General features: G+C 42.4%; 2 protein-coding genes and 1 long non-coding RNA gene across 5 annotated transcripts; 2 read left to right on the top strand and 1 right to left on the bottom strand.

The window, feature by feature from the left end:
• The first annotated feature begins 440 nt into the window (after window positions 1-440).
• On the top strand, window positions 441-57,309 carry Ankdd1b (ankyrin repeat and death domain containing 1B). Of its 2 annotated transcripts, XM_021660968.2 has the most exons (15): window positions 441-1,399; window positions 5,816-5,919; window positions 8,827-8,925; window positions 14,666-14,764; window positions 14,875-14,979; window positions 24,803-24,901; window positions 25,972-26,070; window positions 27,880-27,978; window positions 35,190-35,288; window positions 37,591-37,689; window positions 40,789-40,887; window positions 46,842-46,937; window positions 51,271-51,472; window positions 52,741-52,872; window positions 54,213-57,309. In XM_021660968.2, the coding sequence occupies exons 1-15, from the start codon at window positions 1,222-1,224 to the stop codon at window positions 54,272-54,274; spliced, it is 1,671 nt and encodes a 556-aa protein (XP_021516643.1). In that variant the 5' UTR covers window positions 441-1,221; the 3' UTR covers window positions 54,275-57,309. The 2 variants fall into 2 exon arrangements, with proteins under 2 accessions (XP_021516643.1, XP_060241581.1); XM_060385598.1 differs by lacking the exon at window positions 27,880-27,978.
• A 322-nt stretch (window positions 57,310-57,631) lies between these two features.
• Poc5 (POC5 centriolar protein) lies at window positions 57,632-92,059 on the bottom strand. Of its 2 annotated transcripts, none has more exons than XM_060385596.1 (13): window positions 91,912-92,059; window positions 89,993-90,147; window positions 88,713-88,806; window positions 85,555-85,672; window positions 83,117-83,182; window positions 80,799-80,971; window positions 78,733-78,909; window positions 77,254-77,358; window positions 72,538-72,717; window positions 70,999-71,152; window positions 67,010-67,272; window positions 60,783-60,959; window positions 57,632-58,015 (listed from the first exon to the last, which is right to left on the bottom strand). In XM_060385596.1, the coding sequence occupies exons 3-13, from the start codon at window positions 88,794-88,796 to the stop codon at window positions 57,872-57,874; spliced, it is 1,641 nt and encodes a 546-aa protein (XP_060241579.1). In that variant the 5' UTR covers window positions 88,797-88,806; window positions 89,993-90,147; window positions 91,912-92,059; the 3' UTR covers window positions 57,632-57,871. The 2 variants fall into 2 exon arrangements, with proteins under 2 accessions (XP_060241579.1, XP_060241580.1); XM_060385597.1 differs by having other exon boundaries at window positions 80,799-80,899.
• Window positions 92,060-92,266: 207 nt separating this feature from the next.
• Window positions 92,267-109,640, top strand: LOC132654516 (uncharacterized). Its single transcript, XR_009592148.1, has 3 exons — window positions 92,267-92,452; window positions 108,294-108,450; window positions 109,595-109,640. It is a non-coding gene; the product is annotated as an uncharacterized LOC132654516 (long non-coding RNA).
• The last annotated feature ends 12,256 nt before the right edge of the window (window positions 109,641-121,896 follow it).

Below are 121,896 nucleotides of genomic sequence, written 5' to 3'. Positions count from 1 at the left end.
TCTCCTATCAGTGGACTAGGGGAGAAGGACATAGGGGAGGAAGAGGGAGGACAGGTGGGACTGGGAGGATATGAGAGAGGGGGCTATAGCTGGGATGCAAAGTGAATAAATTGTAAATAATAATAAATATTCTGGCACTGTTTTACTAAACATTTTCATCTGTTTTTTGGAACTGTATGTGTAATCAGGTACATATAGTTTTAAATGTGCTGTTTTCCACTTACATATTATACTTTCCTTGGTAGTCCTGCCTTATATTTCTGCTGGTATTCACTGTAGTGTACTTGCTATTGTTTTGATCATAATACCCTACTATAAAGATTAGGCCTATTTACTCTTTTTTAAAAAGCTCTAGATGGTGTTCTGCATGGACATTTTGTCATGTTTGTATTTTTCCTTGATAAATCGAGAAACACTGATTTGATTTAATATTCAAAATTTGGTGCACAATAATTAGAGAGGAAAGCAAGCTTAAAATGTAAATTGATATCATATAATTTTATTTTTTTCTTATCATGTATGTGTATGCATATGTGCATGCCAGTGCCATTGAGGCTAGAAGAGGGCTTAGGTTGCCCTGAAGCTGCTGTTACAGCTGGGTATAAGTCATCCAGAGCTGGCCCTAGAGCTCAGATTCTGGTCCTCGGCAAGGATGGTGGGTGCTCTTATCCGCTGAACCATCTGAGATGCCTCATAAATTCATAATGGAAAAGTATATTTGAATTTTATTTGGTGAGTTGGGACTTGTTGGACTTGTCTCTGTATTATTTCAGTTTTTAATAGAATCAGCCAGGAAAGTTGATAATGTCATGATTATCAAATAAGAAATTAAGTCGGGTTTTTTGTTTTGTTTTGTTTGTTATTTGTTTTCAGGAGGAAATTCTGGAAGCCCGGCTAGGAAGTAGTTAATATTGAATTTCCAGTCATGAGTACTGACTATAAATCAAACCCAGAGATTTTTAAAATTATGCAAAGAACCTATGGATCATTTCTGAGGGCTTACAGATCTCTAGCAATGTTTCCTTTTGTGTAGAGCCAAACCCTAGTGCCTGGCAAGCCACACCTAAAGGCGGACACTGCAGACCAGCCCAGGGCAGGGCAGGGCTGGAGAACCAAGGGCCTGTGCCTAGCCCAAGAGAGCTGACCGCTCCCTGCGCTCCTGCGGGGTGCGTTTCCACTCCACCTCAGCACCCTAGTGAGGTCTCCACAGCGCGGGTGGCCATGAACCCCGAGAGGCGAGGCCGTGAGCCCCGCGGGGCGAGGACGCTGATGCTCCAGGTGGCCAGGGGGCTGAGGGCCGACCTGAGGGCCGCGGCCACTGGGCCCTGGAGGAGCCTGGCCAGGATGCCGAAGCCCGAGGTGCCAGACCCGGAGGCAGCAGCTGCAGGACATGAGTGCTGTGAGTCCTGGGACCACGAGGTCTCCTGATGGCAGAGGGTGGGCTAGGAACTAGAGGAGCACTCACTGCAGCCTGGAAGGAAACAGGAGCCAGCATTCTGCCCCGGCGACCCTCAGGATGTCTATCCCCTCAGGATGTCTATCCTCCGACACTGTCCCCTTGCTGGCTGGTTTTCAGCTTTGAAATTCTCCCCGCTGACTGTTGATTCATACTCTATACTGTGGATGGGTGGATCACTTTTCCAAGCTGAGGACAAGAATGTTTGAAGAAATGAGTAAGCTCCTGTCCAAATAAAAGAATTCCTTGTACTGTTGCTTCAAGTCATGATTTATGCGCAGGTTTATTGTGACTTTAAATCGCTTACGGTTACTGCACTTAGGTTTCCACAGCACGGGGACTCGATCAGCTATGCATTGGGAAAATAGTATAAACTGAGGCTACACTGAGGAAGCCTTCAGGCGTTGAAAGTGAAGGGCTCAAGTATCTTCACGGCACACTGTGGGCTCTCGTGGATGGGCTCTTTCCGGAAGCCCCAGCCTTGACAGCTGTATACCATTTCCTAATACAAGGTGCAGTTAGTTAGCTAATTCCAGAACTGTTGTCCGGGACCTAATATTTGCAAGACTTGTTTCAAATACAGAGATGCAGAAGACGAGACAGTCCCAGGCCCTGTGGAGCTTGCATTCTGTTGTGGTGGAGGTCGAGGGGCCACAAACAAGGAAGCAAAGAGGTGGGACAGTTCAGGGCTAGGGTCTGAGGGCCCTGCGAAGGCCGTGGGTGGGGCCAGGGCACGGGAGGACTTGAGGTCAGGATACAGAGCACCCACTTTTGCCCAGATACCCAAAGAGAGCTGCGCGTAACCGCCGCCGCAAGAGAAACAAAGGCGAGCTAGAGTCAAGCAGAGGTAGACAAGGAGTCCCTCCGCTTCAAATGAGGAAGATGTCAGCCGGAATGAAGCTGAGGACGACTGAGACCCAGAGGGTTAGGCTGCGGATGGGTACGCTCCTCAGGGTTGAAGCCGCCACACTAGTTAACCTCGCGAGACTTGTAGCGGGCTGAGTGGAAGGACGTTCTCCTGTTCCTGAGGGCAACCCCAAAGAGGATTCCAGGACTGTCCTACCCTTCTCTTCCTACTGCCTTCTCCACAGGTGTCAGCACGTTCTGTTGTGCTGCCTCAGTCTCCACCGCAGCCCCATCCTCGCCCCACCCCCGCCCCCTTAAAATGAAACCTCTAAAGCTCATAGCCAAATTAAACTTTTTCTCATCCTCTGTGCACTGTCTCAGACCGTCGGCAGAGTAAGTCCATTCTCTTAAGAAAGAAGTGTTGAAGAAACGTGGTGTTGCTTTTTTTCTCAATTTTAGACGTTTAAGTAAACGTGCGATGGTATCTCGTTGCTGCTCTTAGTTTGTGAGTCTCTCATGGTAGTGGTGACGTATTTTTATCACAATGGTTCTTCTCTGTTCTTTTGAAGTCTTTTTTCCATATTTAAATTGGGTTGTTGGACACTGAGAACTAAATATTCTGGGTGTATTTTATATGTCAGAAATATTATTTGCAAATATAATAACCTGCTCTGCAACATGTCTTATTCCTTAATGGTACTTTTCATAGGACTGAAAGTTTTACATTTTGCCTTTGCATACTTACAATGAACCTGCCAATAGGGACAATATGTTTGTGTGGCATTTCATTAAAATTGCATTAAATTAATAGACAGATCTGGGGACAACAAATCGCTTATGACGTTCACTGCTCCCACCCAGGGACTTGCTCTATTGTTCCGTGATTTAGACTTTGAGGTCTTCAGTCGCTGAGGTCTTTCTTTCTTTTTAAGATTTAGTTCATTATTTTATGTGTGAGTGTATAGATGTGCACCATGTGTGTGCCTCAGGCCCTGGAAGGTCAGAGGAGAGTTTGGGATTCCCTGGGACTGCCATGTAAATGTTGGGATTTGAACCTGGGTCCTCTGCAAGAGCAACAAGTGTTCTTAACCACCGAGCCAACTCTCCAGCACCAACCTTTCTTTGGTACAGAGAAACTATGTATGTTGTATTTCCTTTACATGTAAGTATTTTGGTTTCTGATCAGTTGTAAATAGTGCTTTGTAGATTTTAGTTTTCATTTGTTCATTGCTGATATGTAAAATATGAACGAGAGTTAGATATTGGTCTTGAATCAGCAAACTTGCTAAGCTTTGCTCTTTCTAGAGCTGCTTCGTATATTCCTTGAGATTTTATATGTGCATAACAAAGCTGTCTGAAGGCAGGTCAGACACTTTTCCTTTCTACCTATATGTCTTCTCACATATTGTACCAATTTATACTTAACTATAATGTTTAGCACAATATGTAAACAAAGAGATGAGTGGAAATCTCTTTTTATTCTTTATCTTAGGAACAAAAGAAGTTTAGATTTTAAAAAATTAAGTATGATGTTTGTTGTCAGTTTTTTTTGTAGATGCCCTTTCAAAGTCAAATTCTCTTCTAACTCCAGTTAACCAAGAAAGGTGTTTATTTTTTTCTTTAGGGAAGGGGGTAGAAAGTTATTTCTTCTGTGTTTCTGTTTATTTTACAAATATATTGTATTGTGTGTGCATGTTTGTGTGTGTGTGTGTGTGTGTGTGTTGTATGCTGTAAGGGTGGCACATGCATGCTACCCTGGTCATGTGAAGGTCAGAGGACAGCTTTATAGAGTCAGTTCTCTTCTCTCACCTTTACATCCTTTCTGGGGTTAGAGCACAGGTCACCAGGCTTGCATGGCAAGAGCCTTTACCTGCTGAGCCATCTTGTTGGCTCCTAAAGGAGATTTTTATAGACTCTGTTGGTCTCTATATATTTGGTAAAGTTCACAAAAAAATGTTATTTGAGCATAAGGATTTCTTTTTTGGAATAATTTTAACTAATAGTGTTATCTGTGTTAATTAAATAATATTGCATGAATTTTTGTGTTCTAAGTTTTTCTAGAAAGTACATCATTTTATCTTAGTTGTTAAATTTATGTGAATGAAATTGTTCACAATATTAACTTATTTTTTTCTTTTCTTTCTCTTTTAATTTCTTTTTCTTTTTTCTTTTCTTTTTTTTTTTTTTTTTGAAACAGTCCTACTGCATACCCCAGCTACCTAGTATCTTGAACTCATGATCACCTGTCTCTACCTCCTGAACCATGTCATCCTTTTGATGTCTGGTGGGATCTGTACAAATATGCTTTCTTTCATTTGTGATATTGATCTTTTTATGTCGTCTGGATAGGCATTTTTTAGTTTATTAGCATGTTTAGATAATCATCTGTTGTTCTCATTGACTTTGGTTTATGTTTTTTTCTGTTTGCAATTCCATTGCTCACTTTACCTTGCTATTTTTCTTCTGTCTGCTTACTTGAGGTTTATTTTGCCCTTGTCCTCTTTAAAAACAAAACAAAACAAAACAAAAACAAAAACATTTGTCTTTATTTCATGTGTACAAGTATTTGCCTGATGTGTACATATGTGTGATGTGTGTGCCTGGTGCCTGTGGAGGCCAGAAGAGGAGTTCCATCCCCTGGAATTGGAGTGGCAGACAATTGTGAGCAGTATGTGAGTGCTAGGAGCCAAACCCGGGTCCTCGGCAAGAATAATCAGTGCTCTAAACCGCGGAGCCATCTCTCCAGCCCTGTCTTTTCTTTTTCATTCAGTTCAAAACATTTTGTCACATGTCTGCTGTTAATTCTTAACCTCAATTTTTATATTATCCCCCATGATAGGGACTAGCTCTTGAGAACCTTCTGGCTCCCTTGAATATTCTTTGTACTAGTTAATAAAGCATGTTGTGTGTGTGTGTGTGACAGAGAGAAAGAGACAGAGAGACAGAGAGGGATAATATGTATGTAAGGTCATGTTTACAGTAGGTGTGACTCCAATTTTATGCCCTTTTTTTTATAAGTAAGAATAAAACATGTTCATTCCTTTTGACCTTCACATGGGTCTCGACAGCAAGCCCATTTTAAGGTTTTGTTCCCACAGAGTCTGAGTTTTGTAGATAGAAGTTTTGTCTTTGTAAGATGAATGTTCCTCACAGTGTCACCTTGTACTAACTTCCCACAAACAAGGTCCCCTGGGAGGTCAGTCATTGGGGCCCTCTGACATGCTAAGCTGGTATCAGATTGTGGGGCTTCAGGGGTGGTCTTCTTGAGCATTGCTTTGTTTGAGGCCAGGGACATTTTGAGGGTATGAAAACACTTGCAGTGTCAGAAGGTGGAATCGCAGTATTCTGGCTTTGTGAAATGTTTCAGCAAATAGGCTGTGTCCTCAACGGTAGAGTGGGAGAGTCCCAGGTTGCCATTCCAACTTTTCAGAGTGCAAGGCAGTCCCATGAAATGTGACAGAGAACTGTGGCCTCCTTCACTTCCCTGGGTCATGCTCGCTTTCTTTCTTCCAGTGCTTCCAATTGAGAGGAGCTTTCAAAATGCTGCTAAAAGCAATAATTTGGATCTTATGGAGAAGCTGTTTGAAAAGAAGGTTAACATTAATGCCGTGAACAATGTGAGTAGAAGCCACGACCATGACAAGTGGCTACTCCACGTGATGGCTTGGGGGTACACGGGTCAACCGAATTAACGATAATAGTTGAAGAGACTAGCCCGGCTGACCTGTTGGGGCTCTAATTGAAAGCTAAAGGTGGAATTAGGCGGCAGAGCAGGCTCGGAGGGTTTTCACTCAGGAGGGAAGGGTGCGGGGTCTTACATACATGTAGGCAAAGTCTGTGTGTCAACAGGCAAGTCCGTGGAGTAGGCCTGGATTTGGTCCTAAATTGCATCCTGTGGGTCAGTTTGCTCTTGCCCATTCTGGAAAGCCAGGACTTGCTTTCCTGTAATATCTGCCTCTTTTTCCTGTGATGCCCTCTAAGGCTGGGTTGGAGAGACAGCTCAACTATTAAGAGCACTAGCTGCTTTTGCAGATGACCTGGGTTCAATTCCCGGCACTTACATGTCAGCTCACAACCATTTGTGACTCCAGTTTCAGGAGATTCAGTGCCCTCTTCTGGCTTCTGTGAACATGCGTAGAGAAAGAGGCAGGGGGATCTGTGAGTTCGAGCACAGCCTGGCCTATATAGGGAGTTCCAGGCCAGCTAGAGCTTTAAAACTGAAAAGAAAACTAAAGAGAAGAAGCAGGCATGTAAAAACCTTTGAAAATAGTTATTTGCTAAATTACATATATTCATCTCTTAAAATTATATGAGCATGGAGATTCATTTTTTAGTAAGTATGGCAGTAATCATTTTTCTAACTATCAGGCAATACAGTCTCTGGTATGCGTTTAAAACTGTTTAAAATGCTCTACACAAAGTAGCTATAATACTGGATTTTAACCTACAGCCTCACACATTTGAGGCAACCCGCCACTGATCTATTTCCCAGACATCTGTGTGTTTGTATATGTTCGTCAACATGTGTTCACATCTGTGTGTGTGTAGGTGTTCATGTGGGTGGGCATGTTTATAGAAGCCAGAGGACATCCTTGTGTGTCAACCCCCATCTCCTCTCCATCTCCCTCTCTCTTTTCTTCATTCTACAGAAGGAAGTACACAGGGTTTAGTACATCTGCACAGTCTGTGGGTGGGTTGGGAAGCCCACCATCAGGGTTATGGGACTGGACTTGGTCCTAGATTGTAGCCTGGGGATCAAGCCCAGGGCCTCACACATACCAGCAAATATTCCACAACTGTTTTGTTTTTGTTTTTGTTTTTGTTTTTGTTTTTTTTGTAATGTTCTTTTTAAAAACAGCTATTTAATCTTGTTTATAGCAACTTGTTGTCATGGTAAGCTGCAGGGTTCCTTAAAATCTGTGATGAAACATATTTTAAAATTTAAGTAGTATTGCTACATTCTTATACAAATGAAGTTTATGGAGAAGCTTATAGCCCAAATCTGACATGATAGAATAAACTCTAGGTTTCAGACAATGTCAAGATGACTTGTGTTTTGTTAAATACCACCAGTTTAGCAAGCAAGAAAACAAAATGCTCATTTTGAATCATCCTCATGTGTATGTAATTACTGTGTGAAGCAAGACTAGTCTGTCCAATGGCAGGCATCCTTTGGGGAACTGAAACAGTACTTAGAAGATGGGCAATGTGCCTGGATGTTACTGATAAACAAAACATCTGCTGTGGAAAACAAGGTAAATTTTCTGTGGGCATCACAGGAGCAAAATGCAGCTTTTCCTTTGAAGTACAAGATTTCAGTAGGTTTCTTTCTCTTCTCCTTCCCCATTCTCTAACTTCCCCCTCTCTTCTTCCCTCCTTCCTTCTTCTCTTCCTCAATTTTCCCTTCTCCTTTCTTCTGTCCTTCTTTCTTTTTCCTTTTCTCCTTATTCCCTCTTTTCTTCCTTTTTCCCCTGTCCTCCTCTCCTTCCTCCTTCCCTTCCTTCTAAACCAATTTATTTGTGTCTATAGAAATTACAGTTTGTTTGCTTGGATTATAGAAGAGGAAATTGTAGCTAGAGAGATGACACAAAGATCCCAGCCGCTGTATGATGGCTGTAACTCCTGTTCTAAGGAATCAGAACTCTTGCCTCTTTTGGGTACCCATTTTACACATATATTCATGCAGGAAAATACTCATATACATAAAACTTAAAATCTTTAAGAAATATGTAGAAGAAAGAAAAGGAACGAAATGAGACAGGAAATTTTGCTGAGAATTGTCAATATATTCTATTATGACTTAAATCCTAAGTGTCTCCAAGAGCCATCTTGAAGTCTTGGTTGCTGCCCAGTAGAAGCTGGTGAAATCTTTAAGAAATGGGACTTACCAGACTGGGACAGGTCACTTATAGCCTACTCTAGAAAGGGTGCCTGACACCCTAGCCTCTGCCTCTCTCTCCTCCTGGCTAGTGCAGGCATGCTGCTTTGCCCTAGCACATCCTTCCTGCCAGTCTGACTAGACTCAGGCTAGGAGCCAAAATAAGGTTTCTTCCTGATGAATGGTTTATCTCAGTTACTTTGTCACAGAAACAAGACATCATCTAACATACATGATGTACACAAAAATGTTGCCATTATTAATGATTGCATACAACAAAAAAATATAAGTTTTACTGTGGGCATGACATTTTGTTTATGAGACAGTCTCACAATGTAACCCAGGACTTGTGGTCCTCCTGAATGCTGGGATGACAGGCTTGGGCCTGCTGGACATGGTTCTTTCACCTTTCAAAGGAAAAGGCAAAAAGTGCAACCAAATAATCAGAATCAAATAGTCAATAGGAAAGTAGTGGCCATGTGAGAGATAGGAGACCCAGCTTGGCATGATCTGGCTACATACTGAGCCTGGGCTACAATGTGAGGAAACAAAAAGGAAACAAAATGATCAGAGGACACGGGAATGGTAAAAGGGTTGAGTGATGATCAGATAAAGATAACCAAAGATACAAATCATGTTTCCTCAGATGAACCGCACAGCCCTGCACTTTGCAGTGGGAAGCAATAATTTATCTGTAGTGGATTTCTTACTGAGTCACAAAGCAAGGGTGGATGTTCCTGACAAGGTACGCTGGCCTCCGGTGGGTGGACTGAATCGGTGCATCACCTGCAGGCAGGAGAATCTATCACTACAGATGTCCTCCTCTCTTGGGCACACTTCCATCGGCTGTGCATTATTGGAGAGGCCTCAGGAGAAGACACGCATTATGTGCTCTTTGCACTTGCTGACTAAAGTGTTTGCTCATTACCCTCAAAACTTGGGCTTTTACTTATTTTCCCGTATTGACCTTACGGCACTGGCTTCTGTTGACAAAAATAATGTGACTGTCCACATTGTGGTCAGATTCACAAAAGATTAATCTGCTCCAGGAACTTTAGATGGTGGCTTTGCCCTGTAGACTCTGATTCTAAAAAAAACTCATCACACATGTTTGGTGCCAGGCATGGGAATCAGGATGGATATTGAATGCCATCTCCCTTCTAATCCTATGGGAAAAGTACCAGTAGAATATAGATATAGAATATAGATAAGAAGACTCACATAGAGAGACTAGAGCTCATGTCCCTCAAAATTGTATTAGAAAGGACTGGAGGCAGCTCTGACACAACCTTTTTTGGTTTCAGAGACTGTGCTGTTATCTACAAACCACTTTACCTGTTGGTCTGCCAAGATAGCAAATCCACCCCAAGGGCCTTTCTCCTATTTTCTCCACCTCCATTTCCTACTGCATCATGGCACAGGAAGCTGGCCAGGGAGACAGCTCACTGGTTTGATTTGTGCTTCTCCTCTGGTAGATGACATTAACCATCTTTTTGCCTGTTACCATTTATGTGTCATCGTTAGTGAAATCTGCTCACACTTTCTGAGTGCTGGAGATGGGAACCTCTGAGCCGTCTACCACCACGCTGCTTCCCAGCCAGATCTTTTGAACATCTCTGAGAACTGGGTTTGGTTATTCTTTTATTTCTTTTAACTTATTCTTTACTTGTGAGGTTTTTGGAGTTTGTTACGTACTCTGAAAATAAGTCCGGTGTTAGGTGTGTAGTCTGTATTCTCTTCTCATAGCTACCGACTGTCTTCTCCATGTTCACAGAGTTCTTAATTTCAATGCAGTAAAATCTTTGGTGTTTGTTTGTTTTGAGACAGGGTCTTATCACATGATGCTGCCTGACCTGGAACTCGCTGTGTAGACCAGGCTGGCCTTCACACAGAGGTACTCCTACCTCTCTCTGCTTCTTGAGTTCTGGTATTAAAGGCATGTGCCACCACATATTATTTTAAAAATAATGTTCATATTTTTAAAAATGAGTCCCAGCACTGATATTATGTATATGTGGGGATGATTTGCCTAACCACGGCAATCTTCTTATATTTTTCTTCTAAACATTTTATAGTCTTGTGTGGTTTCCATTTAGCCTGGTGTTGCTATGGTTTCAGCACGTCCCCTGCAGTTCATGGAGTGGAAATAATGCCTGGAGCCACAGCACTGATTAGATCTTTAAGAGATGAATAGCTCATAGCACTGTGCCCTCGTGAACAAATTAATGCTGTGTTCTCAGGGGACGGTTCTTGCTGAGACCCCCACCCCATGTTACAGTTAGGACAGTGGTCCATCTTGAGTTGATTTTAGTTTGGAGCAGAAATGGGTTGAGATAGTGTGTTTGTTGCAAAAGGATGGCCAGGTTTTTATGTCATTCCACTTTCTGAAAGTTTTGCAGTGCTTTTCAGAGCTGCAGTCAGAGCGTGGACCACAGTCTTCACCAGAGTTCAGCTCCCCAAGCTGTTGTCACAGTGTTAAGAGGAGTCCATGTGCCCCTTAGGGCACAAGTCAAGATTATACACAAAGTTCCTTCTTGTCCACAACGCTATGTCCTCTATACACACCTGTATCCTACATATACACCATGGCCCTGCTCCCCTAAGCTGTCAAGGACAAAGAGCGATGAGGCAAGGGATCTGCCACCTTCTCTTTCCCAGGGGCTTCCTTCCGTCCCTTTTTGTCTATGTCCTGGTCTAGAATTGGCCTTGAGTCTCTAAGAAAACAAAGAAAACATCGTACGCTTCTTCAGCATTGTTAGTGCTCTGAGTTTGGGCTATGTGCCCCAATCTGCCTATTACCATTCGCTTCCCAGAGTCCTCCGGTAGCTGGCTTTTATCCAGAGAGCTTAGCGGTTTTTGGTGGGAGAGACAGAATGGAGGGCCCCTGCTCCATCGTAGGTGGACCCATACTGTAGAGAGAGCAGGGCTATCTGGTGGGACCCTGCCTATAAATAAATAACCAGCAAACCTAAGGTGGGGAAAAGAGGAAGACACTTGACATTGACCTCTGTCCTCTACATGTAACACCTGCACACACACGCACACACAAACAAACACAAATCCATGATTCTAAAATATCCCAGATTGATTGATTATATTTGAGGACTAGGAGGGGTGGCACCCAGGAGCTTCGAGATAAGCTAAATAAAAAGGAGGTTTTCATCCAGGATGGACAGAACCCCAGGTATGATTGATGCTCAGAAGATAATGGCAAACATCTGCCTTCGGTGCTGCTTCTCTGAAAAGTGCGTGGGTGCATTGTTCCCAGGGGACATTATCGTCTTGTCTATGACCAGACTGGTTATGGGGACAGCTCATCTGTGATTTTCCAGCATTTCATACCCTGTGTCACCCATGTCATGGGCTCAAGCTGGCCAACTCCACAGCAGAAGAATTTGTGACACTGAGGGGCCTCTGGGGATATTTATTTTGCTTTTGTTTTTGAGACAAGTTTTCTCTGTGTATCCTTGGCTGTCCTGGACTCACTTTGTAGCTCAGGCTGGCCTCAAACTCACAGAAATCTGCCTGCCTCTGCCTCCCAGAATGCTGGGGTCACAGGCATGTGCCAACACTCCTGGCCCCTCTGGGAACATTTGTGTCTGTATACTGTGATTCTTCGCCTCTAATGAACAATGGCTCCAGTAAGAATTCGTGGTTTCAGAAACTCAAGCTGTTTGTTGCTTGGATTTCCACTGTTTAGATTTTTTCTATCAGAGCTAGGAGTTTGTGAAACTTGTTTGCTTCAAAATTAGGAGTGATCTCTTTGGGAAAAGAGAGGGTCTAGCACTATGTGATTTATCAGCTGAACCAAACAGGACCGTGCATGAAGCTGGATAAAGTGCCTGAATATGGAGCAGTGATTAGTAGGGGAATCCTAAATGAAGAGGTAAAACTGGCTTAACGCACTTAAAAGAACCCGCGCTAAGTCACACCACTCCTTGTAAAAGAAAGAGGAGAAAGTACTAAGCTTTCTGTATACTGGACCTCTAAGTACAAAGTGCACTCAGTCTTCATGGAGTGACAACTGAGCTATAAGTTTGATGGAGCATGTACCTTACAGCAGGGTTTCTCGGCAGAGTACTTGCCGATGCGTTGACATTTAGGACCCTACTGTTCCTTGTTGTGAGGCCGTGTTGTGTGTCTCAGAGTGTTCAACAGCATGCCTGGCCTCTGCCCTTTCAGTGCCAATATCACCACTGATTCTATTAAAAATGGGAACTATTAAAAATGTCCCCAGACGTATCTCGATGTACCCCAGAAAGTGCCTGTAGTCGAGAGGCACTGAGTTAGAATTACAGACTTCCCCATGCACTCTCCCAACCCGAACTCCTTTCAGATTGAGGATACCTAAGCATGGTGTCCGCAGCAGCCAAAGATATACCCAGGGGCATACACATCACAAACAGGAGAGGCCTCCAGTCCCTGACTTCTTGAGTATTTATTCAGATATATGTATCTCACAAGCCTGTGTCCTGGACCAAAACCATCATCATTATTTGAGGCATAGATGAGGCAGTGAGAAGGCTGCGTAGGAGAGATAGGTGGCTTTTTTGACAGGGATGAAGGAAACAGAAAAGGATACATGTGACCTTAAAGATAAGGAGAACCGCTGGGCATGGTTGGAGGGTGTCTGTAATCCCAGGATTTGGGAGGCAGAGGCAGGAGTGTGCCAGCCTGCTCTTCATAGTGAGACTGTGTCTCAAAAAACAGAACAAAACCAAAAGGATCTGGACTGTGAAGCCGCAGCAGGGCGTTAACTACTACTAAGGTCCCTGGCAGTCATGTGAGGGTGGAGTCAGTTCTGAGTGCTGCGAAGACCACACTCAGAGCTTCTCTGCAGCTTCCACAGCGTGAGCGGAATGCCCAGATCGTTTCCTCTCGCCTCCTCACGCCACTTTCCCGAAACAGCCGGAGCTGATGGTTTCTTTCCTTCCATGCCTCTCTCTGCTAGCTCAGTGCACGATTTAACAATTCAGCATACAGCTTTCCCCAGGTCAGGAAGCTCTGAGATGAAGCTCTCAGACTAGCTCCTTTATGTGCACATACACGCACACAGACATCTGTGAGAGTTTTTGGATAGCTTCTGTGGGAACGGGTTCCTCTGTAAACTTGTCTTTTCTGTTTTCTTCTCTTGGTGTGCCCTTCTTTTGTCTGGTGGCTCCACTTAGCTGTGTGAGAAGTATGTGTTTCTTTCTATGCCCTCATATCATCCTCTCTGCATCAAAATATCTTTATCAATACTTCTATGTACCATCCTATAGCCATCTACCTAAAGGGAGGTATAAACACACATTTGCATATGAGAGGTTTTGCCTACCTTACCTTTTATAACAATGAAATTGAGGCTCAGGGAATAAAGATGCTTGCATGTCTGGAGACCTGAGTTTAATCCCTGGGTCCCATGGTAGAAACTCAAATGTGTCACAGCATGCAAGCATGCATATCCCCCATAGACATACACTCACATACAATGCATGCACATGTGCACCTCAATGATGCTAATAAATTAAACTAAGTGGAATTACACTTTATGTCTTGTTTTTCATATTTAGCAAAGTTCATGAAAGTGTTTTCAAGTCCATTTTATTGCTATCATTTATTACATGTGATGGTGTGGTGCGATATAATTATTTCACAATTTATGGATGACTGCATATCGTTTTTAGTTATTCATTGATATGATGAATACTCCTGTGTGTGTGTGTGTGTGTGTGTGTGTGTGTAACTTTGGGTCCCAGGGGTTGATGAATACCTGTGTTTTGATTTGATTTCTTTTTTTTTTTAAGTATGGAGAAGATTTCTTTGTTGTTGATGTAGGGGGAAAGCAGGCAGAGGGAGGAGTAGGGTACACATGGCTGGCAGACTGAACTTGACCTTGAGAGGACAGATGGGAGGGATAGCAAGGGAGAAACCATTAACCTAGAGAGGCAGCCTGGGCCAAAAGACCAAGAGCAGATTTTTATTTTAAATAGAGCTGCCGGTTAGTTTGCACGGTAATGTTTGGTATTTTTCTAATCCCTCACCTCATGCTTTGCTGTGGTTTGTCTTCTGTGGTCACTGATGATGCTGTGTGAGAATGCCTCACATGTTAGAGACCCATTTTGTATTTTAACTAATGATAGGCTTTGAAAGTGTCATTTGTCTGATTGGTTTATGTTCTATTTGTTTTCTTTTTTAGCTCTAAGTCAAGAGAGAACACATAATAGTCTAGGTATTTTTAATCTAGCTATTACTTTGTGCTTGTGGTATGTATTTATCTACTTTTAGTAGACTGTAGTGCAGCAAGCATTTCCTTTTATTTTCTTCAGATGGAAACCTACTTCTGTGTTCCCTGTAGAACTGCAACATTACTTCTGTACATATTAAATTACTTATTTCTTAGTTTCTCAATAATCTAGTACCACACAGGGTTTCCTTTGGCTGAGACAGATGTGGTGGTTCATCATATAATGGGTCCTCTCTCCTCTTCTCTCCTCTTGGGGAAGCATGGCTTGACAGTAATTCACCTTGCAGCCTGGTCTGGAAGCTTGGAGATCATGCTCATGCTCGTTAAAGCTGGAGCAGACCAGAGAGCCGAGAGCCAGGTAGGTATGCAGGCGCCCCGCGGGCCTGAGCTCTCACTGCACCAGTGACAGGGCGGGAGGTCATGGGGTTCTGAGCTAAGTACTTACTCCTTTACCCCGACCCTCTTCAGGAAGGAATGAATGCTCTGCACTTCGCAGCTCAGAACAACAGCCTGCGCATTGTGGATTACCTCATTCAAGACTTGCACCTGCAGGACCTGAACCAGCCCAATGAGGTGTGTTGGCAGACTCCTTATCCGTTCTGCTTCCTCCTGCCTGGGAGGGGCTGCCAGAGCAGCAAGCACACACAGGTGTGGCCCTTGCAGCCAACTCCTAGTCTCTCTGATAGAGCACCGGGCAGGAGGAAGTATTGCTGTTGGCAAAGGCCCAGGCTTCTGCATGGGGGAGAGCAGGGAGCATAGGCAGCCAGGCTCCTCCTTCTCTGTCCCTCTTCCCAACCAAGGTTCAGACACTGTCCACCTCCATCAGTATTCAGAATGTGTGCTCAAGCTTTATGCGGTGGTGCCTGACCTTTTTAGAATATACTTGACCCCGAGTTCTGCAGACGTCAGGCATGGCCTCTAATGCTCTTACTGTATTTGTCTAGGTGCCTTTTTATTTTCTTTTTGTAAGAGGTTTATAAGGCCAGCCTTACCTTAGGATTGTGTCTTAATGTGCTAGGCACAGAGGAAAAGAGCTCATGTGCATTCCTTCAGGGACAGGCCTAGGTCCTAGAACAAATATCATCACAGTGTACTCTTGAATTCTGTGGGAGACTGTGGTGAGTAGAAAAGGAACAGGCTGATGGCTTCAGAGGCAGAAGCAGGTTTAATGAGAGCCACCTACTCCTCTTCATCTTTTATTTGTTTGTCTGTTTGAGATGGGAGTTTGCTATGTATCCCCGGCTGTCCCTGGGCCTGTGATCCTTCTGCCTCAGCCTCCAAGGTGTTGGGATTAGGCATGTATCTCCATATCCAGCTCCCCCTACTTCCTGAGTTTCCTGTTCATGTCTGTTATCCTGTGGTATCCTGTTCCTCCTCCTCTGGCAGTCTGCTGAGAAGCTCAGCAGTGTGTAGAGCCACAAAGCCACTGAGAAACCTTAGGTTAATATAGGCTCAGAGACCACAGAGAATGAACCCAGGGGCTTCACTGGTATATATAGGGAGAGATGCTCAGAGTTGATTTTTATTGCTATAGTAAACCTGGGTTAATGGAACAGACAAATAAAATACAGTATTTCCCTAGGACATTTGAAGGAGTGGACCTTGCTAAGGGCTGGGGTTGGAAATGAGCTGTTTTTCACAGGGTACACAATTTCAGCTCTTTCAGATGAAAGGGCTGTGGAGATGCATGGTGGTGATGCTTATACAAAAGTATAAAGGTCCTAGTCCAGGGCTGGTGAGATGCTGGTAGTGGGTAAAGAGGTACTTGCCACTAAGCCAATACCTTGAATTTGATCCTTGGAACCTACGTGGACCAGATCCCATAAGTTCTTTGACCTGCACCTGTGCCCACACCCAAGACAGCGAATGACTACACCTAACACTGTTGAATCATGCACTTACTAGTGATCAGACTGGTAAATTTTATGTTATGAATGTTTTAACATGAAAAAAAAAGTAGGAGAAAGAGGAGGAGGTGGAGAAGGAGAAGAAGAAGGAGAAGTCTGTTTGGAGGGAGGATTAGGAGCTGATGGCTATTGGCTCATCATTTGTATAAAGGTATTGCAAATTTCCTAAGGTCCCATTGTGCAGGAAGCTTTACTCTGTCTCAAGTTGTTACTCTGTTGCCTGGACTCTTCTCATCAGAAAGAGCCTGGTTGTCTAACAGGGTTAGTAAAATGCCTGCAACTAATCCCTTGTGGATCCTGAGGGATGCCTGAAGAAGGAAACAGGTGTCTTCTCACTTCCCCTTCCACCTTGTACTACACCCTGCCAGCCCACTCCCAAAAGAAGCTGCTTTTGACTTACAAACACGTCCAGCTCAGATTCTATTAGGCAAGGGAATTCTAGACTCTGGCAAGAGAAGCTTTACCAGGAAGAGACCTTTAAGACAAAATGAATTTAATTAGGCATAAGAGAGTTTGGATGGAGCTCGGGACATGCCGAGCGGAAACTGAGGAATCTGGGCATTCTCCTAGCTGTACAGCCCTAAAAATCACTGTGACGTTACCCGAGAAGAGAGATCAGAGCCAGGAGTTGGAGGCTGAGAAGTCTAAATGTTTTGAATCTATATGTCAGCCTCCATCTGTGAGCAAAACTAAAGAAACCACAATGTTGGGAGACCTGGAAGGAGACCAGCCAAGGTCATTCGCATATTGGCAAAGTTCATTTGCATACTGGTTGAAATGTCCCAGGTTTGGTTATGCTTCTGTCCTCTGTTCATGTTGGGAACATCTGAGCTGGAAGTCTTTGTAAGCCAAAAGCAGCTCTGGCTTGGGGGGAGGAGGGGATGGTAGTAAAATGTGGAAGGGGAATTGAGAAGACATCTGTTTCCTTCTTCAGGCATCCCTTACTATCCACAAGGGATCAGTTCCAGGACTCCTTTTGGATGCTAAAACAGGCAGAAAATCAAATCCTTACATAAAATGGTGTAGTGCTTTATAGAACTTACACACAGCCTCCTGCGCCCTTTCAAACACCTCTAGATCACTGTTAATACCTGCTCCAATGAGAATACTGTGTAATTTATTAAAGCACATGGCTAGGTGAATGACAAAGGAAATGTCTACATGTTCAGTAGATAACAGGTTTTCTTTTTCCTTCCTGAATATTTTGGATTGTGAGTATTATGATTCATCCATGAATACGTGGGCCAAATGTACTGAGGTGGCATTTAGCCAAAGCTATCAACTGCAGCGTGTAAGAATTCACCCAGGGTCCATACCCTTCCCCCACCCCTTGCAGCTGAGCTACACCTCCACTCTGAACTCTCATGACCTCCTGGCATATTTCTGGTCCTGCTTTATTCTGGGTTTACTCTTTGTGCTCCATAAAGGGAAATGCTGTGAGGCTTGGCTGTCCACAGAAAGACCCTGTAGAGCAGTGTCCCAAGGATTCTGATGGTAAATAATGGGTCTGGTGAGACGCTGTTTGCCCATTTAATGGCTGGTTTTGACCTTTTTGTTGCATTTGGTGACTTAGTAAATTTGAACCATCAAATAATTTATAATAGATCCTTTCAACTCCTCAGACTTGTTTCCATGCAAAAAATTTAAATGCATCAAATTGAAACATATGGTTAAAAATATGAGTTAACAAAGGAAAAACAAAAAAGAACTAGAACACTGAACACTATTCTAGTTAAAGGAAGGCACAGGGTCCTGGGCCAGGAGGCATGATGATCTGCTCCAGGCGTGAGGCCCGGAGCTAGGACACTTTTTTGGACATGGCTGGGAAGTTTTCCTGCCTTCCAAATGTAAGGAGTCCCTTGAGGGTGTCCGGGAGAGAAGCCTACTTGAACATAATTCAAATGGGTTGGGTTGTCTCTTATAAAAATGAAATGACGCCATAAGAAACTTTATTTTCAAAAGTACATATGACTTTAAAATACCTATTGGTATTTTAGCCTAATCATATGAACCTAGGCAAGAAAAATTATATATAGCATAATTTTTTTATATCTTATTATCGCTTCATCTTTCCTTAAGGTACTTTTGAAATATTTAAAAGATAAAGATTATGTTAAACATCCTATTAGTGCAACATGGCTTTTACTCCCACCCCCACCACCTTGGTTATGTCTATAAAGGGCATCCAAAGTTCGAAGACTTAGCTCTTCTGCTGGAAAGCAAGACACTTCATCTGTGATAACTCAGTGTCTCCCGGAACCTCTCCTGTCTTAAGCCTTCTTTGGGTGTGGATCCTCTGACACTTTGTTTAGCTAGACAGAACTGTAAAGTTTGCAGCAACCCAAGACAAAAGGAGATGGGCTATTTTAAAAATGAACAGACCACTAATCCTTCTAGAGGAGTGTTTGTTCTTGCTATGGTTTCAAGGTGATCAGTTGCTTCAGACTCTTACAGGAGTTTAATCCCAGGAGCCTTGTGTTAATGACATTAAGTCAACTATGGTGTTAGGAGGTTGGGCCTCTGGGAAATAATCAGGATTAGATTTGGTCATCAGGGTGGAAACTCCATGATTGAAACCTGATGGCTTTATAATGAGGGGGAGAAACATACTCCCTCTGTCTCTTGCCCTGTGACTCTTGCAGTGTTTCAGGAGTCCACAAGCAAAAAGGCCTTTCCCAGATGTGGGCCTAGACTTTGCCCTTCTAGAACCCTGAGCCAAAATAAACTTTTTTCTTAACTTCATAAAGTGGCCTACCTTTGGTATCATAGTAATAAAAAAAGAACCCAGATTGATTGATGTTGTAGTAAACTTTTTTTAAAAAGTGTTGTGCTATATAATGTTTATTATCAGCCCTAAGATTATCATGGCGATACTATTTAATCGCTGTCACAAATAATAAGACACAAACACCTGTTAGATTCATAACTGCTTTATTCACCTTGGGCAGGGCAGACATTTCACTTACACTGTCTCAATAGCCTCACCGTCCATCTCCCAGATGCCATACAATACCATCTACCTTAATCATCCTCATCTGGTCTCCCTTCCATACAGAATCCCATGGTACTTGCATGTATTCTTCATCTGGGTCTTTTCACGCCATTATTGGAGTTCTTCCTCTCAGCCCACGTGGTGTTCTCTTCACACTAACCCATTGTGGTATCCTCCTTCCTCCTCTGTTCCCATCCATCTGTTTCCCATGATTCTCCTGACCTAAAGCCTGGGAGCCTTAGTCACACCTACCTATGCTACCCTGCCCTGTAGGCTGTTTAATCAACCAATCAGATATAGTGACTTAGGCAGGTTTATACAAGAGGGATAGGTTTAACTGACCTTGAGAGCCAACATCAGAACAGCCCCCAACAGGTTGATTGTTTTTCATATAATATATACATATATAGAATTATGGTCCCCCAAACTGATAAATATATACTAGAATTCTTTCTGCTATAAATATCAAAAATTCATCTTAATCTGGGCTGAGAAATACGCTAAATTATAAACAAGGTCTTTGAAGGTTGTCTTGCTGGTTTCAGACATGGTGTGTCCAGCTTTTATATCTTTCTGCAACTTTGGCTGCCATTCCCCTGCCTCTAGTCCTCACTACGATCTCAGAACGATGAGAAGATGTCTGTCCGCAGCTTCCAAGATCCTTATGGATGTTGACCCAACGACAAAAAGTCCTTTCCTATCAAAGCTCATATATGAGGGTCACAAGCAATTCCGTTTGGTCCTGTTTGAATCACATGTTCAATTCTGAACCAACATGAGTTATGTGCTCACTTTACATGACAGGAGACAGGAAAAGCCTAGCTGTTGGCAGCGCTGCAGTAAATGGCATAATGTGGAGAGCCACGACTGCCAGCAAGCTGTGGCTCCTACGTCTAAGTCGACTGGTGCCAATGTGGCCTATGATGATGTTTTAGGCCTGGAACCTAAGGAGATCTCTTGGAGCAGTGGTTCTGCTATGGGTTCGGGAAGAGCCACACACTGATCATTGGACACCAGACTCAGACTGATGAAAGTATGTTGAACGCTGAACAAAGACTGACCAGACAAAGACATCATCTGGACTTGGGAGCCTGACTATGATGCAGGTTTTTAATACGAAAAACTGTAAGCAGGCAACCAGGTGTATGAAGTGGGGGGGGGGGCAGTACATCATTTTCACTAGCTAAACATAATTGATTTTGTGACCAAGTGTATTGTATTGTATCTAGGTAGCTAGACAAAGCACTTGACCCTGATTGGCTGGGATTTAGGGTAGGTGAGCTCTTGGGGGTTTTCCAGCTTTCTGGGAATACGAAACATGGCAGGATGTTGCAATCTTACCTCTAATAGAACACACATTCATCATCTATTGTTTTATTCTAAGCAGCAAGTACCAAACTATTGAATTATATCCTGGTATCAGGCATGTAGGCCTGAGAACTTGAAAATAATTTCACCCTATGATCAACATGGAGTCATGGAGGCAAAATGGCTTCTGTAGCTAAGGCTATAGCAGGTGTTAACAGAAGAACTACAGTTATGCTAAGAACTAAAGTGGGCCTCAAACGAGGGGCTATAAACTTTAAGCGATTAAGCAGCTTACAACAGTTCCCAACCTTCCTAATGCTGTGACCCCTTCATTCAGTTCGTCATGCTGCAGTGACCCCCAACCCTAAAATTATTTCATTGCTATTTTATAACTGTAATCTTGCTGCTGTTATGAATTTTATTATATTGTAAATATCTTTGGAGATAGAGGTTTGCCAAAAGGGTCATGACTCACGGGTTGAGAACCACCACTTTAAAGGAACTCTTGGGCCTGGGGATAAAGTTCTTTCTGGTAGAGACTTTCTGGTCGGGACATGCATGAAACGCTGGGCCAGGCCCTCAGTAGAAAAACAAAGTCTACTAGCCAAAGGCGCTGGAAATCATAATCTCCTTGCCAACTTGATTAGATTGAGAGACACCTGGGGTTTGGGGCAGGCAAGCATCCAGGGCTGCCTGAGAAGGCATTTCTAGCTATGAGTAGATTGTGAAGGCTCTGGCCTAGTCAGTAGCTTATTCTGTTGATGGATTCAGAATTTGAGTAGACTGTTGGGAGATGGTGGGACTGCACGAAGTGGGGACTAGTAAGCGGACGTGGGTCAGCTGAGGTGTGCCTTTGCAGGGTCTTGGCCCTGGCTCCTTCCTGGTTTTGTTTGTTTGTTTCTCTTTGCTTCCCTAACAGACTTGCCTGTGGCATGCCATTCTTCCACGATGTTTCTGTCTTGTCACAGCTCAAAGACCATGGAGGCAGCCAACAGTGGACTGAAACTTCTGTACCCACTGACCAAAATTTCTGTCAAATATTTATCACAATGTATGTGTGTGTGTGTCTGTGTATGTGTGTAATTAGTTTTTTTGAGACAGGGCTTCTCTGTGTAGCCTTGGCTGTCCTGGACTCACTTTGTAGACCAGGCTCGCCTCGAACTCACAAGACCTGCCTGTCTCTTCCTCTCTGAGTGCTGGGATTATAGGCGTGCACTAAGGTGCCTGGCTCACAATACAAGTGGCTTCAGTTATGCCAGAGTCTGGGAGTTCAAGAGCTACCATCAGTGCTCTTTATCTCTTTCTACTTTTCAATTCTACTTTCACCTTTTTTGGCTTTAGTCACAGTTTACTTATCAAGTAGCAAAGAGTGTCATCTTAGTTGATGACACTAGAGTAAATACAGACTGCCTTAGAAAAAAAATTCCATGGCTGATTCTTACAGGCCTGGTGTGGTGTGTGAACGACTCAATCAGGTGGTCCTTGTGGAAGAAGCAGGAGTCTTAGAGATTTAAGAGATGGATCAAAACGGGCTAAGGCTGTGTTCCAGAGGGAAAAAATATGGGCAGAGGTCAGGTAATAGGTGCTTTCCCTCCTGATGCATTAGTTGCCTTCATGGCAGGTTTGTGCCTCTTCTTGTCCACACACAGTCACTCTAAGCAGGACATGATATGCATATATATATATATATATATATTCAGTAGACTTGTTGACTACATGAATGATGTAGGATGTATGACATTTATGGTGGTTGAATTAGAAAGACCCTAAAAGGCTCACAGTTTTGAATGCTTGGTCACCAGGGAGTGGCAGCATTAGAAGGTGTGGCCTTTTGGGAGTGGGTGTGGCCTTGTTGGAGAATATGTGTCGCTGGGGTTGGGCTTTGGGGTTTTAAATGTTCAAGCCAGGTCCAGCGTTTAGCTCTTCTTGCTGCCGGGATGGAGAACTCTTAGCACCCCTCCAGCACCATGTCTGCCTTTGTCCTGCTGTGTGTCACACCATGATGATAAAGGACTAAACCTCTGAACTGTAAGCCAGCCCCAGTCAAATGCTTTCTTGGCATGGTCGTGGTGTCTTTTCACAGCCATACCACAGTGACTGGACATGACTTTCATCTAGATTGTAATCAGTGCCTCTCATTCCCCCTTTCATGATTTATATATTACTTGGGTTTGTTCTTACTCTAACACATGCACACCCAAGAGACCAGTTTAGAAGGAGGAAAAATTTATCACAGCTCACGATTTCAGTGACTGCATTCATTATGCCAGGAAGTATGTGGCTTTACCTTGGTGGCCATGAAGCAGAGCTGAGGACAGTAGGACAAGCAGCACTGGACAAATCCCAAGGACATGTCCTTAGTGTGACATCCTTCAGCCAGGCCCATCTTCCACAGTTCTGTCACCTCCAATAATCTATTCACACTTGGAGTCCATCAATGGGTCAAACCATTCATTAGGTCAAAGCCCTCAGTGTGGAGGGCCTGGAGCTGCCATCACAGACACTCCTAGCAGTGTGCTTTGCTCATGGACTTACCGTCTCACAGTCCTGCCAAGCTGATAAATAAGATTCCCCACTGCAAGTTGTTTCTATGACTCTTCACCAGATATTTGTTTTAAATCACAGACATTAACTATCAGTGTGTCACTTTCAAATGGACTAGATATTGTCCTTCAACCATAACCCAACTTGCAAGCAGAAAAAAACTGTGGCTCCAACCAACCTGTTCTGTCCTTTACTCTTTGGTGATTTCCTGAGAGTAAGGAGAGCAATTATCTCTTCAAGCTTTGAAGGGCTGGAGATGTAAGTCACATTGACATTATCTTTGGCCTAAGAACAATTAATTATATGAGTGTTTTGTTGCTAGTTTGTTTCTCCAGTGTCTGGCATTTATGGACACAATCTCTGTGCGGCTGATCTCAGCAGATTCCTTTCATTTTGTTTTAAGCACTGGACTATTTTAGCCTGCTTCTCTTCCTTTTTCCTCCCTTATAAGCAAACAGCGGCCATGATCTCCTCATTAAATGTCGTTAGCTAGCAATTAGATGACAAATTCAGAACATATATAGAATCTTCTACTCACTTTACATTAAAGGCTAAGCTCTTGCTAAGCTCTCAGTTAATGCACTAAGCCGAGCTGAGTTTCCTTCTTTTTAGTTGAAGAAATTTCATCTTTGAATGTTTTGTCATCCGGTTTCCTTTTCCGTTTTTTTCAAAAATAGCTCAAGTTGACAAAATTAGGTTTTCTGTGCATCTTTCACTTTTCTTGACATTTTGGCTACTGCAAATGCAGTCTCCATTATCAACAGGAAACCGTAGAGAAATCACTATTATTCAAACAGTCTATATTTGCAGAATCGGCTATGAACATCCCTCGTCACTGGAGTTTCTGGATGTCTCTGCTCCACTTTTCCTCTCTACCCTTTCAAAGAGGCCCACACTCAAGAGTTTTCCTGATTAGTTCTTAGAAATATAACAGCCAGTAAAAGTGACCTCAAATTTGATGGTGTAGGGGCTGGAGAGATGGCTCAAGTGGTCAAGAACACTTGCTGCTTTTGCAGAGAACCTGGGTTCAGTTCTTAGCACCAACACAGAGACAACTGCTTTCACCTCTAGTTCCAGGTTCCTAATACCCTCTTCTGGCACATATATATGCTCAGGTTTACATATACACATTAAATAAAAATAACTGTATCTTTAAAAATAAAATAAAATTCAGCTGAGCAAATGTTGTATCTGAATGAGCTTCATGTGTGTTAAACTCTAAACTTTTCTGTGTCATGTGTTTTTATCAGTGAGACGCAGTGAGATGCTTCAGGACCTGGCTTAAGCTAATTTCTCAGTCACTAGCTGAGTGGAAGAAGTGCTGATCTTTTCAGGAATCCCTGCCACATTTGAAATGGCATCTGATCATTAGACTGTGGCATAGCGCTCTTCTGATGCTCCAGAGGATCTCTTCTGAACACTTCCCTTGTCACCATGAAACTGATTCAATGTTGATATGGGGTTCTCCCAGTACTGATGACAGCCTGCAACTGGGCCTGGCCTGGGATCAGAGAAATTATCATTCCCTTCCCATGAGAAGGACATAATTATATAACCATCCCCTTTAAAAGGCTACCATTCCTTGTCAGTTATCCCAAGTGTCGCTAAACGTGTAATAAGTGCAGAATTTGTGATTGATTTTCAGAGAGGAAGAAAACCATTTCTTTTGGCAGCTGAGAGGGGCCATGTTGAGATGATTGAAAAGCTTATCTTCCTTAATCTGCATACTTCAGAAAAAGACAAGGTGAGTTGAGTCTCTTCTTTTTCTTTTTTCTTTTTTCTTTTTAACTGAGAACAAAGAGGAGTAACAGTTGGTGTGGAGATAACAGTTGACGTGCAGACTACAGTTCCTCATGGTGTGGTGACCCCCAACTATAAAATTATTTTGTTGCTACTTCCTAACTATAATTTTGCCACTGTTGTGAGTCATAATGTAAAGATCTGATAAGCAGGAGATGTGATGTGCAGCCCACATGTTGAGAACGGTGCTTCATCTAGCCCTGGCTGTCCTGGAGCTTAATGTGGAGACCAGACTGACCTTGACTCACAGAGATCCACCTGCCTCTGCCTCCCAAGTGCTGAGATTAAGGCGTGGTCCACTATTCCTGGCTATGCTTGGTCGTTTTTGCTCCATAAATGTTTTGAAATTAGTTCACTTCATGGATTTTTCTCCTTTATGTTGAATGTGACTATTCTAAGTAAGAAGCTTGATGAACTTGGCCTCAGATTGGCTTGTGATGCAGCCTTCCTAAAGGAGGACCCACTCTTGATAAACTCCAAGCCTCTCCTGTCCTTCCTTGAGGACTGCAGTGGACTTGGTTCCTCATTAACTCCTAGGGGAAAACATACAAGGTGGCCAGCCGTGTGGACATCTTTGATAGCTTTCTTAGGGTAGACTCCCAGATGCTATAGGTCTAAGATTACTACTCAGGTTGGTTTTATCAGTGTACCCTAATGTAGGCTAAGTCCTTTTTTTTTTTCACTAGAGAATTGGTACCAAATTCAAGCAAGAATGATTTTTTCTTCTCCCTACTGATTCAAATAGCCTAAGCTTTTAATTTAAAATTTTAAAACTGATAAAGTTTAGTTAAAACTGGATAATGGCTATACTCTGCACTGTAGACCAGGCTGCTTTCCAACTCTCAGCTATCTGCCTACCTCTGGCTCACCCAGTGCTAGGATTAGGCTTGTACCACCATGCCCAGATTCTGCACTGTAGCTTTAACCAAAGAAAAGGCTCCCAGAAGCCATCGGTGCTGTGAGGGCAGGTTCCTCAGCAGCGGCACTTTCACCTGGAATGCATCTTTATTGCAGGAGGGAAACACCGCCCTGCATCTGGCTGCCACGCATGGTCACAGCCCAGCGGTGCAGGTACTGTTAACTCAGTGGCCGGAAGTAAACACGACCAATGAGGTATGCAGACCTGTGCATTTCAGGGACTTAAAGGTCAGGGCTGGAGGTGCTTTCTAGAAAAGGACAGGAAATCAAAGGCAAGCCACTGGCATAAAATAAAACGCTGATATTTTCAAGTGCCCGCCAGCAGGGCATTTGTTAATTTACTCAAAAGCCATTTGCAAGAGTAAGAGCAGAGGGATGATTCCCAAGCTCTGCCTTCCAGACCCAACAGAGACTGTGGCCATGGAGGGTCTGCACAGGTTCAACACAGATGAGGTCCCAGCACTGAGAGGGGAAGTGGATGCAGCCTTCCAAGTCTAAGGAGGGGTCTCCATTGACACCTGCTTGCAAAGGAAAAACTCATTGTCTCCGGTGGGTGCTCTCTCTGGATATATAAACCACACTTGAGGATAGGCTCAGCAGTAGATGGCCACAAGATGACTTCAATTTTTGTGTTTTTATAGATTTTTTTTGTCTCATATTGTTTTGTTTGTATATTTTATTTTTGTCTGACTGGTTTTTGTATATTATGGTTTCATGGATTCTGTCGCTATATGGGTTTTGTTTATGTGTGTGTTTATTTTTTTATGCTTTTTGTTTTTTGTCTGCCTGTTTGTTTTCTAAAAAAAGAGAGGCAGAGAAAGAAAGGGTTAGGTGAGTTGGGAAATGGGAAAGATCTGGGAGGAGTTGAGGTACAAGAACCTGTGGTCAGTGTGAAGTCCTAAATTGGGGCGTGGAGACCACCACCCACAGAGGCAACTGGCAAGAGTGTTTCTATTTCTCAATAGCGGGAATACTGCATGCAGGTCAGCCACCTTACAAGATGGCTCTCCTTAAAGTCAGCTAGAATTTCCAGTTGAAGTTAGATAGTCCTGACCAGGATTGGATGGGTTCTTAGTAGGGCATACTTGTATGTTCCTGATTGGTTCTGACCCTAGGAAAGGAACAGTCACTTCGTATAGCCCCAGGCCAGATGTCAGGGCAGGTGATGATTGGCCACCCATCGCCTGTGGCTTTTTTTTTTAGTTTTGGTTTGATTTGGTTTGGTTTTTTTCAGGAAGTATCAAGCAGGAAAGGGGGAAGGATTTTCACCTGGCTTTGAATCAAGTCTCAAAATGAAGTTAGTCAGGTCCTCTCAGTCAGAATACATTGCATGAATAAAAACATCTTTTCAATCAAAAAAAAAAAAAAAGGAAGAAGAAAACGTTATTTGTTTTTAGATTAAGTATGTGGTTTTACATCACAGGACAAGAAAGACACGGGGAAAGCATACAGTATTGGACTACATGCTATTACAGCTGTCTATCCACTGTGCTATGAAAATCTATTTCAGAAACCAAAGCCTTCACACAGGAGGAGATATGTTATCTCAGCGTTGCCATTCCAATGGCCTTTGAAGGAGAGAGTTGGTTTTTGTTGTTGTTGTTGGTGGTGGTGGTTTTTGTTTTTCTGGGGTGTATGTACAGCACACACATGTGTAAAAGACATGGTGTGTCCTGGGACTGACCTGGTCAGAAGGACAGGGACTGAGCATAGCTGGGCTGAGTAAGCTGTAACAGGCAGATTATGAAAGGTTTGGTCACCAGCTGTTCGGTTTTTTTGTCCATAAAATGAGGACAACATGACTCCTACCCTTCTGGAATTTTCATGTGAGTTGACTGTACCAGTGGATGGTCTTGGCAATATCTGTTGGTACATATGTGCCAGGTAATGCTAACAACTACAAAGAGAATCATGCATAAAAGATATCAGAAACATGCTGTTTCTCAAAGTATTTTTATCCTATGCCAAGGGGAAATTAATTCTAATTCCTTTTCTTTTTGTCAGAATGGAGAGACTCCCTTCATGCTGGCTGTTGAACGAGGTCATGAAGAATGCAGTCGAGTGCTCCTGGCAGGAGGAAGTGATGTCAACATTCCAAACAGAGTATGAGATCTGGGCTGTGGTCATCTGTACAGAGGGAGAAGGGCTTAGAGTGTTCTTTGGAACACTGGTCCTTAATTGTTGATTTGCTGGGTCTTTATAGAATTAAGATTTTAGTATGTCTTGTTTTGCATAAAAATCAATAACTCACCACAGATAATCTACATTAATGGCTCTTCAAAAGTAATGTCATTCTTGCAATTCATTTGGGGAATGACTGAACATGAGACTCAAGGAGCAAGACCTGATCCAGCAAGATGACAGGCATTCTTAATCCACTCGTTGATGACAAATACTAAAGAATCAAAAATAGTTTGCTGTGGGTCATCTTGGACCTGAAGAATGCAGGATGCTGTCTGGCTCACAATATAAAATACTTTGTATTTAATCATGGTGCTAGCAGATTTGAAACTTTAAAGACTAATGTCTAAGTTACTGTCCTATTGCTGTGAAAGAAACCATGAACAAGGCAGTTTATAAAATAAAGCAATTAATTGGGGGCTTGCTTACAGTTTCAGAGGGAGAGTCCATGACCATCATGGTGGAGAGCATGGCAGCAGGCAGACAGGACGCTGGAGCAGCAGCTCACATCCCCATCCACAGGCAGCAGAGAGTAAGAACAGCCCTGGCATGACTTTTGAAACCTCAGAGCCCACCTCCAGAGACACACCTCCTCCCAAAGACACATCTGCTCTAGTAAGGCTACACCTACTATTCCTTCCTAAACAGCCCATCAGCTGAGGACTAAACACTCAGATATTTGGGCCTATGGGGGCCATTCTTATTCAAACCACCAAACCCACATTACCAGCTGCACCTTGTTGTTGTTGTTGTTCTTCTTCTTCTACTTCTTCTTCTTCTTTTATATTAAGAAACTGTAACCTAGAAAGAGCAAGAAGCTAATCCAGGACCATACCATAATGACAATGCAAAGATTCAAACTCATGCTGGTGGCTGTGTCTTCAGATGGGTCAGCATGTTTTATTCTGATTAATATTAAATTGCAATACAATGAGAATAATTTATCATGCATGCCTGTAGTTCCAGCACTCAGGGAGGCAGAGGCAGGTGGATCTCTGAATTTGAGGCCAGCCTGGTCTACAAAGAGAGTCCAGGACAGCCAAAGCTACACAGAGAAACCCTGTCTGGAAAAACCAAACAACAAACAAATTCAAATGGTCCCTAAAGGAGTAGATGATAAAAAGTGTCTTGTTCCACCTCTACATTTCAGTTTTGCCCCTCGGAACAAAGGTCTCTGAAGTTTACTTAGCCGCTCACAGTCTTTTCATGCATCCAGAAAGTGTGACTGGATTGAACATTCATCTGCACAGTAGCATACTGTATAATTCATGCTGCTGTGCTTGCTGCTGCCTTTATTTTAACCTTTGTACTAGCACAGTGTGTAAGCAGTTTCTGCACAAAGGTACAATGCCCCAAACGGTAACATGTTCTAGCCTTGTACACTGCTGACATGAATAGATCCTTCTGGAACACAGTTCGTTCCTCTTTTTTTTATCATATATGGGAAATTATAAGGAAGGAAAAAAATCTAGGCCCTTCCTTGACATAGATGATGATGTTACTATAAATAGCCAGAGAAGTCATACAACCTGTAAGTGCAATGACCAGCAGGAGGTGGCTAGATAGGAATCTGGTAAATTTATCAGCTGGAAAAATATGCTGCTATTAAAAATCATAATATCCAGACCTGCCTGTTGGCAAAACACTCATACACATAGAATAAAATAAAAATTAAGAAATTATAATAAAAATACTATAATACATTACAATAATATAAACTGTTTATCATAGAATGCTAATTAAAAGTAATATAATAAATGTTAATATAGTTAAATTTACATAGACATTGACAAGTATCTTAAGAGAGAATATAAATAAAAAATATGAGTTACTTCTTAATGATACTACAAAGTTACTGATACAACAAACATACAAATAATAAGAATTCAGAATATGTCAGCTGCTTCAGAGGTGGCTCAGGAGTTAAGAGCACTGGTTGTTCTTCCAGAGAGCCCTAGTTCGCACATCAGGCAAGTTATAACCATCCATAACGCCTGCCTCCACAGGCAGCCACATGCAGACATACACACACACACACACCTCTACCCAACTAAAAGAAGAAAAGTAAATCCTTTAAAAAAAAAAAAAAAAGAAAGAGAGAGTCCAGGCTGCCCTTGGGATGGCCTTCCTGGTTAGCACTTCCTGGGGCTCACTCCTTGGCCTCAACCTCCACAGTTTACTCTGCTTCCCCAGGATTTGGCTTTGCAGTGATTTTTTTTTTTTCCATGTGCAAGTTCACATTCTCCCCGCTAGGACAGCAGACTCACCCACGTTCTTTCCGTAATAGCCTCAGCTGGCGGAAGTTGCCAGAAGTCCATGTCCAGCTCTTCCCAGAGCTGTTGCCTGGGTAGGTTTGTTTCTCCAAAACCACCCAAGAGTTTAATCTCCAAAGCGGTAGCAAGGGCAGAGACGTAACGCAACCACAGTATTTAGAGTGCAGCCTTTGGGAAGTGATCAGTCCACTAGGGTGGAGCCCATGGTTGGTGGCTCGTAGCCCGGGAAGAGTATAAGGAGAGGGAGCAGCATGTGGGTGGAGGTGCACAGCACGGCTTGTGATACGGTGCAGCTGGTGGCCCCTTTCCAGAGCCCACTCTATGAGATTTGACCTCCTTTTGCAACAACTGAGCAGAATAAACCTCAGTTCCTTATAAATTAGCCTACCTCACGTACTTCGTGATAGTAATGAAAACTAGAGGTTTTTGCTGTTGTTCATTAGCACAGTCCCTAGATAAAAAATTCTAGCACCTGTCATAGTCTAGAGCTGTTCCCATTAATCCTGGAGAAGACTCCCAGGAAATAAGCAGGGAGGAGGAGGAAGCTAGCTGCAGCAGCTCACATGACCAAAGGTGCTTTGGACTTCATTTTGCTTTTGCATCTCAAGGGACTGCTGATACCAACTTCTCCTGGGAGAATGCTTTTGTGCTCTCTTGTGCCTCCCTGTCACTAAGAAGGGAGAGTACACAGCTGAGTCATTTCTGAGTAAGAGCACAGCTTTAGTTGTAAGCAGACTTCCTCCATTTGTGCTTCATGTAGAGTCCGCCCAGTGTGCGCGACAGGCTCTCTTCAGCATCGAATCAGCTGCCACGGGCCCCAGGGTGACATCTGTAGACCCTAAAACCTGAGGCTTCTGGAAGCCTTACGTCATATCTCATCCAACGTATTTAAATACCCTACACTTCTGGTCTATATAACCCAAACAGCGGCCCCGGCTGCCCTGACTGGCCCAACTGCTCTAAGCGAATGTTTTATTTTTATTTTTATAATTATTTGGCTGCAGTGAACATCATCTAGTTTATACATGATTGATTTCTTAGAACACTGTGTATTTACTTGGGAATTTTCAGGAGGTTAAAAAAAAACAAAAACTCCAAGTCATTTACAAATGTAATGAATATTTTATGATATTACATTTAACAATCAATGAAGTAGAAATGTGTCAATTAAATATTTATCCACTTCACTTTTGAGGCTTTCTTTTGGTATCTTGGAGCTAGTAATTATTATTTTTTTCTTAAGTTTCACATACTTCTGGGGCAGGAGGGATGGCTTAGCAGTTAAGAACACTGGCTGTTCTTCTAGAAGACTGGGGTTCAATTCCCAGAACCTACTTAGTGGCTTATAACTGTCTGTAACTCTAGTTCCAGGAGCTCTGACACCCTGCTCTGCTTGGGGACCACGCAGGGATATAGTGCACAGTCATACACACCTACAAAACACCACGTGTACAAAATAAGTTACGCGTGTTTCTTTATAGGCCATGAACATTGAGTCTGTAGGGCTGGGTAGAAGGCTACAGAGCCCCACAGCTTCTACTGTAGGATGCTGGCTTTGAGTTCTTCAGACTTTACTTTTTGATTTAGGAGCCCTCGGACCTTCCCAGTCTGAATGTCACCTTACCCAAAACACATTCTTGGTCATTCAGTATAAAATAGCTGTCTATCTAGTCATCTGTTTTTCTCTCTCTCTCTCTTTTTTTGTGTGTGTGTGGGGGGGAGTGTGTTCTCAGGACAGGGTTTCTCTGTGTAGCCCTGGCTGTCCTGGAACTCACTCTGTAGACTGGAATGGCCTCAAACTCACAGAGATCAGCCTGCTTCTGCCTCCTGATTGCCAGGATGAAAAGCGCGTAATACCACACCTGACTCCAGTCAGCTGTTTTAGTTCACATTGTAGCTGACAACAACCAGCCAGTATTATCCTTCTAATAGCATCTAGAACCCATTAATTAGATTTTACTCTAAAGCTATGGATACACCAATCTTACCAGTCCACCAAGCCATGGATCAATTCATTGTCTCCCCTACTGGAATCTAATGTCAGGCATCTAATAGATACACTTACAAATGTATCCCTGACACAGTTTGTCACATATGACATGTTTGTAGAATGAAGAAAATGACATTTGTTTCTCTGGCATCACTGTGGCTTAAAAGAAAGAGGTAGGAGGGTATTGCAGGAAGATTGAGGCTCCCCTCGTGCCCAGAGACACCCATATCTTCATGTGATTATCATAGGTTATGTGATCATAGGAGTCTGCTAAAGTGAAGAGGGAAGCAGGGAAGACCCAACTAAATACCACTGAGTTTTGAAGAGGGGCCATAAGCCAATGTATCTAGGCATCTGAAAACCAGTTTTCTCAGCATCCTCTAGAATGGAACTTGGCTCAATGAGACCCACATCAGACTTCTTGACATCTAGAACTACATGATGATGATACTTGTATTATTATTATTAGTTTGTGGCAGCAACCTGTAACAGTAAAGAAAACAAATACAGGTGGTTATACTGTTTTTACAGATGGAGACAAAGAGGCTTGTACTTGTAAGCCTGCTAAGCCATGTTGCATCAGCCTTTAGCACCAGGTCAAGCTGGCTTTCAGTTGGCCACTGTCTACTGCCTCTCAACAAACAAGCAAATCTCTGTGGCTTAAAACATCAGTGTGGTATTATCTCTCATGGTGTGTCAATCTTAACACACAAAAGGGTCTCTAAGGATTAAGTTTATGATGCGGTAGGATGTATGCGTAATCTATAATTTTGTTCAAAGACATTGTGGCCAAGGGACACCCTTAAGGTCGAGGAGGATTACTTAAGATGTTTGAAATAAAAGTTGTTAACTATCTGGATCAATAGCAAGAGTCTTAGGTCCGTGATAGGAAGTTGCTGGGCAGATGTCTTTGCAGGAGTAGTATTTTTTTAAGATTTATTTTAACTTTTGTATGCATATGTCTGTGTGCATGTTTGACAGGGTATGTGCATGTGAGTGCAATTGTGCAAGGATGCCAAAAGAGGATGTCAGGTCTGTGAAGCTGGAGTTACTGGTGGTTGAGAACCCCTGCATGGGTTCTGGGAACCAACACAAGTCCTCACAAGAGCAGCACATGCTTTTATGTGCTGAGCCATTTCCCCAACCTTCAGGAATATTTTCCCCCCTGCAGTCTCAGTTTCTTTTGTGCAAGAGTGTGGTTCTGGAAGTCTTTTGTAAATAGTTCCTGTGGTGGTTTGAATGACAATGGCCCCCTAGGTTCATATGTTTGAATATTTAGTCTCCAGCTGGTGGAACTGTTTGGGAAGGGTTAGCAGGTGTGGTCTTGTAGGTGGTGTGTCATTGAGGTTTCAAAAGCCCATATAACATTCCCAGTTAGTTCTTCTGTGCTCATGGTTGCATGGTTGCTGTCTCAACGTGTAAGCTCTCAGCTCCCGCCTCAGCGCCATGCCTGCCTGCCTGCCATGCTCCCTGATGTGAAGGTCATGGACTCACCTTCTGAACTGTAAGCCAATGAACTCTTCCTTCTTCTACAGGTTGCCTTGGTGATAGTGGTTTGTCACCACCATAGGAAGTAATCAGGACCGCTCTCATCACTAGGCATATGCACCAGATCCCTCTTTTATAACCTTCTGGCATTATTTATTCATTTATTTGGTCTAATCAAAAGGAAGTCTATTTTGAGTCTGAAAACTTTCACAGTGGGTCAACAGGGCTCATCAGTGATAATCCTACTTGGCATCTGCCTACATGGTTATAGTCAGAGGCTGGCCAGGGTTTGGGGCATGTAATGTTTTATTTGTACTAAATGTCCAAGATGGCCCACACACTTGCCTGGAAGATGTTGCCACCTGTCATCTGGGAGGTCAGCTAGAGCACCAACAACTGGCTTCTGTGGCAGGGTCACTCTTAAGCTTGGCAGCTGGCCCTAAGAGGAAGTGCTGCAAGAATGAGCAGCACAGCAGGAAGGGAGTGGAAACCGCTGGGCTAGTTAGGGGCCCTGCCTGGAACTGACTCCTTATCACTTCTGCCTTATCCACTGGTCAAAGCAGTTGCAGGTCCACCTACCTTCAAGGGAGTAAAGGAATAAATCCTAGCTGTTGGTAGAGAAGAGACGAGTAGGTCAGTGGATACCAACACAGCCGCCTTGGGAAAGCAGTTCTCTGTATCGCCCTTGTATGGAGGACCTGAATCTGTTTTATGGCAGTCTTATAATCAACCATAACTAATTCATCGGCTCACCTTGCTGTCAGTTCTCACTCTGGGCTGCTTGGAGGCTCAGTGGAGGTTAACCAAGAGCAGGCCACAATTTTGAGCTGAGTAGCAATTAGCTGGGAGCTAAGTGAAGATACTTGAGGCACTGGAGAGTGTGGCAAGAGGCAGTGAGAGCTGTGAAGGGGCTGAGAAGCGACACTTCACATTGGTGGAAACTCCTGCTAAGCTCTGAAGCCATTCCTGGCAAAGAAGAGCAGTGCTGGCAACAAAGGCAGGGAGCCAGGAAGCAAGGAGCTTGTTCTCTGGGGCCAATGACAGTCACCTATTTTAACCCAAGGAAAGGCACCACAGTGGTAAGCTTGATTCTGGAAGCAGGGATTTCACTCACATGTGCTGAGTGTCTCAGTGTCTTAGGTCAGGCTGCTGTGATAATAATAATAATAATAATAATAATAATAATAATAAACTTGTGACTCAAGCAGCAAGCATTTATTTCTCATAGCTGGATATTGGAAACCAGAGCCTGGGCATTAACAGGATTTCCTCCTTCAGTTGTACTATTTTATTGTATACATTAATTACCATATACTCAGCTCCAGACCACATGCAGAAAGTAATTGGACTTCCCCCATCCCCTCTCAATCTGTTCCTTGCAGCTCAATGTCAGCGCTTTGCAGATGGCAACCCGGAATGGCCATACATCCCTTGTCAACTTTCTTCTCTCTGAGAATGCTGATTTGCAGCAGGAGAAGGAAGTGAGTCCAGTCACACAGGCTTGGGTGGTGGGGACTCAAAAAGCTGGCTGTGCAGATGCCCCTGGCAGATACACACTGGGGATGAGAAGGGATTCTTTTGGGGGGAACATTGGCTTTTTTTTCCCTTCTTTTTTTTTAAATCTTAATCATGAGAAATAAAATCCAAGGCGTGCATTTTAGAAAGTCACTGAAGTCCTTGCACAAAACAAAGTCTTTGTTTTAAAATAGTCATATTGACTAAGGCTCAGTTGTCTAGAGTTGCCTTGGTTTGGTACAGATCTCATCAGCCTGGGAAATGCCCCTGCAGCCACTGCTGGCACTGCTGAGGATGTTAAGAATATGGATTGTCCTCCCCCCACCCCCTGCCGCCTCCGAATGATCTTGTGGGTTTTTTTTTTTTCTCCCAAAGTCAATTCTCTATTAGTGATGGAGGTTTTTCTGAAGTTTGGATTGGCTTTGGCAGAACACCCAGAGGTAGGCCCTCTGTGCTGGAATCTGACAAGAATCCTCTGTCTCCTACTGTATTTTTCTCTCTCCTGTGAGTATTTCATCTGGCTGTGGCAAGTTGTTTCTATTTATGGTACTGACTTGAGAGGAGGGATGTGACCTGAGCCACTTAAGTTTTTAGAGTGTGGAGTTCCAGGGGTTGGCTCTGCGCTTACCTAGGTCAGGCTGCCTCTCTAGAGAAGCAGGGAGGGGTCGGGGCAGCAGGGAGGGTGGCCCTGGCCACAACAACAACCGCTTTTTTGAGAGGATGGATGCTGTCTCTTTGTTCTTGCTTTGTGCTTCCATGGAGACCTCTCAGGTTACTTCATGGATGCTCGAGTGCTGCTTTGTCCCCTGGCTCATCCCAGACAGCCTCTCACTCAGCCACATAATACAGCATGACCTTTCCTCATCTGTAGTCCAGTGTGTAGACGGGGAACTCGGGAAGGTCTGTGCTCAGGTCCTGTCTTTGCCTCCTCCTTGTTATTGTGGAGCTACTGATCTGTTTGTGTGTAAAGTGGGGAATACAGGATCCAACTCCTAGGTTTATCGTGGATGACACGGCTTTTAAGAGCAGTTGTTTGGCCTAGAGCTGTTTCCCGGCCTGTTTTTGAGCCAGGGTCTCTTTGTGTTGCTTCAGCGAGACTGCAGCTTCCTAAGGAGCCTAGACTGGATGTCCCCCCAGACATTCCCACCCTGTCTGTGAGTGCTGGGATCGTAGGCCGGTGTGCTGCTTCACATCTGCTTAACCGAGGGTTTGTTTAGTTTTGGTTTTCCAAGATAAGGTTTTTCTGTGTGGCCTTGGCTGGCCTGGCACTCAGAGATTTGAAGTGCTGGCATTAAAGGTGTGTGCCACCACAGTCCAGCACTTAACGAGTGTTTGAAATGGGATAAAATGTGGGGATTGAGCATGGAGTAAGTGCGGTGTGAGGATTACCGAGTGTGTCCGATACTCTGTCTCTACACGTGGGTGAAGCGGCGGGCTATCCTAACCTCTGTGTCTACCTTCTCTACCCTGTTCCTCATAATTCTGCTAACACCACTGAGCTGCAGCACCGCACCGCATCTCAGGCCAGTGCTTCCACCTCTGTCTGCCCCTCCCAGGGGCACGTTTGAGACAGTATATGGTGGTGGACTAAGAGAGGAGTGGCAGGAGGGGGAGAGGGCTTAGGAGGGCCAGGTGGGTGAGGGAAGACCATGGGTTGTTTGGTAAAAGGAGAGAATGGAAGGGCAGGCTGCTAAGACTGGGTGGACTGTCAGAGGAGCCCTGAGGCCTGAGTAGCCCAGGGACAGCAGCCCACCAGGGAGCAAGAGCCTGAGCAGAGCTCACATCTGGTCAGGAAATGCTGTGTGTACACTTCCTCCTCTGAGGCCACTCCCTTTGTCCTCTGGCTTTCCGAAGTCCCAATTGAGCCTTCTCAGTACTTCCTTATTCCTGTCTGAGCTCAGCTGTCATTTCTTCAAGGAAGCATCTTCTAGCTTCCAGAAGGGCCAGCCCCCCCTTGACCCACATGCCACCCCAGCACATTTGATGATTCCTCTAACTCACTTACGCTTTGAAATTAAACAGCTGTGTGACCTCACTAAAAAGATAAATCTCTAGCAACTGAAGAGACGGCCCACAGCAGGTGCTGTTACATGTGATCAGAATGACCACAGCCTGGAGGTGGTGGTGACTACACAAGCCTTTCTGCTGGCCCCACACTGGGGTGGGCTACCTTAATTCCCAGAGATCATCGGAAAGCCATGACTGAAACACATTGTTTCGGGGTCTGACCTCCATGCTTGTTGAGTTTGTGACTCCCCTCTCCTGCAGCCTGCTGAGTCAGCGCTTCACTTAGCGGTCACCAACAACCATCCCACAGTCGTGACCAGCTTGCTGAGAGCTCGGCATGACGTTGACGCCCTAGATCAGGTAAGCAGGATGAAGCCTGATCTCTCTGTCCTCGTTTGTTTCCACACGGAATTTCCAGGTTTCAACACAGAGTACCAGAGGGAGCGCTGCTTAGGTTCCAGGTGCCTAGAAAAATTCTGGGCACGGAGGAGGACGTGTGCATAACCTCTAAGCTGTCCCCGCGCCTCTGCTTTCGCAGAGGCAAAGCTGGGGTTCTGTGAGTATGTAATCAAGTTGTTCACTTTAAACAGGCACCGTTAGGGCTTTTGATAAACAACACCAAAGCAAATTGCCAAGAGCTCTTTAAATCAAAAGCCACACCTTTTGTGAAATGTCCTTAGTCTGAAGCTGGTCCCCATAAGAAGGAAGCTTTGTTTCCACATTAGGTATGTTCCTATGCCAGAAGGCAAACGAGACTGCTTAGAACTAAGAACAAATTAATGAAAAGATCACCAGGTAGTCAGTGAACCTGAACAGAATCAAATAGTCCATAAACGCCACCTGTCACCAGCTGGAGATGGACAGGGATGGAGCAGCAAGCGGTGGGCCGGTGTGTCACCGCGGCCTTTGCCATCGGCACCAGCAGTGGGAAACCTGGAGGTGGTGTAGGTGCCGGCAAGCCTGGACGTGGTGGGGGTGGTGGCTGCCTCTTTCCCAGCCAACCTTCTGCCCCTCCCCCCCCCCCCCCCCGCAGGCCCTCTAGGTTAGGAGGAAGCAACCTTCCCAAGCCCATTTCCTCACCTGTTGGTCAGCTTGACACATCCCTTCAGGCTTCCTCCTGCCCTGGCCTCCTGGTTAATTTTTGACCGGAGCAAGGGGCCGTACCTGCACTCTGTCCCATCTCCCCCCTCCCCACTCTGGAGGCCCCCCTCTTCTATGTCGCATTAGTCCACAATTTGGGAGCAGAACTCCTTGGTTATTAAATGTATTTGCATATTCAAACTTGCTAATGTTGCAAATCTTTTCTACAGAGAAAAAGCCTTGTGTTCACACTTTGGCTTCTCTAGAACCGGCTTGATCCACTCTAGGGGAGGGGTGTTTGTCATGCCTGCCAATCAGTTACACAACCAGACAGTATCAGTTCAAACTTTTGTTACTTCAGTAATAGAGGTACAAAATAACAGAATTTAAATTTTTCGCATATAAAATCAGGAGATATAAATATGGTTCAAAGAAGCAAATGTTCTTTCGGCTCCACTGAAGAAAGGTAGCTTTTGTTGTGGTGTTTCCTGTGTTCTGGTCTTAGTGCAGTGTTTCCAAAGCGTGCTTTGGTTTATATAGTACACTTGCGTTGTGTAGCCAGCACTTGGACCGTTTGTTGGGAAGTGAGCTGCCAGAGAGGCACACTGCCACCTGCTGGCAGCCTTTTCTAGATGCTTTCGTTAACAACCTAGCAACTTGGCTTTGCCTTTTTTGGTAGGAGACCTGGAGCCTCAAGCTATTGCGCAGCGCTTGACCAGGGAAGTGGCTTTCTCTGCCTGATCGAGCAGTGGGTCTAGATCCTATCCAAGGCTCCTGTCTGTCTAGATGACTTCACATCATCCCTGTCTGTAGGAGGTCAGGGTAACCTGTTTACATGGATTACACTTTCATCTTCTTGACAGAAAGTGATTACTCTATTGAGAAATTTGAAGTCTTTCATTTCTTAATACACAATATGTAGAGAATGGGAGAAGCATCAAGAAGACAATAAAATCAGCTTTAGTCTCCGCATCTTTAATATTATCACTTCTAATATTGTCAATGTATCTCTTTCCTTTTCTCAGAACATTTATAAAGTAGGCTTAGCCAGACAGAAAGCCTTTGTCTCCTAAAGCTTTTTTTAATGTTTTTATTTTTATTTTATGTGCATTGTTTTTTGTTTTTGTTTGTTTGTTTGTTTTTTTGCCAGCATGTATGTTGTTTGTGTGAGGGTGTTGGATTTCCTAGAACTGGAGTTACATTTGTGAGCTGCCATGTGGGTGTTGGGAATTGAACCAGGATCCTTTGAAAGATTAGCTAGTGCTCTTAAACATGAGCCATCTCTCCAGCCCCCTCCTAAAACTTTTAATATTATGTTATAGTTTTTCCTTATAGAAATCTTTAAAGCCATTTTATTACTGCTTAAGCTATTTTTAAGTGTACAGCTCTGTGATGCCACAGACTTTCCATTCCCTACTCCCCAGCCCCTGGAAACTACCATCCTTCCTGTCTTTATAAATTTGAATACTCAAGGTAACTTGCACCGAAAACATTTTGAGGCAAGATCTCATTACACTTCTCAGATGGCCTCAAATCCCTAGGCTCCAGAAGTCCTCCTGTAAGAGCTTCCCAAGCAGCTGGAACTACAGGTCCATGACCACACCTAGCTCCGAAGTTGCTTTAATGGAAGCCAAGCATTCCTGTATATTTACATATAGTTCATATAATGTCTCATTACCTAATGTGTAACTAACTATATGAGGAGCGCGCAGTAAAGAAACTGCTGATGTGACCACTCCACTACCAGGGGGAAGGTTTTCTATTGTGAGTAAGAGAGAGAGAGAGAACACCCAGAGGCTTGTGGAAGAGTCCAGAGCAGAGAGAAAAGCAAGCAGACTAGACATGGCCAGGGCTATGTGTGAAAAAGCATAGTGAGGGGAAATAGTGGATAGCCAGAGAGTGGAGACTAGCAAGAAATGAAGACTAGAGCATAGTGAGGCAGTGAGGACAAAGTGCGAGGTAGGGAGGATAGCAGGGAGGATGGTAGGGGATTTTAAGGGTGACAAGTAGCTGGGGAAGAAGGGGGGTGTGGAGTGGGAGGACCAGGAGGTGTGTAACAGGCATTTGTGCACTGAGGGAGCCTGGAGGCCAGCATCAACTCCTCCAGAGATGAGAGGAATGACCCCTTCTGGCAGGTGGGAAGCTGTTTCACAGGCTCCTGGATTTTATCTAGCCTCTAGAGACTCTTCTAGAGCCAGCTTGAGCTCATCCCTGGGTGTCTGGGCTGCCTGTGACCTAACTGCTGGGGCTTCCTCTCATCTCTCCATCTGTTAAATGCTGCTGCACCAACTGTTCCCTGGGTCCACATGAGGACATGTGTTTTTAGCCCTCACCCCCCAACCCGTACGGCACTCTCTCCCATATGTGCTTCCATGGCAGAGGCAGCAGACCCCTCTGCATGTAGCTGCTGATCTTGGAAACGTGGAGCTGGTGGAGATACTGCTGAAGGCTGGCTGCAACCTCAAAATCACTGACAAGGTAGGTGCTCTGACTTCACGGTTTTCTGAGACAGTGGTGGAGACTCGCTATTGGCTACCATGTGAATAGGCCAGAATTTCTTCTGATTGTTGAGCATGAGCTGCAGCATCTTCATAAGCAGGAAAACACCTAGGTCATCTATGTATGTATGTGTGTATGTATGTATGTATGTATCTATCTATCTATCTATCTACATTATATATATAGATACATATAGTATCTCTCTATATATCTGTATATAAATCTGTCTATATATGTCTATATATATCTATATATTTAAATAAATCACTCAAAAAAGAAAAAACAAAAACCCTCAGAAATGTTAAAAAGGAATTACTATTAAATATTGGTCTTTTTTCTTTAAGATTTATTTATTTGTTATGTATACAATGTTCTGTCTGCTTGTATACCTGCATGCTATAAGAGGGCACCAGATCTCATTATAGATGGTTGTGGGCTACCATGTGGTTGCTGGGAATTGAACTCAGGACCTCTGGAAGAGCAGCCAGTGCTCTTAACCTCTGAGCCATCTCTCCAGCCCTAAATATTGGTCTTTAGAATGTAAATAATTTAGTGATTTTTTTTGAGATTATAAGTATACATGGTCAAGCATAATGTTTATATGTGAAGGTTTATAAAAATAATTTCCCATCTACACTTGCCTCTGGCTTATTTGATTTTCATACTATTATACCATGTGTATGCATATAATAACTTGGTTGCTTGCATATTTAAAGCATGTTTTATCTTTATTCCTTTTTCCTATCTCTTGAACGTGTGTGTGTGATATGTGTTTGCATGTGTTTGAATGTGTGTGTGTGTAGTTCAGCCTTGACACTCTGCTCAGGTGTCAGCCGTGGTGTCAAGCATGCGATGTCTGTGCTTCTTGAATGCCTGTGCTCTTCCATCACTCCATGGCTGTGTGGGCTCAGGCACTTCTTAAAACACTGAATCAAGCTGGTTTCTCCTGCTCCTCCTCCAGGGGCATCTGGGCTGGGAGAGAGTTGGTTCAGAACAAACAGACTGTTGACAGAGTGTGCTGCTAAAGTAGTAACACGTGCGCACCAGTTCCTTTTCACAGCCCAGAACACCAGGGAGAATCTGTAAAATACAATATGCCCCTTTCAGTTCTGGGCGCAGATTCCAGGGCCTTGCCCTTGTTAGGCAGCTGCTCCACCTCTGAGGTATGGCCCCAACCTCAAACCTGCTGCTTTTCTGGTTTCTACCTTTCCGGTTCACCGTGTTCTCTAGTTCAGAATCACACGTTCCACTTACGTGTGATCTGAGGTCATGGTGTTGTTTCACTTTTCTCTGTCCATTTTTTTTTTTTTAACCGTAAAAGTAACACAAGCTGTGGACAATGTGGTAAACAGAAACGTGTAGGAAAACATGACCCCCTACCCTAGGGCTTAGACTTGGGTGGAATGCCACTTTGTCCCCAGATGTGGCTGGCTGAGTTCATTAACATCCAGCCTTGGTCTTTCCCCATGCATTCTTTTTAGAGTAACTTATTCTGTGTTTTCATTCATACTTAACTCCTCCAAGGCAGTTTGGTGGGTCGACTCTGTAGGAATTCTTGTGGGGTACTGGACTGGCTTTTCCAGTTGTCAGGGTCAACACTACCACCTTCCTTTGCTTCTTTTAAACCAAATCCTCAGGATGTAGTCTCCCCCATTCTTGTTCTTCCTTCTCCCTTGATCCTTTATTCTGAGAGTCTGGCCCATGGTTGGCACCCAGTACATATATAACTAATGCAAAACCCTTTCTTTTTACCTGCTCCCACATGTTCTTAAAGAAAAACAAAACAAAACAAAAAAACCCAAAGGTAAGTGTTTCTGAGACCCTGTTAAGGTCTGGATTAGTAGCTGGGTATGATGGCACATGCCTTTGATCTCAGCACTCTGGAATAAGGCAGGTGGTCTCCAGGAGTTTGTAGCCAGCCTGCTCTACCTAACAAATTCCAGAGTTCTAGGTCACCCAGGCTTGCATGGTGAGATGCTGGGGGGGAAGAGAGAGAGAGAGAGAGAGAGAGAGAGAGAGAGAGAGAGAGAGGAGGGAGGAAGAGTGGGAGGGAGGGAGGGAAGGAGAGAGAAAGGGAGAGGGGGAGAGAGACTGAGACTGAAGAACGAGCCGAGAGGCTTGATGAAGTCTACTTGAGGGTCCCGAGGCCTTTGGCCTCTGACTGTCTGCCTCACTGTTGAGACATGGTGCCTTCACTCCAGTGTGTTGTTCCTTAAGGGAAGCGTCTCCAGCTTGAAAATTCTGACTTTTAGAATGCTGCCTTCCCAAAATAGGCTAATTATGGTGATTCACATGGCTTTACAAGGCAGAATGCAGACAGTATGCAATTAGAGGCTTGCTAAATGCCTGCAAAATGCAATTCTTCCTAATTTCATTACCAGCTCTTCTGCTTACAGGCTGATTACTTTCAGCCCTAGTTTCCCAGCTCACCTGGGTCTTAGCGCCTGCACTAAAAAAGCTTATCATTTGTGTTGGTGTAAATTATACTTGATGTTGCTATCCAGACATGTAAGAGTTACTGAGAGAAGTTCCCAGATCTTTGGGGTTGGAAATGCAGGTTTCTAATATTGCAGTTATTTTCTGGGGTTCTTTCTTTCCTTTTCCAATTTTTTTTTTTTAATTCACATTACATCCTTGTTGTAGCCCCATCCCTTCTCCCTTCCTAGGCTCACCCACCCTCCCTCCCTCCCTCCCTCCCTCCCTCCCTCTCTCCCTCCCTTCCTCCCTCCCTCCTTCCCTTCCTCCTTCCCTCCCACCTCCTTCCCTCCACCTTTCTCCTCAGAAAAAGGGAGCTCCCTTTCCCATCTAGCCCAGCTCATCAATTTGCATCAGGACTAAGCATGTCCTCTTCCCCTGTGGCCTGACAAGGCAGTCCTGCCAGGGGAAAGTGATCAAAAAGCTGGCAAGTGAGTCCCTCTTCAACGTAGTCCCCACTTCCCTTACTAGAGGGCCCACATGAGGCCTAAGCTGCCCATCTGCTACATCCTTGCAGGGGACCTAGGTCCAGTTCATGTGTGGTCCTTGATTGATGCTTCAGCCTCAGCAAGCCCCTCTGGGCCCTGGTTAGTTGGCTCTGTTTGTCTTCTTGTGTCTCTCCTGTCACCTCCAGGTCCTTTTCTCTTTCCTCCTACTTTTCCACGAGATTCCCTATGCTTTGCCCAGTGTTTGGCTATGAGTCTCAGCATCTGTTTTGAGGCATTGCTGGGCAGCGCCTCTTGGAGGACAACTCTGTCATGCTTCTGTCTGCAAGCTTAACAGAGTACCTTTCATAGTCTCCATTAGGGTGGGTCTTTGGTTGGGCCAGGCATTGGTTGGGCAGTCCCTCAATCTCTGCTCTATCTTTATCCCTGCACATCTTGTAGCAGGGTAAATTTGGGGTTGAAGTTTTTGTGGATAGGTTGGTGTTCCCCTCCCTCTACTAGGAGAGTAGTCTAGTTTGATGGTATCCTCTTCAGTCTCTATGGAGTCTGCTACTAGGAGTTTTTGCTTGAGTTCCCCACATAGCCACCCAGGTGCCTTCCCTGACTTAGGTCTCCAGCTTGTCACAGAGATAACCTCATCCTCAGTCTTTCTTTTCTCTACAGGCCTCTGTCCTCTCGCCCTCGCTCTCCCAGGTCTGATCTTCACCCTCTGTGCCTCATCTCCTACCTTGTTTCCTCTCTTCAGCCATTACCTCTGGCTTTGCTGTCTCCCCTTCTGAGTGAGATTTAAGCATCCTCCTGTGGATCCTCTTTGCTACCTATCTTCTTAGGGTCTGTGCATTGTAATATGCTTATCTTGTACTATGTCTGAAATCTGCTTATAAGAGAGTACATACCATGTGTGTCTTTCTGAGTCTGGGTTATCTCACTCAGGATGAGCTTTTCTAGGTCTGCCTGTTTGCCTGCAAATTTCATGATTACCTTGTTTTTAATAGCTGAGTAGTATTCCATTGTGTAAATGTACCACAGTTTCTTAATCTACTCTTCAGTTGAGGGACATCTAGGTTGTTTCCAATTCTGGCTATTGTGACTAAAGCTGTTATGAACAAAGCTGAGCAAATGTCCTTGTTGTGTGGTGGAGCGTCTTTGGGGTATTTCCCAGAAGAGGTATAGCTGGGTGTTGAGGTAGCACTATTCCCAATTTTCTGAAAAAGGGCCAGATTGATTTCCAAAGTGGTTGTACAAGTTAACACTCCCACCAGCAATGGAGGAGTATTCCCTTTTTTCTACACCCTTGCCAGCATGTGCTGTCACTTGAGATTTTAACCTGTGTGAGATACAATCTCAGAGTCATTTTGATTTGCATTTCCCTGATGATTAAGGACATTGAGCATTTCTTTAAGTGCTTCTTGGCTATTCAAGATTCCTCTGTTGAGAACTCTCTGTTTAGTTCTGTGCCCCATTTTTTAATTGGGTTATTTTGTTTATTGGTGTTTGATTTCTTGTGTTCATTATATATTTTGGGTATGGCCCTTTGTCAGATTTAAGATTGAAGGTGTTTTCCCAAGTGGTAGACTGTCCTTTAATGCTACTGACAGTGTCCTTTGCCTTACAGAAGATTTTCAGTTTCAAGAAGTCTTCTGGGGTTATTTCTGACCATTACTTTTAATTATCTTTAGAATCCCCTAATGAATTTGTCATGGATCATTTAAAATGCAAATAAGTGGCCTGGGGGGATAGCTTGATGGGTAGAGTGACTATCTTGAAAGCATGAGGCTCTGAGTCTCATCCCTAGCACCTACATAAAAATGTCAGTGCTGAAAAAGAGAGGGAGGGGAAGAAAAGAAAAGAAAAAAAGCCTGGTGTGGTGGCCTACACCTTTAATCCCAGCACATGGGAGGCAGAGTCAGGCAGGTCTGTGAGTTCGAGGCTAGCCTGGTCTACAGATAAAATTCTGGGACAGCTAGGGCTACACACAGAGGAACCCTGTCTCAAAAACAAAAACAAAAACAAAAACAAGAAGCATGTACTTAAAACCCCAGTGTGGCCAGGTAGAAACAGGAGCATCCGTGGGGCTTGCTGGCCAGCTGGTCTAGTCTAATGTATGTTCCTAACGATAACACCAAGGTTTTCCTCTGGCTCCTGAAGGAATACACATACATGTATATGACACATATATGTACATCGGCACACACATGTGGATGGGTACACACATGTATATACACTTAAATAAAAGAAACCAAATACAAACTATTCTCCTTTGTCAGGAAAACATGTACAGATGCAGAAACAGAAATTGTGTCCAGCATAAAATTGAGGGGCCACAGCTTGCAAAGCTGTGCTTCTGGCCATCATGAGCAGGGTTCATTTATTATAATTTGTGTAAGATGCAACATTCAGGCAGCATATGTCCCAAGTAATGTCCAGATCAGTCCTTTCTTACTCATCCAATTTGGTTAAAATTGGAACACTTTAACCTTGGTTAGAGGCAGTGTCTTATAAAAGACAAAACCTCTAGCTAGGAGCCCATGAGCTGGATCCTACACTATGAATTGTTCTTGGATCCAGCCCATTATTTCATCCTTCTCAAAACAAGGCTGCCATTTCCTGATCTAAAATGGCTGCTCAGATTCCCGCTGTTTGTCAGCATTTCCTTTGGGAAGTGGAGGAAGGAAAGGAGAATATCACCTTTCCTCTCTTTGAAGATCTTTCCTGGGCAAGAAATATGCCTCTGCATTTATATACCATTGGCCAAAATGCAGATCACGTCCCTGACCACAAGGAAGCTGGGAAATGTTAGAGGTGGCACACATTCTAAGGGCATTTTCATCACATCTGCTGCTCACCTTGACCCCTGAGTGTCATTGCAGAGACCCACAGTGACTAAGGGCTTGTACCTACGTCATTCACAGGTGGCAGAATCAGAATCTGAGTTCAGCTATGTTGCAAAGCAGAAGTTCTCATCTACCAGGCAATATCACTTTTCCTTTTTAATCTCTTTTTTTAATTTAGCAAGGAAAGACTGCCCTGGCGCTGGCTGCCAGGAGCCACCACAGCCTCATCGTGGACATGCTCATCAAAGCTGAGAGGTACTATGCATGGAGAAAGGTAAGAATGTCGTGCCAGATTTGTGAGACCCCCAAAAGACCACCAGGAGTCGAGTCTGTTGCAAAACACATGAGGATCTTTTTATTAGAAACTATAGCTCGGCTCATACACCCTATTTGCCATAGCAGTTGAGAGCAAAGAGCCTTATGCTCAGGTTAGGTGGTTGATTTAAAGATTCTGGTTCCTCCTAGAGCACCCAAGGCAGGGGACTTCCTGCCTGGCAAGCATCTATTGGTTGAAACACAAAAGGGGATGTTTCATTTTGAATTGATTGGCTATAGGAAGGCCCCCAAACCATTAATGGTCTGGCTTCCCTTGTTTGGCTGTCCTAGGGGAGAGGGGCTGTTTCCTAGCAACTGTATCTCTAGTGGGCAGGAGAAAAATGCAGTAAGGCTTGTTCTTCTCCTCAGGTAGCTGGACATGTCTCCACCTGTCTGGACTTTGTTCAGGCTTGTGCTTTAAACTTTGAACCAATATCCAAGAAAACTAATTTTTAATTCTTTGGTGTCTCAAGAAAGGCCAGTTCCAGCCAATTCAAGGGTTCTTTTGGCACCCCCCAACACACACGCATTTTGGAATGGGGGAGGTATGGTCTGTATACTTCCTTTTCCCCCTGTTGTAGCGAACTTTGCTCAGTACAGTGGTGACCAGTGCCTCTTGTCATCCCTGCTCATGGGATAGGACAGTGCCTCTTCTTCTCTTCTTCCTTGGTGGGCAATGGCAGTCAGATCTGAGAATGTGGGCCAGGCAGCCTCGTCCATGGCAGCTTCGCTGGCCTGGCATGCCAGCCTCTGACAGATGAGTCTTTCTCATGGCTTCTGATGATGGTCTGTCACAGAAGCTCAATGAGCAGCACATATGGAAAACACTTTGAGCTTCTCTTGGCTCTGCTGTTTTTTTGCTGTAGCCCTAGGCTGGCTTTCTGGCAAGTATTGTCCCAAGTATTCTGGGACAATCATGAACTTATACATCATTGAATGTACAACTCTTATCTCTAAGCCAGTTCTATCTTTATCTTTCTTTCCTTAGATTGTCTGCTAGTCACACAGCTTCTCAGTAGTGTTTTCTTCCTCCAAGATTCACATCTGTGCTCTCAGGCAAGATGCTTGGACATAGGACACTAGCCCAACATCTAGACCTATGCTGTTTCCCAGTTTCCTTCCTGGGAGCACGGTTTCTTCTGGGCCAATGTGTCATGCCAGAATACATGTCATCACGGCTCAGGTGTCTATATCGGAGGGGCTACAAACCTGGATTGCTGCCATTGGCTAATCCTGGGAAATCCTTTTTAAATCTTTAAAACAGGAATGTTTACTGTCTACTGCCCCCTGAGAGTCTGTCTTGGTGGTCTGGACATACAGTGTGTCAGTTGGTGACAAGGAAACTGGAGAGATGTCATTGGGCAATATGATCATTGTGTCAATACCATTGGGCACTCTTAGGCTAGTCTAGCCACTGTCATGTGGTCCATGATGGTCCACATCACTGTGCAGCTCATGACCTTGTATGGACTCTTTCAATGGCTACATATCCTCTTTATAGCTCTTACTGCATGTAGGACAATAAAGTCTGTTTTGCCTGTAAAACAACAATTTATACACAAGTGGAATTTCTGTTTAATCTTCTCTTATTTTTATTGTTCCTTTCTTGTCTTCTTACTTCCTTATCCTCTGTTCATTTTCTTAAATGATCTTTATGTTACTAAAGACTCAGGTTCCTTTTCTCTTGTTCTTTAAATGGTTTTCTACATTTGCGTTGAAAAATCAAGCTGTTCCTTCTATTTTTAATGCCTGGTAGAAGGCTCATATTCTTTTGGCTAGATGAGAATAAATGACTTTTGCACAAAACAGGCCTTTTCTAGCAAGTCCTTGAGAGGTAAGTGGATGATAAAGTTTGAGAACCTTGTATGATGAACAAATATAGCTGAAGGAAGACTTGAGAAACGGAATGGTGAGAACTCCGGTGACAGCTGGGATCCTGGGAAAACTTGCTTTTAAATACATAGCATTAATTTATTTTTAAGTTTACCAAATGCACTTATTTTTTTAAATATTTTTTTGTTAGATAAGTTTATATATTGATTTGGTATAAAATAATTACTAATACAAAGTTTAAAGAGATAATTAGAACTTTATTTTTATATCTCCTTGCATATGTTATATCTATATGTACATCTGATTTAAATTACCTGTATATTGTCTCTGTATATACACGTACATAGTTAACAATATCCATTGTTAAATTCAGTGGTTCAGAGGCAAAGGATTCTTCTTAAACCTTCCTTAAGCTATTTAAAAGTTTGTTTTATATATTTTTTATTACTGTGGTGTGTAGTGTGTAGAGAGAATAAGACAGATAGACAGATACACACACAGACATAGATGAGAGAGAGAGAGTACGAGAGAATGACTTTGAGAGGCAGTACCCGCTGCTTACTTTGAGGCATGGTCTCTCCTGTTCCTGTTGATCTTGTGTCCTACAGTGCTTGAGTACTTGACCTTATAGCTTCTAAGTGAGTCTTTTCTTTCTCTCACCTCCCTGGGCTTACAGATGAGTCTCAGCGCACTCAGCTTTTTAAACTGGGTTCCAAGGATCAAGCTGTCAGGCTTGTGCAGGAATCATTTTCAGTGACTGTTGCCAGCCCTGGTTTGTGCTGCTTTCGCGCCACCACTTCTGACATTCTAGCAACTCCATCACTGTTAGAAAAGATCCTGGCTTTCCATGCCCCTGGTCTCCTCTATAGAAGCCTGTATGCCCACCCTCTCCGTAGTCCTAGAATGCAAAGAATGCATGAGTGTCTGAGAAATAAAAGTGCATAGGGCAAATATGAACGCAGAATCAGCTCTCTTCTCTACTCACGCTGCTTGATGTTTTGATCTTATTGGTTGTGTGGCTTTATGAAAAGTGATGAGGAAAAAAGGCAGCTTTTTGGTTTTCCCACCGTAACTTTTCAGACTCCTGGAAACAAGGCATCATGGCAGGAAAGCCCGGAGACTTCATTTTTTGAATGGTTGTAGATAACTCACACCTCCCATTCCTACCCTACACCTCCATTTCTGCACATAAGGCCTAACACCAGAAGAAAGCCTGGCCCTTCTCCTTGGCTGAGTTCCCCAGGTGTGTGCAGAGCTTTTTGGAGGAGGCTGCTGACTCATGATGGGTGCAGGCCAATGCATGGTGAGGGCTGAGTGCAGGCCTCCTAAGTTCTTAAAAGTTTTGAAAGGCAGGGTCCCATACCCCTTTGCCCATTTCCTCCCTGGTATTAACTCTCATTTTGGTTTTAGAGTATCTTTCATTAAGATTCATGTTTATTTAAATGAAAGACTAAAATAGAAGTCATTATACACGAAAAAGAGATGAGATAGGAAGTCTTAACTAAACTTTTCGGTGAGTCATGTCTTCCACCCCCTTTACCAGAGCTGTAACCTTCTGCAGGGGGATTGCCTAGCCCAAATGGCATATGTGTAATGCAGTTCTAGGAGGCCACTTGCTTCTCCTCTGAGCTTCTTTCTCTAGTACTTTTGAGACGCTGATTACGCAAGTCAGTGGTAGATCCCACCGAGGAGAAGGAAAGCAGCTTAGGAAGGCCGGTACACAAGAGACCAGTCTAGGTACAGGGCTATCGGGCTTAGCACGGTTGCACTAGCTTTGTTTTGTCCACCCTGACTCCCTTTTCCCAACCCTACCCTACCTATTGTCTCACCCTACCCTACCCCAACACACCCCACCTCACCCCACCCTATCCTGCCTCACCCTACCCCACTGTCCCACCCCATCCTACCCCAATACTCCCCACCTCACCCCACCCTGCCCTGCCCCACCCTACCTCATCTCACCCTACCCTGCCCTAACACACCCCACCTCACCCCCCCTCCCCCATCCCACCCCACTCTACCCTGAGTTAGGCTTCTAGTCTACTCAGAAAAGATCAGAAAGAAGAGCTATGAGGTTTTATTAAGAATGTATCCATCCAATCTGAATGCAACTAAAGTATCAACAAGAATACACCAAAGAAGAAAGAGGGCTAAGTGTTGAGAATAAGGCCACTAAGGCTGTTGTGATGTTTCACATGCCAGCACATCCCCTCTGTTCTCCTTGGAAGTGGGCAGATATCAGGCAGCCACATAGACACAGCACCGCAGAACCGCTCCCATTTGCTTTTTCAGACACAGCGCTCATGCTTTTGTTCCAGACATTTCTGTCCAACTTGGATGACAAAAGATGATCTAGGACAGATTGAAAAGTGCCAGCTGCTGCTTTACCAATTTTTTATGACATAAGGTAACAAATGAGCATGTTGTCAATAACCTGGTACAGCTATTTTTCAATGTAGGAGAACCATGAGAGCCTCCAGGACTCAGCAGGAAGTGCTACACTGACATTCAAGCAGGACCACAGTCTGGAGACCAGGCATATCCGAATGTGCCTTTGGGACCTGGCCTACCAGCAGCTGAAGGATAATGACTGGCAGAGGCTGGCCCGCTTATGGAGCTTTACGGAGGACCAGATCAGAGCCATCGAGGAACAGTGGTCAGGTGAGTGGTCAGAAGACATGGACAGGACAGGAAGACCTTCAGTTAGGAGCAGCAGTGTCCCTTCCTTCCAAATTAAGTTTCCAGTCTATGCAGTAGCAGAGTCCAGGGGTCACTGCAATAAGGGCAGTTAGTGCGTCTCCATTTGCAAGGGTGTTTGGGACTTTAGCAGAAGGCCACATTCCTGAAAATCTGCAGCCTGCTGCCCTTGCAAAGGCTGACTACTTTGGCCTCAAAAAAATTAAGGCTTCACGATTGAGTAGGAACTAGAGAAGGGAGGATTCAACCCCTGGCATGCCTCGGGAATGCCGGTATGGCTTTTCACCAAAACTTCAGACCGTTCCGGGATGAAAAGTCTTACTCTGCCCCAGAAGAGCTCACGGTTGAAGGTTTCTGCCCAGAAAGAATCCCCCTACCAGGCTGGGGGAAGGGTTCTTACATCATCACCAAGTCTCACACATGCACAATCTCACTAGCATAGTTTTGATATTCATAATCCGATCAGATTTTAGTTCTCAAGGCAACTGGCACTGGGAAGTTTGTAGGGTTTTGAGCAAAGAATGACATGTTGGTACTGAAGAAAAATTAATTTGTTGAGGAGCACATGGGTCTTGCCAAGATTCCAGGCTCCTTTTGTAGCGCCTGTTCCACGGAGCCTACTATATGTTTGTGGCTGTGAACTGTCCGAGGTAGCCACAGATTGTCCTTCTCTTCAGATACCTCTCCTAACCTCTCAGGGGTGCGGGCTAAGGAACTTTCAGAATGAATAATCCTGACCTTCGCTATCGACCTGCTGAACTGGAGTGCTATATGGCACATCCTGATGCTCAGTGATTCACAGAGCAGGGGGAATTTCTCACACTGTGGACTGTCATCAATTGATTCAAAATCTGCATTTTCACAAACTGCCTGGGGAAAACATGTACTCTGAGCCGGACCTTCTAGAAGACCCCATATCTCATGGAGATTGTCTGTCACCACCAAGCAGGCATCAAAGTCCTTTACAGCCCCCACCCCACCTCACCCACTCTCAGGTGTGCCCCTATCAGAAGGAGCCAGCCAGCCTGCCTGGTATCCAAACTGTTCATCAGAGCACACCACCAGTGAGGAATCACAGGGCTTCCTCTCGTCACTGGGCTTTTGACCTCACAGATCAGGGAGAAGGAATGGATGGACAATAGTAGTCACTTTAAAACGTGATTAGAATTGAGACATGTCACAAAGACACATCAGTGCATGATGCTTCACTCTGGGCCTTCTCCCTGACACAGGGAGTGACAGCTTCCGTGAGCATGGTTACAGGGCTCTGCTCATCTGGCTGCACGGGGCTCTGATGACACAGCCTGACCCTGCCAAGCAGCTGTATGAGGAGCTGGTTCAAGCAGGATTCCCAGAAGTAGCTGGTGAGTTTGCCACAAACCACAGAAATCCCTTCTCCCTTTAGTGGTGGGTCGGGGGTTCCTCCCTGAGTAGCCAAAGTCTGAATGGAGGTTGGCTGGCCAAAAGAGAACATGATGTGTGGAAGGCGCTCATGGGCACCCAGCAGCTTCCACCTTGGGTAAGTCAACTGGTCAGTGCTCACCAGTTTCAGCATTTGAACGAGGTGGGAGGGTATTTCTGTGTAGGGTGGGGTGCAAATGCTCGTCCACCTTCTATAATAAGGACTCCTCTTCACACCTGAGCAAGAAATTACCTTCCTCCAAAAGCTACTTGTTTCTATTGGAAAACTCCATCACCTTAGTGCCTGTGAAGATGTTCTCTCTAGGCAGAAAGAACACAGACAGGCTGTTGCTTTGCCAGCTGACGCTGTTACAGAAAAGTACATCCCAGGTTATTGACCAACATGTTGTCAGGGAGCATTCTTTGAAAACGACTCTGAGTGGCTTTGAAACTCTCCTGTAATGACAGCCACTGAAGAAAAGAGTGGAGAGGTGTCTGCTGTTGTTTTCACAGAGGCAGTTCCCCTGAGAGCTGAGCACATCCCTGTGTCATTCTGGCAGCCAAACCAGCATTGTTTTAGGCACTGCAGATACCTGCATTGCAGGACAGGAGCACCATGGCAGGAGGCCCAGCAACTTTAAACATGTTCCTTCCAAAGAAAGTGTGTATGCAAACTCAGGGAAGATGAAAGCAGTTAGAGGAAGTGGCTGGGCTGTGTTGTGAGGGTTTGCCTTGGCTCTGCGATCTTCAGCAGGTTCTCCAGCCTCACTGCACCCGTGTTCCCTTTCTAAACTAGAGAAGCAAACAGCATCCAGGCCTAAGGGCTTTTGTGGATGAGATGAACGGTGCCTGGGACATAGCAGGCCACCTTTGAGAACATTGCTGTTCACCTTGACTGTGTGTGCTGGCTAGTTTTTATGCCAGTTTAACATAAGCTGGAGTCACCTCAGGAGAGGGAACCTCAGCTGAGAAAATGCTTCCGTAAGGTCTGACTGTAGGCAAGCCTGTAGGGCATCTCCTTAATTAGTGACACAGGAGGACCCAGCCCATTGTGGGTGGTGCTGCCCCAAGGCTGGTGGTCCTGGGTTCTATAAGAAAGCAGACCGAGCAAGCCATGGATAGCCAAGCCAGTTAGCAACACTCCTCCATGGTCCCTGCCCTGTTTGAGTTCCTGCTTTAGCTTCCCCTCAAGGGATTGTGATTCAGAATATGTAAAACAAACCTTTTCCTTTCCAAGTTGCTTTTAGTTATGGTGTTTCATCACTGCAATAGTAACCCTAAGATGTTATCTGCTTTTTTCCAGAAAAGATTCGTCAGGTCAAAAGTAAAACTGACTCAAGCTCCAGGAAATGTGCAGTCTCTTAAGCTGGAGAAACAGTTCAAATAGCTTCCCTCTCCTCATTCCGTTTGTTCACTTCAGTCCCTGATTGCCACAGCCACCCTGCAGTAGACTGATTTTCCAGTACAAAGACAATGCCCCTCCAAGAATGGATGGGAATGCACCACCTTCCCACTGCTCCAGGCCACACATTGGCTTTGCTGTTTTTTTGAGGCAAATGGTGTGTGACTTTTCCATTTCTGTCATTTGACGCACACATGGAACAGCATAGCTAGAAGGGTTCTATTCATGCTTAAAGACAAACTTATTGTAGGAGCAGCATCGTGGCACATGGGAAAACAAGGGCTAGGAGAGGCAGCTCTGACATTGGATGCTTGGCTGTTTGTTGTACCTGGATAGCGAGGCCCCAAAAGACCACCAGGAGTTGAATCTAATGCAAAACACATGAGGATTTATTGGATACAAGCTCAAGCTTGGGTTACAGCAACCTCTCTGTGTGACCCAGAGGTCTAGGGGAACAAGGTTTTTAAAAACAAGGTTTTTAAAGGTCAAAACCACAAGCGGGGGCTACAAGCTTTGGGTAGGGGTTTACTTTAGGCGTCAAGACCATAAAATGGTTCTGGCCCAGCTGTTTGGAGAGTATTTGATCATGAGTAATGCCTGAAATGTGCTGATTAGCTGTTGCTAGGGAAGATCAATTAGCATTCTCTGTCTTCACAAGCTAGAGGCCATCTGGGTGAGTTGCCAGGAAATGATATCTCTTAAGTGTAACGAGGAATATGGTCAAGCCTGATTACTCCCTGCAGCTGGCAGGACATGTCTTAATTAACCTGGTCCTTTGTCTAAACTTTTACTCAGGACTTTAGTCATGCTGCCCTAAGATTCTAACTTTAAACTTTGGACCTCTCACTGTGAGAAGAAGGCATGTAATATTACTGATGTCCTCATCTTTAGCTTCCTTTTCTGATAGACAAAATGTTTCCTCCAGAGACTGGGGTGAAGATGAAGGGAAAACATCTGTGAATGTCTGACCTCAAGCCATGGTATGCAAGTCATAAACTCTTATTGTAAAGGAACTGCGTTTGGAAATTCAGTCATTGCTGGTTTTATACCACACAAGCGTAATCCATTTTTCAGGAAAAAACCAGACACATACCAGTGATTTTTAAACCATTTGTATTCTAAAATTGGGTAATTTTAATTCTTTGTACTTTCCAGTACACTCTATTTTTGTTCACAACAAATAAGCATTACCTTTTTTAATCTGAAAAAGTTATGAAAGGTATCAGTTTTCATGGATGTATGCCTTCTCAGCCAAAGCTGGTAAGAAAATCATGGGCAATTTAGTTATTCTGTCATGAATTTGCAGTTTCAAGTTTTTCCTATATTGATTGTAAATGGCCCACTTAATGCTAGGAATGCTTAAAACAGGCAATATATTCACAAGATTACAAATTTTTAAAATAGTATTAAATAAAAACTCCCATCTCAGTCTGTTCTTCAGTTTGGCCAGTTTCTACTGACTTTGCTAGCATGTCTCCCCCAACTTAACCTCTGTATATAAAAGAAATACAAATACATACTTAGTATAGAGAATGTTTCACCATCAAGCTTGTTATTTAGCTCAGGCCAATATGAATTATTTGTTGAACAGCATGCAGCACTTTTAGAGTTAAGTGATGCCTGTAATAGTCCTAGTCACATCAACTTTCACGTCCATATGACTTGGCCTGGATACTGAAAACCTAGCTTCAGTATGGGCTCCTCAAAGGTTGAGCCTAAGACTAAGGTTTCTGTAGAAAATGGCCATGATGACGAGGAGAAGCAAGGCGAGGATGCTACCAAATAGCTCCAGTTGGTGTCAAGTTTGGCTACCTGATCCTAAGGACACTGTGTTCCAAGATGGGATGAATTAACGCATCACAGGGTGGTTCAAAAGGGAGGATGGAGGAGGAATTGATCCATTGTCACTATGTGCTCTAAAGATTTAAATGTATGTGTTTGGCTGTTATGTACATACACATGTATGCCTGGTGCCTGCCAAGGCCAGAAGGGAGTGTTGAGTTTTCTGAATGGAGTTACAGATGGTTTTAAGCTGCCAAACGGGTGCTGCGAAAAGAACTAGCATTCTCTGCAGGAGCAGCAAGTGCTCAGTGGTTCAGAGTCATCTCTTGAGTTCTACACAGTGGGGCTTCCATTCTGGGCCACATGAGTGCTTTCTTAGGGTAGCCTAGCATTCCTTCTGGCTTTCCTGAGAGCATGCCCAGAGGAAAGGAGAAAGAAGGTACTGCCGCTCTTCACTCACCTAATCAAATGAGGTTTTGCAACAGCACTAGCTGGGCCACTGCCTGATATGCCTGTAATTTAGAAAAGCCTTAAGTACTCGTTATAAAATGGAATTGTGTTTGCCTATATCACATTTAGTCTCTGAAGTGTGAGGCAGCAAGGAAAATGACTTTTTATAATAAAATGAGAGAGCACAGATGTAGATCATGCTCAAACTGGCAGAGGCTTCAAAAGACCAAAACCCACCCATGTCTGGAAATGGAGGCCCAGATGGACAGTGTCACACAGGGAAGAGAAGTACATTCCACTCACATTACAGATGAAGATCCTGAAATCCTTTAATTAAATGTTTGGCTAAGAGAACAGAGCCAGCAATAAAACCATGGAGACCTTTTCTCCTATCTCTTTCTTTCTCTCTCTCTCTCTCTCCCCCCTCTTTCTGTTTTTTTGAGACAGGATTTCTCTACACAGCCCTGGCTGGCCTGGAACTCACTATGTAGACCAGGCTGGCCTCACAGAGCCCATTGCCTCTGCCTTCCCAGTGGTGGGATTAAAAGCATGTACTGCCATGCTTTGCTCAGATGGCCTGGTCACACTGGCCAGCCACTGGAAAGTTTATGCCCAGGCTAAAAGACCTGATGTCTTGCAGGGTGACCCTCTGCAGCACACGTGGAGATATGCAGAGGGCTGTAGGCAGGCTCAATGCTGCAACCCTCAACAAGATGAAAAAACAATGGAAGCAGGGTCATCCCAGTAGGGAATTCCTTTTTGTTTTGGTGCTAATTAAAAACTTTCTTCCCTTTTGGTCTTAAAAATATTCACAGATGTTGTCTATTTTCCTCAGTGTTTAATTGTAGAGTCCTAAAGATAAAGACTAATTCACTGAACACAGAAAAAGTTCTGTGTTTAGAAATATCAGTTACTCTGGTCTTTATTTAAACATTAAAATAGCTCTACTAGTTTTAGTAATGACAGTAAAGTTCCCTTTCAAAGTGTGTAAATTACAACTAAGTAATATGGAAATGATTCTTTTAGGAATAATGTATAGAAAAAGATGTATATTCTTCAATGATGCAATCAGTAGCAGGCTGAACATGTTCAGAACCAAGTTTTTTTTTTAATTAAAAACTTCTACTTAATTCTTTAAATAAAAATAACATTAAAATAATCTCTATATACAGTTACAAAGGATGGGAAAGTTTTTTGTAATTCTGGAAAGATGAACATGATGTGTCCATGATGTTCTAGCAGTACAGAAAAGTCATAACCCAAAAGCGTCCCGCTTCCAGGAAAGTCCTTCGCAGAGAAACGAAAAGACCTGCGTGTGGACAGTCCCTCTAGTCAACCACTTTTATGGACTGAACGCTGGAGAGAGACTGGGTGTGGGCTGGCCTGGCTCCAAGAGACCTGGAAGTTGGGATGCCAGCTTCGGGATGGATGGTCCGTGGGTACTTTGCAGCAGCTGCTTGAGGAATGGTTTGCTGTGAAGATAAGAGGCTGCTTTAATACTCTAAGAGTCTAGATGTGAAGTATCATGTCATCACCTATAACCCAAACCGACAGACAATAGGCATCCCATAGATGCAGGGCCCTGGGTGGAGCTGCCGTTCAAACAAACACCGTAAAGCCCTTCCCTGAAAAGCAACCCACTGGTTCAATAACCACATTTAAACCAGGGCCTTTTTTCAGTGTCTCGGGAATCACTGTTTTAAGGGGTCTAAGAGGAAAAGGTCGACAGAGGTCAAGTACAGAAAGTGACTTTGTGGTGTCTGGACTGAGGGTCAGCTCCAGATAGTTCCCGCTTTATTCTATCCAGCCTAGGTCAAACCATGGTAACATAGACCTCAGGTTGCACTTGGGAACAGACTGGACATTTTACAGTCATACAATAGACGGCTTCCCAGAAGACATGGGGCTGGTTCCCTTAATATCTCTTTCCTTAATGGGCTCTTGCTTTGTAGCCCAGGCTGAACTTGTGATCCATCTGCCCAGCTTGTGGAATGCTGAGAATAAGAAACATGTCACCATACCTGGTTGGTCACTTTCTTAAACAAGAAAAGAAATGGATGTGGAGAACAAATACAGATAGACAGAGGGCAGAAGATGACCTGCATACCAGCTCAAAGTCCCAGAGGACATCAAGACATGAGTGTTAAAGAGCTGGCTCAGTCCACAGAGGCTCCATGGAAGGATACGCACTGTGCATATAAGTATGTCACCCATGCACATGAAAAGGGTTAAGGCCTTATTGTACCTTCTACAATGTCTTAGTAGCTGCTAGTGGCATTTCTATCAAGTTAAGTTCTTAGCCATGTACACAGACTTCTAGTATAGGCTCTTCCACTAAGAAAAATTATCCTTAAGATATTTCAAGTACAATTTTATGCGTTAGAGGCAGTTAAGAGGACCTGGGTTTGGTTCCCAGCACTTATGCAGTGACTCGCAGGAATGGCCTCTGTGGACACCAGGAAGACACATGGTGGTGCACAGACATGTGTGGGCAAAACACTCATACACATAAAATTTATGAAATGCATTAAGCCAACATATTTACCATGTATTTCCAAGACTGCATAATTTTCTTTAAAAAACAGACCCCCTCCCCCGAGACAGGGTTTTTCTGTGTAGTCTTGGCTGTCCTTGACTTGCTTTGTAGATCAGACTGACCTCGAACTCACAGAGATCTGCCTACCTGAGTGCTAGAATTAAAGGCTTGCGCCACCATGCCTGGCAAAAATAAACTTCTTAGAAACAGGGTTCTCATGTGCAATTCTGTCTTAAAAGTGAGAACTCCTCTATGGAGAAATAGAAGAGTAGTCTCCTATCTTAAGGTATCCTATACAGATGTCTCAACTATAAACATCTGGATAACCATTACAAATGGGAGATTCTTGCAGCTGATATGAAATTTTAGTTGCCAAGCATCCATTAAATACAACACGATTTATCAAAACTGTTTCTCCTTGAGGATGGGTAAGAGAAACCTCAGAAACAGAGTAGAGTTCCCATGGGTATTATGATCTACAAAATATGGCAGAGCATGAAATTAGCTCTAGAAGCAAGTAAATACCCAGCAGATGGGCGAAGGTGCTACAAACAGATTTGTGCTTTACTGGCAATAATTGTTTCTGCTAGTTTTAGATCTTGATTCCCGGTAAACAAAACAGTATAGCGGACCACAACTGAGTTGAGGAGAATAAGGAAAGCAGGAAAGGACAATACAATATTGAGAGAATGAATGATCTAGGTATGTAAATTCTACTCCATCAGAACAAGAAGCGAATATAAAACAAGCTGAATTTTGGAGGGAGAAGGGAAGTCAGACATTGGAGGTATGTAGGAGCTATTGGAGAAATGATATAATTATATTTTAATGCAATAAAAAACTTTCTACTTCCCCAATTTTTTACCCCTCTAAAATGCTCGGGCTGGAGAGGCAGCTCAGCAGGTAAGAGCATGGGCAGCTCTTCCAGAGGACCGAGGTTTGATGCCCAGCACCCGCATAGTGGCTCACAACCACCTGTAATCCCAGTTCCTCTTCTGGACCAGCATACACATGGTGCACAGACATACATGCACACAAACACTCAAAGATTAAAAGAAAAGAAACAAAAAATCTCATGTTCTTTTTCTTATAACATTTTAGTAAGTCAGCGTTCCTAGTGGTCTTGTAGTTGACAAGTGCCTCTGTATGTCACTTTATTTTTTGTATTATCTCACTTAACTCAGAATCCTGACAACGTCCCTGAAGCTCATTAGTCTCACCAAACCTACTACTGAACTCCTGGACTTGATGTCCTGTCCAGATGCAGCAAAATGGAGATGATGATAGGGAAGGTCATCCTTACCCCTGCTTCCAGTCTACACAGCTCTCTTTACAGCACAGAAAGTTCTTGCAACTCACTATCTTTTAATGTATAGATATGCTGGGTATGCTATTACAAGAGACTGAAGAAGTCAAGGGCAAGAAGACTCTCAGGCAAGGACCTTTTCTTATAGTCAAGTATCTGTGGCACGATAGTTGGTTTACAACTGTTTTTCGTTTGTCTGTTTGGCATGGAGTCTTTACATAGTTTACTTTTTCTATCTGAAGATTTTGTTATGCCATTTGAAATAAGCATATTTCTTAACGGGAAATTTATTAGGTGTGGTTTGTACAGAAAAGAGTAAATGGCAAAACAATGGCCAACCATGAATGTCAGAGCTGACTAAGAGACACACTCACGAAGACTTCCTTCCAGGACTTACCACTGTGACTGGATGATGCTTCTCCACGACGACTGAGCTCATGGGTGGAGAGACTCCCATTATAGCCAAACTGCTGTTGACTCTAGTTTTGGAAGCAAAATCACACCGGCCCGTGATCCGAGCTGTGATTGTCCTCCCGGCTTTCTGTTGTGCTGACGTCACAACTCTTGGCATGTACTACAAAACAAAAACAAAAACTCAGTGATGGAAGAGCCACTGCACAATTTCCATTAGCAGTTCTGTAACTTTCAAAGAAAGCACACAGTACTTAAAACCTAATGAGAGAAAGAAAGTGAAACAGAAACCCAAAATTCCCTAACTCCAAAATATTCCTCCAACCTTGGCATGCCCACTATTTTAATAAAGTTTTTGAGATTTAAACCCTTAATTTGAAATGACAGATTCCTAGGACGTCTCCTGTGCGTCGTCTTAAGTTTCCTTCAAGGATCAAGTCTTGAAGTAAAACCACATCAACACCAGCATGCTGGTGTTGGCAGCCTGTCTGTGCACACATCTGTGCCATTTTATTTCATGCAGCTTCTTTACAACCAAAGCAAACCACATACCCACCTCTCCTACTCACTCTCTGTAATATCAACCATTCTCTGTGTGATGACTTTAGTCCTTAAGTGGAACTATTGTCATTACATGTTTTTGTCCTTCTTTAAAAAAACTTTATCAATATGTTTCAATGAATACAGGCACCTAAAATAATTTTTATTTATTTTTTAAAGATTTATTCATTATATTTTTATATATGAGTGCTCTGTTTTTACGCATACCAGAAGAGGGCACCAGATCCCATTACAAATGGCCGCGAGCTACCATGTAGTTGCTGGAAATTGAACTCAGGATCTCTGGAAGAACAGCCAGTGCTCTTAACCATTGAGCCATTTCTCCAGTCAGTGAAATAATTTTTAAAGAATGATTTCATACAACAGACTAGTTTCTTTTTGTCTGTTCTCTTCCTATTGCATTTAGTTTTTTTTTTTTGTAAAAACATTGCAATTATTTTTGTAGGAGTACAAAAAGTGGCTTCAACATTTAAAGCTTTTATTTGTTAGCCTGGGATGATACTGAAGAAAGATTACATGTATATCGAGAGTGATGTATAATTTTCTTTCTCACTGTTAAGTAATTACATAAGTGCTCACCACAGTGTAAAGTTGTGGTCTTTGATTAACCTGTAGTTCTTCATTAAGGTTTCATATTACATTGTAACTTGTCAGCTCTTTAACTGTTGGCCAGAAGCAGAAGGACAGCTGCTAATCAAACAATATAATAGCTTCAAACATCTGGGCAGGTGACTCGAACTTGTGAGTCCAGCACCTGGGAGGCTAATTCAGGAGGACCAGAAGGATCACAAGCCTAACTAAGATGCACAGTAAGATTCTGTCTCAAACATTAAATACACACACACACACACACACACACACACACACACACACACACAAATCAGCTGGGCTGGGAATACTACCAAGTGGTTTTAGTCTACCATGAATGGACCTATGGGTTTGATCCCCAAGCTCAACAGATAAAAAAGTTTTAATAGTTCCTGATGAATATTAATGTCGCTGAGGGACTGCAGACACTTATCTAACTATAAACATTCTCCCTATGCATTTTCTTCCTTCTTCTTTGGGTGTTCATTCTGCGTATGTATGCTTGCACATGCATATGCACAAGCCGGAGGAAGATGCCAGGCGCCTCTCTATTGCTCTCAGACATAACACCTTGAGACAGGGTCTCTCACTCAAGCAGAAGCTCCCTGTTCCATTTAGGCTGGCTGGCTGGCCACTGAGCTCCCAGGCCACCTATTTGTCCCCTGCCCATCCCTAGCCTCCTAGGCTAAGGCTATATTCATGAGCAACCATGCCTGGCTTTATTGAAAATAAGTGCTGGGATTTGAAATTATGTCCTCAAGTACTTTTACAAGCTGAGCCACCTCCCCAGGCCCATGTTTTATTTTCCAATGTCCATGCTCTTTAATCTTATCAGTCACTCTTCTTTCTTGAAGGAGAAAATAATCAGCTTTGGACAGCTGGTATAATTATGCTCTTCTAACATGTACTGATTTTGGAATAACTAAAAAGGCAGTGTGAAATATTAATCTAAATGCATGTTTTTAATGGTTCTTCCAAAAGCACTGATTGAGTATTGGTCCCCCCATGGTCTGGCCCATTCAAGGGTCTCGCTTTATCTTCACTCAGCTGCAGATGATCAAAGGTGTCTACTGAATCAGGGAGAGGATAATCAAAGGGACTTGGGGAAATTAAATCAACCACCCTCCAAAAACAACACTTAAAGAATTCCTTTAAGAGTCTGGAAATAATTCATTCTAGTTCTATAAAAACCTAAGCAAAGGCAAAAGTGAAGCAATTAATTCTAGGAACAAAAAAACATGGAAATGTCATTATATATATATTCACGGCTTAGCTATATTTACACAGGAATCTCAAGGACTGGTTTAATTTAAAGCTGGAAAAGCTCTATCTAAACATTAACAAACAGGAAGGAGGAGGGTGGGGACAGCAGAAGGATAAGACTCTGCCAGAAGGCCAAATCTCTGTCCATAGGAGGAAGTCAACGGAGAATGTTTCAGATTAGTGAAGTAACAGCGACTGAACACACTGCTCAGGAACAGGTCCTGGGGAGAAACAGCCAATGGCCTGCGGAGGGGCTGAAGGGCTCTGCTGAAAATGTAGAGACTGCTTTTTTAATTAGTGAACTTCAAGAATGTTAGGGTTTTAAGACATTCACAGAGCTGCAAACTGGCTCAGTGGTAATGCATATACTGCTTTTCACAGAGACTGAGTCTGAACCCCAGCGGCCAACTCAGCTGCCACACAACCCATCCGCCTGTAACTCTTAGCCAGGGGAACTGGCACTGGGAATAAAAAGCCTCAGCAACTAATGATCAAACTGGGCCCAACTCAGCCTCTAACTGTATGGCCGTCCAGTGACACCTGAAGGTGTTAAACACGCCCTCCATAGGACTCACTCACCAGGAGAGGAAGAGACTGCAAGAAAAGCTTGGAATGAGAAACCCCAGAGTCGCCATGAAATACGGATCAGTTACCTTCCACTCAGCTAAGACCTGCTTTTGGATTCGTCCAATGGGATGAAAAGAGCTCCTCTGCTGAAGACACATACAAAGATCCTATCTGCAGCCGCACAAGTTTCAATGGCCTGCATGTCGGTGAGAGTTGTCTGCTTCCAAGGGCTTGCCACTTGCTAATTGTGTTGTCTATACAGTAAGCAGAGGCTGGAGAGGTAGTGCAGTTAAGAGCACTTCCTGCTCTTCAGAGCACCTGGGTTTTGTTCTCAGCACACAGTGGGTGGCTAAGCACCTTCAACTGCAGCTCCAGGAAAGCAGAGGCCTCTTTTGGGCATCTCCCACCACACACAGCACATAAATTCACAAAATACTTAGGTAACACAATAGTTTAAACTGGTGAGAAAAAGAGCTGTGTTAAAAAGCATAAGGATGTTTTAGAAAAGACTTATATGAAAATTATTAGGAAATACTGCTGTTAAATCAGGGTGTGGGAGAAAACAAAACTCCTAGTAGACAGTGGTGAACATTTTGCTAGTTCATAATATTTTGCAGAAACTGACATTGAAAAATTAAAAAAAAGAACACCCTGAGTAAGACTTATACTAGAAAGGTGGATTATTTACAGCCAGTGACCACACCTAGCCTGGCTGTTTATTGGAAATTGGCTCTTGAGCATGTTACTTACTGTTCCTACTTGTGTCAGGGATTAACAGCTACTAATCACATCCACAGGGTTACCCTCTATAAGCCTCAGTTTCATTGGGAAAATGGGAAAACAGTGTCAAATACCTCACAATACGTGTCATTTTCCATTCTGATGGATGGAGAATTAGAGGAAAAACGTCAGTAAACAGTTTGGAAATGACCAAGAGCATTTCCCTCAGTGGCTCTGACTGCACTGCTAGACTCAGAAGCGTACAGCGCCACCTACTGTCCAGCTCTGTGAGTTGAAACATAATCTCCTGGGATAACCGTGTAAAGTCTTTTGGGGGTGTGTGTGTGTGGTGGGGTTGGGTGCAGTTGAGACAGGTTGGTCTTATACTTCTTTTTAAAACAAGATTTAAAACAATATTCAGAGCGAATCTGAGTCTGTGAATCACACAAAGGAGAAACCCTTACATTGTACTTCAGAAAGGATTTCCTGTGAGTCTCCTTTCTCCCAATTTTTCAGGTTCTTGCTGTGCATCTGTGTTTAACACCTTTTGGATTACTTTTTACTACCAACTAACATTTTCGCCATATTCTGTCTTGAACATTTTCTGTGGTTGACCCAAGTATCACACTAGTTTTTTTATATACACCGTACTCTTCCCCCTCCTTTTACTGAAGATAGATTTTTCCCTCACATACCCTGATTAGTTTCCCCTCTCTACCTCCAGTTCTTCCCTACTTCCCTCCCATCTGAATCTTCTTCCTTTATGTGTCCATTAGAAAACAAACCGGTCTCTAAGGGACAATAATACAGTATGATTTTAAAAAATCAACACATCAGAATTAAACAAAACAAGCAACAAAACAAGAGCAAGAGAAGGCACAGGAGTCAGGGTCCCATTCATTCATGCACACTCAGAAATCCCATAATGAGTTTGAGGCCAGTCTGGTCTACAGAGTGAGCCAGGACAGCCAGGGACAGCAAGCTCACTCATGTGCCCACCTGCAAGCAGGGTCAGGTGCAGATGCAGACGCTGACGTAGTCCTATTTTGATAGAGATTCTGAAGAGTCTAGCTCTGTATATGTTATCTGCATACGCAACATGAATGGCAAATCAGAAATCTGAATAAACTCCTCCTGTGTTTATTCTGATGAGATAATCTAGGATTGCACTTCAGAATGGATAATCATGGGAAATAAAGACAGCTGAACATATGTCACGGTTGAAATTTTGTCTAGTTTTGAAGTCAAAACTCCACACATTCAGATTTCTCTTACTATGTCCACATGTATGCTATGCACTTTAACTTCAGGCAAGAGCAAACATGGCAAGTAGCTGACCTCAACATAGTTTCCTCCAAAATTAGTAGCTCTAAAAGAATGAAATTAAGGTGGGCTAGAAGACTAAATACAACCATTTGTCTGGCCAACTCTTGGTCTCTCTCCACTTAAGGAGAGCTCTCTAGCCTGACCATGGCCTGCCAGGAAGGACTTAAGACTTAAAACCAAGCCGAATGCTGCTTTCATAACTGTTATCTCAATACTAGAGAGGCGGCGAGACAGAAACTTGCTGCAAAGTTGAAGCCATCCTGGGGTGAGTGAGTCTGTCTGTCTGTCTGTCTATATCTCTGTCTCTGCCTCTCTCCAACAGGATAAAAAGTAAAAGAGAGAGATAAAAGACCTACAGTCCTTCTTGCCATCTTTTCTGTTGTGTCAGTGGCTAGAACCAAAGAGAGGAAACTTTAAGCTATTCACATGCCTTTGTGTGCGGGCAACACTGGACAGGAAGGAGGGCTGCAGAGCTGAGTCTGACAAGTCTGTGGCTGTCTGTGGGTACTCTCTTCCCCTGAGTCACCGCCATGATGGGCTCTGTCAACAGCTCATTAGTAACCACAAATATACACTTCACACAAACTCTCTGCTCCTGTTCAACACTTCTAAGCACTTCCCTCATGGAAAAGTGTAATGACTCAGGAAAGACTGTCTTTCTCCTCATTTTAACGATAGATTAGAATTAACATCTAACAGGGATGCAATCACTTGTAAGTGATAGGTCACCTAGGGAAGAAAATGGATAGAAAAATATCTATGAGCCTCCTAGGTTCTTGAAAGCACCTACTAGTTTGCTTCAAGGAAAGTCCATTCTTAACTCTTTCTCAAAGTATTTTTTTCTGAATAGTTTTAAAAATGTAAAATAAATTAAGGTGAGACTAAATACAACTATATCTGTAATAGTATTTTTGGATTATTTTTTACCCCAAATTAATGCTTTAGCCACTTTGTCTTGAGTACTTCCTGTGGGTTGGCCAAGTATCACGTTAACTGTTTTTCTCCATACTCCATTTAGAGCTCTGTGGGGTGAGAGCCTGCCTGGGTCTGGGGCTTGGAATCACACATACAAAACCAACAAATGAAGAAATACAAAGCCCAATCCCCATACGCACATGACACACATCACAAGACACACATGCTGTTGAAGTCTTTTATACTTGTAGCACTTGCACAAATTGTACTAACCATTTCTTCTGGGGCAGCACTAGCTGAGGATCCACCACCAAGAACAGAGACAGGAACATGAACAGAAGAGGCAGATGTAGCTCCAGCAGAGGTCATGGACGCAGCGGAGGGAACGGCAGTGGCGCTGCCCGCTACCGTTACAGATGGCAGCAGCTGCAATGGAACTGCTGAAGGCATGGTGGACGAAGAAGTGTCCACATGAGCAGAAGGTTCTCTTCCCGGACCACCACTCTCCTCCTTTTTATTACTCGTGAAGTCTGTCCCTACAAATCACAAACCCATTCTATTAACAGTAGCCCAAATGAAGACTAATACCCTCCAAACAAGGAAAGGACTAATGGCTAAAAAATAGTCTTAATGAAAATGCAGATAAATGTCATCTTGGGGGTTTACTGTTCATTTAATAGCATCAATGTTAACTGGCTGATGTCAGTACTAACCACTATTAAATTCAGATGGGATGAAAGCTCCAACATGGAAACACTAACAAATGATCTGCTTAAACGTAAAAGAATGTGCTCTGCTGGAGTTTGGCTAGGTGTGCTGCCATGGAAACACAGATACCGTGGGAACATCTGTTGGGCACACAGGGTGAGAGGGTTTATACAGCCTTTCCTGCTCCACAAAGCCATCTTGACAAATGGTCTGGTTTAGGGCTTTGCATTTATTTTCCCATATCAACATCCTCCTCATTTCCATTTATTGTTCCTGTTTTGACAAAACACAATGTTTTCACTCTTGACATTTTAACAAGTCCTAAGTCAAAGAAACAAGTTCTTCCAAGCAGACAAGCATCCCCTGCTGAACTAAGTGCTGGGGTGGCTCCTCACAGAGGACCTCATCCCGATCTGCAAAGTGGATGGAGTCAAGTTTCAGAAGGAAAGACAAGGGGCTGCACCCAGTCTGTGATTTCCCCTCTCAGAATTAGAGTTAGCTAGTTTTCACTTGGAGTATCTCTGTGTTTGAAAATGTAGTGAGATGTTGCAGATACTGAGGAAGACATTGTGTTTAAAGACTTTTTACCTGTCTTTCCATCCAGATGCCTGGCTGTCAGCTATTTCCACATTATACACAGTACTTGTTACCTTGTTAAAGTTTTAACAGTTATAGTCCCAAGATTCTTCCAACTCTGGTGAAAGCAACTATTCCTTTTAAAACATCACTTATAATTTGAAAACTGCACACACACACACACACACACACACACACACTCCCCTATCCTCCCAAACACATATCGTCCTGGACACACACCTCCCACCCGACCCCGAGGTTTGACATGTTTTTGGCAGAAAGTAACCCTGCATGGCAGATTCACATGACTTAAAAACAGCAAAAAGGTCAGGTGTGAACAGGCAGGTGACCAACTCTTGCTGCTGTGGGCTCATTTTTGAAGTTTCTGTTCACAGTAACTTTTGGGTTTACTGGCTCTTCTCTCTTTAACTGGGAGATATCTTTCTCACTTTTCTACTAAGACTGCTTGAAACCTCAACCTCCATTATTTTAAGGATGCTTTAAAATGAAGGCATGAAAACCAAGTAAGTTTTCATGGGACTGAAATTGTTTCAATGAAATGAGAGTCTCATAAATAAGCTAACTCCCAAATAGGAGTTATTTGTCATGTTCTGCCTTTTTCATAAAAAAGATTTAGCAGAGTGGGTGAGACGGCTCATCTGGTGACGGTGCTTGTCACGAAACCCAACAGTCTGAGTTCAATTGCAGAAAACATGGTAGAAGGAGAGAACTGACTCCTACGGATTATTTGCTGACCTCCACATATGTGCCATGGCCTGTGTATGTCCCTCCTTCCCCCAAATAGATACATAAACATAATAAAAAGCAATAAAGAAATAAAAGGACATAATAAATAACTGCGAGTTAATGTGATAGCCAGATCATTTGGTATTAGTGAGATGTACTAGTCATCCTTGAGATATTCTAAGTTGCTGGTGTCTAAACTGCATTCAGTCCACAGGCCATGGCTAATTCTGATAGAAAAATAGGCCCAAGAGGAGGACTTTCACTATCAGTGAAAGAGGGATAGGAGAGGAAGAAGGAGGGAGGGTGGGACCCAGAGGAGATGAAGGAGGGGGCTACAACTGGAATACAAAGTAAAAAATGTAAATAATAATAATAATAACAAAGTAAAAAATAAAACTGAAAAAAGAAAAATATGCCCAAACACCATCATTCAGTAATATTTATGACTTAAAGAACACGTTTGGTGACACTTTAAAATAAAGGCAAGCCAAGCACAGACAAGTTTTTCACAGGAGAGATCAGTTGTCTTTGATATATCAGCATAGTTTCCAAATGAATGTAATATGAGGCAACATTACAGGAGAATACAATGTTGAGGATGCAGTGTGAAGAAACGGTTAGGCACTTACATGAGCTTGGGAGACTGATTTAAGGCAATCTCTCTTAAGCAGGGTCTTGCATGACCGTCCTGCCGTATAGAGTGCCTTTCTCTCTTCACTGCCTCTCCATAAGAGCCCACTGAAGCAGATATATTACAGACTTTGCTTGCACCAGTGAGGGAACTGGACCCACTATAAGCTGATAGCAAATGGTTATACTTTCTTAGCCATGTAGAATAAACTACTACACAGAGACTCCATGTATTACATGAACTTAAAAAAAATAGGTTTTAGAAAACTATGACTAGTTTAGAAATATGCAATCAGCAAAACTGCCCATGAAATTTGGCAATTTTATGCAAAAATGAAAATAGAAAATTCATGTTTTAGACATTAAATTCAGGCATTAAAATTATTAGTTTAAGAGGGTCTCAAAATGTTAAATGTTAAAATTAAGCATTACTTTGGCTGCACATGGTGATGCATGCCCAAAATCCCAGTCCTCAGGAGGCTGAAACAAGACATGAATTTGAGGCCAGCCTGGGTTATAGAACAAGATGCTATCTCAAATAAATAAATACATAAATGAACAGAAAGGAGGGAAGGAATAATTTTGACACTTATAGAGCAATTTTATTTCAGAACATGGCTGCTCTGGCAAGAGATCACATCCAAAGACCTCCTAGGTCTATGTGATCTGGCTGGAATACACACATGCCTTTAATCCAGGAGAAAGGGGTAAGCAGATCTGAGTTCAAGGCCAGCCTGGTCTAGAGCAAGTTTCAGGTAAGGAAAAGCTTAGGTCCAGGCGTGGTGGTGCATGCCTTTAATCCCAACCAATGAAGGTAAAGTTAGTTTGTAAAAGCAAGCAGCCATGTTTGAAAGTGATGTCTAATTGAGTAGTAGAAAAAGTGACAAATCAGAGAAAGATCTGACAGAATAGGATATGCCCAACTGTCATGAGAAGAGAGATGAAAGGGAAGCTCCTTAAGGGTTAAGAGGAGAGGGAAAGAGAGAGAGAGAGAGAGAGAGAGAGAGAGAGAGAGAGAGAGTTTTATGAGGACAGAAATAGAGAACTCAGGTGAATCAAGACTGAATGAACCAGAGAATGAAAAGGAGCCAGGAGATTAGAGAAGATTGTTTGAGTTAGTTTGAGGCCAAGAAGAACAATTCAGAGGCTGAGAGAGAAACCAGATTAAATAAATCACCTGGGAGAGCCAGAACAGCTAAATTGAATGAGCCAGAGCAGAACTCAGTAAAAACAAGAAAAGGTGAGCTTAGTCATCAGTAAATCTCAGAGGCTGAAAATATTCTAGGCCTAGATTAGATCGTATGGAGACTAGACACTTCCAGGACTAAGCCTAGATTGGCTGACAGAGCCTCTAAGACAACAAATGAAACAGGTGAATAAAAGTTCCTTTTTAAGATACTTAGCTTAAATAAGAACTGAGAGTTCTCTCCATCAGTTCTAAGGTACAGGTAACAATGAACAAGCTAACTCTTATAGTGGATTAGAACTGGGTACCACAAATGAATGATGGAGAGACAAGACATAGCCATTGCAGAAGATTAGCTCCAGAGACTCAAGCAGAATAAGCAGACTAAGAAGAGACTCTTCCATGAATTGCTCACCTGTGTCATTTTTGTTCTGAAAAATGGTCATGGCTTCCAGGTTTAAAGCACACACCCCTCTCATGAATGCTTTCTTCATGGTGTCTTCGAAATGTTCTTTTTCTTGTTGCAGTCTTTGAATTTCAGCTTTTGCATTTTCCAAAGCTCCAGAAAACTAAAGAATTACAAAAAGTTTGTGTGTGTGGGATTGAAACACAAGAAAGAATATTATTGTCAAAAAATAGGTTGAGGTTATGCTTTGCTAATTATCTATTTATTGATTTAATTTTTTGAGACAGGTCCCTATGTAGCCTACGCTGGTCTCTAGCTTGCTATGTAGACAAGGATGATCTTGAAATCATTCTCTAGCTCTCAAGTACTCAGAGTATAGAAATGTGCTCCAATGCTCAGCAAAAAGGTGACTTTGTCTGTTTAAAACTATCTGCCTTTTATATAGGAAATTAAAACGTATCTATACAAGCCACACATAACTCACATTCCTTTCCTCACATTAGGAAAAACCTAATCTTTGTAATATTAACAGAATTTTAAAAAGTAAATGTTTTACATATAGGCGTGGTGGTACATGCCTTTACTTCCAGCACTTTGGAGACAGAGGCAGGCGGATCTCTGTGAGTTTGAGTCCAGCCTGATCTACAAAGTGAGTCCAAGACAGCTAAGGCTACACAGAGAAACTGTGCCTTAAAAACAAACAACCAAACAAAAAACAAACAACCAAATAAATAAATGTAAATGCTATTTATAGAATTTAAAGTACATAGTGAATTTTGATAAAGCCTACTTTCCCGTAGACCAAGCCTACAGTCTACATCTTTTCTGTATGCCATTTTGAATTGTAGAAATTACATATATTACAAAATGTACTTATTTTTTGTGTTTCTACATGTTTGTGTGGACGCATGTATATGGGTACATGTGTTTATGTGTGTGCGTGTGGAGGCCAGAGGTTAACCTGATGCTTCCTTCAGCTGCTGCCCATCTTGTTTCATAAGGAGGGTCTCTCACTGTGGTAGGGCTCACTGAGTTGGGTAGGCTGGCTGCAGTAGGCCCAGGGAGTGTCCTGTCTCTGCCTCCCCAGTGCTGGGATCACAAGAACACAGCGCTGGGCCCAGAGTTTTAAAAAAGAAGTAGACTCTTGGAATTGAACTTGGTTCTCATGCTCATAAGGTAAGTAGTTTATTGACTGAGACATCTCTCTAGCTCTATAAAGCTTATTTTTAAAACTAGTGTTTGTTAAAGAATGATTTTTTTTCCTTATATGATTTCAAGAGGCCATTTGCATTCTAAATGTCTATTTTTCCCTCCAAATGATCCAAATGATTCCCTAACGAAATGCTAGTTCTGCTATTGAAAATCAGAGAAAAATAATTTATTACTTTATATGAAACTTACATAGGAGCATAGTTTACTTAAATTAATAAAGATAAATACCTCTAAACTTTTCTTTTTGGCTACATATAAACACTTAACACCAAGCAAAGATAACGGTGAGTCTATACATTTCTTTTAACGTACAAAGTAAAATTGAAAGCAGCCTACCATAGCAAGTTTGGTTTCATAATCGTTGGTGATCTGCACACAGACTTCTTCAGCCCTTGCCTGGCACGCCCGTTCCACCATCTCTTTCCACTGCCGCTGCACCACAGAACGCCAGCCTTTCCACACTTTCTTCAGCAAAGTTCTCTGAAAGTACTGGTCAGCCAGTTTACCTTCATAAACCTGAACAAAAGCAATGTACAGAAAAACAACCTCAGAACCACAAGGGCTGGTGAGTGTATGGTAGAGGAAAAAAAATAACTCGGTGGTAAGTGCATGAATGTTGTCACTAATCCTGTACAATCGCCCTATTGCATGTGGGAAAACTGGCTTGGAGGTGTTTGGTAACCTGCTTGGCCACACAGGTAGGAGGGAGAAGACGGATTTGCCTGTCCTAGAGCCTGCAATCCTAGCCATCAATCACAGCTTAGCAGGCTTACCAAGGAGGAGAGAAAAACAAAACAAGAAACTTGTCACCTCAGTTACAGATCTGCACGGCCTTTTACCTGAAAGCAGGGACAAGAGAGTAACAGAAGGCTGGAAGGTAAACAGGCGGCGGCCATGGTTCAGGTGGCACTACTCTCCTTCTCTATTGGTGGAAACAGTTAGTGTGAACTTACACTGCCTTCCCTCGAAGAGCCATGCTGAGCAAAATAGGGAACATACACTACTTCTTTTTTTTTTAATTTTGTCAGTGAATGCTTTTGAAGTAGTTACACTTCTTCATTTCTTAAAATTAAGATGCTTTTTCACCTGACAAGGTGCTATCATTTTTGAAAATACACATTCTCATGTGTCACTTAATACATAATTTTTAAATTATGACATTAATTTTAGATAGTCTCATCTATTTTCTATGTGTCTACCTACCTGTCTGTCTCTCTATGGTGCATGCATGTTCACGGGGCATGCACACATGTGTGTGTGGATCAGAGGCTCACGCAGGCTATCTTCCTGTTTCTCCACTGTGTTTTGACACTGATTCAGCTGGGCTGGCCAGGGAGTTGTAGGGGCCTCCACTCTCCACAACCCCTCAGGGTGGCTGTGCCTGGCTTTGGTTCAAGTGCTGGGGCCCTCTTGCTTACGAAGCAGGCACATCACTGACTGAGCCATGTCCTCAACCCCTAGATAGCTTGTTTCGATGTGAAGTGTATTTGATTTACTTGGGTTAATACAAGGTAATTTTAAAGAAGATGCATGATAACATTTTTTTCCTCAAGCACTGATCTTTTTTTTTTTTAAATTTTATTTTTTTCTTATCAGTTACATTTTATTAACTCTGTATCCCAGCCATGTCCCTATCCCTCATTCCCTCCCAGTCCCTCCCTCCCTCCCTCATCTCCACCATGCCCCTTTCCAAGTCCACTGATGGGGGGGGACCTCCTCCCCATTCATCTGATCCTGTTTTATCAGGTATCTTCAGGACTGGCTGCAAAGCCCTCCTCTGTGGCCTAACAGGACTGCTCCTCCCTTGGGGGGTGGGGAGGCCAAAGAGCCAGTCATTGAGTTCCTGTTAGAAATAGTCCTTGTTCCCCTCACTTTGGGAAACCAATTGGTTACTGAGCTACCACAGGCTACATCTGAGTGGAGGTTCTAGGTTATATCCATACATGGTCCTTGGTTGAATGTCAGTCTCAGAAAAGACCCTGTGCCCAGATATATTTGGTCCTTGTGGAGCTCCTATCCTTTCCCCATCAGACTAACTCCCCTTCTTTCTTATGATTCCCTGTACTCTGCCAAAGGTTTGGTCATGAGTCTTTGCTTTGAAAACACTGCTAGTTAGAGTCTTTCAGATGCGCTCAGTAGACTCCTGTCATACGTTCAATGCACATCTCATCTGTCTTTCTAAATGAGGATTGATCATCTTACCCCATGTCCGCTCAATTGATTATCTTTTTTAGGTGTATAGATTTCATTATGTTTATCATATCTTATAGGTCTATATAAGTGAGTATATACCATGTTTGTCTTTCTCCTTCTGGGATATTTCACTCAGAATGATCTTTTCTAGATCCCACCATTTGCCTGCAAATTTCATGATTTCCTCCTTTTTGATTGCTGAGTAGTATTCCATTGTGTAGAAATACCACAATTTCTGTACCCATTCTTCCGTTGATGGACATCTGGGTTGTTTCCAGGTTTTGGCTATTAGAAGCCATATTTATCACCCTGCACAAAACTAAATTCAAAGTGGATCAAGGACCTCAACATAAAACCAGATACTCTAAATCAATTGGAAAAAAAAGTAGGGAACAGCCTAGAACTCATTGGCACAGGAGACAACTTCCTGAACAGAACACCAACAGCACAGGCTCTAAGAGCAACAATCAATAAATGGGACCTCATGAAACTGAAAAGCTTCTGTAAAGCAAAGCTTTACACTGTCATCAAAACAAAACGACTGCCTACAGATTGGGAAAGAATCTTCACTAACCCTTTATCTGACAGAGGACTAATATCCAGTATATACAAAGAACTAAAGAAGCTGAAAAGCAGCAAACCAAGTAATCCAATTAAAAAATGGGGAACAGAGCTAAACAGAGAATGCTCGACAGAGGAATATCGAATGGCAGAGAAACACTTAAAGAAATGCTCATCCTCATTAGCCATCAGGGAAATGCAAATCAAAACGACCCTGAGATATCACCTTACACCCATCAGAATGGCCAAGATGAAAAACTCAAGCGACAACACATGCTGGAGAGGTTGTGGAGAAAGGGGAACCCTTCTCCACTGCTGGTGGGAATGTAAACTGGTACAACCACTCTGGAAAGCGATCTGGTGCTTTCTAAGACAATTAGGAATAGTGCTTCCTCAAGACCCAGCTATACCACTGCTAGGTATATACCCAAAGTTTGCTCAAGTACACAAAAGGGATACTTGTTCAACCATGTTTATAGCAGCTTTATTTGTAATAGCCAGAACCTGGAAGCATTATCTCTTAAGACGACTCCGGGCAATGTGAACATATATGGAATACACATCTCTATAATCATTTCCTTTAATCAGATGATTTTACATCCTGTCTTTTTTTTTTTTTCTTTTTCTTTAATTATTTTTGGTTTTTGAGACAGGGTTTCTCTGTGTAGCCTTGGCTGTCCTGGACTCACTTTGTAGACCAGGCTGGCCTCAAACTCACAAAGATCTGCCTTCCTCTGCCTCCCAGAGTTCTGGAATTACAGGCATGTACCATCATCCCTGGCTTCATCCTGTCTTTTTAATGACATATAAACACTCATACATTCCTACATTTTAAATAAGGTTATTTTAAATTATGTGTATAGATGTGTCTGTGTGCATGAGTGCAGGCGTGGTGGATTCCCCTGAAGTTGGAATTACAGGTCATGATCCACTTGGTGTGGGAACTGGGAACTTAGGTACTTTGCAAGAGCAGCATACACTCTTAACTGCTAGGCCTTCTTTCCAGCCCCACTTTTCTCCTTGTAACAGTATTTTGTATGTGTTACAGACAAAAGACAAAGGCTTGCTATGCATGCTAAGGAGGACACTCAATTCACTCCTCTTGCCTCAGCCTTGCAATTGCTGATTACAGGGCATACAAACATGCCTGGCCTTATTGCAGGATATTTGACCCTGAGACTGTGAACTGTAAAAACCCATTTCTAATTGTGGTGTGGCTTAGTCTTTGATCCTAGAGCTTTCTGTTTACTGTAAACAAATACTTATGATGAGGCTCAGCCCTAGAACACTTTAATCCAAGAGCTTTCTATAAACAGGATTAAATAAAGTCAACCCAGGTCAAGAGGTAGAGTGAGCAAATATCTGAGAGGAATTAAACAGAAAGGAAGAGCACTGAGTTGAGGGGTATTTGTCTTAGTGTGGAGAAGGAAGAGCAACTTTTTTCCTTCTGGGATGTGAGCTGAGTAGGAAAGTCAGCTGGGTGCTTTCTCTGCCTCTCTGAGCTAGGAGGCTTAGGGTTTCACCCCAGACGCTGGCTCCCAAGTTTTTATTGGTGAAACTGAATGACTGGGATTTTCTTTCTCTATAACAACATGGCCTCAGTAATGTAGTTTATCAGTTCACTGTTTTTGATACACTGGCCCAGCATTTACTCAATGAAAGTAAGGACACTCAGGTATAAATTTGTAAAAACCTATGTAATATAACCATCTTTAATTCCCATATTAAGTCTACAACAAACACCACCTGCATATTTTATGCATAAATAATAATGTTTATGAAGAGATTGTACTTGGTATTGCATTTCTTTTGGAGCCAGTGTTTTGCTATGTAGCTCAGGATGGGCGTATACACTGGCTCCTGCTGCAGCTTCCTGAGTAGTAAGAATACACACACATGTTGCTCATATGTGTGAGAGGAAGAAACAACACAGAAGGCAAATGACCTGCTTAGGCTATAAACTCTTTTTCCAAATAACTGCTTCCAAGGCCAAGTCTCTTAAGGAGTTTCATTGCCACGGTTTTTATGAGTTAGGGACAATCCTTATTAAACTACTATGAAGCAGCAAATGGCTTTTCTGTCATAATATATCCATCCTATGTTAATACAATCTGAGAGGTATTTTTCTAAACTGCATCAAAATCAATTTCCTTTGAAATCAGAGCAGCATTACAACTCAACATATATTGACTCATTAGAAAACAAATCTTTGAGTTTAACAAGAGTTCTACCAGTCACCCTGAAGTCTTTCTAATTGGAAGTGTAGTATCTGACAATGGTCGTCTTTTTTATACTTACATCCTGTCTTGATTTGACATGTCCAATTCTCCAGTGGAAGAAGGTTTTCATTAACTCTGTCCTTTCCTTGTGCTTGCCAATGGCATGAGACAAGCTGGAAATCACCTGTAAACGGTAATTAGCCCAGTTACTGTGCTGCTATGACAGCGGCAACTGATTGTGCAAAGGGTACAAACGTTTCATTCTGTCTTAACCTAGATGGTGCCTGGCTGCTTAGTCTGTTCATTTTTAGAAAGTGGTCTCCGCATGCAAAGATCCTACAGAGAATAACTGTGATGACTGTTTATTCAGGTGTCATTGGTTTGTCTTTCTTTTTTTCTTTTCTTTTGCTTTTTGAAACATTGTCTTACTATGTAGCTTAGGATGGTTCCTATTTTATGTTTTTTCCCCTTTGAGACAAGAGTTTGCTGAGTTTCCTTGCCTCCACCTCTTAAATAGAGATTACAGGTGTACCATGCGCAGCCTTGCATTCTAAGTTATCTGCTACATTCTGTATCTTAAGCTGGATGATTACATATAGCCATCCATTTTATTCGTATTTATAAGTAGAACACAAGCATATTCACTTTGCACGATCAGAAAAATCAGAACAGTTCTGAAGATAATAGAAAAAAAAATGACGTTTCAAGCAAAGCAAAGCAAACTACATAAAATGTTTGATTTTATGCTATACCAGTAAAGAGCAAGAGCAATGTACATCTGAAAAACATCATCTTGCCTGCTGTGTGGCCTATGTTTACAATTCCAGAAGTTGGGAGACAGTCAGGAGGACTTTCAGTCGAGAGTCCAGCCTGGGATACACATTGAGTTGGAGGCCAGCCTAGTCTACACAGTGAGACCAGACTCTGTCTCAAAAGGTAAGGCAATAACAAACGCTTTTCCTTTGACTCAATAAACACTTAAGTGCTGCTTCTTGAGCCTTCTGTGAACTCTAGCACATTCTTATCCATAAATAGATGTGATACACTCACTACCCACTATTTTGCTTAATGTGTGATGAGGAGGAAAAAAACAAAACAAAACAAAACAAAAAAACCCTCATATGGATTTGAACTGTATCCTCAGCTTTTTAAGAAGCAAAGAGGCCATGAAAGGTACTCTCTGTGTTTTTCTCCATCAATGAACAAATGCATCTCACTGATAGGGTTTGAGATGCTTATTGTCAGCCAAAAGGCTGGTTAAGAACATAGGTAATGCTGGCTCCTTGATGTAAATGAATTATAAAAATGATCGGGAAGAAAAACCTAGTATGTCTACACTGAGCAGGCTCTAAGATCATCAGGAAGCACTAAAGCCAGAGCTCAAGGGAAACACCTACTACACCCATGTCTAAGAGGAATAAGCCCTACAGCTGTGTGCTTAGTTTTTCCGAGCATTTTCTTTGTCTTACAGAAGCAGAATAACCATTAGTTCTCAGAACTATATTTCCGCTGAGACATCTGCTGAGTCTCACTTTAAGGAAGACATAGAAAAGAGGACCTCATCCTTTCTTCCGATGGAAATTTCAAAGGCTTTCTGCAGCTCCCTCAAGTCAGCAATCTCGTTCGACAGCTGCTTTACAATCGCCTCATGTTTTTCCTTTTCTTTTTTCATCTCCATTCGGTGCCAATCGATCATATTAAGTCTCCACTTACTCAGTTCAGATAAAATGTTTGACTGAAAAGGAAACATACTGACTATACATCATTTGTTCTCTCAAATCACTTTTAAAATTAAACTGAAAATAAGAAACATCAAAAAGATCAGGTCAACACATGGGCTGTTAAAAAAAATCACAAGACACTAACAAATGATGCAAGTTCAACAGCTATGGCTCTTCACAGATCATCAACCATACCAAGGGAATTAGTTTTTTCCCATTTATGTTATTTTGTATGAACTCTTATGACATAAAAAAAAAAAAAATCAGATTTCATTCACAAAATTCCTTTGTGTTGTCACAGACGTAAATGCTCATACTAAAATAGATTAGATGGAGCTGGAGAGATGGCTCAGCAGTTGAGAGCACTGGCTGCTTTTCTAGAGGAGGCAGGTTCAATTCCCAGCACCCATATGGTGGCTAGCTATCTCAAACTATAGTCCTATACAATCTGATACCCTCTTCTGTCTTCCAAGGGCACTGCCAGCAGGTGCTGCACTTACACAGATGCAGGCAAAACATCCCTACACCTAAGATTAAAGAAATAAAATCTCAAAAATGAAAAAGGAATCCGGTGAAGAAATGTAGGAGTGTGGAGCTAGGCTGAGGCATAATGGATGGCTGATTGGAGGTGGTGCTTGTGGCAGTTCAAACTATGGAACTGAAGTTTTCCCCAAAACCACTTATCACAATGGTTACCTTCTAACAAAGTGCTTAGTCCTTTCACACTACTGACTGGCGTGAATAAAAAACTAAGCAATCACTGATGACCTAGAAACAGCAAAAAACTCCAATAACAAATACGGCTAACTGAGCACATAATAGGTTGAATAGCTGGCTATACAATACTGCAACAGAATTCTATTATTAGCAATGAAACCTGTTCCAGAAACTGCTGCCAGAGCGAATTTCTAAAGTTCAAAGTTTCAAATAACAGGAAAATGTAAACATCATAAGATTCACATGAACATAATTTTCCAAGTATATTAATAAATAACTATATGCTTCAGAATTAATTTTTTCCATTTTTAGAATAGATCATATTATTTTAAAACATATTTGTTTTTAATTATGTGTAAATCTCCGTATGGGTATGTGACTACGAGCGCAAGTGCCCATGGGACCCGCGGTTTGCGATGTTCTGGAGCTAGAGCTCCAGTAGGTTGTGATGGACTGACATGGTGCTGGGAACTGAACTCCAGTCCTTTCTCTGCAAAAGCATTCTTGCTCTTAACCACTGAGCCATCTCTCCAGTCCCCTCCAATTAAAAACAATAGCAAATCATGACATTTCTATAATACTGTTTTATTGATAGGCTATTAACATTGACAAATAAAAATATTTTTATAGATTAATCAAACATACATTGTGGCTGCTATAAAATTAGTTAACATTCATAATGTTTAGTCCTCCCATCCCAGCTTCCTAGATAGCTGGGACCCTAGGAATGTGGCCCTCCTAAGGCCCTATCTGTCATCATTAGATCTGAAGAGGCTAAAATTGTGTCAATCATCACTGTAGGCCATCAGGAAGCTCTTTAGAACACACCAGAAATGTGGTGGATGACACAGTATCCTAGCAACTCCTTTAAACCTTGCAACTCAACGTATGGTTTAGAAACCAGCAATACTACCTAAGTACACCATAGAAATATTCCATCTTTGGCCCTAAAACATATTACCAACTCACAGTTTAACAAGACAGAGGCAGCTCATACATGCACTGAAGACTGAGAAGCTTAAGTCTAAAACACTGGGTGGGTCATCCCTAGAACCCAGAGATTTAGGTTTTTGCTTGTTTTCTTGAAAAATGAAAAAACAATAAACAAACAAACAAAAGGAAAACACAGGGAGAGTAGGCTCAGGTGTCAGATTTAAAGAACACTGCAATGGAGCAACTGTAGTACCTTCAGACCTGAACTCCAGAGGTCAAGTACATTCTCCATTTTCTGAAGATTTTCCTCAGAATCAAGGTAAGAAGAACTAGAGGCCAGTGAGGGAGAGTCACCTAAAAGGTGTGAATCAAAAAAATCCATGACTTGTTGAGAAGGCTTCCTGGGTGACAAGACTGGTGAGAACCCTAGAAACAAAGCAAAACAATCAAACAGCGGCCAGGTCAAATGTGAACTTCTCTAACTGGCAAAGGAATAGCAATAGGCTACAAGATGTCAACTCTGGAGGCCAAGAAAAACAGAGCAATTACTCTTGAAGTATGTACATTTCATGTGGGTACTTCTGATATTAGTACTGTCACCGCCTGGGGGTTGACAGGTACGGGATGCCTCCTACACCCCTTCCATCTCTCACAAACAATTGTCATGGCAAACAAGGATGTGTCATATGTCCTGGTCCAGCCTGAACTGAGTGTGATCAACCACACCATCACATTAACATTAACAAAATGACTTTTATGCTTCTGTGAGAAAAAAAATGTTTAAGGGTTGGCTCTCAATACATGCCTAAGAGGTAGGTATTTTCTTGACCTTAAGAGAAAACTGAGGCGAAGAGGGTTAACTGATCACAGTGAGGGTGTTGCATATAGGCTGCTATTGTAATATATATATGTTACAATAGCATATATATATGTATATATATAGGTATATATAGTATATATATAGTATATTGTATATAGACTACTACTGTTGTATATAGACTACTATTTAAATTCAACTCAGGAGCTAGCTTTAACATTGCAGTTGTATATAATCACTAACGCTTTACATTCAATGCTGGTACTGGCCTTAACATTCTAAGATTTCACAATACAAAGGGGCTAGCTTACTTAGTTCATCGCATACTGTTAGCCTCCAACATGTTGATGAGAAATTTGTATACCAATCTATATGTATGTACATATAAACACAACTCTCATCACTTGTCCTTACCCAGTGAGGTGGGGGAGAGCCAGAGCCAGAAAGCCTGGCTAAAAACCCTAAAATAGAAGTTAATATTCTACCACAGATTTGCTGGAATTGGACACCACTCACCACTATTTCTCATGTATGCCACATTAACTATGGGAATTCTAATAACTAAGACTGAAGGACTCTCATCTCTTTCTTGCAGAATAATCAAGGACAGCATTACTAGAGAATTTATTTTTTTAAAAGCAAATCTTTCCAGAACTCCTTGCAAGAAGGAAAATTATCCCCTAAATTGAAAATCTGCTAAGCAACATATAGGGTTTGGGATGGCTATATTTGAGATATTACGTACACATTCTTCTGAGGATGCCCAAAGAAGTCAAGGAACGAGGCAAAAAAAAAAAAAAAAAAAGTGCACACAAATTCTTTTACTGGGTTCTACCAAGTAAAGAGGCAAAAAGCTTCTTGTCTCAGTGTCCTAAGTAGGAGGATTACAAGTATATTCCACCATATCTAATAGGCTCTGTAGTTTTTTTGTTGTTGTTGTTGAGAAAAATATATATTCACTGTTTATAAAATAGAATCATAAAACTTAAGAGCTTGAAAGATCATCTGCAACGATATTGCTCAAGACTCTTACAGGAAAAGAAATCTAAAGGAATGCATTTCTTACAAAATATCTTAAATGCTTCCCCATTAGATAATGCTACGTTCCAGAGAAAGGAAAGTATCCCATGTCTATTTCCTACATCTATACCAAGTCGAGGAAAAAGTCTGAAGCAGGTTCTAGCATGCTTCAAAATCCCTTCTTCGCCATTAACCTCTCTTTGCACATTTCTCACTTCACACATGACTGCAACAACATTAGATAAGCTGGTAATTTTGTTTTCATTAGTTGCTTTTGCTGTTGCTTTCTAACTGCAGCAAGTATACATTACTTTTATGTTGTATTCAGTAACTGATTCATTTTAAGATAAACTCAAGCTAAAAGTGAACATTTTATCAAGTGGTATAAATATATAACACAAATCATTACATTGGTAGATATGTATGTCTGCAAGTTGGGGAGCAGTACATTGGTTTATGTTTAGGAAGAACTTATGAATTGACCAAACTACCTAATGTCTCACTTAATCTTTAAAAATAGCTGCCTTTTAAAGGCATTGTTGTAAAGAACGCCACGCAATGTAGTTATTAAGTGATCTTAGCTGTACAATTTTGGAATCTTGTGAAATTAGTTTAAATATTATCACTTAAACTAGCAACAATAGCATTTAAAAAGTCTGGTTATCAAGTAATATGCTGACATTATTCCTGTTAGTACACTTATAACTAATGAAACGAAGGGAAAGTCATCCCACCTGATTTTGAATTTAAATCGTATCCTTTTCCAATTTCCATTGCAGCTTCTCTTACAGGGTTATTTCCTGCCAAAAAAGTTTTTAGAATTAAACTTAACTACTTAAAAGAAAATGTGTGCAAGCACTGTTCAAGACAATAGCTTCACTGTGACATTTTCATGTACACAGGTAACATATATAACCTTTTGTTACGTATGCTCCTCTGGCCTTCTTTTTAAATAGTGCCTTTCTACTTTTATGTCTTAAATATTCCATACATGTTTTTCACATGTCTAAGGCTGGCTTGTTTTGGTTAACTTGATAATTCCCAGATTCTATTAACTTTTCTGCGAACAACATGATTTTGTTTTTTGTGGCTGAATAACATTCCACTGTTCTTTAACCATTTACTGGTAAAGAGCACTAGACTGACTTGATGCCATGGCCACTGTGAACAGTGCTGCAATAAACACGGGTGTGCAGATATTGGATGCTAGCTCTGGTTGCCTTGTATATCCAAGGACATAGAGTTGTGCCATATGATAGCTCTACTTTAAGTTATTTTTTAAGATTTTATAAACTTCATTAAAAAACCTTGCAAATAAAATCACACACCAAAAATAACTGGACCCAAAGTCTACACAACACAATATAGTTAGAACCGGCCCTCAGAGTGAAAGCTGAGCAGCACGCGTTAAATCTGATGCTTTTTGCGTCAAATACACTTCATGCACTTATTTACTAGGGATCCCCCCAAATTCCTAACAGGGTAAGAAAGCTCAGGTCTATCAGTTTGAGAGGACTCTCCACACTGACTCTCTCAGCACCCGCCTAAGTCCACATTCTCACCAGCAGTGTGTAGAAGTCTATCTCTTATACTCTTAATTTCACCATATTTTTGTGTTCTAGATGACAGCTTTTCTGCTGGGGTGAGATGGGGATCTCAACATGGTTTTGACTTTTATATCACTGACTGATAAAGAGGTCAAGTATTTTTCACATATTTATTGCCCAATTGTACTTCTTTATTTGCTCAGTATCTATCTATCTGTCTGTCTGTCTGTCTATCTGCATATATTAAAATATGTATCTACAATATAAATGCATCGATAATATATGCACACACATCTGTAATACACTATAGAGGAGAGGGCGGGCGAGTCTGAGAGGGAGACTGTGTGCGTGAGGAGTGTGCATATGCACGGCATGTGTGCAGAGTTGCACTCCTATCCTGTTGTGACAGCTCTCTTTGTCGTTCACCGCTGTGCATGCCAGCAGCCTAGCCTCCGACCTTCTGCGGGTTCTTCCATCTCGCCTGCAGGAACACTATGAATACAGACTCACAATTTTGTACTGGCTTTACATGGGCTCTGGGATTTCAAACTCAAATCCTCAAGCTTACATGCAAGCACTTGGCCACTGAATTCTCTTTCCAGCCCTTGCCTGCTTATATTTATCAGTCTGCAGCACTTAAGTCTGGTCAGTAGGAATTGGATGTTAAGGTACTCAGTGTAACCAAAATATAACTGACACCCCTGGTGTTATAATGAGTAGACCCAAGGTTCCTATCTCTAAAAGGAAATGAAATTTAGGTAAAAACACTATGCCACAGTAAACCGTTTATCTGAAGTCATGGTTCTATGGTGCTAGCTACTGTTCAGCAGAGCAGCAGCCTGAAGACAGGAACATCGTGTGAGACTACTGCTGTGACTTAGTGGAAGCCAGGAGCTCTTTGCCTCTGTGTCAAGCCTGACAATCTAAGCCAGTCCCTGGAACACACAGTGGAAGGAAAGACCAGACTCCTGATGTCATGTGCATGCACAGACACAATGAATACAGAGAAAACAAGGGCGTGCCCACTCTGGGTTGTTTGAACTTGGACTTACTAAGAATAAAAAGGTAACAGGAGCTTGTGATCTGTCTCCTCCTTTAACCCCTCTGTTGAAGAACAACATGGCTTATACCAGATACTAAATCTCTTAACAGTCCACAAGCAGGTCCACTTTGTCCTGATAACTCACTACTCTCCATGCTCATGTGGATATTGTGACAGAGGGCCAGTATATGCTTCATAGAGCAACTTAAGGGATTCTGAAGGCAGGTAGGGAGCACATTTAAAATGGGCTTGAGCATTTAGTTTGCAAAACTCTAGCATAAAACTTCTGGATCAAGACCTGGGACATATTCCCTAGGAGACAAGTGCTAATATGTTGCTTTGATTTTGCTATTTTTCATAACGTTAGAAGTTAACTGAGGTTCAAATAAAAATCCAGCTATCAAGAGTCATGAACAACATAGTAAAATGTAAGGCAGGACCCATATTATATTGCTTTACACCATGAACTGGACAGAAATCGCTGATAGTAAGGGACATTTCCACAGTCATATCAGCATCACCAACAAACTCAGGATTCTTTAGTGGTGCTTTCACAACTGTATGTGATCTGGTTGAAGCATACCGGTAAGAGTAGGAAATCTATCTGGTACCACCTCTCCCTTGGGCTGAGATGGCTGTGCAGCACCGGGTTCTACATTTGGATTCACAACGGCATAGCGGAGCAGTTCTTCATACTCTTCCTAGGAGAAGCCAGTAATGGTGATGTGTTAAAACAGCTAAAGTGTTGCACCCAACCACTCGGGTTTTTGTTGTGTAAGAAATCTACTTAACCATGTCATAGTCACATACTTACCACAATACAGAAAAGTTTAGCTCTTATGCGAAGCATGAGTTCTTTGAATGCTTCTAGTATGACTTTTACATTTATAATTGAAAGTTTAAAGAGGTGACAGATGTTGGTGATTCAATACAACACTTTTTTTCTATCTCTCCTTACATTTCAGATCAATTTAACTGAAGGTGAGACAAGACATATTATGAAAAAGCTACCATTTTTTCCAAGTACTTAAATTGAGGCTCAGTTTGTATTTTCTCTCTCTCCTTCTTCCCTTTCACTCTTCCTCCCCTACTTCCCCTGACCCCTCTCTTTCTTTCTTGAGACAGGGTTTCCCTATATTCCCCAGGCTGGGACTTGCTGTTACTCCTCAGTCTTCCTGCCTAAGCCTCCTGATGCACTGCCACACAAGGTACAGGACTTTGCTGATATTCTGTAACTCAAAAGAAGCAAACTGGATACTCAAGCTTCTGAGAGACAGGCATTCTATTCCCCTAGTTTCAAGCCTGCACTCATTAAGGCAGCTTGCTTACTTTTATTGCCAGTAGAAGAAAATGTGACGGATTTGAGTTTATAAAATAAATCTGTATGATTGTAGCTCTGTTTTAGCATTGAAATTTTAAGTAAAACTGTAAAAGGGGTTTGTACTATTCTGTTTGAGAACTGTGAAATTTCAATATGAAAGTGGGTTGGTTTCAGTTTCAATCTGGATTCTATTTAACACAGATGCATATATGCATTAAGCATTAGGTGAAAGCAATACAAATATTTTTATGCAGTAATTACTGACATGGAAGAAGAGAAGTAAACAACCATGTAGTAATAGAAGAAAGTTGGCCAACAGAAAACCTTAACACCAGATGTAGGATAAAAGGGCAAAGGAAAAACACCCTGACCCTGACTTGACCCCAAACCCAAGACTAGGGTCAAAAACCAGAATCCTACCCACCAATGCCTGAGGTCGCCAAAGATCAGAACTGAAATCCCAGCAATTCTCACCCTGAAAATCTCCAGCCCACCCCAATAAGCCATATATAAATCCTGCCTTCTGCTCAGTTCCCTGCTGCTTCCCACCCCCTACGCCCCCAGCAGAACTCCAATGCTTGCACTGGGGAATCTTTCCCTGCAGCCGCGGAGTACACGGTAACACTTCCGTAGGGAAAGCCTTTCCCTTTGGAGCTGCAAACTTACACTAGAACCCTTTCCACACCTAGGTCAACTCCTCTTTCTTAGTGATTTCCCTTCAAGGCAATATAAACCTGAATTTTAAACTGTTTCCCAGTATTTAAGTAGAAAGTGTAGCAGGTGTGGATGTAAACACCTGTAATTGTAGCACTAAAAAATGGAGATAAGAGGATCAGGAGTTTGAAGCTAGCCTGGGCTACAAAGAGAGTTCCAGGCTAGCCAGAAACTACAAAGTGAAACTCTGTATCAAAAAATTATTTAGCATATCATACTATCTAATTTCATATTGACAAAAGTAATTATAAGATTAAAATACTCTTAAATTAAAAAAATTCTATATCTTACCGTTTGCCTGCAAATTTCATGATTTCCATGTAATTAATTGCTGTTATTAATTGTATTCCATTGTGTAAATGTAGCACAATTTGTGAATCCATTCCTCAATTGAGGGACATCTGGTTATTACAAATAAAGCTGCTACGAACATGGTTGAGCAAATGTCCTTGTATACTTTAGCATATTTTGGATATATGCCTAGGAGTGATCACCGCCCCCTAAGGGGGGTGGGCAGCCTTACCAGGCCACAGAAAGACAGTCCTGATGAGACCTAGGGTCAGATGGAAGGGGAGGAGGACCTCCCCTATCAGTGGACTGGGGAAAGGGCATGGAAGGAGATGAGGGATGAAGGGTAGAGTTGGGAGGGGATGAGGGTGGGGCTACAGCTGGGATACAAAGTGAATAAATTATAATAAATACAAAAATTATTTTAAGAAATTCTAAATTATACCTGGTTGTTAAAATTAAAGGAAATTCAAAATATTCAGTCATTAAGAAAGAGGGCAACCCTAACTTGATAAACTGGGATAAGCTACAGCATAATTCACTGGTCTCTGTCAGCATCACCATGAGCTTACCCTATGAAATAAGGTAGAGGGTTGCAGGTCTCCTGCAGCAGCCTTGTTAATGGACCTGAGCACTCATTTCTCTTTTCTTCCTGTAAACTGATAAGCCCCAGGGTCTGACCTGGGCAAATGCTCATCTACCTTTCCACCTACTTGCAGCTCAGGCAATCAGGAAACAGTCTTTGGGATTTGAATCTCTCATGTAAACAACACACCCTTACCCAGTCAGCTGGCCTACCTCACCTGTCAGTGTCCAGGTTCAAGGGGGCAGATTATGCCAAATGTTGTGGCAACAGGAACCAGAGCCTCACTGCACAGAACAGCAGAGTGCCCTGGGCTCTAGAACCTCAGACGGTTTGATGTTCTGTTACTTTTTGTTAAAGATGAAAGTATTCAGCAGACAGCTAAATGAGAACACTTTACAAAACATTCTGAAAATTTTAGTTTCATTTGTCACTGTGTTAAAGCCTTTGTAGAAAAAGCTTTCAAACTGTTCATGGCTATTTTCTGAAAACTTAAAACAATATGCTCCCCAGATTCATGGGGAGTTCTCTAAGTTTGATAATATCATAAATGCAAATATTTCATTATAATGGAATGCATAAATAAAAAATGTATTTCTGGTTTTTGCCGCAAACACTTATGTTTAATTTTTTTTTTCGTGGTGGTAGTGGTGGTGGTGGGTGGTCATCTAGCACTGACTCTTCTGGAACGCTCTGTGTAGACCAGGCCGGCCTTAAACTCACAGGGATCCCCCTGCCTCTGCCTCCTGAGGGCTGGTAGTATAAAGGCCTAAACCATTACACAAGGGCTTTACGCTTTTTTAAACAGTCACAATAAATTTAGGTGTCTTCCCACCTGAAGGTCTGTGGAGACAGAACTGCCATGCTCAGAGTCATTGTGGACAACATGAAGCACATACTTGTCCTCATCAGATGACATTCTGCAAATACTATAAAACAGCACAAGTTAACTTCAGTTGTTTCCTGTGATACAGCAAAAGCGTTTAAAGACATGGAAGTGTAACAATGCTTTAACTTGCAAACATTTTTCATGTCATTTAAAAGGAATCACCCATTCAACATACTGAGGACTTAAAAGCAAAAACCAAGGGGTCAAAAAAAAAAAAAAAAAAAGGACTCAGTCCAAACATCAGTGTATCTACAATATACTGAGAGATGAGTGAAATAAATGAAAGATTGAAGAAAAATGCTTCAGAACACTGTCCTGCAGAGTCTGTCTCCAGTAAGCATGTGTGGTCACCATTCTTCAGCCTGCGTGACGTCCCTGGCACTATATACGCTCCTGTGACATACTAAACTAAGGTAGCCTAAGAATTTGTTTAAATTTCCTTCCTGAGACACTTAACTAAAACAAACAAACATACAAACAAAAACTACTATATAAAAAAGAGATTTAAAAGACCATAACTATATAATCTATCCAAATACCAGTAAATAGACAAGACAGCCCAGGTATTGAGACCTGAAAGGTGTGCAGGTCCATTCTGAGAGACAGACTAAAAATAAAAACATCAGTGTAGGCTGGGATACAGAGGCATGGTATATATGCCAGGAAGAACTAGGATGTCTGGTTAGGCGGAAGCAAAGTAAGACTTGGATGAAATAAAAAGGAATAGTTAAGATAATGACCCTTCATATGAAAAGGCTGAATCTTTACAGAAGATACTCCATGTTTTAAACAACTGGTGTAAACAACCTTGTTTTTTATTTATTTTTGTAGTGCTGAGGATTGAGCCCACATGCAACTATGCAAGTCAGGGCAAGAGCTCTACTGCACAGCTACATCTCCAAATACAGTTTTGTTTTTTAATTGAAGTATTACTCTGACAGCCTTAGGGCAGATTGGGATTCTAAAAATATAGAGTTCAATCGAGAGCCAGCTGTAGTAATCCAAGTAGTGACTGTTCTTTTCAGATTTAACCCAGGAGACCAATGAGGTCCTTAAACCAGAATGCAGTACCTGCAAGGAAAGGGAGGCCTGCTCTGAGGCAGTTGTGCTATGGTGATGGCAATGAGGGGTCCCCATCGGTACCCATTTAAAAAGTCCAAGTGAGGATGACTGAAGGTGTTCAGATTCCTGTCTTGAGTAACTAGATGGATCATAACACTACTCACCAAAGCAAGGAATGTAGGACAGTAAGACTGGGAGGACAGAGCGCAGAACCAGGCGTATTGGCATGAGGTTGCCTCTGAAGCCCTGGCTAAAGCCGTGTGCATGCACAACATCAGTCCTCAGTATCCCTGGGTTCCAAGTCCATGGAAGCAGCCAACTGTGGGTCAAAAACACTTCTTAAAATCGCCTGGGTACTGAAAATGCACGGACTTTTCTTATCACCATCCCCAGACAACACAGTGCAACAACTACTTATCTTGCATTTATATTGTATTAGGTTATAAGTAAACTAGAGATGTTTTAACGTGTGAAGGATAGTATGCATAATAGGCTACATGAAACAAAAACAAAACAAAACAAAACGCCATTTAATACATGTTTCTTGAGCATCTGCAGATTTAGGGATCTGCAGAAGTCCAGGAATCAATCGCTGCCTGTGGTTACAGAACAGTTGACATGTCGTTACACTGGCCGCTCGGTGCACAGCTCCAAGCACTGCAATTCATAGACTAGAATGTAATAATGGTTCCTAGAGTCAAGCTGGGCAGGAGACCTGTATTACAAGTACCGACTGGAGATTTAGATTGAGGAGGCACTGGCCTATTGGGGTCTATTAAAGAAAAAGGAATGAATGGTAAAGAATTCTTACCCTGCACACACACAGCAGGCATTTTTAGAATATAAATGCATTCATTTTCTAGATTTTTAGCTTCCAATATGACTTCAGAGATCATGATCCTGATAACGATAAGGACTGCTAATCTGAGAAGAGGGGACCCTTAACTGCTAACTTTTAATGAACAGAAGAGTCAGCCAAAAGCCTGGAGAGGGAGCCAGAACACTGAAACTGTGTGGGCAGCACAGTGAGGGTCACGCCCCCAAAAGGGGCAATCAAGGCCCTTAACTTGCAAATCAGGAAGTTGCTGTGACATTTGTGACAATTTCGGTTGCTACTGAAACAGGCCTCAGCTTCGGCTTGCTAAGAAAATAAATGAGATAAAGACACTGATGTAGAAGGGAAAGATTCAGGGAAAACCACAGAACAGAAAGCCAGGTTGCAGCCAGATTGTGAAAAAGGGATTTCTGTTTTACTCAGTATATAGAGGATAAGCAGACTAAATCTCAACTGAGACTGTCTTCCAGTAAGCCACGTAGGGAAAATAAAATAAGCTCAGATCTGCATCAAAGAATGAATACTTCACTGATTCCAAATCAACCATTGTGGTAAATTTGGTCCGTTTTAATTTTCATCACATCTTCCCTTTCGACTTGTTTGCAGACCTGGTACCAACCAGAGTTGGGAGCTGTGGATTATTTTAGTAACAAGCAAGCTAGTATGATCAGACGTTAAAACCTGTTTTTTAAATATGTACTGCGGTCACAAAACAATTGTGCCTTTCACCCTGCTCTTTGCAAAAGACAATTATCTGGAGACGCGACAAGGTAGCATTTCCTCAGTTTCTGGGTTCAGAAGAATGATGCTTGCTTTAGTGGGTGACATACATTATTCCCAGTATTCTCTAACCTAAGCAGAAAGCACGAGACAGTATGAATGCTCCTCTTTGCCATAGTTAGAACCTGGCTGAAAAGTGGGCTCCAGGAATTCAAACGCAGCCAAAGTGTAACCGGCAGCAAGGTGTCGTCCTCCGGCCCAACTGCACAAGCAAAGACAGGCGAGCCAGCGCCATTCCAACTTTTCTTCCACCACCCTCCAATCTAGGCCCGTTTAAATCTAAATCTTTCTTACTAAAACACAACCTTACGTTAGACTATCTCCCCACATCCCATAGAACGGGACCTAAGGGGCGGCTCACAGCGGTGCTTGTTTGCATCTCTTTGTGCCCCCCTTCCTGGGCATCCCAGAGACGACGCCCCCAGTTCTGACAGGGGGAATCGGCCGGTCGTCGCGGCCCGTACCCACCGTTTCCGCCAAACCGCAGCTCCTCACACGCGGCGACCCCCGCGTCGCCGCCGCAACCACAGCAAGCACAGCGGCGGCCCTAGCAGCCACTTGACAGTTTCAAACGGAGGGCCCTAATTAAAGACAGCCCTGGCCATTGGTCCACAACCGCAGCAATCCTGCATTTGATTGGCCGGGGAGTGGGCGGGGCCTAGCGGCTCGGAGGAGAAGCCGGAAGTGGGAGATTTACCAGCGGACGCGGGGCGAGGTCTCCCGCCCAGGATTCCCGGTACGGCGCGTGCTCAGTGCCGCCCTGTGCTGAGGCTACGGGGCGGCGCTGCAGACATTGATGCCCGGAAGTCGGCGGAAGCTGCGCGCTGCTGGTTTTCCACGGGGCGCGCAACCTAGGCGGGAGGCTTCGAGGTTGAGTTTCCGTGCACGGTTAGCCGGCCGCAGAATCGCTGGCCAGGCGGCTGCTCTCTTAAAAGTGCAAATGCCCGACATCCACCGTCTGTTGATTGCGTCAGTCTGGGGCTAGGGAGTCGGAGTTTTAACAAATAATGTAAGTCATTCTGAGGACAAGGGTTTAAAAGAACTTCCAGCCTAGGTTTTGCTAATGACCTAAATGCTATAAGCTGCAAGTCAGGACCTTAACAGTCAGATTATAATTACAATTTATAATTCAGTTTTACCAAGTACTCATCACTTCGGGCAATGCTACACACGTTAAACGGTCTAGCGAAATTAAATGAATTAATATATTAAAACAGACATCACACAGACATATAGATAGCAGTTTTCCAATTCTTTTATTACAATTGGTGATAAATATGACTAGAGGGTCATAAGGTTCCAGGTGAAACAGATTCAGGCATTTGAGATCCCTATGTAAAAATTTTTTTACATTAATCTATTCAAATTCCCCCCTTATTATTATCTAGATGATGTCACTTTTTTTTTCCTGGGTACGGAAGTGGCAAGACTCGAGCCTTGCCTACTTCCATATTGTCAAGAGCTAGACTTTTATTATTTTTTAATTTAAAAGCTGTGTGTATGCGGTGGGGAGCATGGTGCATATTTGGGAATAGAGGAAAAGGGGGAGTTTATTCTCCGTTTCCACCACCTGTGACCTGGGGCTTGAGCGCAGGTCCTCAGGCTTGGTGGTGTTTTTACCCACCAAGTGAAGTTAGAAAGGTGCCAGAAATTTCTTTGGCGTAAGCTGTGTTGATTTCCATTCCCCATGCTCATTTTAAATTACTATCACTACAAACAAATTTATGCTTTGTTCTAATAATTGCTGTTCAGTTGAATACTCAATGGAGCTCATTGATTTGGCTCAACTAGCTGGCTAACCCCCAGGATCCTTCTGTCTGTGCCCTCCCACACAGGGGCCACCACATGCTGCCCCTGTGTGAGTGTTGGGGGCCCTCAAGTGCTTTACTGACTGAGCCATTTCTTCTTTTTCTTTTTTGGGGAAGGGAAGACTTTCACAGAAGAAATTAGGCAAACCATAGGTATTCTTTGGTGAAACTGTGGAAGGAGATCAACCTGAACTGCATGGTACAAACTTAAAAGTTACTGTGTTGTTAAGGTTTCTAGGCCAAGAGAGTTCAATTCCAATTAGCCCATTATAATTAACTGGAAGCTTGAGCCCTTTACAACTATTTATTCAACAAATATTTAACATCTACTACATGTAAATAGTTTTGTAGATTGTAGGAATAGGGTGGCATGTGAGCCACAGATACTAGGAAATCATGTATTTTAGTGTCTTATGGGTGAAAAACATCAAACGACACTAGCAAAGCCAAAAGGGAATTAATAATTAAACATTGTCTTGAAGTGAGGAGAAATAAAAAAATAACTGTCTGAGTAGAAGCTAGCCATTGAATAACTGATGTAAGAACCTCAAATGATGTTTATTGTGTTTTGGGTAGTATAGTGTAGGATGATATTCAGGATGTCTAGGCCTAGGTGCCAGGCTGTCCCCATCTTACAGATAGCATGTTTCACTTATGATCACATAGCTATAGGACAGCTGTGGAGTCTGTGTTCCCATCACTCAGTATGTGCTATTGAATGCATGGCAAGGGCCTTGAGGTGCAAAAGCTCCTGTACCTGGATAATGAACAAAGGCCAGGGATGCAGGACTTTCAAAAGTGAGGAGACAGTTGCATGGGAAGAGCATGGTGGTGGAGGCCTGATTGAAGATCTTGGAGGGGCTGAGATTTTGTGTCAAAGATAAGTGATATTTTTAGGTTTTCAGAAGAGAGATTAAAAACAACTTGGGAGGAGGATGAAGAGAAAATAGAAGTGAGATAGTTGGAGATAGAATTGATGGATCTTGATGGAGAGAAAAATGGCAAAGATTACCTTCAGGTGTCTGGCTACAGTAGCAGTGGATGGTATTGTCACACTGTATAGAGAGAGAACATTTGAAGAGCAGATTTTGAGAAAATATCAAAATTCAAAGTTAAATATGCTTTACATAAAACGCTTGGAGTTCAAAAGTGGGCTGTTCCCTAGAGCATTGAAGACACATGTCGAGAGTAGACAAAGGAGCTCGGATCTATGTATCTAAATTGGGAGCTTTTGCATATAGTGTGGATTGCTTTGAAAATGGTTTCAGCTTTTTGTCTTTTCCTGTATCTATGACATTGGCCTTGTAACACCAGAGTGCTTTCCCCCCGTGACCCATGGATACTAAAAGACCATGTAGTGTTGATCGGGCTGAGCCCTACCCTGGGTTATTTGGTCTTGTGTAAGACAGTGGCTTTTCAGACTCCACCTTGCTTTGAGATATTCTATTTTGAAGCAGAAGCAGGATGACAGTGCACCCTTGTGGGCACAGAAACTACTGCCCCGCACTACCCAGGATCCACAGAATGATAACTTCTACCTGTAAATAGAAAGGATGCTACTCTCTATGTTTATCAAAGTAAATCGATACTGTATGACACATGAGCACATTAAAACACTCCAGTATACCAGGCCTGAGAACTTATTAGATATACTAAACTGATAAAAGGTGTAACTTCCTCATTTGAACTCTTTAAAAAGGAAAACACTTAACACTGATGATGAGAGGCCCACCAACCTGTCATCTGACTACCCAGTGTGTGTGTGTGTGTATGTGTGTGTGTGTGTGTGTGAGTGAAGGAACCAACAGAGAACTCCCTGTTTTCCCAAGGGCTTCAGTTAGTTGTTTATCTATCTGTCAGTTCATCTGTGTAGATCCTATCCTGCCCTTCACCTCTACAGTCTGCACCCCACTTCTGTAGGTCTACTCCCAGAAGTGTGGCTTAACCCTTGACTCTATAGCAGCACCTCTAGCAGACTTCCAGTGGGATTAATTATCTGACCCTTCCTACAACAAGACTCTTTCTATACCTCTATCATATTCCCCTTCTGCCTCTATTAGGCTTCTTTGAAACTCCTTGAACTCTGGTATGGCCTCTTTAACCCTTTGCATCCATTCTGTAATGTATGTATATATTCATTTATCTGTATATAAAAAAGGATATATTCACTGTGTGACCAGAGTGTTAATTTTAATCATTAAGATTGAAGAAAATGAAACTTTTACCTAGCTAGTTTGGCTGCCAAGGAAATTAGGACTGCTTTGGAAAATGGGGGCAACACAGCCATCATACCTTTAAATTTATTGACACTCAACACAGGCTAATATTGAAGAATACTAATGTGTTTGCCTACATTTCTTCATGCTACAACATGCAACCAGAAGCTTTTAAATGCTTAAGCATTTGGTATGGCTTGCTCTTGACTCCTGTTTTATTCATGAAGGTATGCCTGGGTCTAGCTGAAGAAAAAAGACACATGGCAGTCATTCCAGTCAGTTCTGTCCTCAGTCAGCCTAAGCCACTCGATGCCCACGCAGATAATTACAGGTCACTTGAGTATGGTGGTGCATACCTGTGATCCCAGATACTAAAGAGCCCCACGAGGAAGTCAGCTTGGGTAACAAAACCAGACCTACTCTAGCAGCAGTGCCCGGAGGTGACTCAGGTAATCTACAAAGTCACAGGACAAATAAATGCCAACTGCGTAAAGCCATTGTGCTTTGGTGTGGTTTGTTACATAGACTTCTGTGGTGAAAGAAGACTGGTGAATACAATTTAAGTGAAAGAATTTGATCAGATGACATGGTAGGACATTGTAAAGAGAGTAGCAAGGAGGACTTAGAACAGAACCCTGGTGCTCTTTAATGCTTAGACATTGTGTGGCAGTAGAGAACCCTGTAAAAGAGATGAAGAAGTACACTTGAGAGTACTTGGGAGTACTTGAGAAGATGGAGGAAAACTGACTGTTACACACCTGCCCTAGTATCTTCCTTCTCTTTATCTCTTCTGTTCCTGGTTAATCCATTGCTGAATTCCACTTGGTCTGTTTTTTGATTGGCTGTTTTCATTTCTTTTCTTCCCGGGCTCCACCCTTTACATTCTCCCATTTTCTTGTTGCTGTGATTAAATAATAACTCTGACAAAAGTAACTTAAGGAGAAGAGGCTTATTTTAGCTCATAACGTGACTGTCCTATCATGGCATAAAGCCATGGCAGTGGGAACTTAGAGCAGCTGGTTATTTCATGTGTCAGAAGAGAGCAATGAATGCATACAGGCCACCCAGTTCCCCTTCCCCACTGATGCAGTGCAGAGGCTCAGTCACAGTGAGTGGCTTTTCACCTCAGTTAGTACAGTCAGACAATCCCTGCAGACGTGTCTGTCAGGAAATTCCAGATTTTGTCAAGTTGATGACACTGACTGTCACATTTGTAAATTATTTTCTTGTGATGCCATTGGACTGTACCACTCCCTCCTCTAATATCTTTTATATATCTCATGGTACTAAACATTTTCCCAAACCCAGCGCCACCAAAAAGTCTCTGCTAAGGTCTCCCAACTTGACACTAAATGTGAAACTTTGGGAAAGGTGCATAATCTTTATAAAATCTTTGATGGTTAGAAAAAAATAGTAGAACATACAAAAATCTGAAATGGAAACTAAGTCAGTCTACTTATGCATCCTTTGCCTATTTGTCTGCCTATCTACCCCTATCAATGTCTGATCCTAGTGAGATAACTGAAGGGGAGCATATGTTTGTCTGGCGATACTTCATTCTCCACCCGACACTTCATCTGAATGGGGCCTGGTGCTGGGTGAAGTGACATTCTCCAGCTCCCGCACGAGACTCAGCACCCAGGTCATGCTTGGTACAGACTCCTTTCTCACCGTGTTTGGCTGCCCGGCTGTGTGGAACTGGACTCCCACATCAGGTCTTTAATCAGAAAACAAATCTCTTTGTTTCCTTCAGTCGATATTTTGGAGCCAGTTGTTTGAGACTTTAGTGTCACAACTACAAAGATCAGCATATAAAGTTGTTAGAAAGTAATATGTACAAAGGAATCATATCATTTCCATGTCTAAAAATGTAAAGCAGCCAACAGATGGGAAGACGTTTAATTTTGAACCATAATATCTAGTTTCTAAATTCCTCCAAGGTGCAGGCCTACAGCATGATGTACCTGATAAGGAGCATCTTTGGTCAACATGTAGTTATTTGTAAGGAGAGCAAACCCAGCTATTTTTTTTCTAGATATAGATTAGGTGTCTGACTTGAAGCCCACAACTGTTTTCAAATCATCCCTGACCCATCTGCAAAGGCCTCTATCACTTCACTCTGTCATTTGGGCTAAGACTCTTTGGGAACATTCCTCACTCTGGGGATTTTCAACAATGAATACTTCTGACCAGGGTAGCAGCTGTCACCTTGTATATCATTTCAATTTTAAGGCAAAGGAAATTAGATTGAAAGAGAACTATGTTTATTTTCCTGACATTGCAGATGTGGTGGTTGGGGAGGCAGAGAGGAGAGATGGGGAAAGAAGAGAGACAGGAAAGAGCAATTTATGTCAGAAAGAATCAGGGAGAATGGGCATTTTAGGGACAGCAGCTGCCATGATGATTCTGCACAAACTTGGATTTTTTTATACTTGACTATAGATATAGAAGCACATATTTTTCCTCTTCTTTTCAAATCTCACTTCTTTTTTATTGTAGTTTTGTTGTTGTTGTTTGTTTATTTTTGCTTTTTTTTGTTTTTTGAGACAGGGTTTCTCTGTGTAGCCATGGCTGTGCTGGACTGGCTTTGTAGACTAGGGGGCCCATGAAAACACAGTGATCCACCTGCCTCTGCCTCCCTAATGCTGGGTCTGAAGGCATGTGCCACCATCAGGCTTTTAATCTGACTTCTTTATCAGCTCAAGATTATTTACCTTTTCCACAGACCCTCATCCTTGACTTTGTTATCCAGGTTATCGGTGGCAGACACAGTACTTAATCTCTAGAGAAGAGCGAGGCAAAGCTTCTTTGAAAACAAAACAAGATGACAAAGCTTTTGAAAACACTGCTTTGTCCTCTTTCTACATCAGAAAATCGTGAAAACCAACTTCAGGCAAGAAAGTGTGCAAAGACTATGGTGAAGAGAAAGCAAAGCACACCCAGGCATTTTATTGCAGAGGGGAGTTCATTTCTTGGCCCACATCAACATTCTGCTCTCTTTCATGGGCTGCTCTGAGGATATATGAAGGGACTATAAAAACTGCCTTTCTTTCTCCTGAAAGATAATGGAGGACTCCCTATGAGAATCAGGATTAATTAGTTCTCAGGGAACATTATTGCTGACTCCCACTGAGGTTTTGAGTGCTATATAGCTGCTGGGTGTGGAATCTTTAGAGTTCCTGAGAATGGATTTGCAGATCAGATTTATTTGACTACATAGTAAGAATCTCTCCAATTCTAAATGATGTAACTTGCTTTCTTCCTTCTTCCTCTTTCATCTTCTTTTTTATCTCCTCTTTCTTCTTTCTTTCAATAGCAAGAGAGGCTATACCCAGATTGTTAGTCACTGTTCTATCACTATGAAGAGACACTATGATCAAAGAAACTCTTTAATAAGAAAACATTTACTTGGGGGCTTACAGTTTGAGAGGGTTAGTTAACGATCGTCATGGTAGGAAGCACACAGGCATGGCGCTGGAGCAGTAGCTGTGAGCTTTACACCCTGATCCACAGGCAGCAGGCAGAGAGCTGCTGTGGGCTTTGGAAGCCTCAGGCCCACCTCCAGCAACACAGCTCCTCTCCCAAGGCCACACCTAAGATTTCTCAAATAGTTCCTCTCCCTGCTGACTAGCATACAGGTATCCAAGCCTATTTGAGCCACTTTCACTCAAAACAAGACTTGAAGTGTTGCAGAACTTGTTTCATCTCCTTGATCATACATGTGAATACATTTTTCTATCCCCACCCATGTGTGTGCAGGATCCCGACAACCAATCCACAGCCCCGCCCCCAGGGGCACACTATCCAGTTCAATGGTGGATCTGTTCTTTGTAGCTTGAAATGCATTTTCCTATAGAAGAATGAAAATGTAATTCCAAGGTCAGTTCAGTTATAAGTCCATGTCACAGCTGACACAAGAAATGGAGAAAACAATACTGCCACAAGGCTAGTAGATTTAACAGGGACACACATTGAGTAAAAGAATTTCTATTGTTATTTATCTTGCATACTGATGATATTGGGGTCTGAAAAATCCAAAACAACCCAAGCAGGCACAGAATCCAGCAAAGTAAAATCTTTATTTGAATTAGGCATCAAAAACTGACCAGTCAGGGACAACAGCACAAACTCGAGAGCTGACTGCCTCTTCAAATGTTCATCTTAGTAAGTATTTAAGCAGATGACAAAAATTTATTGTACTGAGGCTACTGATCAATCAAAGCCACAAAACAGACTCAGGATCCGAACTGTGACCCTGAGCCTGAATGTTACAGAGTTTTTAAGCAACAAACATCTGTGCCAAGTTATCCCACCAATCAGAATGTAGGGACAAAGGGTTTCCTTAGGAACATGTCTTTGTGGTATACTTAATTCTGTTCCCATTGGTTGGGTTATTACCAATGGCAGGTAGCATTCATCTCTCAACCAGAATGTCACTTACCCACATACATGGCTCTTTTTGCCAAGCAGGATGTCAGTTACCCAGGGAGATCTTGGGAACTTAAACTTTATTTGACATCTATTCTAATGGAAGTTATATTCAAAATGGCCTCAGTTTGATTCCTTCTTCCAACAAAAAAGAAAAAAAGCATGATGTGGAGGGAGGATCCCATTGTATAGGAAATGGCATGAAAAATGTATTGAATACTAGGACCAGAGGGAAAATGGCAGAAGAGAAGTGAATATGGCAGGAGGAGGGTGAAACATGACTGCCGGACTGAGAAATGTTCTAAGGAGTGTACCGTTCCTTCAGTCCATGTGAGCTTCTGCACTCATCAGTTCCACACAAGGCATGTGAATTGAAATAGAATCTCACTATAAGCACTCTGCAGATGTGTCTTTCTGTGTTTCCTGTTTCACAGTCTGTGGGAAGAGAGAGAAATGTTGTCTGGGGTTTCAAGCTCATCAGCTTCATCGTGTTGCTTGTTCTTTTGTGCTGCCTTAATTTTGAACAATGAAAATATGAATCTTCATTAGCAAGATTTTCAAGTGACCTTCCTTAGAAGAAAACCTGTATAAAAAAAAAAAAAAAAAAAAACAGAAGTAATCTAAGTGTGAGCTACAGAGTGAATTCAAGGCCAGTTTGCTAATTTAGTGAGACCCTATATCCAAAATAAAAAGTCAAGAGAGCTGGCAATATAGCTCAGTGTTCCTAGCATGTGTGAATCCCCAGGTTCTATTACCAATAGCATAAAAAGGAAAAACTCCACTTAGATAAGCCTGTATCTATACCAGAACATTCAACATATTAGGTGCATAGGAAGGCAAACTAGTGTCCAAATTCACCAATCTAGTTTTTTTTCTGCTAAAATAATCCAAGTCATTTTATTTTTACAAACATTTGGAGGGCTGATGAACTCATTGTAATCTTCAACTAACCACACAGAGCATAAAACTACAACAAGTAGAAGAGGTCTATAATACTTGGATCTTAAAATTGAAACATGGTTACTTATAAAACTATAAAAACCTCCTCTGCTTAGTTACCAAAACTTTCAGATTAAAAATATTGTAGTATAACTTTTACTGATGTATTTATAAGAAGTGATAGTAAAATTTCACAGTATATGTCAAAGTAGGTAAGAAATGCTGGCTCTGTAACAAATATCTGACCATATTTTTGATCTGTCCCTGGCTGGAAAACACTTTAGTACAAGCCATCTTGTCCAATCAGAGCATCATCTTAATCCCCCCAGTTTCCTCAATTAGACAGTGATATCAGTGACACTGTGGCTGAAATTCATAAGAGGTTATAAAGAACTTTCTTTCTAAGACATTTAAAGTTTAGGCAAAGTGTTTTCTGATATGAGATTTTTGATTAAGAATTATCATTGATTTTCAGTCATTCAGAAATTAAAAACTTAGTAGGGTCAAATGTAAGTACCATCTTTTTTATTAAATAAGTTCCCAAGTTCAGCTCCAACAAAGACACATGATGCTTCATTCTAGGGCCTCAGACCTCTGGGCTTAGGAGGAAGACCCTTTCTGTGAAGTCTATGGTATGCTAGGATAATTCTCCCTCTCGCTCCCTCCCCCATCACCAACAATAGGTCTTTTCATTTTGAGATTTAAAAATTATAAATAGATTGAAGCACAAAAACTAACCAGCTCACGCACAGCATATTGCAATTACCTGATTTGTTGCTGTTTAACTTTTTGGGTTCTTTATATGTTCTAGATATCAGCCCTCTGTCAGATATAGGGTTGGTGAACAAAAACTTCTTAAATGCTTAAAAAGCTGGTAGTAATTGCTGTACTCAAACTTCCTGAACTCTCTGAGACAGCAAGTACACTCACTCCCTTTTCAGGGTTAGCCTGTTTTGTCTTGTCTGGGTTAGGTGCTGCGATGGCTTGGGTTTGAGTTGAACATGTTGGACGGTTGTGCTGGGCACACGGTGATTCTGTCATGGAAGTCCTCCCCTGAAAAGGGATTAATGCTGGTCTTGGTTCTCCAGAGAGCAAGTGATTATAAATGACTGCACTTGATCTTTGAGGTAGTGCGGGTTGGGTTTTGTCAAGACAAATCTAGACATATCTGGGAGGAGGAGCCTCAACTAAAAGCACACCTCCATCTAGATTGCCTGTAGGCAAGTCTGTAGGGCATTCTCCCAATTAATGACAGCTGTGGGTGGGCGCAGCTCATGGGTGTGTGTGGTGCTCTTTAGTTGTATAATCTTGATTAAGCAGCAATAATGAGCAAGCCATGAGGAGCAAGCCAACAAGCAGCTTTCCTCCACGGCTTCTGCTTCACTTTCTGGCTTGAGTTCCTGCTTTGAATTTCTTCCATGGTAGACTATAAATTGTAAGTGAAATAAATCCTTTCTTCTTTAGTTGCTTTTGGGCATGGTTTTTATCAGAGAAATTCTAAGGCAGAGGTCCTTTGGCTTTCTTTCTCACCATGTGATCTCCTCTGCATGTGCTCCAACCATCATAATGTAGGAGCGCATTAAGTAGAAGCAGTACCATGCTTTAGTGTGAAATGATTAAACTTATTTTCTTAAATATATTTTATTTACTTTTATGTCTATGAATGCTTTGCCTGTCTGTATATATACCTTGTGTCCTCAGGGATCAGAAGAGGGAGTCAGATTCCTTGGAACTGGAGTTACAGATAGTTGTGAGCCACCATGTAGATCCTGGGAACTGAACCTGGGTCCTCTACAAGATCAAGCGTGTTTAACCATAGAGCCACCTCTCCAGCCCTCAACCTCTTTTCTTTAAAGAAACTCTGCATTCTCAGGGGCTCTAATACAGCGATGGAAGGTAGGCTAAAACAGGTGACAGACCAGTCTGAGCATGGCCTGGAACTGACATATGGGTCTTAGTGATAGTTTGGGAATGCTTCTGGAGCTGCTGTCCACACATGAGTTTTCATGACCTTCGTATGGCTCATGCTGCTCCCATAGCACTCTTCACTGCCCCTCATGTCCACTAGCCTCTCAGACCCCTGGAACTCATGAACATCACCTGGATAGCTCACTGAAACTCAAGTTTCTGAGTGCTACTGTCAGACTTTCTTATGGTAGATTTAGTTCAGGAAGATCTGCATTTCAAACAAATTTTCAGATTATACTGTTGTTTGTGGGTTCAACATTTACTTTGGATCAGTTCCAATCCTAGCTTCGCCTTGTCCACCCTATCACAACGAAATCTTCCTCTAGACGTTCAAGCTTCATAGCTGATTCCCCAGTGGTTGAAGCCAATGTCTTAGCTAAGTTACAAGTGTACTTTTCCAGACTTCAAACTAAAGAGTTGATTTCTGGCCACCTTGGAAATTTCTGGGGTTCTGGCCTTTAAAGTCTTCTATTTTCCATTGGCTGGAGCCTCATTTTCTCCTGAATCCGCACTGCAGAAACTATTCATGTAGCTGGTACTTAAGCTTAGACCTGTTATTTATTTATTTATTATTTATTTATTTATTTATTTATACAGTATTCTGTCTGCATGTGTGCCTACATGCCAGAAGAGGGCACCAGATCTCATTACAGATGGCTGTGAGCCATCATGTGGTTGCTGGGAACCCAATTCAGGACCTTTGGAAGAGCACCCAGTGTTCTTAACCTCTGAGCCATCTCTCCAGCTGGAGAACCTATTTATAATGTGTTTTCCTTTTAAGCATCTCTAGCAGATGTCTGTTGCCTGCCTCAGAGTCATAACCGAAATAGGGAGGTGACCTCGAGGGCCCAAGTATCACAACTTTGCCTCTCAGACCTGGAACTTAACGTACCTTCCCTATGCTATCTCATCATTAAAATTTTGAACTTTCTTTAGTAAACTGTTGTTGTAGATTGCAGTTTCAAGCTTATGGTAGCCCTGTACTAATGTCAATGTCTCCCTTCAGTTTCTGTTTCTTTTGTTTTGTTCCCAACAGTCTGAGAATAAGGCCAGTGTTATTCCAGAGAAACAGAACAGGTATATGTGCACGAGTGTGTGTGTGTTGTTATTACAGAGAACTGGCTTACTTGATTATGAAGATTGAGAAGTCTCACAGTCATTTATCTATAAGTTGTAGTCAACAGAAAGCCAATGTGGTTCTGGTGTAAATGCCAGAGAAGATGGATATCTCAGCTTGCATAGGCTGACAGAATGAGATCCTAACTTTGCCTTTTGTTCTTTTTAGGAGAGCCATCAGTGGAAGGCAGTTCACACTGGGAAAGGGAATATGTTTTATTTGGACAAATATGTTTTTTTGGACAACTTCATCCAGAAATACACTTACAAACACTCTGAGACCATGTAACCAAATATCTGGGCACCTTGTGTTCCAGTCAAATTGACAACATAAAATCAATCCTCACACCCTAGTCTTCATTTGTTCCTGAAACTCATAATGGCTAACTCATATATGACCATAAAGCATATCTTCTCAGGTACAGTGGAAAGCCTGACATTTTCCCCTCTCATTCAGTCTCCTCCCATACACAGATACCCTCAGAGACAAAGCTGTTGCCTATTCAAAGTGCTGTCACTGTTCACAAACCTCAATATACCTTTGCTCTCTTAAATGGCTGCCAAAGTCACCACTGATGGCAGGACTACATCGTTACCTGAATTGCTGGCTCCTCAGCTTTCTAAATGTGTTGTTACTTAGGGTGTCACCTCCCAGAGCCTTGATACAAAGTCATACACAGACAATGACAGAACACTCAAAACCAATCGTCTTGTTCTTTTTCCATTGGTTCTTTGTCTTTAGCAAGTCTCTATGCCTAGGCTATCTTAACGATAATGCAAAGATAGAGAAGTAGTTAAAATTGCTGTCTTAGTTACTTTCTGTTGCTATGATAGCATACACTGACAAAAACAACTTAAGGGACAAAGGGCTTATATTGGCTCAGAGTTTCAAAGGAATATAGTCCACTGTGGTGGAGAAAACATGGAAGCAGTCAGGGAAGGCATGGTGACACTGATCTCGGTCACATTGGGCCTGTATTCAGGAAGCAGCAAACAGGAAGTGGGGCCAGGCTATAAAAAGTCAAGTCCTGCCCCAATGACTCACTTCCCTTAACAAAGGTTCCACTCGTTAAAGGTTCTACATTCTTCCCCAGCAGCATCACCAGTTGGGGACCAGGTTTACAAACCAAGTGCTCAGGGGTGACTGGCATTGCAGTTGATGTTGACAGAAAAACAAACAGGTGAAAGCATTCCTCCTAACATGAAAATAGAGAGGAAGACAAGTTTGATTTCCTCAATTTCAGGAGGCAGAAGTTCTGTGAGCATTTCAAAACCTTTGAAAAGTAAGCAATATTATTTATGCTTTATGATATAATAATTATATAATTCTTAAGTTAATAAGAATATACAAACTATTTAAATACATATCCTACCTTAATAAAGTTATAGTAAATCAGTTCTTCCTCCATTACCTTCCTTCCATTTCTTTCTTGGCAAAAGTGATTTGAAGAAAACTTAGCAGCAGTTTTTACCCAACACTGTTAGGAGTTATTTTGTAAGGAAAGCAAAATTTATTCATGTTAATTAAATGTTTTACCCTTCCCTGGCAAAAAAGAAAAAACTTAACAAAAGTAACTGTGAAAATTATAAAATTATAAAAGACATAAAAAACAAATGATGTTTTTAGTTTTTGTTTATTATTTTTGATATTGCTATGGAATATAATGAGAGACCAGCAGAACTCTGTTGAGTTGTAATTACCCACATTTTAATTTAAGCTGTATTTGTCCTTAGTTCCCGTGGTCGGATTTGGAACTGAGGCCTAGCTTAAATCGGGGAGGTAGGGGGCTTTAAAAGGCAAAATTCATGAGTCATTTCTATGGAATTCCCAGCTATGTGAGGAACTGCCTCACCTCCCCTGTACATTGTGATAAGCAAGTTTAAAGAAGCCAGAGCAGGCAGTTAATCATCTCACAGCAGTCACACAGTTCTGAGGAAGGTGCAGGGAGTCAGGGTTGCCTCGTTAATCATTTCAGTAACTTAGGCCAGAGACAAACAGTTACTAACATGAGCACTTATCACAAAATAAAATTTTCCTTAGCCAATATGTATTTTCCCTCTTCCTCCTTAATTCTTCTCTTAGTACCTATAATTTCCAAAATCCTTTTTTTTCAGGCCTCTTTCAAATAATGCTTCTTCTAAGAGCTCTATTTTTGTTTGTTTTATCATTAGTTGTGATGATTTCTTTTCCCTACTAGAGCACTTGTGAGCTTAGCTTAGTTTATATTCTTTTATGACTCGATTCTCTCAACCCTTATTTTTGTTACCTGTGGCATCACCTGTGGGTGAACCCTGAACATTTGCTCAATTAGAAAAGCCACATGCTTAAGGTTTTCCCTTCCTTACAAAATGATTTGTGTTTGCAGGGGATCAAAACCCCTTTCTTCTTTTTTTTTTTCAATGCAGTTTATTCAGGAACCTTGAACAATCCTCAGACCCTGGGGAAAGCCAGCCCACAGCTTAAATAGCCTCTGGGTAGCCAACCCCAGCGTGCCACGTGGGCAATGCAGATAGGTCCACATACATGGAAGCAAGCCAGATCCTCAGCCTTAGCCAAATGTGGAATTGTTCGACACAGAGAGCACTCACCATCGGGAAGGTGGAAGGCGGAAACCAGCTCCATCTTTAAGGTATAGCATTCCGCAGCTCTCTACAGTTCCCCCTTTTTGTTTTAGACGCATCAGGCAAGAGTAGAGGTCTGATCTCTGATATTAAAAATAAATTGGGACTTTGTACTGATGTTCATTTAGGTGTCATCCACCCAAAGAGCATGAGACCCGTCTGATACCTTTTTCTCAGAGGCGGGACCAAACCCCTTTCTTCTTAAAGAGCCCTGTGAATTCCTCTAGGAGGCCCGAGGGACATGGGGTCAGGGTGTTGTCACTGCCCTGGTAGCTTTGGGGTCTAGGAACTTTGCCTCAACCACACCAGGTGGCAGTGTGACTCGAGCCTGTGAGGACACCAAACAGGTAAGTGAGGAAAAACAAGGCAGCAATTCTAGAAAGAAAACATTTGAAAATACCTTAACCTAAATGGGTCATATGAATACGGTTTTGTGAACTTCAATCAGGGGTCAGAGGTGTTTATGGTTTACGCCGCTGCTGCTGACAGAGCAGAGTGAATAAAGAGGTTTTGTTATCCATGCTGTTAGCAGGTACACAGAAACATGTACACACCCTGGGAGACAACAGTAAAACCCTGCTATCATGCAAAGGAGTAGATGCGACCATACTGAAAGTTCTTATGATTTTATTGTTTGCACATACAAGAATAGTTGTAAAAGACACAATTGTTCTTTGAAATAAAAATAACTGGATTATCTCAGCTGCTAAAGAAAAATCAAGAGATTAATCTGTTATTCAAGATAGAATCCTTTTGGATTTTTTGTTTGTTTTTGGTTTTGATTTTTGAGACAGGTTTTCTGTGTAGCCTTGGCTGTCCTGGACTCACTTTGTAGACCAGGCTGGTCTTAAACTCAGAGATCCACCTGCCTTTGTCTCCCTGAGTGCTGGGATTAAAGGCGTGTGCCCCCACCAGCATTTCTGGCTTAATAGTAATTCTTATAGACAGATCTGTTTTTGGAATTTTAAAATGCTGGATTTACATCTGGGAGAATGCTTTGTGTAATATGGGTTTTCTTTTTTTTTTATGTAGATACTCTTATTGTCTAAAATTGGAGTGCTAGCTCAGGTACTACTAAGTTTGAGATGGAAAGAAATGAGAGCAATTTGTGAATTTCAGTGTTTGGTTACTGACACATTTCTCCATGAAGTAGCTTGCGCTGCAGCTAGTCTTCTGCTTGGCTGTTGGAAGTGAAAGAGAGAGAAAGCATCAGTAGAGAAAAATCTCTCCTGTAGGGCTTATGGTGGGCATTTTTATTGTGGACATTTCTGATGCTCAGGATCCTTGAAAAATGCTTAGAAAAATCTCCATTCGTGCATCCCCCAGCTTGCAGGAGGACACTTGTTTCTCTAGCTTCCCTTGTAGCAGGGCCACAGAATACTTGTATGTGTCTTTGATTCAGAAGTGGGCAATGGGAGACAAGAGGACAGAGAGTTTGTTATCTGGCGTGTTGTGCTCTGTAGGCGCATCAGAGCCAGAGCCTTTGGCATCTGTGTGAGCTGTAGCGTTTGTGTGTGTCCTGGTTTAGACATGAGTGTGTCAGCAGGGTCCTTTAACTGCAGCGGGATTAGAGCTTGGTCCTAACTGCTCAAATCCATGTCTGGTTCTCAGGTCTTTTCAGGGATTCTGTGACTGCCTGCTAGACTTCAGACCTTTTCTTGTTCAAGCTAGCCAAAGTAGATTTTGGTGTTTGCCACTAGAAGTCCTGACCGAACCAGGAATAAATGCATGTACCTTTTATCCTGTCATCTAGTTTCTCCTCCTCGAGTTGGCTTCTAAGGCTCAGAAATTACAGTTCTAGTGGACGAAAGACCCTCAGTGCTGGAGTGCACAGATCTGATCTTCAGAGAACATTCTACTCTTCAGAGAAGATTCTACAGAGCAGCTGCCCATATGAGAATAGGGAACAGGTAGGAAACACAGACTTGTACAACTTGTCAAGTCATAATTGTGTTATAAATCTAGGGAAATTTTCATATGAAAACAGGAAAGGAAGAAAATATGATAATTGTAATTTTTTGTTGATCGAAGATATAAGAAGCGAGTTAAACCAGTCACAATTGAAAATAAAGTCCTTTTTATGATCTATGCTTGTAAGTAGGGTGTTTTCAACAATTTCAAAACCAGAGCTGTTCTCGGAAACAGCTAATATCGAAGAATAGCTTTCTAGTGAAATATCACTTTTTAAAATTTTTTCATTAATTATACTTTATTCACTTTGTATCCCCCCATAAGCCCCTTCCTCCTCCCTCCTAATCCCACCTTTCCCCCCTCTTCTCCATGCATGCCCCTCCCCAAGTCCACTGATAGGGGAGGTCCTCCTCTCCTTCCTTCTAATCTTAGTCTATCAGATCACATCAGGAGTGGCTGCATTGTCATCCTCTGTGGCCTGGTAAGGCTGCTCCCCCCTCAGGGGGAGGTGATCAAAGAGCAGGCCAATCAGATTATTTCAGAGGCAGCCCCTATTCCCATTACTATGTAACCCAATTGGACTCTGAACTGCCCTGGGCTACATCTGGGCAGAGGTTCTAGGTTATCTCCATGCATGGTACTTGGTTAGAGTATGAGTCTCTGGAAAGACCCCTGTGTTCAAATTTTTTGGTTCTGTTACTCTCCTTGTGGAGCTCCTGTCCTCTCCAGATCTTACTATTTCCTACTTCGTCCATAAGATTCCATGCATTCTGCCTAACAGTTGGCCATAAGTCTCAGCATCTCCTTTGATAGTCTGCAGGGCAGAGCCTTTCAGAGGCCTTCTGTGGGAGGCTCCTAACTTGTTTCCTGTTTTCTTTTTCTTCTGATGTCCATCCTCTTTGCCTTTTGGGATGGGGATTGAGCATTTTAGCCGGAGTCCTCCTTCTTGATTAGTTTCTTTAGGTGTACAGATTTTAGTAGGTTTATCCTATATTATATGTCTATATGAGTGAGTATATACTGTGTGTGTCTTTCTACTTCTGGGATAGCTCACTCAGGATGAGCGTTTCTAGTTCCCACCATTTACCTGCAAATTTTATGATTTCCTTATTTTTCATTGCTGAGTAATATTCCATTGTGTAGATGTACCAGAAGATGGAAAGCTCTCCCATGCTCATGGCTTGGCAGGATTAACATAGTAAAAATGGCCATCGTACCAACAGCAATCTACAGATTCAATACAATTCTCATCAGTTTACCAACACAGTTCTTTACAGACCTTGAAAGAAAACTTCTCAACTTCATATGAAATAACAAGAAACCCAGAATTGCTAAAACAGTCCTCTACAATAAAAGATCTTCTGGAGGTATCTCCATTCCTGATCTTAAGCTGTACTATAGAGCAACGGTAATAAAAACTGCATGGTACTGGCATAGAAACAGAATGGTGGATCAATGGAACAGAACGGAAGACCCAGAAATAAACCCACATACTTCTGGACAATTAATCTTTGACAAAGATGCCAAAACCATACAATGGAAAAAAGATAGCATCTTCAACAAATGGTGCTGGTCTAACTGGATGTATACATGTAGAAAAATGCACATAGATCCATACTTATCACCCTGCACAAAACTAAAGTCCAAGTGGATCAAAGACCTCAACATAAAACCAGACATATTAAATTGGTTAGAAGAAAAAGTGGGGAAGACCCTAGAACTCATTGGTATAGGAGACAACTTCCTGAACAGAACACCAACAGCACAGGCTCTAAGATCAACAATCAATAAATGGGACCTCATGAAACTGAAAAGCTTCTGTAAAGCAAAGGACACTGTCATCAAAACAAAACGACTGTCTACAGATTGGGAAAGGATCTTCACCAACCCTCTATCTGACAGAGGGCTAATATCCAGTATATATAAAGAACTAAAGAATCTGAAAAGCAAAAAATCAAGTAATACAATTAAAAAATGGGGAACAGAGCTAAACAGAGAATTCTCGATAGAAAAATATTGAATGGCAGAGAAACACTTAAAGAAATGCTCAACGTCATTAGCCATCAGAGAAATGCAAATCAAAACGACCCTGAGATATCACCTTACACCCATCAGAATGGCCAAGATCAAAAATTCAAGTGACAACACATGCTGGAGAGGATGTGGAGATGGGATCTCTCTTCCACTGCTGGTGGGAATGTAAACTTGTACAACCACTCTGGAAATTAATCTGGCCCTTTCTCAGACAACTAGGAATAGCGCTTCCTTGAGATCCAGCTATACCACTCCTAGGCATATATCCAAAAGAGGCTCAAGTACACAATAAGGACATTTGCTCAACCATGTTTGCAGCAGCTTTATTTGTAATAGCCAGAAGCTGGAAACAATCCAGATGCCCCTCAACTGAAGAATGGATACAGAAATTATGGTAAATCTACACAATGAAATATCATTTTTTAATTAAAAATATTTTTGAAAAGAAGAATAGGCCATTGTTCAATTTGTCTGGTTCCCTGTCTCCCTGCTAGTTCTAGAGTCCTTTACAGTGGGGAGCCCTTAGATGGGGCTAGCCCCGGGCTGCTTCACTCTGCCTCTTTCTCCGCTGTCCAGGGAAAGCAGGTGGCCTATCTCTGCTGATAAGGATGCTCCCCATCTCTTCTGTTCAGATGTGGGCTGTGACCTTAGCAGGAGAAGTTGGCCTTCTGAGACTTGACATGTGAACTCTGGGAGTGAGAGTGTGCTGGGATAGCAAACTGTAAACTGCACAGTCCAGCCCTGTGGAGGAAGTTGTTTATGGTAAGAATGGAGGAGACACTCAGAGAGAATGGGTGGGATGAGAGCTAGAGGCTCTGAGAGTGGTTGAGCCTGTGATCCAGCTGGGTCGGTCTCTGTTGAGTGGGTCCAGGATCTCAGCTTCCAGAAAGAGAACAGGGGGTTCCGTTTCTCTCAGGCGCAGCTAGAGAGTGTTAGGGTGAGGCCCCAGGGCGCTGGGTGTAGAAAAGGTTTTCCACATTGTTATAGTTTAGCTCTTTTAGTCTGAGATTGCCAGTTGTGATGGAAACTAAAGCCTATGGTGATACCAAAGTGTTACAGCTCTTGGTCAAGCTGCTGTGCTGAGCATGGCAGAGGTGCAGGCCAGTGCCCCTGCCTGGTCAGCTTGCAGCCAAGACACAGGCCGGGTGAGGCCCAGGCCCAGCAGGCCAGAGAGCAGGCCCAGTGAGATGTGGCCTGGTAGAAGATAAATGAGGAACCTTGGAAGGTCTTAAAGTGTGTGTTTATGTTTATTCATGTGAAATCAAGGCGCTATAAACCATGGGCAGAGGGAAGAATTTCAAGGGTGAATGTGTTTGATTCACTGGAGTCAGGGGTCGTGGATACTTAATGGTCCTATCACAAGAAGAATATTATGGTACTTCATTATCCTATGGGATGTATGTGGAATCTCCAGGGACAATTGAAGGTCACTGCTGGACTAAGATTCTTAGCAGGATGGGGCACTTCTAGGAATTCCTAGATGCTTAGCTCCTTACAAGACCTGGAGTCACCCAGAAAAGGGGAGAAAACAAACAAACAAACAAACAAACCCTTACACATATTTTATTTGAATTTCAAAGTAATAAATGTGCAGTATTAAAAAACTGAAAAGTATTAAAAGCATGAACAGAGAATTCTCAATAGAAGAATATCGAATGGCAGAGAAGCACTTAAGGAAATGCTCAACATCAGGGAAATAAAAATCAAAACGACCCTGAGATTTCACCTTATACCCATCAGAATGGTTAAGATAAAAAACTCAAGTGACAACACATACTGGAGAGGATGTGGAGAGAAGGGAACCCTCCTCCATTGCTGGTGGGAATATAAACTTGTACAACCACTTTAGAAATCAATCTGGCACTTTCTCAGACAATTAGGAATAGTACTATCTCAAGATCCAGCTATACCACTCCTAGGCATATATCCAAAAGATGCTCAAGTACACAACAAGGACATTTGCTCAATCATGTTTATAGCATCTTTATTCATAATAGCCAGAATCTGGAAATAACCCAGATGTCCCTCAATGGAGGAATGGATAGAGAAATTTACACAATGGAATACTACTCAGCAATTAAAAAAAAAAGGAAATCATGAAATTTGCAGGCAAATGGTGGGATCTAGAAAAGATCATCCTGAATGAGGTATCCCAGAAGCAGAAAGGCACACATGTTATATTCTCACTTATAAGCTGATATTAGACATATAATATAGGATAATCATACTAAAATCTGTACACCTAAAGAAGCTAAGCCAGAAGGAGGACCTTGGGTAAGATGATAAATCCTCATTCAGAAAGGCAAACAGAATGTCATTGGAGGTGGGTTTTGAGGTTTCAGAAGCCCAAGCGAGGCTCAGCATCTCTCTCTTCCAGCTGCCTGTGCATCCAGATGTAAAACTCTCAGCTCTTTCTGCAGCACCACATCTGCCTGTGTGGCACCGTGTTCCCCACCATGATGATGATAGATTAAACCTCGAAATGTAAGCCAGCCTCAATGAAATGTTTTCCTTTATAAGAGCTGCTGTGGCCATGGTGTCTCTTCATAGCAATAGGACATTAACTAAGACAGTTACCTCTGGATCCATTCTCTCTAGCAAACCATACCTCTAGGACCTACTGTCAATAGTGCTGAGCACATTTCTGCTCTGCACAAGCACTCTCCAAGACTGTGGCTACTTGGTCCTTGGCTAGGTGCAGAGAATTTGGAGAAAGAGCTATATTTCTCCAAGAGCAGGGCATTGCTGACACTTTGAGATTGTGGCCTTCACTCCAGAGGAAGGTAGAGTAGGGAACTGTCTGAGCACTTATGGAGAGGTTTCCTTTGCTCTTATGAAAAAAAAAGGAATGTTTTGCTGTTTGTTCAGTTTGATTTTGAGACAAATTCAGAAGTAGAACCAGAAAAAAAAAAAAAAGGAATCACGGTTATGGCAGATCTTTTCTGTTTGAACCTTATGTTGCTGTGGTGGCAAGTTAGCATTACATTTCTGAGTTCCTGTAAAGGAAGGAGTTGCTATTACAGTCCTTCATGAGATGCAGCTCCTTGAAGGAGGATCATGAGGACTAACACTTTCTCCTCTGCTCTCCCTCTGTACTCCTCTTTGTCATCTTCTGCCCTGAAGCTGTGAGGGAAAGGCTAAGTGAGCTGGAGTTGCTATTCCTAATGCTCTTGAACTACCAACAAAGACTCCAGGAACTGTTCAGTTCTGGACCTCTTGTTTCAGGGGGAGGGAGGAAACAATGCAATTGTTCAAGCAATTTTGGTTTTCTGACTTCAACTGAACTCTCAGTTCACAACCTAGTTACAACTAACATCAGCCTTTGGACTGAGAATCTCATACCATGGATGAGATTCCCTTTTTAACTGGGGACAACAGTAGAGAACAGAGTTTGTGAGAGGACTTTGGGATATCCTTTTAAACATGTTAGTGTGCCTATAAGACAGTCAAGGAGGTGGGGTTCCTTATGCGGCTGTCTATGGATTATGGTATTTATGCTCTAGAGAGGTATATGAGGGACAATGAGGTACAGACCAACTATAAGTTTACAGGGCTGGAAATCTCCAGTGAATTATTAAAGAAAGAGAAGAAAAGAGCTGCTAAGTTGAGCCAGTAATAAACTTGGAGTTTGAGAAGTGAAGAAAAAGGAACAAAGGAAACTGGGAATTGGTGTCCCTCTAAGAAGAACTAGGAGATTTAAAAATAAGCTAGAAGCTAAGGGAGGGAGTCATGGGTTGATGTATTCAGAGCTCCTTGACCAGGCCAAAATCAATGTTAGTGCAATGACAGAAAACAAAAATGCTGATTGGAGTATCATGGGAGAAAAGGTTGAAAGGAAAGAGAAGAGCAATTACAGAAAATTATTTTGGAGGAATGTATCTATGAGGGAAGCAAGGAAATGGAGTGGGATTCCAGGTCAGGGAAAATTATTTTTCTTAACAATGTAAGATGTTGTAGTGTATTTATATAAAGTTGAAGATGTTCACAAAAGGCAGAAAAAGGCTGATATTGAAGAATAGGAATGATTGCTAGAGCAGTGTCTTTAATAGCTGAGATGGCACATGCTTTAGCGAGTCAGTGAAGGTGTGTGAATTGCTAGGAATGAAGGTGGCTTGTTGGTTGCAAGTGTGAATATAGAATTTCTTTAATTTCTTCTCCTTTTGAATGTCAGGCAGCAAAATCATCAGTTGAAAATGAGGAAGAAGATATTTGAATGGAAGATGTGTAGTAATTGTTGAGAGGAAGGCCAGAGGCCAAGTAGGACAATGTTGGTATCCTTAGTATTTACCGGAGGCTTATGGTTGTAAACTTGAGGTGGGCCCAGTTAGCCTGGCTCGGTGGGTTTTGTACAATGCATTCAGTAGATTAGGTGAGGGTAGCTAGTATAACTTAGCCTGAGCCGTTTATTCCATTAAAGTGTAGGGAGGCTGGGCATGGTAGTGCGTACCTATAATCCTGGTACTTGAGAGGTAGAGGCGGGAGAATCAGGAGTCTGAGACCAGGCTGGGCTATATACTAAGAGTTTTTCTCAAAACCAACCAAACAACCAGTCAACCCAGTAACCAAAGAACAACAACAGCACAGAACTTCAAGATTAACTAAATTTCTTGTACTGCTTTGCAATCACTATCCCCAGCTCCCATCCCAACAAAACACTGGTCTGTAAAGTCACTATAACTGATTTTAACTATTTCAGCACCTCATTTCAGAGAACGATATAGTATGTACTCTTTCTATGCCTACCTACTTTTGTCCACCACACTGCCTGTTATTATGCATATTTTTTATTGAGTTGTAGTCCATTGAATAAATATATAAAGTTGTATCTATTCTTGTGGATAAACAGAGGCTGAGAAGCCAAGGGGATACTAACCCGTTGACTCTTTGCTTCCATTGGAGCCATTGGAGGAACAGTTTCTTGATACTATAAACAATGGTAAAATGAACAAGAATGGCTGCTGAGATGGAAGCATCTGCTGTAGGGAGAAAGGCATGAGAATGAATAATGGTCCTCAATTCTCTATTCTCTGGAGTATCAGAAGGAGTAGCCCTACCTTGTACTCTCTGCTTTGGTGATCTGTGCATTCTTGTGGACTACCGATTCTTGCTGTTTTGGGCAATAACAGTCCAAACTTAAGAGTTACTTTAGGGAAGTTGGTTTTTGGTTGTGGTGTATAACGTCTAAATCATTACTCATAAAGATGGTCCAAAGAGGAGTACAGTCTTTCTCCTCCCTGGATCCCTGGAGTTCTAGCTCTAGACACCTGGATAAAATATCCTCTTTTGTAAGTGTAGAGCACCTCTGAGCTGTTGTTGTGTAGCTATTTTTGTGTTCTGGAGAGAAGTGAACAAATGTCTATTTGCCCCAGATGGGACACCAATGACAGGACCAATAAAACAATCCTCTGAAGTCTATTTTAGTGAACTAGAGATTCTCCAGGGTTACTCGTAGGAGTGTGGGTAACACGAAGGCTGCTACGTCACAGCAGTGCCAATCTCCCACTGTGGTGACTCATCTTTGGAACCTCCAACTGTCAGCTCCATAAGAGTTTCTTCTTTCCCACAAAATCAGTTTCTGATTTTATAATTTTGGGGAGGGGGCTGAGAAATCTGTTAACTCCTTTAGCGTCCTCAGCTTCCTGTGTCAGGTAGGAGCTTCTCTTTCATTAGGAGGGAATGTTTCAATTTGGAGGAAACAGTAGCACAATAGGTACCATTGCTTTAAAGACTGTCAGTTCCTCCCAAAAGGAAAATTACATACTTGGCAGTAAACAGTTCAATTTGCAAATTAAGATTTGTAACCAATTTATTGGAACTTTTCTTTCCACATAATTCTTAAGTACCTGACAGAGCCTCTGGCATTCGTTGAGGCAATCAGTAGATTTTAAAAAAGCAATCAATATTCCAAAATGTCTCACCACAAAATTAGAAATTATGTAAAGATAATTGAAGTAGAAGAGAAAGAACACATTGTTCCCCTGGCTTTTAGTTCTTCCCTGGCAATGAATTTTCATGAACTGCTTGGGCTCTTAAGGTAAATTGATATATATATTTAAAGTTTGTGATTATTTGTGACAGGAGTACAATATTTATAGGCTTTTGCTTGCATATGTATATTTATGCTAAATATCTGTGGGCAATTGTAAGTAAAATACCTTCTGTTTCTGAATTGTTCATTTAGCATAGCACTCACCAGACATCGCTTAAATAAATATTATTGTAGGCAAAGCACATGTGTTTTATCACTTGCATTTAAAATATTTAGTTAGGAAGTGAGGGTCTGGGGAAGTGGTTCAGCTGGTAAAGCACTGGCAGGCAAGTGTGAGGACCCCTAGACTTTGGATACCTAGAACTCATGTATGAGCTAGGTGGTCATGGTGGATGCTTGTAACCTCAGTGCTGAGGAGGCAGAGATGGGTGTCCAGGGACAAACAGCCTATCTACACTTACTGTAATTGGTGTGTAGGGACAGTTCCTGCCATATTAAATAAGGTGAAAAAAGATGGAAGAAGACACCCAGAAAGCGTTGGGCCTCGTCCTGCAGTACATACATGTACATGTCCACCCAAGCACATGTTCACCCACGATGCTCGCTAGTTTTATGTCAACTTGGTGTAAGCTAGAGTCTTGATTGAGAAAATACCCCTACAAGGTCAGGCTATAGGCTAGCCTGTAGGGCTTTTTCTTAGTGATTGATATGGGAGGGCCCAACCCATTGTGGGTGGGGTCATGCCTGGACTGGTGGTCCTGGGTTCTGTAAGAAAGCAGGCTGAGCAAACCATGAATAGCAAGCCACTGAGCAGCACTCTTCCATGGTCTCTGAATCAGCTCCTGCCTCAGGTTCCTGCCCAGTTTGAGTTCCTGCCTTGGCTTCTCTCAATGGACTGTAATTCAGAATATGTAAGCCAAATAAACCCTATCCTTCCCAAGTTGCTTTTGGTCATGGTACTTCATCGCAGCAATAGCAACCTTAACTAAGATACTCACACTCTTGCAAACACACATATGTGCATACACACCCCCTGCCATACATAGAGAGAAGACACACAGGCAAAAATATCCTAGATCACAACATGACTTACGATATGAGAAGTGTTTATGACTCTGGGGCTGGGGACAGCGGATAGCAAAAGCTCTCTGAAGTCCCAGACCTTCAGCCTTGAAGGGCTGTCCTTGTTTCTTTTCATCAATGGAGTAGCATGTTTCAAGTGGTTTTGCTCAACTGTTTGCTAACTTGAGCAGAACATGTAGTATATGATTGATGGATTCTTCAGTCCTTGAGATTTTTCAACTGCATAGACACAAAGGAGGAGAATTCAAAATGAAGCCACAAAGCAGGGGCCACTTAGTAAATGGTGTGTTTGCCTCCTCTTCCTTCCTAGTTTTGTTCTTCCCACCACATCTACGTTTGCCTTTGCATTTCAACTCAGGTAGATGGGGGTTTGAGCAAAAGAGACACATGACCTTGGTTATTCCTTCGTAACCCTCATTTCCCCATTGCTTTACACTTTTCTTTTGGCAGAAGGCTGGTGGTACTGAAGCTAAATGCTCTCATGCTGGAGCCGGGTGCACATATTTCCTGGCCCTTTTCTCTATGTTTTACCTCTCAGTAATTTTTTAAATTTAGCCAGATAGATTAAAGATGGCTCATGCTAAAGTACTTGCTGTGCAAGATTAGATCCTGAGTTCAGACCCCAGCACCCACACAAGGGTTGGGCACAACAGCACGTGTCTATAATTCCAGGGCTGGTGACGGAGAGACAGGAAATCTTTGGTGCATGTAATGTAGGTCAACCAGCCTAGCAGAACTAGTAAGTCTCAGTGAGAGACCCTCAGAAAATAAGATGGCTAGACATTGAGGAAGACACCCAGTGCTGACCTCTGGCTTCCACGCACATGGAGATGTGTGTGTATACCTGTACAGACATATGCACCCACCTACACAATGTGTATGTATCTCACAAACACATACATGTCAGTCAGAAGATGACTCCTGGACATAGGGTACATTGCCTGGGTTGTTCAGAGTACAGAAAAGGCAAGAACAGTCCCTTCAGAATATCACTTAAAAAGGGGTTCTTTGAAACATGCCCAGAGACAAACGAAAGTAGCTTATTTGCAGATGAAGGAAACGCTATGAAAAGTCCTCGGGTAAATCAGTGTAGGCACTGGTAAGGCAGAGGTCGAGCAGAATGGACAGAAGCAGGGATGGTGTCAGGTGGTGGGTTGGCCAGGCTGTATTGGTGGCAGCTGGAGATGGTGATGCAGGAACGCCCACCAGGGCTGTGCCGAGTAGGGCGTTCCAAACAATGCTTAGACCAATTGCTTTCTGTCGTGTCTACTCAGAGATTTTGATTTCAAAGACCCCTTGCCTTCTTTTTTCTTTTCTTCTTCTTCTTTTTTTAAAGATTTACTTTCATCATTTTTAGGTGTGTGTGTGAGTGTAGGGTATGAACGCAAGAGTGCAGGTATCTGTGAAGGCCATAAGCATGATCCTCTGCAGTTGGAGTGATAGCCGCTGTTAACTGTCTGACATGAGTGCCCGGAGTAGATAGAACCCTGGTGCTTTGCAGGAGCAGTATGTATTGTTAACCACTGAGGCTGGAGAGCAGCCTGCAACGTTTTCTTACACAGTAAGACACACTTACATATAATCCAGCAGCCAGACTCCAAGACATTTATCCTGCAGAAATGAAAAGTTGTGTTCAACAAAAACAAGTGTACAACTATTCACAGCAGCTTTGTTTGTAATAGTGAGAAACTGGAAACAACCCCCGTGCTCTTCAACATGTGAATGGATAAACAAATCTGTGTGCATCTATATAGGTGAGGATCGTTCAGACACAAAGGAAGGATGCACACAGCTGAGATGCCTGTCACCCCGGAACAAAGCCTTTGGAATGATTTTATTCACATTATGGTTTTGATATGACACAATTATAGAGCTCGGGAACAGACAATGATCTCCAAGGGAGAGAGTTGTAAGGGAGAGGGCGTGTGGGCCTTTCTTTGGCATAATGGAACAGTTCAACACACCGAGGCTACAGCTACAGAAATCTCAGCATTTGATTCACATTCACAGAAGTGAGCCCCAGAGTGAGGGGAGTGTATGAAAAAACTGGTGAAATCCAAACACAGTCTGCACTTTAGTCAGTTTTACTATACCAGTTTCAGCATTCATTGTTGTTACAGTATGGCAGTGTAAAAGCTTATTTTGGAAGAAGTGGATGAAGAGGTTGCATTATTTTTGTAACCTTTCTGTGATTCTGAAATTAGTTCAAAGTAAAAAGGTAGTGTTCCCATCAAGAAGGACCAAAAGGACAGCAAATGGAGATACTGTTTTTAGAGGAGAAGGTGAGCTTGGTTGGGGCATTCTAAATTCGAGATGTCTATTATACATGTGTGTACAGGTTTAGGGTTTGGAAGAAGAATATGGACATGACGTGGGTGATAAAATTGAAAGAAAAAAGCTGAATAAAGTCATCAAAGCCAGGAATGGAGATCATGGAGGAAAGCAAGAGCTGAGGCCTGGGATGGTCTACCTGGACAGAGCAGGGGAGACCAGAATGGACTGCGAAAATGCTGGTTGTGTTTTTGTTTGCTGTTGCTTCTCAGTGTGTGCATGCATGCATGTGTGAGTGAATGTATACCCACATGGTGTGTGTGTATGTGTGCGCGTGTATACAGACAGACTCGCCAGTGCATGTGAGTTTCCTTCCTTGTTGTTGATTTATTTCTTTTCTCCTCCATACATCATCATTTCAGCAAATTTTACAGTAGGAACATCTCTATTAAACTGTTGAGTGATTCTACGAAGTGTTTTCTATCAATCCCTGCTGCTGCTTGGGATCACATATAGTAATCTCAATGCTGTGAGAGAATCAGCATGGGTTCCATTAAAAGAAGATAGGATAGCCATTGTGGGACCACCTTAAAGAGAAAAGAAAGCTAAAATTAGATTTGCTTTCAGGAAAATACATTTAGTTACTAAAGTAATCCTAGAGAATTTAATGAAATATATCTTGATCACTCCCTGCAACTTTTCCCAGATCCTTCTCTTCATGTTCTTTGTTTCTTTCTTTGTTTCTGTGTTTCATTCTTTCTTTCCTTTCTTTCTTTCTAAGAAGAGGCTTTCTTTTTTCAATAACTGTCTTTGTCCTCCAATTTTTCAATCTTTCTGTCCCCATCACATGATGTTCCCTGTACCTCAAAGTGTAGGGGTTGTCTTCCCATATGTTAATTTTGGGGAGGCACCTTATACTTAGTTGATCTCTGGCTATATTCAGATAGCCATAACAACACTGAAAAACTCACTATCCCAGTTATAAAACCCAAAGAGAAGATAGAATATAGGATTCAAAGATAGAGTTTCTAGATGAAATAAGCAAAAAAATATAAAAAATTTAAAAAGCACAGAAAAGGAACACGAAGAATGGGACATAATCAAAAGACCAAATAGGCATAGATGAGCAAAAAGAATTCCAGGTCAATGGAATAGACCTGATATTTAACAATAGCAAAGAAGAAAATTTCCCTGTGGTTCTCCTTCTGACTGGGGGTTGCCTTCCAGCAGCCACAAAGTCAGGAGAGGCAGGAGATGAGAAGTGTGCCTGGAATGGCTGGAGAGAATTATACAGGGATCACACACCCCAGGAACAGCTGATGGCCTGTTTAATTGTGTTTAATTCCAGAGAACAATAATATATACCCCTAGGGAAGTAGGTGGGGAGGCTGCAAGAATAAGTGTGCATAATTGGTTGGAACTAGGCACTTCAAGGATGCTTGATTTGCATTATACAGCACGATCCTATCATAAGAGTAGAGGGTCAGTGCTTAATTAACATACAGGCACAGGGAGGAGAGAGCAGGCAGGGAGCTGTGTCAGAGGCCATATATCAAGTATGGCTAGGGGAATCTATATCTGTAGGCATTCTCCAGGCGGAGTCAGGCAGAGAGCAGGTGACCCCTGCAAGGGGAAGGAGTTCTGTCTTTAGCACTGAGCTCTTAATGGCTATCCTGTCCAGGCAAGAACTGCAACTTCAACCAGCAGGGCACCTCCAACATTTCCCTACTCAGGCAAGACATAGCCATACATATAGAGGAAACACACAGGTCCTCAACTAGACAAGACTAAAAGGAAACACCTCACAGCATATTCTGGTAAAACATTAAATAAAGAGAACAAAAATATATTAAAAAAAACAAACAGATAACTAACCAACCAACCATCAAGTGAAAGAAAGCCCCACAATCATCTGTAAAAGAAAGCCCATCAGAATTAACACCTGATTTCTTAATGGAAATTCTGAAAACCAGAGGCTGGAACAATGTATTCCAAGCTCAAAAGACCATGGCTACTAACCTAGACTACTTACTATGCCCAGTAAAACTATCTAACATAGTTTGAAGGA

The sequence above is a fragment of the Meriones unguiculatus genome, chromosome 6 (genome assembly GCF_030254825.1).
Source record: "Meriones unguiculatus strain TT.TT164.6M chromosome 6, Bangor_MerUng_6.1, whole genome shotgun sequence".
NCBI lineage: Eukaryota > Metazoa > Chordata > Mammalia > Rodentia > Muridae > Meriones > Meriones unguiculatus.
The sequence above is the reverse complement of the archived record's forward strand: the minus strand, read 5'-3'. Positions and strand labels throughout refer to the sequence as shown.

Coding starts and splice junctions, on each gene's coding strand:
- Ankdd1b (XM_021660968.2), top strand. CDS start 1,222: ATGAACCCCGAGAGGCGAGGCCGTGAGCCCCGCGGGGCGAGGACGCTG. Junction 5,920..8,826: donor ACATTAATGCCGTGAACAAT/GTGAGTAGAAGC, acceptor ATGTTTCCTCAG/ATGAACCGCACAGCCCTGCA. Junction 24,902..25,971: donor ATACTTCAGAAAAAGACAAG/GTGAGTTGAGTC, acceptor TCTTTATTGCAG/GAGGGAAACACCGCCCTGCA.
- Poc5 (XM_060385596.1), bottom strand. CDS start 88,796: ATGTCATCTGATGAGGACAAGTATGTGCTTCATGTTGTCCACAATGAC. Junction 85,673..88,712: donor CTGTCTCCACAGACCTTCAG/GTGGGAAGACAC, acceptor GGCTTCTCCTAG/GAAGAGTATGAAGAACTGCT. Junction 72,718..77,253: donor ATGTCAAATCAAGACAGGAT/GTAAGTATAAAA, acceptor GCTTTTGTTCAG/GTTTATGAAGGTAAACTGGC.